Source organism: Brachyistius frenatus, unplaced genomic scaffold (assembly GCF_029030835.1).
Source record: "Brachyistius frenatus isolate BFR_SWC_R1_liver_20210118 unplaced genomic scaffold, ASM2903083v1 Contig_43, whole genome shotgun sequence".
NCBI lineage: Eukaryota > Metazoa > Chordata > Actinopteri > Embiotocidae > Brachyistius > Brachyistius frenatus.
In genome coordinates, this window is record NW_027210642.1 from 1,499,257 (window position 1) to 1,641,937 (window position 142,681).

Below are 142,681 nucleotides of genomic sequence, written 5' to 3' on the forward strand. Positions count from 1 at the left end.
ATAGTGGGGCTATGGGATCACACATGTCCCCACCCATTCCCCTAAATATCTACCCAGGTTCTCTTCCCCTGAAAAGCCCCTTCTAGAAAATACATTCAAATCTGTCAACAAGACTTGCAGCCTGGCAAGCAGTCTTCCACATCACGGACCCCTGGCCTCCCTGGATTGGTTGGTGGATACCATGAGGGCTGTTGTTTTAGGACCACCACTAAAAATCTTCAACCTGTTATCAAACCTACCTTGCATGTACACAAGATTCATACATCCCAGACCATTATTATTTAAATTGTACCAAATTTTTTTCCTGTTCAGGTTGTTTACTTCAACACTCACTTAAAATGGAGCCCTCAACAGGTCACTGTTAGGGTCATTGACAATAACAACTGAATTTTGTCTTACCCATAGAGAAAGTCTGAGCTGTATTACACGGAATCCTTGAAAAGTCCCTATTGGGATTTTCTTTCCGCAGTAACTTTTACCTTACCTCAAAATGATATTTGCATCAACTCGCAATATAATTTTCATTCCGAACAATAACGTTTTCATTTTCTCAGACCTACAGAAAAAGGCTGGGTTATAATTTGATAGAGTATCATGTACTGTGTAGATCACCGTCTATGCCATTGCATTTAAAAAAAAACAACAACAACAGAGGAGCAAATGGCAACCCACTGCGACTTCACCCCTTGTTTTGTGAACTACCACCTTGAAGCTTTGAGTCTACCGTTTTGGCCGTCGACATCTTATTTGTTTGACCATATTTGGAGGAGTTGGGGAAGCGCGATATATGGATCTGACTGAGAACCTAAGGACACTATGAGCGCCCACATATACTAGCAACCCGACTGCACTCCAGGCATATCGGTCCCGCCCCCAAACCAGGCCCGCTCACAAATACCTCTCATTGAGGCCTATTATCTAATTAATGATGACATTATTTTTAGAGGGACCATCAGAACACTGATCAGAAGGAGTGAATTTAATGAATCACACCATACTGACTTTAAAGACTTTGTATTTCATTAGAGAAGTTGATGCTGGTACTCGAGCCAGAGGTTTTTGGTACCTGCCGCTAGTGTCCCTCAGTGGTATTGCATTGGATGGCACTTCTGCATTAGTTTCACTTTTTTTTTTTTTTTTTAGACCTGCCAGGTTGTTTTCATGAGCACACCTGCCTTTTTAAAATGTACCTCATTTGTGGCAAACCAACTCTCTTTGATTCGATAGATTTTTGCTTTCTGTTGAGCCTCATTATTATTGTCTTCATGGTCACCTTTTTACTCCTCTTTTTGACAGTTAACTCCACCTCAATCTAAATGGCAACTCTCAATTATAAGTCAATCACATTTGAGCCCAAGAAAAATGTAGTAGCAAAGTGTCTAATTACTTTTGAACTCTTGAAATTTTATCCCAATATATTAAAATATTTTAGACACAGTTATTTTAGTATTCATGTAATCCTGCTAAAATCAAAGCAGAGTATCAATTATTTTATTTCAAATTCGATGAGCTAAATACAGAGCCTGATTGAAAAGAAAAAAAAAAAGTGTACCTGTCCAAATAGTTACAGGCTGGGCTGTAGAAACGATCATCAAAATTTAAAACATCCCCCTCTCCTATGTCCTGAAGATCAGAGGTTAACGAGCAGCAGCGTAATTACTGCGCTGAGGACCTACTTCTTCTCATCATGGATGACTGGCTTGGGATTAACTCATTTCCCCCTGTCCGGACTATGCAATTAGTCCTTGTAACACAATTACGCCCCACTAGTCACTCGACACAGTGATCAGTGCCAGCGCAACATCGCTGCTACCTCTTATCTCTGTTCTGTGGATGATTGCTGAGCTATGGCTCCTAATTGTAATGACACCTATTGTTTCTGTAAGTCCTATGGTATCGTATGGTATCGATTAGGTTGGGTTTGCGCTTTAACTCCCAAAGCACGTTGACAGATAGGCACAGACGCTGAAGTTGTGCATTGTCTGTGGTTGCTGTCATGAACATTTTGGGTCCTGCATGGTGTTTCAGATGTCTGCCAGGGTGGCCGGGAAACAATGCTGCCCATCTGGAAGCAGCTCCTCTTGGCCCTGGACAATCTGATGGATGGGGAGATCTCTTCAGGACGTCCAGCTGAGCTTGCCAACAGAGACCCAATCAATCACCCCTCTCCTGTCCGCGCTGACGGTCACCCACCCAAGCCAAGACCCACAGGTCAAGGGTTCTGTCAAGGGATCTCCAGCTCTTCCCTTGACCACAGGCAAATTAATTTGATCACTTTAAGTGTGTCTTTATGCTAGGAGTGTTCATTGTGCATTTGCTTGTTGCTGTCACGTTCAAATAATAATTTCTTGCAATGGTTGTGATGTTTGTTCTCCTTCGTTACCCTCACCGATGGATACCTTATAGCCTTGAGTTTCTGAGTTAGTTTACTTTGGTTGCTGATGTAAAGGGAAAAAAAGAAAAATAAGTAAAATCCAGGAAAAGACTGGTCAGATAAAGTGTCCCAAGCTCTACCCTACAAAGTTCTCCATTTCCACAGCTTTAATAGAAGCCATAAAAAGAGATTTCTCCTTATAAAAGTTCTACTGATAACAATATATCCTATACGGTAGCCACAGTCTGGAAAGCCTTTGATTTACGATCAATACGACTCCTAAATCAAGTTTTCAGGATCTATTATCTTGTCAGGATCTCAGAGAAAACTGTTAGTGAGAAGCACTTCTTTCAACCAATCTCCGATGCTGTGATTGATGGGCTCTCAGACTGATTTTCCATTGCTCTGGAGACTCCACTTGTCAAGAGACGTCTCAGGTTTCTGGCAACAGTTGTCAGGTGCAGGTTTCGAGACATATGCAGACCCACTTACAATATGGAAATGTAGCGATTGATTGATGAGAATCATATTTTTATGTGTTTATATTTGAGAGCATTGGGAGTGACGACATGAAATAGTAATAGTGGCATCCTATCTTTTTCTTTTCCTTCTTTTACGCACTGAAGCATTGTCAAAGAGATGAGCGACGGGCCGAAGGGAGACCTTTCTTCTTGTCAGTTGGCCCAGCTCGGCACTTGTCAGTCATAATGACAAATGGCAGCGTTTGATGAAACAGGGGTTACATCATCACTTCCCTAATGAGGCAGCTCACAGCAGGAGGGGAAAAGAGGGAGCAAGACGAGCAGTATGGAGGGAGAGATGGATAAAAAGGAAGAGCGAGAAGAGCACGTTATAGTTGCCAAATAACCAAGGCTGCCCATAGATCGTCCACATTTATCAATGAGCGGATTTTAGGGGATTTCTCTGGAATACTGAAACTCTAATCAGTTATATAACAAAAGTGTATCTCAAATGATTGCTTTTGTTTTAAATTCCAACTCAGTGTCACATTTAAGTGTCCCTTTGTACTTATCATATAAGCTTACCTAGGACAGACATATGAGCCCAGCCATCTGCACTGTTACTTGGATCCCACTTATGGAAAGCCATAGGATGAAAGAGACATTTGAACAGTAGCATTTCCCAACTTTTAGTCTTGAGGCCAGCAGGGACAGAGATAAAAGGGGTTTGTTAGAACATTTCCTTTTCATTCACGATACGTATTATTTGTCATTCGGCGTGAATATAGCGTGGTAACATCAGCAGCAGCCAGGCCAAAAGACATTCCCTGTGTGCCTGCGTCTCTCTGTGTCCTTTATGGCCGGCTCTGGACTTGGCGCTGGAGTCCGAGGGGGAGATTATCTGGCCTGTCTGCCTTCAGGAGCTCTCAGGGTTCATGTCTTTGTGCAGCATTCGAGCTGGCTGGGAGTGCGCCCACCGAGAGAGGGGAAATGTGTTTGACATACGCTCAGCGCACACGGTCGGGGAGGCTGGAACAGCAGGATACGATTAATGACCACAGAATCAGATTGTTACAATATGGCTTCCCTCACCCCCACCTTCTTCACCGTGGGGCTGTCATATTTCACAGACTTGCCTGCCCGTGTGTGTTTGTAGCGTGTTTGTGTGTGTGAGTTGGGAAGGGGCCCTTTTATCCTCTCTTTTTGTTCTCTCTCTCTCTCTCTCTCTCTCTCTCTCTCTCTCTCTCTCTCTCTCTCTGTGTGTCTTTCTCTGTTGATGTGGGTCATTGATATGCAACAGTGCATTCTTGGATCTGACAGGAGAGTCTGTTCTCATGGTTATTTTGGAGTACTTTGGCTGATTAGACACAGGGACCGTGTTATCATCGAGGTGTGACATAAAACCTTTCAATGTAAGAAGTTAATGACCCCTTAAAAGTAATATATATGTACAATGATGTTCTTTATGGGTTTTATATAATTATGTTATGTCCCTTTAAGTCTGTGCAGTGAGTTTGTTTGATATCTATAATTATTGGTGGTTAAAAACAAGTGCAGCTGAACCACGTACAAAAACTATACATTTTCAAACTGAGGTTCATTGGGGAAATCTCAGGAAAAAAATCTGGAGGCCAAATGTTGCCAGATTGTTTTGGTGGTTAGGAGGCTCCTTTGAATGATCTTCAGGGCTTTGGGGTCAGAGCCCAAAGCGCAAAGGGCCACATGGGGCATGGATGTGCAGGGTAGCAAGCGCAAGAGGAAGGAGAGAAAAACCTTAACAAGGTGTTAAACAGGCCCGTTGGATCTTTGCACATGAGCACGCGCATAACTGGACCTGCGCTGTGATGTTTGTTGACACGTCTGGGAGAGAATTTTGAAGTTTTCACAGCCATCATACATCAGGAGAGGGCATGATTTTTCCCAGGGTTAGGAGCCTCATCTCAGTCGCTATTAGCCAATGCCAACTGGCTATCGAGGCCCATGAATGGCAGCAGGCTTTATTGCCACGCCAACCCGTGACAATACCGTTCGTAGAAATGCTCTTCTGCAGATTGATTGCAAAGGTTTTCCCTTGTGGAGTTAAATGAAAACAAACACAACAAGAAGTAAACTTTCTCTGGTAAAATAAAATAATCCTTAAAACATACAGCTTTGAATTTGAGAAGTTGGTTTTACTGCACTTATAAAAAAAAATCAAATGTCTGCCTCCTGATTCTTCTCTTCCTGACGTCTCCTTGGAATTTCACAGCAGGTTACAGAAAGTGACTGGAGAAAAAGACTGAAAAAGAAGGAGAGGGCTGGATGTACTGTCTGGCAGCTTTGGCTCTATCTGGGCACAGCACTCATTCATTTATTGAAATCCCACTGTGTGATCCTGCTCTAAAGCGAGAGCTTCAAATTTCTTCCTCATCTCGCCCACGTCAAAACGACACTTAACTGGCACCCTTTTCTAATTTTTTTCATTCTCCACTGTCTCTTTCTCCAGATGTATTGGCCACTCTCATGTACCCTCATAATCTGACAGCCACAAAAAATATAAATCCAGGGAAGGTGAGCATCTCGTTTTCTCTCTGCACGAATTTGTTGTGTTGTATGCATTTAACATGTGGCAGACCTCATTGCCCTCACCATGTGCTCACCACACACACCTGTTCCCCCCAATTGCTGCTGCAAGGCACTCTGGGACATGCTAATTCCATGTTCTCTGAGCTTCTGCTGGGAAAAAAAGGGCACTGAAGTCACTCTTTGGAGTTTAGATTTTTTTTTTTTTTTTTTTTTTTTTTAGGGGAGAGGGGGGGATACAGCGGCCGCATTAGGAAGAGTTTTAAATTGTAACGTATGTGAGCTGGGGCTGTGCTAAATGTCAGCCTGCCACAAAAGGGACATGGCGAACAAATAGATCCGTCTGAGAGGGAAAGTAATCTATAAGAGCAACATTTCCCTAAAATTAGAGGTGCATAAAAGCTTCCCACAGAGAGTCCCCTTGCACCTTGTTTTAAAGTATTCCCTTCTGCAACACAATGGGACAAAAACTGCTGATGCTTCAGGGGTAGTTGGAAAGCACTAAACTGCCTGTGGAGAAAATAATAGGGGCACACAGCAGAACAAACCAGAGCCCTGTCCAACCCCCATCCGAGAACTGCTACCAATTAATGCACTGAGGACGTTGCACGCTTTGTGAAAGCTGCAGGATGGGAGCACTAGTTGATTGTGCAATTACATTTTTGACACATCCATTACATTAGATTGAAAAATACTATAATTACACATGACAACCAAATCAAAACTTTTTTGTTAAAAAAAAAAATCTAAAATAGGAGCATCTTATTTTAATTTTTACATTAAATTAAAATCTGTTTTTAATCTTTTTTTTGTCAGGAATTGTTTTTAAATGAGTGTGTATGTCACTTATTTATAAATAAGGCTGTTGCTACATTACAACATGCAGAAGCTTGATTGATTGATTTTGGCCTATATTTAGCCTCTGGAACATCCGTCTTCTGTGTCCAGCAATAGTACACATATCGGGCTCCACTTTCCTTGGTACTGCAAAAAAAACCTTGAGGAGATAGAGAAATTTTCAAAACATATTTGGATTCAACATGCAAAAATACAAAAGAAACAGGGAGCAGTTTTTTTATTTGACAAATCTTTGTTAACCAGTGTTACCAGATTATGCCATTTGTGTTACAGCAGATTTAACGTCAGCTATCGTCAGCTGTTTGAGCAGTCAGCAGTAATCCGCCAGTGAACCTTAAGCAGCGAATCACAAGACTTACAAGTACTTCTTACAAGCCCCCAAACTAACTGACTGCTTCTATTTATTACAGTGAAGTGGCATTTGCTTTTATTTTAAGAGAGGTCTGATGCTAATTTTGTTGTTAGAATCAGACCTCAGGGCTCTGCTTTTAGTGCTGTGACAGAGTTTTGCACAGAGAAGATGAAGCAGATGAAAACCTCATTGACTGTAAAGACTTCTGCCCTTATTTCACAAAGCTATCAGAACATATGCAGTTGTAGAGATTTAGTGAAGGGGAGAGGGTGAGAAGCATGGACGAGCACAAGGCCAAATAATAAAAAAGGAGCATACAAAGTGGAGGAGTGCAGAATTTAGGAAAATGTGAAATAGAGACATTTTACTTTGAAGGCAAACCTTTTTGTTCATTCCCTTCTTGTGTGTGTGTGTGTGTGTGTGTGTGTGTGTGTGTGTGTGTGTGTGTGTGTGTGTGTGTGTGTGTGTGTGTGTGTGTGTGTGTGTGTGTGTGTGTGTGTGTGTGTGTGTGTGTGTGTGTGTGTGTGTGTGACTGAGAGAGTGACTGCAAGTTTGCGTGTGTCACTTTATGTCTTCAGGGCAAAGAGCCCCTTTGTGTGTAATTAATTGGTTTACTGCCAGGTTCGGCACTGTCTGTTTCTCAGGAATCTGCATCTGGCCCTGAACTTTACTTTTACATGTTAGTTGAGGTATTAACTTATTTGGACAAGGGATTAAGCCGCACTGGTCGTCCTGTAGATGGAATGGACAAACATAAGGGAGGTATGTTTGAGATACTGGACCCTGAAAGCAAAGAAACGGCTGCTGAGCTACAAATAATACTCCGCAGCTTGGGTCACTACGAGAACAAGCAGCTAACGCCTGTGTTGTCCTGAAAAGACACACACATACATACACTCCCACCCCCGTGTGCTCCTCCTCCCATTCTTGCTCTGATCTTAGAATATGTTAGTTTAGCCGACTCTGTTGGTGACAAGTCTTCAATTTACATTGTTTTTCATGCTGTTATCCAGTACAAGGCAAACATCAAAGATAATTATGGCCTTAGAAACCGAGCAGGAGGAAACCTCAAAGCAGTCCTTCTGTTTGCAGTTCAGTAGCTGAACATGTCTCTATCAGAAGCTGATTGCATCATTATCGCCATATTTTTCTTACATTTTTATTTATTTTTCACATACTTGTGGTTTCAGTTTAAAACTTTGAAACATCCCAGAAATTAGGCTACATAAACGTCAGATAATCTTTCTTTGTGTGTAACAGCCTCAGTCATGTCTCAAGGATCAGGTGCCAGAACTTGGATTATGTTCAACTCTCATACCCTGCGAGAATGGTATCAGCTTTGCTGACACGTCTATTTGTCTCCTCTCAAACAACCTGTGCCTAAAGGGCATGTGCACTGTGAAGGGATATGCTCTGCCAGAGATTTACCAGGTACAGAGAGGGAATTAACAAAGACAAACTGCTCTATCTGTGGTTGGTTCAACAGCCAAAACCTTCTGCTCAGAGTCTTAATAGGACACAAATGTAAACGGATGGAAAATCTCATCATTATTAGAGGGAATCCTTTTCTGAACAATGAGGGATAATGAAGATGAGGATGAGAAACCTTGATTATATAAAGCTTATAGACAACAAAACCCGCTTGATCCATCATCTTGTTTGGACTCCTGGATTCAATTACAGAGAGTTTTCTGCTCATAGGAACATTTACATGCTTTCTTTTCTGTAATATATTGCTGTCATTGACAGCTTACGGCATCCTGGGATAAAGTACATGCTTCAGGAATGTTTCAGTTGAGGTCTACACCGAGACATTCGTTAATAGTACATCTTTGCGTCTGGCATAAGAAATATCGCAAAGGCTAAAATATAAATGCCTCAATTGCATATCTCATATATCTCATAAACCACTGTGTGGTTTAGTAAGAACCACCCACTGCCAGCACACACCTACCTTCCTCCCAGACGGAGTTGGAGCTCATGAGGCCTCAGACACACTTAATGGGATTATGGTAATATAATTTTGCGACGCTGACCTCGGGCCGGTGCCAGGTTTCTTCCACATCCTCAGACAAAGGCATAGGACTCACCAAGGGTTCCAGCAGGCTGGCCCAGCTCAGCCTCTTGGCACAGGCCAGTGTCCTCCCGGGGCCTGTGCAAGATGGATGGCTGTGGGGCAAAGTCTCACTTCCTAAGTCTCCTCCAACAGTGAGCAAAATCAAACGGCGACAAGCGAGGATTGTAAAATTAAATACGTATGATTTCCCCAGAGCGGGATAACTCTAATGACTGTTCTTCATGTAATCGAGTTGTGATTTAAAGTGCAGCATAATTAATACAGTTCAGGATGTAGGAAATGTGCCTTCTATTGGCTCTCTATTTACTCACACAGTAGTTCTTCAGCTGAGGGTGTAGCCTCCATGGAAACAGCCTTGTAGTCAGCTTGTCTTTCCATGTGATTTAGCAGGATTTCCTCTGGATGTGTCTTATTGGTTTAAGAAGGAATTTTATGGACCGGACAATTTAAAAGCAAATCAGTGCGGGGGTCCATTTGAACTGTCCCTGTAGGTAATGAAAACAGAGAAATGGTTACAAGGAAGAACACACAATAAACTAAGAAAAACATCATATGAAATGCAAACGTAAATCTGGAAATGATTCTATGTTCATGTTTTTTTTTTATTTCTGCAGCATTATTGTTTTGCTTTTTGAAATGCTGTTAACAGGTAACACAAGCGTGACCAGAGACCATCCATCAGCTATAGCAGAGCAACCTTGCAATGTGTTTGTGTGCTGTTTGACTGTGTTACATTTTACTTTATTATGTATTTCATTGTTGTCCAGTCTCCAGGGGTGTATCAACAGATTTTTTTTTTTTTCCAGTTTTTCCCTTTTCTTTTCCTCTTCCTTTTGCCTTCAGAAAGACCACCCATCGGGTTTGGAGGGGGCAGACGTCTCTGTGGAATAATAATGGGGTCGTCCTGGGAAAATTGCCCATGGAAAGGCCTGTCTTAAAAAAAAAAGAAAAGAAAAATTTGGTCTTGTTTCCGATCCTTCTCGGAAACATTCATCAGGGCAGTCCTGCTGTTCGGTGGGGAGCAGCCCCATTGCAGCCCCAATCCACTCACTGGCTGGGTCACTCTGCCACTGCCAAGAGTTTGTGAGTTGAGGTCGGCAGGCTGGGGCACTTGGTTTAGAAAGCTGCTTTTTTGCCTTACCCAGAATAGTTTTTTTTTACTACAGATTCTCAGTAATGATAGGCTGAGAATTGTTGGCGCCTCAATATTTGATGTTGTGCAGTTGCTTTTACACGTTGTAGTTAACAGGAGTCCTGATCAATGGGAGTGATTTTATCATTTCGTGTGGTAATTTTCTGTACGGAAAATGTTAGATTTATCATTATTTTTGGGCTGGTACTGGCGTCTGTGTCTCCAGAAAAGCCCAACAAATGAATCACCATGGTTTCACACAGGGAAAGCCTCAACACTGATGTCATTTCCTGACGTGTCACTACTCTTTGACAACACTACATGACACAGTATTCTGATGAAATCCTGTGAAAGCGACCAACATTACTCTCCTTTTTTTTTTTTTTTTATGGAAAGTAAACGTGTAATCGTTCTTATCTTGTGTTTTAAATCAGTGAATACGTTAAATGGAGCAACAAAATTACTGAAAGCATCAAATTTAAGGCTCATAGAAGCACTGCTGGTTGCTAAGTTTGGTTCTTCATCGAATCCTAATGTTTATATCAGACTACTTACTTTCAAAGAAATCACATAGCAGAAGAGATTGGCTAAAAGTGGTCTTTATGTTCTTTATTATTTATAAACTTTAATTTGGAAAGAATTAATAACAAGTCCTTCTTTCCCAGATAACATGATCACCCGAATGAGTTGATCTGAACTCTTGATTGATTTTTGAGGAGCTGAACTTTCAAATGTAAATGCTTGGCATTTTCCCATGCACAAACGCTGCCAACAACCTGAGAGTGAAACAACTAAACTGCTCTGGTCATTCTCCGAAACTGGAGGAACTGTGTTTATCAAAGTTATTTGTTTTCCCCTTGTTTGCTCAACAGAAATTTTGGTTCCAGTTTAACTTCCAGGCAACATCTTTCCCAAAACATTTTGTGTTAGGTAACATTGTTGTTGTTGTTGTTGTTTTTTTTTTTACCTTTTTCTATATAATACATTAAAACCACTCACTAAGAAGTTTGTCAATGTTTGGTTAAAGATGCTCCCTCATTCCCTCCACATTGTTTTTCTGGTTTCATTTTTGAAAAATGTGTTTTATTTTGAATCCTGCAGAGTTGTGTCAGTCATTAACAAATTTCCTTAGATAGAAAAGTGGATTATTAAGGTTTTCCTTTTCTTGCGACCCCCCACACCACCTTTTTTCTGCTCTGCCCTGAGTAATCACTAATTGCCTTCCCTTTGCCCTGTTAGGTCCTGCAGCCTTGCTGCCCAGCTCCGCTTGTACAAACCAGAGACATTAGTGATAGAGCCAGAAATTAGATATTAGAGTTGCATTGTATATATTAAGATTAAAACACATCATTATATGATTATCTGATTGATTCTATGAAGTATTGTGTTAAAGTAATCCAAAATCTTTCAGTTAAACTCATTGAAAAAATAAAACCACACCCCCAAAACTGTTAAACTGTTATTTGTAATTTCACATTCATAGTTGCTAAAATAGGCTTACTAGACAATTATTAATATCCAGTAAATACATTGGTATAATAAAGAGCTTTTCAGAGAGTACGTTACTTTTTTCTCTTCACACGTTGATGCAACATATTAAGTGAAAAAGGGAAACTATCAAAACTTTGAGAGGAAGTCATACAAACTGACTCCAGCCTGTATTAAATGATGTGTTGAAATGGTTGGTTTCTCTATTCAGTTTATCAAAATAAAGTTTAATTTATGTAATGTTTAATTTTTCTGGTTCATCATCTTTATTTTGATTGTTTCACATTATGAAGTGTGGTTTTTGTAGCCAAGTATGATGTATAATAGGAAGATATAAAGTCAAGCTAAAAAAAAAAAAAAGTCCAGTCATGGCAGTGAGATGAGGTGCAGCAGTGGATGGCAGAAAAAGGTTTACTTCAGTTGATGTGAGGAAAGAGACGTCATCTGTGAATGTGCCTCAAATTTCAACACAAAGCTATAGTACCTGATTGTGTTTACATTGTCACTGATTTATTAAGGTCAGCTCTATTACTATATTACTTGGCCAGTAATGAATAAACAATATTCAATGTCGAGTTTGTTTCTTTAAGCCACTGAATATACAGGCGAGGGGGGGGGGGGTGTGTGGACATATGTCTTGTCAATAGGCCGTGGTAATAACGGACCTGTGACCTCACGCTCTGAGAAGCCAGAAGCGAAAGCTTAACTTTAACAAAGTGCTGCACAGGGTGGCTAACAAGCCGACTTAAGAGTACTGCAGCAATTAATTTATATGTCACATTAAAACAATCTTCTTGATTTCCATCGTTTGTTTTGTTCTTTTAAATAAGCGTTTCTTACGAACTTATCCCAAACGTCCTAATTCAGTTGACCCTCTGTCAGTGGGTATTATTTTTGCTGTAACTGGTATGAATAAACCTCGCTGATATTTGGCTGACACAGGCAGCCACAGCTATGAACAACACATATGAACCACAAGACGGTCACGTATTTCTCTTTTTTGTTTTTATTGCAAACAAATATAATACAAAAGATAAGCTTTTAAGACAATGCCATGTTTACCTAGGGAAACTGCATTAAGAAGATGACAAAATGAGAACTAATGATACAGAATATAAAATGAGGAACACAACTTTTTCCAAAGAGCATCCTCTTGATTCCAGCAAATTCTTTACAAACAGCTGCTTTCAAATCCATTAAGTCACTTGTTAGAAAAAAAGAGAGAAAACATCCAGTTTTTCTTTTTTTTTTAAGAGAAAGACTCATCATGTAATTATAAGTATTCTGTACATAACTAGATCATGAATGAAAGAAACATTTACAAATGATAAATAAACAAATTTGTGCCACATATGACAGCAACCTATTTCACCTCAGTTAGCTGCTGCTCAATTAAAAAGATAATTGCAAATAGTTATTTTCAAATAAAATTAATGCTAAAGAATAAATTAAGAATAAAAAGGTTAGGAAAAAGGATGGAATGATAGAAGCACACCAGACTCAGACCTGATGGCCGCTGAGAAGAATCAGGTCAAAGGTCACTTCCTGTATCACGTCAAGCGGGAAGTCAGAACTATGCTGTGGTTTTCACACTGCAATGCCAGTGGACGAAGCCTCACTACTGTGGCTCCAGAGGCACCAACGGTATCAAGGCAGATAAAAGCAAGCATTGCTGTTGCGTCTAGCAACACAGTAAGGCCCCTAGAGGAGTTATATGGCACCTGCTATAGCGTTTCCAACACAATTTGAGCTAAAGCAAACCAGAAGTAGAATGTTTGACTAATTCACTGATGACACGGTCATATCATGGCCAAAAATTCTAATCTATTTAAACCTGCATTGCTCAATACTTGCATCTCATGGGAATTACAATAATATATGTACAGTACAAAAATTCAAAGCAGAATGTAGGCTATTATGAGACGGCAGTGTCAGTAAACAGATGTTTCTTACTTCCTGTATAAAAATACATTAGTGAGAAGTAAGGCCACTATGGGTGTTTTTTTTTTTTTTTTTTTTAACCTGGCATTCCTGCTCTTTTAGATGAGTTCAACCTTCAAATCATGACGACGAGGATGCTGATGACACTGATTATGATGATAATGACAAGAGCAGAACACATACACAGTACATACTAATATATTTATAACCAGAATGTCCTCACAGAGGATTTAACTTTTCTTTTTAAACATTATATCTAAAAAAATATAATCACAATTCCAACCAATACAAAAGGCACTGTTGTGAGCCAATCCAAAGATATATTTTCAGAACTATAAAAAGAAGTCCTTGTCATGTTTTTCTGTTGGCAATGAAAGTTGTGTGGCATGGTGGTGAAAAGGCCACCAGGCAGAAAGAAGTCTGGGGTGGGGGTGGGGGTTCCAGTCAGTGCTAAGACTGCCTCCTCAAGGCCTGGAGAGTTGTGTGTAAATGGGCTGCTGCTCCCATTGCTGCGGGCTGTGGGTCTGCGGCACAGAGGGCACCCCGGTGGTGTCAGCAATCGGGGTGTACATCGGCCTCTGGCTGGGGCTCATGTAGCTGAAGGTGGAGTACAGGCTGGAGCCCTGGCTGTAGTAGGAGTTGGCACCACTTTGGTGGTCTGAATAGTCATACTGTGCTCTCGTGATGGACGGGTAAGAGGAGGTGCTGTAGTGCTGTAGGTTGAAGGACCCATAGGTGACGTGCTGTGGGGAGCCCTGCTGCTCGCTGTAGTGGCTGGGGCTCAGCTGCTCTGTCTTAATCTGGGTGGTTCTCTGTTGACCCTGCTGGCCTTGCTCTCCTCCTCCACCCAGGGTGGTCAGAGAGTGCTGCTGCTGCTGCTGCTGCTGCTGCTGCTGCTGCTGCTGCTGCTGCTGCTGCTGCTTGGACATCCAGGCGTGGGCTCCAACACTGGCTGCCTGGCCGACTGAAGAGCTGTTCATGCCATAGCTGTTGGTGTAGCCGGCCTGGGCCGCGCCGGTCACCCCAGCATGGCTGTGAGGCGGCAGGTATTGATCGAACTCATCAACATCGAAGCTTCCCATGTTGGAGATGACATCGCTGCTCAGCTCACCAATGTCCACAGCTCCAAAGTCGATGTTGAGCTGGCGACTGGTGCCCTCCTGTATGGGGCGCCCCTCACGCTTCAGGTCAGCTTTGCTGGAGGGGAGGTCTGTCTTGGGGGTGGTTGGAGGTGTTGGAGGGCCCTGTGATTGACCTGGTGAGAGGAAGGCAAAGTTAGACTCGGTTAACATCAGATTTTCAAAATGATAACGGCTTTTCTGTGAAAATATGACTTGCATGTGATATACTGGTATAAATGTAAATACTTTCGGGGGAATTTGTTGGCACTATACTGACAGGTGTATTTACATGATGGCTTGTAAAACTCACTAATCATTAACCATTCATCATTAACAGTTGTCTGTTGGAGGCCCTCAAGGCTTCTAAAGATTTGATTTCTACAACTGTGCCAAAATGTCACTTTTGTAAAGAAAGTAAAATAAAATGAAACCAGTTGATTTTTCTTTCTCTCTTTCCTTTTTTCTTCTTCTCAATTATCTCACCTGAATGTTCTCCAGGAGAATGCACCTCGCCCAAGCTCGACGCCGGAGAGTCCGCCTGCTGCAGCGCCTTGAAGATCGCATTTGGAGAGATGTGAGTTTGTTCGCCGTCCTCGGGTTCGCTTTGACCGTTCTTCACAGATTTTCTCCGCCTTGGCTGATATTTGTAGTCGGGATGATCCTTCTTGTGTTGCACCCTCAAACGCTCAGCCTCTTCCACGAACGGGCGCTTCTCTACCTCATTGAGCAATCTGAAAATGTGACAGAGATATGTACATTCATATCAAAAATACGTTTGATCAATTTGTGCACAGATACGTTTACTGAATCGGTGCAGCTGTTAACTGATATCGATAATCCTCGAGAAAGGTTTTTAAAAAAATGTCTTATCCTAAATCTATTAAAAAAAAAAAAAAATTGTATGTGCACAGTACGTCTAAAAAGTCTGCAACAAAGAAACAAAATTGGGCTACCAGAAAAGCACGAGCTACATATAGTGTAAAGCGCTACAGCAACAGCAGGCAAGCAGTGCATTTAATAAAATAGCAGTGCGCCGCGCGGAAAAGCGCATTGCAAAAGTGATTGAAAATGCAACGCAAACCTACCTCCAAAGTTTACCCAGAGTTTTGCTGAGTTCCGCGTTGTGCAGATGCGGGTATTGATCGGCCAGCTTCCTCCGTGCTGCTTGAGCCCACACCATGAATGCGTTCATGGGTCTTTTGACATGAGGTTTGCTTTTACTTGAGCCGTTGACGCGCACCGGCATTGGCACCAGGGTCCAGTCGTAGCCCTTCAACACCTGGGACACTGCATCTCTGATACACACGGGGAACTTCTCTTCCTCGCCCTCCTTCTTGTAGTCTGGACCCATGAGGAGGTGGTTGTCGGACGGCCGGGTGTTTTCAGTGTCTGAACCGGACCCGGACGGGCACGGCGAGCCCGCGGAGTCCTCAGACATGCTGGGGCTGGGAGCGTCAGAGTGACACTTCTCCTGTTCTTCTGTCATCTTCAGGTAAGGGTCGAGGAGATTCATGCGAAAAAATTAAAGAACAGCTTCTCGCAGTAAAAAAAAAAATAGAAAATCCCTCTTTCTAAATCCAAGTGATGTGCCCAGAGACTGACAGCCTTTGAGGGCGCACAGTTTGATTGGCAAACCTGAATCCTTAAAAGTTAAAAAAAAAAAAAAAAAAAAATGGCAAAAAGAAAAAAAGATGGTCCTTCAACTTTACGCAGTTCTGCAGACAAAAAGACAAGTCACTAGTGATCGCTTTCAAATGCTCAACTTCGGGACTGGGACTGTGAGAAATGTGACTGAGAGGTCTGCTGTTGGAGGATTGCTGAAGAGACTAGAGGAACAGGAGGCGCTGCCTGGATTTATCTTTCAGTGCAAGGAAATGATTGGGGGAAACTTTGAGGAGGCGGGGAGACGTAATTTGACTCCGCGCTAAAGAACTCTTGCAGTCAACAACAGTGAAAACGCAACTCAAGTGTGGAGAAATGTGTTATTTCCCCCTTATAGGTTTTGATTAAGGTGCGACTTTATCTTTACAAAGTTAAAACTTACTGAATACACAAAATAATTTGAGAATGTGAACCATTTTCACGTGATATTTAAATCACACAAAGTAAACGTATCATTGCCTTTCTTTATCACAAACGCAAAATCCTCTCCATCATTTCGATATATGCAATTTTCATTTCAGTAGTTAGCATTTAAAATGTTAATTACTGGTTTATGCCTGGTTATATAATTTACATGTAGCATGTATATATATATTAGTTGTACAGGATCTACTTTTTTTTTTTGGTATTTTATATTGTAATATATTGACTTTTTACATGCACTATATAAATACCACATTTGTAATCCCTTGCTTTATGAGGTAAATGTATCCTTGTGTGTACTTTGCCTTTTCTGAGGGCATAGTGTATGAGATATATGCACTGTGGCTTCAGTAAAAGGTCAAGCTTTAGAAGTATTGTTGATCATTCTGATTTTGGTTGAATAATTTGCACTGATGTCTGTTTGTATCTGAATAAGTGCGAGCAATCATTGTCTAAACTGTTTGTTGCACCGAGACAGCTCTGTCCATGAGACTTTGCAAGGCTGGTACGGAGCAGCCTTCAGCCGTCTCCGCTCTGAACAGTGACCACATGCACCAATAGGGGGAGACAGCAGTCCAGAAACTTGAGAGGAGTCTGCGTGATTGTGCTGCAATGATTAAAACAAAGCAAGAGGGTATTACAAAACATAGACGATTTAATTTAATCTCCGGCTCTAAATTTGTATTTTAGATCCCTTAATTTAGATCAAATTCATCAATTTCATTTATATAAAGCTAATTCATAACAATAAGTGATCTGATGGCACTTTGAGGTCACGACCTTACAATATTATAGGAGAGAAAGCCACAAATTCCCCTTAGAGCAGACAGTAGGGAGGGAAAGATCCGTTTTAACAGGAAGAAACAACAAGAGTTTGAGGTGGGCGGCTGTCTGCCTCGACCGGGTGTGTGCTGAGAGGAGCTGATACAGAAATGATGAGCATATAGAGAAACAACAAAGAACAAACACTGGGCAGGTTGACGGAGCCAGTAACCGTAGATCGGAAATGTGTAGCTGTGGTGCAAGAGATGACTGCAGACAATTTATTGAACAATGGACATGACTTCATCTCCAATATCATTTTGCATGTCTTTCCATGAACAGGATATTTTTTTGAGCAGCAAAGGTCATTCGTTCATGTAACAGGTGATTTTTACAGTTGCATGCAGGTTATGTCGCGTTTCAAGACATTGAATAATAATAATAATAATAATAACACTGATGTTATGTCTTCAACAAAATTACAAATGCAGCATATAAATGATTACAAAATTAATCATTACATTTTCTCACTAACAAACCGTTTTAAAACGAATCCCAGAAGAACGTGTTGCAATAGTAAAATCTACTTTGCTGGATTTGTTCCAACGCTTGTTTTCAGTGGACAAAGAACACTTTGTTGAAAGTTCAGTCTCTATAATCCATGTATTCAATTTTAGAAACCAAATCCTACTGTAAGTTATGCGTTCACATACAGCCGTGAAGAAGATTGAAAGTTTACTATTTTCATCTCAGCTCAATGATTTAATTAATTAAGAAATGAATTAGTAAAAGTTTGCAAATTCATTAACTGACATGTGGAAATTTGTATTGAAAATATATATTAACTGGCACAGACATAAGAATGTTGCTTAAACAAATAAATAATGAATAATGAATGAAGTACATAATACAAAATAATTTCCCATAGTATGTCAAAGACAGACAAATAAGTAGGTGCTGATACAGGGAACTAAATCTCTAACGGTGAGCTTCAAAATAAAGGAAAGCTTTTATATATGACATATTGTACATATGCACAGAAATGTAGTTTTCGCATTTTTGAAAAATAATGTCAACATATTTTGTTTACAAATTAGCTGTTTGTTTAGTAATTGTCTTTGCCAGTCAGCAATGTCTTTCATTGCTTAAAAGAAAACATTTACCATGAAGATCATCTTTCCCTGTAAATATGCTGGTTTGAGGTTTTTTTTGTCTTGATCTTAAGATTTTCATCGAGAACAGCCTAACTTGCCTGTCAGGTGTGCTGCTCGTCGTATCGGTTGACTGGAGGCCGTGGCAGACTGCCTGCTCAGCTCCCTTTAATGCTGTTCTTCCAAAGTTCATGTCGGAGAGAAGCAAAGGGGATAAGAAACCTTAAGAGGTGTGAGTTGTTTTGGTTTCATCACCACTTGATAGGTATAATTACGCTGATTTTATAACTTGATAACTTCAAAGTAACTTGATTCTCTGTACTTGGGCTGAAAACCTTGAGCTGTTCCCTCAGTGAAGTAACTTGTGAGACACCTCTTGGAGCTGCAGCTCATATCTAACACAGTTACTGACTGTGGATACTCTTACACTTTGCAGCTTTCATTAAATGTCTCTTTTAGTAAAATATCTTATGAATATTTGATGCAATTTTCAGTTTTTAAATGGACATGGTGTGTTGTGGGAGGGGTGTTAAAGAGCTGCTGCCGTTTGAGAGTTTTCAGCTTGTGAGGCGACCGGTCGCGACATGCAGAGGAGCGAACCCTGTGATGGCTAACACAGAGGCATCAGAGGTGTGGTTGGGCATGTTCGCGCCCTCGCGGTGCTGACTGCACATGGTTTGAGGAACCCTGCAGACTGACTTACAGTCAACTCGGGAGAGGGGAGGGGGAGGGCACCGATCCCCGGGGGCCAAGCTCACAGCTTACATGGAACACCCGCCTGCAAGCTGAGCAGGTCTTGGGAAACTTCTCAGCTTGACTTCGAGCCATGGCGTCAAAATTTTGAGGCAAACACTGGGGGTAAACTGCCAAATCATGTCCTCCACCTCTCTGAGCACTCTCAGATTCCACTGCTGGTGTTTGAGCAGACCGCCCCTCTTTTTTTTTTTTTTTTTTACTTTCAGTGTCATTTGTGTGTGTGTGTGTGTGTGTGTGTGTGTGTGTGTGTGTGTGTGTGTGTGTGTGTGTGTGTGTGTGTGTGTGTGTGTGTGTGTGTGTGTGTGTGTGTGTGTGTGTGTGTGTGTGTGTGTGTGTGAGAGAGAGTCTGTGTGTTGTTGTCCTTGAAGTATGTTTGGAACACCAAAAAGAGAGTATCAACTTATAAATACAGCATGTGTTTCTATAACTGATGTTGTCTTGCCATATTTTTGGTCTGTTTGAAAGTGTTTTTATCAAATTTCTTGTGAAAATAAATTTAAAGATTTTTATTTAGTTAAAACACCAATATCATAAAAGGCAATAAGTCCTTCTTTACAGTTTGTGTAGAGACCCTTTAAAGTGCTGAGATAGATCAGGTATTTGCAATAATTTCACGTCTATTAACACCACCAGTGTGTTTAAATGATCTTCTCAGGGATACATGAAGAATTAGAAGATTTCTGTCAGTGCCAAATAATGTGGCAGAAGTAGAGGAGGTTGAAGTGGCCTCAACCACCCACAACTGACATAACACCTGTTTGAGACTTTCCCCAACTAGTAACAAGTGCCCCAGACAAGGCAGAAGACTGCAAGAGGTAGAACTGAGAAAATCCTGCCGGCGAGCCATCTGATCTTTCCTTCCAGATGTTTCCACTCTTAGTTTCTCCATCACCATTTTTTGTTGATTCTTGACAATTTATGTCTGAAACGTTGGTTATAGTACCCGCTGTCAATGACGGCCTCATATGGGACCGATGGGCTGCCCCTGTTGTTTGCCTTACCAGATCAGAGCGCTTTGGCTTTGGCAATGCATGACTCATGGTATTTTGCAAAGGAAAAAGTTTAAATAGGACTTATCAAGACCATGTCACCCTTAGAAGGATCGGCCTAATATTCCCTGCTCTGACTCTCTCACACCTCCCTGATATCCCACGCAGAACCACAACAGCTTCTAGTGGCTTCACCAGAAAGACTGAGGTGTAAAAGCATGCAGCCATCCGGAAAATGCAGGACAACTTTTGTGTAAATAGATCAAATATATGCTTACAAATCACTGCATGTTTGGAGATTGATTGAATAATTCTAAAAAAAAACCACTAATGTACAATTTGCATATATTTCAAAAGAAAAAATTGTGCACAACTGTCAAGTATTGATATAAAATTATAATAAACTAAATTGTGCAATTATTTATTAAACTGGCAGTTACCATCTCAATCATTAGGCCAAATTAGATAACACATTATAGCTATGGCATAAAGGAAATACATTCAAAGTGAGAAAATATATATTTTGGCCTTCACCCCTGTGTCCAGCAGTGTGGTAATTACTGCTGCACACTTTCTTGCATTTCTCCTCCTTTCTCCGGCCTCCTCAGGAGATAGTGCCGCTGTAATCTCCTCCGTATCTGCTCTTGGCTTCTAGTAAAGTGAAACACCTTGGGCACTCATTGATAGTCGTATCTGCAGGGAAGGAAATGCGCTCAGATCAAGGAATACAATGCTTGATAAACCTGCTGTAAGCCGTGTTGGATAGCTGCCCCCATTGAGTCATAGTTTTATATTATTATTATTAATTTAAAAAAAAAAAGACCATAAAACAGAATGTGATAAATTGAGGAAAAACCCATTACTCAAGCAGTAAAAAAATATGTATTTTATCATTTCTTCTGGTCCTCTTAAAACTTTGAGAAAGTGCTTGCACTCTTTCTGACAGCACACCTGAAAAGCACATCCAATATTGAATTCTGCTGAGTGACTTCAAGGTACCTTGCATGCCTTCAGGTGAAATGGCCTCAGAGTCAGTTTAAATGACAATGAAATGCTATGAAAGCGGAGTGTGATCTCTGTAGGTCACTGCCCTCCATTGCCAATGATAGAGCCTGACCTGTAATTATGTCTGAATGACAATTGCTCATTCTCGGAGTGCTGACAAAATGTTATGACATTACCTGAGTCTTTGCAGAGGCTAATAACGTGCTTGCACCCTCAACAGGGGTTCACTTAACTGAGAGCAGGTGACAGTCACAAAGAATGACTTAATAACATGTACCTTGTGCTGCCACTCATTTCTAATGCTAGAAGATTACTTTTAAAAAAGTGGGTAATAAAGGACAATTTAACACATTATTCCTCTAACAATTGAAATGTTATATTCATAAGCAAAAAACGCCTTCTTGCTCATTTCAGTATTGTCAGGGATTTGCTCACTTTACCTGGGCTGGTATAATGAGTCGTTAATGGTTGTAAATCTTAGCTAGTATTGGCAAACTCTTCCTTCTGCTGTGTAGCCGGAAATCTTTTGCGGACTTTCCGTATTTGTGCTACAGTTAAATATAAAGCGTAATGTTTGTGTCCCAATGCAAAATTTTGCCTGCATCACGTAGTATCACGCTAAAATGTGTAATACACCCGGCAGCCCACATGAGGACAGCGTGTAAAAATAACGTAAGCCATAGCCATCTTGCTGTTTTAGAGCCAGAAGTAATCATATTTGGACGATTTGGGGAGGAGAGAGAAGTGGATTTGAATATATCTGACTGGGAACCCGAGGGCACGACGCCCTGACCACTGATAGGGGAAACTTGACTGCACCACAACATCCACCTCCACATCCACTCTTTGAGGCAGAGTATCTAATTAATTATGAAATTATTTTTAGATGGACTGCCAGAAAAACAAAAAAGAAGCAGTGACTTTAGTGAAGGACACCATTATGACTCGTAGAAAAAAATGTATTGACTTTATATTTCATGAGAGAAGTTGAAGGGGAGTCTATGAAGCTAGAGCCTTTTTGGAGCCAACCCCTAGTGGCTCTCTGTGGTATTGCACTTTATGGCATTTCCACATTGGCTTCACTTGTCAGATCCTGAAGCTACGTCCTCATTTATATACAGTCTATGGTATAATGGTTGGCTTTGTCTTGGCGCAAAAAGTAGATGCGTGACACAGGTCATGTGACCAAGGTCATGTGACAGAGGTACTTCGATGGAGGACAAAAGTGTTACGTCGATGAATAGACTTTCACCCATAAGGCCACCATTTGAGTCCCTAAGAAAGTAATGTAGAAATATTTTCCTAACTCTTAACTTATTGTCTTTTGGAAGAACCTACTCTATATATTTTAAGAGAAATTAGTAGCCTGAGATGCATTTTTCTAAATAACTACAAAATATTCCAGCTACTAATTGTTTAATTTATTGTTACTTAAATGTTCAAATCCCTTTCAGCATGACCTCATGTTTAGGTTGTTTTGAGTAGGATGTGGTGTAAGTTGTGCAACTCCTCTCCGTGGTGGATTCTTGCACGTTTGTGTCTGGAGCGAAGTGCTGACTCAGACTGGCTGACAGCGCTAGCAGCTCCCTGGCACCGCAGCACATGAAAGGTCCCATCCGCAGCTCGGGATGATGTCAGACCGGCACCTCGTCCTCCACACAGAGACACCTTTCATAAAGAACCTGCTAGCACATGGATCTGGTCTACGTAATGGAGCATTCAGCCCTCCTCCCCTCCCACCTGTTCCAATGATCAGGTGAAAATGAGACTCTTGTTGTCGCCTGCAGTGTCATAACCTATAAATAAACTCTGATGTGCTTCCCAACTTCCCCTTCTCATTTCTGTCACCAGCCTCTTTTTACATCCTTATTTGTTTATTTCCCTCTACAACCTTTGTAGCCCTGTTGGCACATTACTGATTATCCACAGTGACGTTATACATAGATTTAAATACTATTTAGAAAACAGCCATATTGCACCATTGTTTTGTCAGATCTCTCCCCTCTTTTCTTCTGTTTCATTATCTTCCCAACTTAACCTGGCTCTTTTCAGCAGGGCTCATTTGTTGGGAGGACTGATGAAAAGGGCCTTTCTTTCTCCACAGTCATGGAGATACTAGAAATACCAAGTTAATGAAAGAGTGATGATATTTAATCACCTTCCAGAGTATAGCACCTGCATCAGAGCCAATACCCAAACCTTTGCTGAATACTCACAAATCTACAGATGTACTTCCTTTTAGCTGCTCACCACTGACCATGGTTATACCTTTGATAGCTCTTGTTGCAGGGGAAATAGGAATATCTTGTGTGGTCAAGCATATCCAGTCCTCTTAGGTGTTCAGGGATTTCAGCATTAGACCGTGGCAATGGGATTAATACGTTCAGAAAGGGCAGGGGTGAAATGAACAATGGCATACTTCAAGGGCTTTAAAACAGTGTCTTATTACAATGGGGAAAGCCAAGTCTATTCTTGTTAAAGCCCATTTCAGGGCAAAGCAAAAAGGGAAGGTCAACAAACTGCTCTTAGTGACTGTAAACTATACACAGATTTAATATGAACGGAATTTTAATTTTATCTGTAGTCTTATTTTAGGACTATAGTTCCAGAACCACAGTGGTCTGCTCATTATCATGTATGAACAGGAACATTAATTAACCTTGACTATTCAATATCTGTATGACACAAAGCCTGACCTGTTTACTGAGCATTTTAAATTCACATACATTTATGCCTATAATCGCAACTCAACTAACCACAACTGACGTAAACCACCTGTTTGAGACTTTCCACAACTATTAACAAGTGCCCCAGACAAGGCAGAAGACTGAAAGAGGTAGAACTGAGAAAATCCTGCCGGCGAGCCATCTGATCTTTCCTTCTGGATGTTTCCACTCTTAGTTTCTCCATCACCATTTTTGTTGATTCTTGACAATTTATGTCTGAAACATTAGTTATAGCAGTTAAAAGTTCAGGGCCTTTCACACCATATTTTATTCATGTCTGTAAACACATTTTTGAAATACATTTTTGTAACTTTGAATTATTAATGTTAGACACCAAATTTGGTAGGAAAAAATAACTTTACATGTAAGTAAATTGAATTTGAGTTTTAAAATAAATAGAAAAGAATAAAGTTAAGGTCAGTTTGTGCTTGTTTTAGGTAGCTTCATTGGCAACATGATATAATAAGGTATAATATATTTGTATGTATGTATGTATAGTAAATTACTTTAAAAAGATACCATCGATGCACAGTATAGACAATTTTAGAAAGAAAAATAATTAATGTAAAGATGGAAAATTGGTTGTGTTGAGTTTGTTAGTGAGTTTGAAAGTGTGTAACTAATCCTGCTTAAAAAAAAAACAATCTTAATGAGTAGTACATCTAACGGGTTTGATGAATATATTGCAGATCAAGAAATGTGGAGTAAAACCTTTTTTTATATGTAGCTATTCCTACTCCACCCAAGATCAGATTAAAATTGTTAGTCAAAATGTCAGTTTGGGAAATCTGGAGTGAGTCTTCTCAATCATTTTCCAGTTAAATTAATTCATACCTAAACCAAATTCAAATCATCCTGCCACAGTAGTGATGTTTTTCTCTTCACTTGTTTCAATCATTCCATGTTTTCATCTCTTTATTTCCTCTTTTTTTTTTTTTTTTTTCTGGCTGTTTAACGATCACTTTGCAGCATGATGAGGAGCCTCAAGTGTGGCTGTATGTAGACTGGGAAAGACGTAAAGTGGAATACGTGCCAAGCATAACACAGCACCCGGAGCTACGTGTGCCTCCACTCTCCCCTTCCTCCAGCTCCCTTTGGGTGCTCCTGTGTTTAGGCTGGGTCGAACACAGTGGGGAAGCTACATCTAATTGGAGTGGCCCAGCGGTGGTGGCCCCGAACCTCCGGGAGCCGGGCTCCTGCATTCTAGTGTTACTCTTGAAGGAAATTGTTCTTCACTATTTCCTGAGATCCAATATTTGAGCAGCTTGGTTACCTTTCTTAGTGGAAGTAGGAAAGCTGTAACTGGTTTATTAGATTTGCAGCAGAGCAGGGTACTGTCCTGTCTGCTGTAGCTTGCTGAGTGCTGGCACTAGTCTGGTGAGTTCACTGCAGGTTAGCAAGGTGTTAGGAGGAATCAATGGAGGGATGTCTGGAGGTGCATCGAGGATGCTCAGGATGACTGGTTTAGTAAAAAATGAAAAAAAAAAAAAAAAAAAAGAGAGAAAACATTAAATATTTTACAGCTTCATTGATAGATTTTCAATTTTTCTGAATGGAATATTAGCATATGTCAGGTGACCAGCTAAACAATTTACGAGCCAATCAGGTCTAAGAACTTAATCAGACTGACTATTGTTCAATGCTACAAGACAACCAAGCTAAATGAATGCCTGAATGAATTAATGAAAGACAAAACCACGACAATAATCCGTTGAAGTACAATGTAAAAAGTGACACAATTGTCTGAGGCGAAAGCAGATGGCGGCTGTTCCTTTGAATTTATAGGAAGTTCAGAGTTTCATTCCATCTGGGGCGACAAACAGCTTCTGACTCACCAAGCAGGGTATCAGGAAGCCATGACCCTCTTATTGCACCGCCATGCACACTCTGTAATTAAAAATCTAGAGTTACTCTGCACCTACACCTCAGCGCACTCCTGTGACCTGAAACTGTGGCTTCAGCGCACCTTAGTTTGGTTGAAGTTGCTCACTGAGGCCTAACTCTTTTTAACAATGGGTATCTATGCACAAGGACATGCAGGTGGCAGACCCCGAGAAGGGGCAAATGAAATCCGATGGACAGACCCCGGGACGGTGAGCGTGTGGGGGAGTGGAAAGTTTCGTCAGTAAAACCCAATTCAAGTCTCTTGGGGCAGCACTTAAAGTCATGCATGGAACAGGAAGAAAAAGGAATGGCTCCGCATGTTTCCCACCAGCCTAAAGCTCACAAGCGCAGGGAGGGAGAGATTGCAGCAGAAGGCACGTGTAGTCCCACAAAGGGCTAGAATTTACAGTTGAGAGTGTAGGCTAATGGCAAGGAAAAACAACAACGTGGAAAAATGAAAGGGAATATGAGCTGCAAGGGGTCGAAGAGCGGAATTACTATGGTATGTTACTTAAGATGAAGCAAGACAATATAAGTGTCATATCAGAATTATGTTTATGAGTGTTACCATCTGGCATTGAGGTGACATTTGATGCTAAATGACTGTTTCAGAGTTGTTGTTTTTTAGGTAAACAGCTGTAGGGTTTGCATCAAGCTAGGATTTATATAAGATATTCTAAATGTTGCATTAATTTTGTACGGCACACCTCTGAGCACTTTCATACCGCCATAGACGAGAGCCAAAACTGAGCATTGAGAGGGAAATCCCTTCTTTAGGTGTGACTAGGGAGACTCTTTGTCCTCGGCGGTGACGGGACATACTGAGCACAGGCACCTCCTCAACAGGCGCCAGCTGATTTTTATCTCTTTTGAAAACTGTCTCCACTTCCCCAAACCTCCCCGCTCTCCAGGGTTCTGCATCAATTTCTTATTGACATGGTTGATAGCAGGTAACTCTATATCGTCTCAGTCCAAATCTGCCATCTACTATCTCGATTATGAAGAAGTTAATACCTCTACTGTAAGACTGCCGCATTGTTTTTCTGCAAGCTTTTAAAAAAATTCTGCATATTCGACTTTATTTTAGGTGACACCTCACGCTGCCAGCTAAACTTCTTTGGATAGAATTGACAGCCTCATGGACTAATAGTTAGATACATATAGGAAAGATAATTCAATTTAGAATTTCCCCTGTATAGCCTCAGATCTAGGCTGATCTATCTATTCTGTTTTAGTTTGTGTAGTTCGTAATTGAGGTTGTTTGTAACATTCATCAATTGACTAATGAGTCCAGTGTTCAAACACTGAGGAATATTAAAGGCAATGCCCCCGGGTTTCTGGAAGACTCATACATTTTTAAATACAGTGATTAAATGCAGAAACTGTCTTCGTTATGGAAACCATTTTATTTTCTTACTATGGAGTTCTTATAAATATTTATCAGCTGAAACTTAATGTGATCCTTTTACTGTATTTGCCTGGCATCTGGGAGTGTGCTCAGTGAAATCTGGATTCCATCAAATCCTGTTTTGTGCATTACATTGCATTATAAACTCCAATCTGCTTCACCACTCCATTTTATTCAGCAATAACAGGCTCATATCCTTTCTCTTTTTTTTTCTTTTTGAAGACTCTGTGGTGTTGATTGGCTAGTGATAGGCTGCTTGATTGGAGGCTGGTAGGTCAGTTATCGCCCTGCAACCTCAGTGTGGCTGTGACAGAAATGTTGGATCTCAGTGCTTTTCTCCAAACACTGGGGTTTGGCTGCACGCTGGTGTGGGCGATGCCTGCTTTCACACGCTGCAAGAAACTGCAGTAGCAGAACAAATAACATAATAATGTTCTCCATGTTCTCCATTTGTAGCCATCCCACATGGCAGACAGTCTACTGCTCAGTAACTATCATCTCGGGATTGATGGTGTGGGTTGGCATAATTATACTGTAAATGGATTAAATGGATACTTTAAAAGAAATTGCAGAAAGACTATGGCAGGATGGAGTTAACACTTCCAATTTTACTCTGAACAGTAGAAGAATTAATTAAAGTGTTTAGTGTCCCTTTTCAGTGACCTTATTGTGAACTTTTCCTCATTAATTTTCATTGTTGAGAGGATAGAAAAGTGCAAGCCCATAGATTGTCTGTGAAATCATGAAACTCTATATTGTTCAGTTCACTTTCATGGAAGGGACTGGATCCACAGAAGCCTGTAATTAAGAGAAATAAAGCTACAGACCAACATGTCAGTCCCTGTCTGTACCAAATTTCTGAGCCAAGAATGGGGAAAACAAAGTAGTGCAATGAGGAGACACACAAAAGAAAGCAGACAGCAGATGAAGTTTATTTAACTGATCTGACCATAAAATCCAGACATTGATTGGTGAGGCAGCCTGAAGCAGTCACATGAGCCAAAAGAAGCATCATCATTTTCTGGACTCTTCATTTCACCTCCCTGTTGCGCTGGACTCAAAACGCTGGCTCCATTCCATCTGGGTTTTTTTTCATTCAGCCGGCATCACAATACAAGTGATGTAGTGTCCCTCCCAAATCAAAGTCATAAAAAACTCCAATTCTCTGCACCACCTCTTTCCTGTTCTCCCTCCACCCCCACCACCCCGAAGCTGTCGGCCTCGGCTGCTGTTTCCTGAAGCGAAAATCCAGCCTACCAAGCCTCAGAGGCAGACAACTGGAGGCCGGACAGCCCTCGCTGTCAAAAGGTTTCTATAGCACTCAGCAACTGATCAACATTTTACAGTTGTCTCACCAATTATTGCTTATCCTAAGCAAAATACGAAGGATTACGTATGAAAGAGTACAAAACTCTGAAACCAGCAACAGATGTGTGAGCACAGGCTGTCTGGCTGAAACGGGTCAGCGAACTTGCCACTGCACTTGTAGAGTGAGGACTGAGGATAACTTTATATAAGCAGGCTTACGGCCAAGAAAACATGCATGTTAAGTTGGAAAAAAATGTATCAATAAGCTGATTAACAATGTGGCTGCAGGAGTTGCATGCCAACGACCAGCTTGGGTGATTAAACTGCATTTTTACTTCTCTTGTGGGACTGAGGAGTCACAGCCGTGTTGCCACACAAATGGAAATTACATTTTTAATATCTGCATATGGCAATTATAGTGCATAAGGCTACAAACATTTGTTTTACCAAATAAGCTAAGGTTAATGCATAGTTAATGCCAAACATGTATTACTTATTTTTTGTAGCTCGTTGGTTTTAACAGTTATTGTAACATTGGATCAGAAACAGGGATGATCATACATTGTTTGCTTATGTTATTTTTGAAGCAAAAACTAAAGGTGACCACACCTTGTTGTTTGTTGCTCACAAGTGGAAACCCACCACCATGTCATCCATTGGTGTGTGAACTGCCATTTTGAGGCCTTGAGTCTTGCATGTAGTGACCATATTTGGATGAGCAGGTGATGTGCGAGGGATGGATCTGACTGACAACCAGAGGACACTATGCTTCTACTTATACTGGAAACCTGACTGTATATTAAACCAGGGACCCTCCACAAACATACCTCTCTTTGAGGCCTAATATCTAATTAATAGTGGAAGTATTTTCTAATAGGCCACCAGAAGGAGTAACTTCAGTGAATTATAACTAATGGAAAAAAATTATTGACTTTGTATCTGATAAGAGACGTTGAATGGAAGTACACGGAGCCAGAGGTTTTTCGCAGCCAGCCCCTAGTGGCTCTTTGTGGTATTGAACTGTAAGGCACTTCCATATTGGCTTCACTTTTAGACCCGGAGACAACGTTCAGTTTTAAGTCTATGATAGTTAATACTGTTGCTAATAATCCACAATTATTGAGGAAATAGTGAGTTGGCATAAATATGACAAACAAGTTACAGCAGAAAATCAGGGTCAATCACGGTGCATATTAGCGCTGATACTTTAGTGAATATGGTGTTTCATATCTCTAAATGTAATACAAATGTTGTCATTTCTGGGGGTAGGCTAGCAGCGAAATATCATAATATCCTGATAAACACAATGTCAAGCGTTAAAACATTCGGTATATTGCCAGTGTTTGTTCACTCTGATCACAAGTTCTTTTGCAGAAGACATGAAAAAGAAATGCTCAAAGACTTGATTGGGCTCAATTACCCTCTTCTCTAGCCAATCAGGTTTACTTAAAGCCAACAGAGAACAGGCCCCAGTAGTTTCTTCTTCGAACCCTCCTCAGTAGGCATTTCGATTCAATTTGTCAGCCGCTCTCATTAAACATGCAGAATAGAGAGGCCCTCCACTCTACAATTCAATGGCACAGCTACCAGGTCAGAGTTCATGTGAGGACGGCGTTCAGTATTCCTCGCTTGTTTGCAGAAGATATGGTGCAGACAAGAAAACATATGGAGTATTCATAGGTTTAACTTCATCAGCCTTGGATTTAGGTTTACACCTAGACTGTGTCCTTAGGTTAAGTTTGACATTTAAGCACAAGTATCCTTGAGATCATTGTAGAGCTTTAGAGTCTTTAGAGCTCCGTTTTATTTATTTCAATGTCTTCCTCCACTTGTAATCTTTCCACAACTGCTAATGAGAGTTAAATTTTATTATTGTCACAAATTCCAAGTGTTGACTTCAACTTGCATGCTTGAATCCTTAAAAACACAAAGAAGAGCAGTATATGGATTTGGTCATAGAAGCCTCTTGTGAAGTAAACGTGTCCTTTAAAAAGCAGTGAAAGGGATCTTTATTACATCTTTATGCATTAGAGGACTTTATTTTATGAGTATTTTTATGCTTCCTTGGGGTGACTATAACCTTTAGCTTTATTTTCAGGTTAGTTTTTATTTGTATTTGCGCAGCTTTTACCACCAACTATCCATTCTCATCCGTCAAACATTACTTACCATTACATTTGTTGGTCCTTTCGCTAGGATTTAATTATTTAGCTGTAATTTGCAGAATCAGTGTTGAGTGGCAGGCAAAGAGATGTTCCTGCTTTTACACCACTTTCTCAGCTAATTTTCAGCCTCGCAGGCGCTCTCAGAGAAGTTTGAGCGGTAATGCATGTGCTTGGCAGCCCTGTCATTTCTCTGTTCGAGTCCAGATGTTGCTTGGCTGATGCACAGCACACTTGTCAAATGAAACCTTGTGATGTATCAGTGGCAATTATTCTCTTTGTGCTCAAGTGTACCTACGCACATGTGGATGTAAGCAGACACACACACACACACACACTCAGGAAGAGATCTGCCAACAAATCTGCATTTGCCAGGAAGTAATTGTTTCCATTCAGCTATAAGATGCATAACTCAACGGCTCTTTATTTGCTAAACTGTTTGCAAATCTATGCAAATACAACATAAATGCATAAGTTCCACTGTATAAGACTTGTGGACAGAGGTATGAATAGTAAGTCAAATATACAGCTACTTACTTGCTATTGAACATTATACATTGTTATAATACCCTATTGAACACCCACAATGACCAGATTTAGCACCCGGTTCTTGGTTAAATGATTTACGTTCAAATAGTATTATGTTCATGTCATCATGGTTGCTTAAGGAGTTTGATCTTGTCAATAGTTTTTCCTTTTCTGTCTTTTCAATATGAAGGAAAGACATTAGCAGCTGCCAAGATTTTCATCTTACTTTTTGTTGGCCAGCCTTTGGAAAAGAGTTGGATGAGCTAGATTGAGTGACGAAGGAAAAGGGTGGAAACACTGGGCAGAAGGGGTGGTGTGATGATTAGGAGGGGCTGCTCGGTCTGACATCCAACTCCTCAGCCCGTTTTCTCAGGCTGGTAATGTTTTCTCACTGACCGCCTGGACTCTGCTTATAAAGTTGTCTAGTCACTGTTTGTTTCATTACAGTGATATTTTTCCTATACCCGGATCAGGTAACTAGGTATTAGCTACATTTGATTCTGATACATCCCTGGACAGTAAACAATCACTGCTTCTCCTGCTTACATTGGAAATCACATATGCATCTACTTGTGGTCTGATCTCTGATCTCCAGCAAATAAATCAACTATTTTGACTCCCCAAGTGAACAAATCATGTTCAGAATATGACCGTGATATGTTTATGTATGAATTGTCCATTCGTCACAACAGTGAGGACGCGTGGAGAGTAAGAACGATTCCAGTGGCAGTTTTATGGCTCCTGGTTTTATAAGACAAGGGTGGGATGGTGGAGGTGATGGGGAGTCAGTGAGCTTTAACAGGCACTTGGGGTTTGATGGCTGCTGAGGAGCTACTTGAGGAGTTGTGTCATTTTACAGCTGCCGTTGTAGAGGGGCTCGGTTCCATCCAGGACCTCAGCTGTGTTGCAGACTGGCCTCGGCTGCCCAGATAGAAATGTGAGTCACACAAATGATGCCTTCCTCCTGTTATATAGGAGAGAGTGGGAGTAGGGTGGTGGATGTAGTCTGTATGTGAAAACTTAAATAAACCCACTGTGGGTTTCAGGAAAGGGAAATACAAACACCTGTCGCCTGGGTGTCAAACACCAGCAACCAATTAGATACTTGTGGAAATACGGAAATGGAAATTTCCTTAGAAATTCCAGGAATTATCTTTTTTTTTCCAGTTATTTTTTTTCTTCAAAGCCTCCAATTTTGTTGTTTATTTAATCATGCTGTTTTTATGATTAAGGTGCTAAATTAATGAACTGAAATGGCAGTGTGACTCTCATTACATCAAAGGTTAAGACTAAACAAACATTTCACACGTCATATCGGAGAAGCTCAAAGACCTGATGACGTCCCCTTGAAAACCCAATGAGACGCAACACTCTCACTTAGCACTTATGCTTCTAAGTAGTAAATCTGTTTGTTTGTTCTGAGCACACATGCCGGGCCTGAAAACAGACAGGCTCCTTCTCTGTCCTCTCTGTGAAGCTAGAAAATGTGCTGCAGCACACTCTGAATCTGTCTTTAAAATATTTAGACACTGGATGCTCCAAAGTTTTGCTCCAAAGCTCTGTGTTTGAGTGTTGGTAATGTGCATGTATTATGGCTGTCCAACAGACAAATTATCTTTCGTCTCAGTCCACAAAGTAATTGTCCCACATGCAATGGACCAGGAGCTTAGTGCCTAGTTAGGGGTCAGAGGTTAACGTAGTGCTAGAGGCAATACAAGGCACTGTCCTAAATATAGCCCCTTTATACAATTGTCATTTGACCCCAGGGACTCCGCAATAGACATTTAAGAGGTGATTTGTCTCCATTTTTTGTTAGAGGACACTGGTGGTTATTTTGTAATGTCAGCAGGAACGGTTATTTTTTCTTCAGATCAAACAATTGAGTACATTTAGCGACAGCTTAATTTATACACGATCTGAAAATGATCTTGGCGAATATTCAATCAGTAAATGAATCTCTGTTATTATACTGATTATTTTGGAATAATGTCTAATTTGAAGATAGAAATAAAGAAAGAACTAGCATCTGTTGGTAATTACTCACGGTGTAGCTCAGTTCAGCAGTGGCTTTAAGAGGAACAACACGTTTTCTCACTGCCTCTCATGAAAAGCTGGCCTCCACCAGAGAAAATTATCAGTGGGCATGTCCCATGAGTTTAGCAGCTCTGCATGCAGACCACCTGAACCGCTGTGAAATGCTGACCTGATCAGGCCTTCCTGTTTCCCTCGCTGTGAGCACGCATGGCTCAGTGCAAAGCAAGCAGAGAGATGCTACGTGTTGGGATTGCTTCAGGTCCCGCAGTCAGCCAACTGTGTTGAGACAGATTGGACTTTTGCTTAGACCTGACATTTCGGGCTGTCTGCGTCTTGCCAAGGCGAGCCTTCAGAGACGAGGAGGGAAAGGAACCGCTCAGTGAGCCTGTCTCATCTCAGCCTGCGCTCTCTCAGCCCCGCTTTCCGGCCAGGGCTGTTAATTGTGTCTCTGGGTGAAGTGGTAGTGGCCCAGCAGTGCGGACGGGGCAACTATGTGTGATGTGAATAAGACCACACACCACAAGAACATGTATTCACACATATGCACAGCCACACAATTTTGTCGGGGGGAGGGGTATTTGTGACCCACAGAACAACGAGTCTGATACATACTGGGGCCTAGCAGCAGGAACACCATAGAATTAGTCCTGGTTTGGCTAACTGAACCAGAGGCAGATATGACTCAGTTCAAAACTAATATCCTAATGTCCCTGTTGAAGCCAGTTTTCAGAGGGTTTTTAATTTCAATTCAATCCATACTTCAGAATGAGGCCATGATTTTGGGCCGATGTTATTTTGTTGGGTGCCATATAGGTCACAATGTCCTCTCCACATCAACAACTTTTGATCTTCTGAATACTCTATTTTGAGAAGACTTTAATTAAACACCAGTGTCTCATATTTAGGATAATGTGTTTACAACCAGAGGCAGAAATATATCCATAGTCTCCTCCTTCTCGCCTTCATCAGAAAACCATCCCATAACAGTGATGTCACCGCGTCTTCCTCACACCTAGCTGAAAGGTTTCAGCACTGGCTCAGGCTGACCGCAGTCTGGCCAGTTTCCTGTCTGACCATCGTGGGCAAACACAGGGAGACGGGCAGTAAACACGGGCACATCCACCTGTTAGCACAGCCAAATCACAGGGGCCCAAGAGAGAGCAGGGTAGAGAGCTCAGCTTCAGATGGAGAGAGATGTGTCGTACAGGGATGCAGTTGAACTGCATTTCACAGCATGGTAGAAAAACCACAAAAAAAAAATCTGCTAGCAGGAAAAAATAAGCCTAAAAATGACATTTTGTCTTTAGTAGTTTTGTCCTTTGTTCCAGTTGCTTTGTGTAATAACTATACAGTTGTAATATTTACTAGCAGTGAACTCTCCAAAACAAACCTTGACTGGTCATTGCTCAGTTTTCTTCAGTACTTGGCTCCAGTTTACCGTTTTTCAGTTGGTCTCCAGTTGTCAGATTCGTTAATTGGGGAGGTTCGACCACCTACGTAAATTTATCTTATGCATGTGCATGCAGCCGACCAACCATCATGTTTATGTAGCAGTAATTTGTGGACAGGTGGGATGGAGGCCTGTTGTTTTGCTTAACCTTCTCTGTGGTAATTCAGAACTCGGCTAACTAGACCTTACTTAACCCCCTGACTTTAGCCCCAATCAACACATGGATATTAGGCACCATGTAACCTCTACCTTTGTGTATCTGAGAACTGGTTTGTGGTAAAAACCTGTCAAAATATCCCACTCTCATTTCTCTTTGGTGACAGCAACAAGACCTCTACAGTAATTTCCAGAAATCTGTCGAAATTGCTTAAGTCTTAAATTATGTATAATTGGTGCCTGCATTAGGTTACTGGAGGTAGCCCCCCAATCATGTGGTTGGAAGCAGAAAGGGCTCTAGTCACTTCCAGCTGGTTAATGATAGCCAAACGGGTGCTTACCAACATCACCCCTGTCGCCAAAGGTTTCCATGGATGAGTATTCACTCGATGTAAGGTTAATTTTCCTAAACGGCGCTGGCACTTCAGTGTGGTAGGCCACTCCCAATGACTATGAATAATTTCACTCCAGGTACAATACTGACCTGTCTGAATTGTCAATTTCTCTTGTGTGACAGCTTTCTGCATCACCTTAGTGAATTGAATCTAGCAACCTTGCTTGCAAATGAATGTGCTTTGGATGTTCTCAGTACTTCCTCCTAACTGAACCCCCACAGCCAGCAGTCAGCCTACGCTATGTCAGTATTATCTTTTTAGTACCTGACTCACCTGTAACCTGAACTCACTAAATAGCAATGATAACAGGCTTCTCTGCATGGGGTCACACTGCATTAGGGTGAAACAGACTCTCTCTTTGTGCTTTACCAATGAAGTTTAGGACCAGGGCTAATCAGGGGGGCGAAAGCGTACACCGCTCCAAATCAGCTCCAGCCAGGCCAGCTGAATTTATCTCAAACTTATTAACTTTGCTCAAGGCACAAATTGAAACCAGCTCAGGCGCTCACGCTCCAGAGGTGCTGAGTGTGAGAAGTGACAGTATGATTTACAGGGGGAACCAAGCCACAGATGCTGCAGAGTGGGGACTGGTTGGGAGGGAGGGAAAGTTGAAGTGAGGCGTTTTCATCAGACAGGAAACCCTGTAACTCTGGAGAGTGATTGCTCTGTTAGTCTCAAAGTGACAGAAGACCTGCAGTAAGAATGAACAAGTCCGCTCATGATAAGAACATCACTATCAACTTCATGTGTCAATATAAGCAACCAAACTCAGCACAAAGTAGAATAGCTTTGTGGATATGGAAAGATAACATGTATTTAATGTCCTACTTATAGCCACAAACATTTGAAAAGCTGCTTTTTTTTCATTTTGGAAAAATGCTCGGGTTTACTTGCAGGCAGTCTACTTCACTGCCCTCGTTGCAACATTGATGTCTCTTGGGGTATTGCAGCCACCTGTAGATCAACAGGATAGCAAGGAACCATTAGCAAGAAGGTGCCTGGGCGTCGTCACATACAAACAATACACTCCAAAAAAAACTCCACATGGTACTTTTAGCCATTTTAGAGTTTTATCAAAATTTAGCCAATGATTAGTTTTAAAACTGGCCTCCCAATTTTCCTCAACCTTTTCTTCTTCACTTACAAAATGGATTTCATGGGCACATTTTCCGTCCTAGATTTAGTGAGTAACTAAATTACCATGGTTGGGTTCCTTTAGCTTTGATAATGAACAAAGTGTGTTTGTTTTATAATGAAGTTACAGACTGCAGAGGGCACATTGCGTTTGAATGGCAGTCAGTACTTTTTTTTTTTTAATCCTTCCTCACACGAAATGTCTTAAAACCTCAGTGATTGTCTCCAATATGTTCTCGGTGTCTTCTTATTTTTAGCAGTGACTCTGCTGATGCCTGGGATAAGTCTGCAGATGGCCTTAATAGAAAATGCTTACAAATCCTCTCTTGTTGAAATGATCTAGTTGTAGTCAGATAATGTGTGTGTGTGTGTGTGTGTGTGTGTGTGTGTGTGTGTGTGTGTGTGTGTGTGTGTGTGTGTGTGTGTGTGTGTGTGTGTGTGTGTGTGTGTGTGTGTGTGTGTGTGTGTGTGTGTGTGTGTGTGGTTCTGTGGAAGCATGCCTACATGCTCATCCCTCCCCTCTCTCTGGGCTTTGTTAGACCAGGTGTGCCTGTTCTCAGTGTAGTGCCCGGGGAGCCGTGAGAACGCAATCGCTGGCCCTTCTCTCCCTCCTCTATCTGATTTATTTCAACCTCAATGGCATTTTAGCAAACAAAAGTACCGCTCAGTATTGATCTGGATCTTTCCCATTTCCCCATTCTGCACCCTTTGTTTTGCACAGGTCTAGGATGGCTGCTTTAAATCAGGCCCTCTTGACATTTGCTTAATGCCTAATTAGCCATGGGTGGGCATGGCCTTTGATTATAGGAAGTGCCTGGGGGTGGGGCTGCAAAGACGGCTGAATTTTGACAAAACACCCCCAAACTGATCAATCATCGCATGACACATTGTTTTGTCCTTAATTTCAGAGTGCTTGGTTTGGGGATATGTCCTCTTGGTCACCTCATTCTGAGTTCAGAGGATGTGATTTCCTCTCATCAGCCCATGTGCCACTTTTCTTGGACCATGATGCGTGTCTCTAGATCCACTTACATTGACTCCAGGGTGTGCTGCGACTGACTCGTCAATCTAGAAAGCACTGAGTTGATGCTGATAAACCTTATTGTTAGAGTTGCATTCATTTTGCATTGATCACTTTTAAAAAAAACACAAAAAAGACAATAATGACTCCCACTGCCAGATATATTAGCAAATATTGACCAGTGGGAATAAATTGTTTGTAACAGATAAATTAGGAGATTTTTGTGGTCTAAAAAGTAACTTCATGGGTTTTGTATTGCTAAGAGGTTCAGATAGTGAGCATTAAAGATAAGGCTTTCTCACCGCTGCTCTGCCAGCCTTCATGGCTTCCCCCTCTATCCCAAACACTGGCCAGATGGCCGGAAAGTTGACTTTATTTAAATCTGGTAATTCCGGCTCTTTTCTAAGCCCCCCACAACGCCCCCCCCCACACACACACACACACACACACCACCACCACCACCACTCCTCCGCCTCTCTATCTTCCCCTCTGAACATCGCGGCAGTGGTGTGCCAGTGGGTAACAGCCTCAGCTTAGAGTGGACATGTGAGAATGACACAGTGATGATATGCTCCTGAGGAAAGGATTAGAGAGTCTGATACTCACAGAGAGAGAAGTGAAAGGAGTAAAATGCTGAAAACAAAATTAATTTAATATGACCACAGTAATGAAGTAAGATGTTAGTTTTTAGGTCATTAGTTTTTAATTTTAGTAGAAGTAAAGCAGCATTTTTGAAAACTGTGACAGTCATCTGAATCATATTGACACGTTCTAATTCATCACAGTGTTACATAGCACCCATTTTGGCTACTTGGCTACTGTCTCTGTTGTACATCATTACTGCACCTGCCTCTTATTGACTATTTAAACTGTCATCCCACCTGCAGGCCTCACTTCTGTGGGCACCTTTCATCTTGCCATCCTCCTTCGACCGAGACGCCACACTGACAGAGTAATGTCCCTTATTACAGCCCCCATTAAAATGAGGGTCATGGGTCAACCAGCAGGCCACAGGACATCAGGCTGTCATTAAGGCTAATTGTTGGCTTGTGATCATCCTCCTTCCTCTGAAAAATTCAGTTTGTTCTTTATTATTCTTTATTGGTGCCCCCACCTCACTTTATAATTTATTTCTGTTTGAGAAGTAATTAAAAATGTATTGTGACAAGAATACTTGAAGAGTTCAGATCTGTCAAGTGGAAAGTCCAAAACAAAAACCAAACCTCTGACATCACTGCTGTGGGCAATGAGACCCCCTCGGCCTCCACATCTATCCCCGGTCTTCCTCTGTCACTCTTTCAATACTTCCTACCTTCGTAAGTCTGTCTTTTAAGCAACCCATTTTCTGAAAAGAGAGTAGTCCATTTCAGTAGTCCTCTACTGTGTGGCCATCTGAGAAGGAAACTGAATATAAATCCCTAACAATGGGCAGGGTGCTGGGGGAATAGGCCGAAACGGCCATTTAACAGGTGCACCTTCGTGGCCTCCACACAGTTCCCACACATATCACAGAGACTGGTGGCCTGCCCTAGAGAGTACCCCTGAATCACCATCCAAGATCAAGTAGCGATCAATTAATGGGAGAACAAGGCATCCGCTGGGGGGATGTCCAGTGTCCCACCCACCCCTGCTTTGACTCATAGAAGTGCCCATTTGCAACTCTATCTGTGTGGCTGCTCCATGTCAATGAGTGTGGGGCTGGGGGGACAGAGATATTATCGGGGTGACTGTGAGAACCAGCACTGGCATTTTCACCGGGCCGACCTTTGTTTGTGCGAGTGAGGGCTGATTGGCGATGCCGTGATGAGGTCACCTGGCAAAGCAGCAGGGGGTCCCATATCTATTGTTCACCTGAAACACAGGGATGAGAACTGGGGTGGGGTGACGAATAGTCTCTGCAGCTTTGGGAACGCGCATTAGACGGGTGGTTCGTGGTCCGAAGAGCCGGACTTACATGGGAAATAATTAATATTTCCCTATTACATAACATCAACCGAACATGCGCAGTCAACTATTTGGACTTCAAGTTGTATTTGACATTCCTTTCCTATCAGTTCAAAAGAAAAACTTGTTTGCTCTTGGGTTACTGCTAGTGACATGCCAGCATTGATCAATGAGTGTGACTCTGCTAATTGCATTCTTGTCCATAAGCAAATAGACTTAATCCCAGGCACTGATAAAGTCATGAAGGCAAATCATAGCAGGAAAACAGAGTGAATGAAGGCAGTGAAATACTGAGATTTAACACGTAATAATCTAATATACTATCCTGGTCCACTTCACCATACCTGGTAGGTTCTACAGTTCACTCCCATGCTGACAAGTCTGTGTTCATATTGTGGCTTTTCATTTTAAGACTGGGAATGTGGTAAAAGGGTATTCATAGCTTTTCCAACCCAGGCAGCTCCCAAGTGGCAGCAGAGCCACCTCTGAAAGCCCAGGCAGTGAATAAACCTGTAAGTTATAAACAGCCTTATATAACTTCACACCCTCAAGTATCACTGGAAAAAAAATATATTTTTCGCTTTAGCCAACCAGTGAGCCTCATTAATGCAGTGATTGATAGCTAAACTTTTCTCTCAAAGATACTTTTTTTGTGTGTTTAAATCGCAGTGATTCTGCTCATATAGAAAAATATAAGGACACATAATGTACTATATGTTCTGTAAGAAGTACTGTATTTTATAGCTATAGTAAAACAGTGGCACTGTCAAGACACTGTTGTGGCTAGTTTTATTGTCATATACAACAAATATTTCTTGGCATTCTTGGCAAGGTGAAAAGCCCCCTCACAACTTGAATCCACCTTTCCTCCCTCTGATTAAATGGATCCTTTCTTTTCAGAGCTCTGTGCTCACCTTTCCATTCGCCAGCAGCAGACCATGGAGTGATTGACAACTAACCTGCAATTACTGTGACCAGACAACCCCAACAAACTAGCCTGTAATCACCAGTATCAGGAAGGTGGAAAAGGGTCCTCAGAGGATCCTGGTCTGCCCACCAACTGCGCAAGACCAAAGAGGAACTGCGAAAGGCATCCTGCATCAGTAAACAAGGGAGGTCTTTTGGGGTTTCCCCTTTAAAGAGTCAAATTATGTTAGGAGCTCAGGTAAACTCTGCCCATGGCTGTTACAGCAAGGCAGAGACTGCCTCACATCACCTGAGCTCAAGCGCAACCTTTTCTCCAGAGGTCACATCCACTGTGCTGAACTGAAACCATGACAGAAGATCAGGTTTTGTTACACAACTAAATCGTAAAAATGAATGTAATGTAATTTGATTTAATCTAATTTAATTTAATTTAATTCCGTAACAATCCTGCTGAAAAACTATTTAAGTGCACTGAACTTCCTTTTATTTCCTCTAAAATCTAATTTGGTGCTCGTCAGAGTTTAGATATTTTAGATAAGCTACATTTTGTGCATTCACTGAACACCCAACTACCCAAAGTATAAATCCATTGATAGATCTATACATTCATATGCCCAATATATTTAGCTTTCTGTTTTTCTTTGGGGAGCAATCTTGATTTCTCAGTTCATTTAAATTTATAAGAGTCAAGCAAATGGAGTATACATATATATGTTTTTTTTTTTTTTTTTGGAAAGGGCAGTTTTATGGCAACAAAAACAGAACCTGTGGTCTTAACAGTCCAGGTTTGATGCAAACGCCTGTGGAACCTTTTATGCAACCTGGCGTCCAGGAGACTTATACAAATATTTTGCTTTCCACCCTTTTCAGCCTTTTAGCCCTTGCTGAAGGAAAAGTGTGAGCTCCAAAAAAACCACACAGAAGAACGAAAAATCCACAGGGTCAAATGTCCTGAGTGGGCCATTTGCCAGGTCTGTTCCACAAGCAGGATGCTCACACACAGACTGGCTCCAGCCTCCCAATCCAGCAGAAACATATGAAAACAGAAACAAATCCCACCACGAGGGCTAGCATCAGTGGTCCATGAGAATATAAGAGGCTGTTTTACTGCAGGGACACCGTAGATCACCCAAGAAGATTAGCCTCAGAGCTACAGGACCTTGTATAAATCTCCTTCTAATTGGCAAGGGAATTTGATTTGACTTATGCACTGTGAGAGACCAGTGCTCATTATTGCTGCCCAGTTAATGCATAAACAGAGGTCTCAGCAGATCCCCACTAAGTGGTACCAATGATCAGATAGCAGCCTCTTGGTCTGAGAGGCTGCCCTTACAAAAGTTAATTGTTCTTACTTCATTGAGCAGCTCTGATAAGTCTGCCGTGTTATTTTGCTGGCCACCGCAAGGAGGTCAATCTGTCATCTTTTAGAAAGTAATTTAATGCTAAATGAGTCACAGCAATGTCAATTTTCTGTCACAGTTTGTTCCCTTAAAAAGCGCTGTATTTTAATGGAAGTTAGCGCCAGCAAAGGTTTATTATTAGTCAGTAGGAATTCACGGTGGATGACTATTAAAGACTACCAAAGCAATTTCACATTTTTTGGGATAGAAGTATATTAAAGGCATTATCTACTGTGCTATGTATTTGGATACACATATTGTTTGTGCTTGGCATATAGATCTAATACGTCTGTCAGACAAATCAAACTGTAAAAGCGTATTCTTTCCTCCTTATTTGCGCATCAACTACTGAAGAAAAAATATTCAATTTGAGGGAATCCCTAGTGGCCACTCATGAATATAAATGATTATAATTTTGTTTTAAGTGGCATGATTTTGTCTGTTCATGTGTATATGATAAAGAATTTTAGACAGTATGATTATCCTGATATGAATGTAAAAAACATCCTGCTTGATTTCCTCCCAGTCTCAAACTGAAAGAATGTTATCAGCAGGATGAGAGGGAGTGCTTTTGTTTCTCTCTGTCCACCTGCAGTGAGCAAAACCGGCCCCTCATCGTGATTGTAAGCACTTTGAAGAACAAGAGTTAAGATTGGTTACTAATTTGACAAAATTGAGGCCAGTAAGTAGCATGACACAGCAGGCTCTGGACCCTGCAGTTAGTAGCTATCTTGCTGAGTCTGCCCACAGGCAGCAATGGGGGTCACAAGGGAAGACGTAACCAGCTTCTGGAGACTGTAGCGGAGACAACCACCCACCAATGGGCCCCGTGGGGTGGAGGGATGAATGCACTATAATCCAGGATCCTTTAAAGTGTGACTGATGCCATTCTTTTTGGATCTTATGACTGGATATCTTGCCCATGGCAGCCTGGGTATGGTGGACATTTAATGTGGGACACGGACAGACAGACCCACAGCAGGCTGCGAGCAATCCAGATTATAGCCCTCAGACACTGACCTCACTGTGGAATCTACTCTGCTGCCAAATTAATTTTTCCATTTCACTAATGGGTGATCTCAGTATATTCTAATAACATATTTAATATGACAGCTTGTAAGAGTAGCAAAAGAAAGTCAAACTTGGAAGCTCAATCTAAATATCGACACACCCTGCTGTGAGCTGAAAGGTATTTGTTATGAGTTTGTTTAGCGTGTGTATGTGTGTGTGCATGTGTGTGTGTGTGTGTGTATTACATTCCTGAAAAAAGTTATCTGGAATTAACTGTTTCTAAGTACAATGTAGAGTAGTGCAACATGCAATTTATTTTAATAGTGTAAACAAACAGTACTTGCTCGAGCTGCTGCTCGTGGTATGAAAAGCTCATGATTAAATCTGTGACGAGCAGTGGGTGGTATGTCCTACCTTTCATCACGGGCCAATATTCTACGTCTGGCTTCAGATTTGGCCTAAAATGAGGGGTGACAGGAATCAGGATAAGGCTTGCTGACCAGTGGATTGAGGATAATGTCCATGTTATTTAAAAAACTGTCAGGACTTTTACTTTCTTCTTTTGTATTTTGTGCATTTTTTTTTTAACTTTCAAATGCAGTACGTGGATTCATTCAACCACATCTCAGTCTGACTAATTGGAACACAACAAGTTTTCGCTCACACTCAGTCCCTCCAGGAAATTGCGATTGCAATAATTAACACAAATTCAAGCAATATCCGCAATATTTGCGGGATCTTTCAATTTTGCAAAATTCCTGTGATTGTTACGTAAAAAATGTCCTCAACAGAACAGCTGCTAAAAGTATTACGGCAAAGAAATACTTTCAAAATGTAACAAAATTAAAAATGTATTTACAATCATCACGGCTCGGCTCCGTCTCCTCTCATCAGCAAAACAAAATCCATGCTGGCTAATCAGAAAAATGGAACAAGCGGAAAAAACTGAAGTGACAGGCAATGTGGGAAATGTAGTGTTAATATTTAAATAAGGAATAAAGTATGTTAAATTATTTTTATACGCATTTGAAGTTGTAAATCTGCACTTTGTTTTTGTGCGTACAGTACATGTTGAATGAATTTTGATTAAACATCTAAAGCTCTCATTTTGAAAGTACATTTAGTAGTAGAGTCTATATTACAGTCACAGATTGTCTGTTCTGTAGCTAAGTCGCTTTTATAATTTTTTTTGTAACTTTGAGCCTCACAGTTCTCTTAAATTCAATAAATAAATAAAAAAGAATTAGAAATCAAATGCTTCTGCGATGAGCAGCATGCTTATTATCAAAGGAAGTGATTGCATATAAAACATCATTGAAAAAAATGAAATTCCTCGATTTGCAATTTTTTTTTTTACGGCTGTAATTTTACCACAAAAAGCTCACTTAAAGTTCACAAATGACATCGCAGGACCACCACCTGCCTTATATAACCACCAGTTGACCACTTATTATTATATTATAATGTCTCTACTTTTACGAGAATTCCTCCCAGCCGGATCACAACTCAGAGATGTGCTTAATCAGCTCTGTGGCCTCATCCTTGTAAGCCCTGATAAAGGGGTTTCACTCCCACAAATCCTGTTTAACCCAAGCTGTGCTAAAATGCCCCCGAAGAACATTTCAAGCCGCGAGGCAGCCGCAGGGTCTGCTCCGTCCCCAGACAGTCAGCAGAAGTGTCTTCTTAATGGTTAATGTCCCCACCTGCAGTGACCCTGCTTGGGCCAATTGCTCAGATCCTGGTCCTGCTGAATGGCTGGCTAGTGGGGAGACCTGCTCCAGGCTATGGCGGCTGCTCGGGGTTGTGATTCCTTTTACCAGAGGTGTGGCACCCTACTGCTCCGAGGTTAATTGGCTTTTTAGTGCATCGTCTAATGCAGGGGTGGCCAACCAGTCAGAGACTAAGAGCCACATTTTTTACTGTGTTACCGCAAAGAGCCACATCATACACATGGGCACACATGAACATCACCCCATCCCTTCCTCTTACACACACACCTCTGCTCAGCCAAATTTATTCAACATGATAATGACAGAAATTGACTCCTATGGTACTAAGACCACAGGCCAGTCATTTTCAACAATGAACATTGTGTGCACTGTCTCACACACACAAACTCTCAGTTCAACAAAGTCCACAAACAAAAACATAATAATTTACAATAGCGTTTTTCACTTACTATGCATGTTGCTTAGTGCGACTTCTGGCATTCCTTGCCTTGAACAATCCTCTTCAAATCTGGCTTGTATTCTGTTGTTGCCACTCGAAGCAATTCTTTCACACGGGTGTCAGTCAGAACAGATCGATGCTTTGATTTCACGTGTTTCAGGGTAGAAAACACAGACTCGCAGACGTATGTTGACCCAAACATTGACAGTATCTTAAGCGCAGCCCGTTTGACATTGGGGTATTTTTCCATTGGCACACTTTTCCAGAACTCAATGGTCCCTTCCCTTAAAGCAGGTTTCAGTTGGTCCTCCTCACAAAGATCGATCATCTCCAACTCAGCCGCGGCCTCATCTGTGACTAGCGGGGCTTTCAAACAGTCCGTCTCCGCATTAAATGGGTCGACGAGGAACGTAATCTGTGGCCTTTTCAGTTGTAGATCACGGAACTGGATGACAAAGCTTTCGCGCAGGTTTTCAACCAGTGTTGCATATCTGGCTCTTTGCTTATTCAGGGCGGCGCTGGTGACTTGCCCGCTGGCTTTTAGCAGAGTGGGAAAATGCGTTAAATCTCCCTTTTGAATATGCGCCTTGAACAGCTTCAGTTTGTTGACAAACGCAAACACACTTTGCACCAGGTCAGGCAGCATTTTTAACTTACCCTGCAGGGTCAGGTTCAGTCTGTCCAAGTGACACAGCATGTCGACCAAAAAGGCCAGATCCATAATCCACTCGACGTCCGAGAGCTCGGGATAGTCCTTGTCCTTCTCTTCCATGAACAGTTTCACGGCATCCAAAAGCTCAAAGAAGCGAGCGAGCACCTTGCCTTTTGACAGCCACCTCACAGTGCAGTGCAGCGGCAGGTCACCTGGAAGTCCTTGGTCCAGCTCAGCGATGAGATTTTTGAATTGCCTGTGGTTAAGCGCATGTGTGCGGATGTAGTTGACGATTTCCATCACAGGCTTCATGACGTTGTCTAAATTCAATGATTTAGACACGAGCTGCTCCCTGTGGATGATGCAGTGGAAATTCCAAAACTCGGGAAATGTTTGGTCAGCTTTGCACAGCCCCACAAGTCCGTTCACAGATCCGATCATGGCCGGCGCTCCATCCGTGGCTATTGCAGTTAGCTTCGGTATGGGTAGATTTGCTTTCGCAAATGCAGCCATCATTGTTTCTTTCACATCTATGCCACGGGTTCTGTCTTTTAATGGCACAACATCAAGGAGTTCTTCTTTGATCACACAATCGTTTGACACAGACTGTGCAAATATTGCCAGCTGAGGCTTGTCTTGTATGTCACAACTCTCATCCAATGCGACATTAAAATACTCACATGCTTGAAGGTCAGAGTGCAACTGTGATTCAATAGCCGTGTTAATGTCCGATATTCTGTGTTCAACAGTGTGGCGGGACAGTTGGATGTCTGATACCATTCGTTTTAGTTTGTCGTTTTCAGGAGACGAGATTTCAACAACGTCACTGAGGCATTTTTTAACGAACTCCCCTCCATTGTATGGCTTTTTAGCCCGTGCAATGTTCCAAGCCAGTTGATACAATGCAAGCGTGACAGTCTCTGAGTGCTTCGTAATTTTTTGGAAAAACTGTACCTGCTTTTCTGCCTGACTTTTCAAAGTGTCCAACTTGTGCTTGCGAAATTCAGTACCTTTTGGAAATTCCTTATCGATGTTAGCATGGAGTGAGCTGAAGTGGCGCTGAAGATTTGAAGCTTTGAAATGCGCTAATGACGTCTGACATATCAGGCAGAATGGCTCGCCATTACGTTCAACAAAAAAATATAAACTTTCCCACTCTGTTAAAAACGTCCTGTGTTCATCTTCATATTTTCGTTTAGCTGTGCATTTTTTCCCTGCCATTTTGAGAGCGAAATTGACACTAATTGTTTACTCGAATGGGTTTGCCCCTCCTGCTTTGCGGAATTTCACCTCATGCGCGTTTGACGAAAATACCATATTGAACTCAAGCGAAGCGAACACGCACAAAACAAAAACCACAAACACAAATGTTGATATGAACGTAAAAGAGCCGCATGAAACCAGGCAAAGAGCCGCATGCGGCTCGGGAGCCGCGGGTTGGCCAGGCCTGGTCTAATGGATTGAATATGGATCACATGGCGGGGAGCCACACTCGTGACTTACAGTATGCCACTTCGCTGTGACACTACATGATACAGTGTACGACTTGCACTGTGTAAGAAAAGCTTCTGTTAAGATAGTTTTGATATTTGCAGGAGTAACTCTCGTAGTCTGATCACATCATTAGAAGTTGACCCCTCTGACCCCAGACCCTGGGAGAATGAGCTGTAACCAAGGGAACTGATGCAATGATGAGAACCTTAGGGGGACCCAGTCTGAGAGCTGAAGCCACTGGTGTAGATAATGCTAATGAACAGTCATGCAGTGAAACAAAATGGCTTAATTGTACTGGATTCATCTCGTGCTGAGCCACAAAGACTAGGGGGAGGTTACGCTTTCAAACGTAGATTATTGTAATCCTCCAGTAATTACTGAGCCACATCTTCTCATGGGAGCAGTGGGGCACATGAGAGAAGTGGACGTTGCATTTTTATTCATTATGGCAGCTACTGATGATGACAAACTGCTACACGCAAAAGTTTCCCCAAACGCTGCACCAAACACATTACATGTCACTCAGACAATACATATTTATGTGGTCCATACAGAGCCTGCTGAGGAGCTAGACAACTGTGAAAGTCCATGTCAACGGAGCTGAAAGCGCTGACTGGTTTATGAGACCTTGTTGTATCTCGGAAAGTTGGAGCTATAATGTGTTTTTATAATGCTTGCCCATGCCACAATGGCCTTTGCTTTAGGGCCTTTTCAGTGCCTTGAAAATGTTACGCTTCTATTCTCCCTCTGAAGCCACAGAAAGCACACTTGGCCAGGCCGTCCCTTTCTGGCTTTTGACAGGAAGCTCATGATTTTAAATGTACGGCTCATGCATAATGAATGAGCCTGCACAGGATGTGAGGGCAGTGCATCCAGAGAGCACCTGGGCCAAACAAAGATGCCCTTTCTGCCATGGGATTTGTGCCCTGGTACCCGCTGTCACCAGCACCCTGCGCACACCCAGCTGCGAAGCATTCAAGCTCACCACGGCACATTCATCTCGTCAAAGTTGACTCCAAAAAGTGACACTGTCCACTTGGACATAAAGAACTCTTTATAGGGTTATTAATGATGGGCTGAAAGCTGTGGACAAATGTTTTGGGAACAAGTTTGTTACTGTGGCTGAGTTTCGCTTTGTTTTAATCCATGCTGGTTTAGTCAAGAAGCATTGCACTGCTATAGTGGAGCGGTTTTATGTGTCAGAGGTTAAAAAGTACATCTAATTGTCTCAATGTTTCAGAAGTCTAGTATCTGTTTTTCTCTATTTCAAAAGTCCTCACCCAAACAACCTTATCTCAACAACTGCAGGGAATAAGTTGCGATTATTCTGGAAGACTCCAGACCTTTACTGACTAAATTAATCTTGGACTTGACCCCTGCACATGACACAATCTTGTCTGGTTTTGTTCTACAGACAATGCCAATGAGCCTGAAAGGAATATTTAGCATCGTCTGGGATCTCATTTAGTCTGAACAGATGATAAATGATTAATATATGCAACCCACAAGACAAAAAAAAAAAACACGCTTTGGTAGCTACAAACAACACACAACAACAATTTATTTGTAAGTGTGTGTGTGTGTGTGTGTGTGTGTGTGTGTGTGTGTGTGTGTGTGTGTGTGTGTGTGTGTGTGTGTGTGCAGAGCCAGCCGACTTGGCATAGAATGACCCAGTGGCATTGTTGCAGTGTGTGTAGCCTCAAGCATGGCAAGATTTATGCCGATGGGGGTGTGTTGGAATCCAGGCTCTCTCATCCAGCCCAGCTGCACAGAGAACAAAACCAAAGGCCCAGCTGCAGATATTAGCATGAGCAGCCTCAGTCCCTTCAACCCCTCTCTCTCTCTCTCTCTCTCTCTCTCTCTCTCTCTCTCTCTCTCTCCCAGTCCATGTGCCCCCATCCCACAAGTCTGTCACATGCCCATGGGGCTTTTGTGCAGGAGTCTGTTGTTATGCTAATGACTCGGCCCACAAGAGACAAGAAAAAGAAGAGATGTTAAAAGTTGATTGCAGACAAAATTGAAAGAGAGAAAACCAATAGGAAACAAAGAGGGGACAAAATATAAAAGAATTCTTAATTAATTATTGAGTTCCACTCAGAAAGTCAAGGCAGTGTTACTAAACAAAAGCGCCAGCACACTGGCATCTACACACACACACAGACCTGGCTCCACATGAAATGCAAATAACCCTTTCTTGTTGTTTGACTTACATGAGGACTGGCTGGGCTTGTTTAAGTGTAAATAGTATTAAATGTGAATACCTTATGTAGTTGGGCATGGGTTGTTGGTTTTCTATTTTTCTGCAAAGCTCTTGTCCACCTATCTGCTTGTGATCAGTGGACTTACAGCAAAGATTACATGTGACACTAACCATATGGCATCCCTTACCAGAGGAAAAAGTAGGGAATCCAAACTAGAATTTATCACATTTTCTTTTCTTTTTTTTCAGAGTTTTGTCAGGTCTGACAAAATCCAGTAGGTACAATTCAAATGCAGAACTTGTAGCATGAGCAGGGAAGTTTAGTATCAGCTTAGCAAAAACTGCCAAAGTAGTGCAAAGTAGATGAAATACACTCCTGCTGCTATTATTATCATTCCCACCTTTTCACTGTATTTTCGTCTAACCTCAAAGATTATGATTGCAGTGGTGCTTCACACATGCACAAGTGCCACAGACTTGATGTGTGTGTGTGTGTGTGTGTGTGTGTGTGTGTGTGTGTGTGTGTGTGTGTGTGTGTGTGTGTGTGTGTGTGTGTGTGTGTGTGTGTGTGTGTGTGTGTGTGTGTGTGTGTGTGTGCGCACATGTTTGAGGATAACAGACAAGTCTCCTTCAGGTCTGGAAGCTCTTATTGTAGTTCCCCAGTTTACCACTTCCATTCTACTTTGCATGGGATCAGGTTAGTGACTTAGATCTGGCTGCAAAAGAATAACCTGTTTCCCAGTTTCTTAGGTAGGCCTTTTTTTTCTGGCAGCGTAAGTAATATATTCCAAACAGTCTAAAGAAACACTGGTTTTTAAACTTCACCACACCCACCCACAAACAGTTACTGCTTTTTCCACTGCCCAATCACCCACTTCTGGTTGGCAGGTTGGACAACTCACTTGTGCCTCTGCAGCCCTTCTGTATTACAATGATCAGACAGATGGCTGCATGAAAAGGGACTCACTCTGTGTGGCCCCCCCCGGAAAAAAAAAAAACCTGGCAACTGAAGACTGTAATGATGCTGAAGGGCCTATTTTTAGTCTCCTGACTTCACTTACAGTAAATGTATGCAAAGGGCCACATGCATGTGATGTACTTTATGTACCTTTGCCCAGGCACGAGAAAAGATTTCCCATTTTTTTCAGCCTGACCTTTTAACCAGAATGAATGAATTGGAATGCATGTTCACAGACCTGCATACATATTCTCAAGGGAACAGGCTACATATATTGTATGTGGCACCAGTATGTAAACACATTCATGCACACATGCTGTACAAGTATCTACTTTCCTGTAATGTTTCCTAAGTGACCTCCATTTTGTCTTTCTTAGACATAAGGGAATTTCTACAGTCTCCTACATTAATTAATAATTTGTAAATAAATATGTTCTGACAGTTTTTAAAGTTAACTACTTCACCTTAATGTACAGTAGTCAGACATTTAAACTTGAGTAACACAATTAGATTAAGCAATTAGATGTGTCACTCACTGACTGTTTATTGACCTTAGATAGGCCACAGGGATAGTGCAAAATTCATGTTTTAAAAGCATACCTTGGCTAAATTCAATCCATTTCCTAATTTGGAGGTATTTATCTGTTGGCGTCAGTTAGGGACACTTAAGTCTTGTGAGGCAACCTTTGTCAAAATAAATCTTTCCATGCCTGGCTAGTGGAGAGTGACAAGTGTGTATTTAATAAACCCTGATTTGTTTACCAGCTGAGCACTTAAGACCATAGGCTCCCTGAGCAGTGACAGCTTGGACAACAGTCAAATGCATGTTGGGATGCAGTGTTGCTCTCTGTGTGTATATGGGAGAAATAAGACAGTCCTGAACATCCATTATATTCTGTGCAGGTTTTGGACGTGGGGAGAATTTGACTGCCGAGGCACCTCATCAGGCGAGTATATATACAAGAAGCTGATGCAAGACCCAGCATGTTTGGCGTGGTGCCACTGTAGAGGTTAAAGTATTGGTTTCATTTTCGCAGTACCTTCCCCTCTCCTTCGGTGCATGGTGATATAGTTCTGACCTTGGACTTTGTTCTTACTTCATTGCTGTTCTTTAGACTCCCAGACCATTGCAGAGATCTCTTTGAGTGGTACAGAGCACTGGTAAGAAAACATGCAATAACAGTGTCGCATCACTGATGTCACTGTAGAATGACACCTGAGTTTACAATGGCAATCTAATGTGTGAACCATTTTTGTGAGATGTATTCTAAAAGATTCATATTTTCCACATGACCAATTAGATTTGTAGTTATTTTTGACTTTATTTGTCTGTATGAATTGGCATGTTTAATCAACTGAAGCATTGTGGAACATGAATTGTATTTATTTCCTCTTCCTTTAGAGCACGATCAAACTTAAGACCAGACTTTGCAAGTTGGCTAGAACAAGTGGGGAATTGTGCAAAATGTCTTCTGATTGACTTAGCATGCATACGGTTGGTATAGAATCCTGTGAATAAGTGAGTTGTTTGGTAGATAGTTATAACAAGTGAGTCGGCCCTTGCAGTGTTATTCCTAATGACCACGGATTTTCACCTTAAACTAATACGTTAAGATCAACTTTCTTCCTAGTCTTTACAGCTAAGGAAGTAATTGTAGACATTTTTGCAATTGATGTTGTTGCTTTGTAACAATTTTGAGGGAAGCTGTATTACATTTAAAGTATTTTAACAGCCTCATTGTGACCTCTTAAAGGGCTTCATTGGGTTGACAGTCTATCAAAAGTGATTGCAGTTAAATTGTAAAGCCTTCTGGTGCAATGCAGCGTAAAATAATATCATATCTTACACATGAAATTAAATGTAGATCCCATAAAGAATGAATAGTATGGTATGGGCCATAACTTATTGCCGTAGTCAATATTGGCATGTCAGACGTCAGCTAAAAAGGACAAATAAATTATTTTCTTTTGAATCATCAACTTGCAAATTTAAATTGTTTTAATAACCCACATTTTGTAAAGGTCAATTACACTAACTAATGCTTGCAGTATTTTGAAATGTATTTCCAGCCTCAGCAAATACAAGCCTTACCACAAAGTGCAGTTAAAAACAGACAATATCCTGCAACATATGGAGGGCTGACCATTAACCTGCCCTTTCACTCAGGAGGACAGATAAACAAGAGGAGATTTACTGCTCTAATCAAAGCTCTGCCGACTGCTGGAAATCAACCGTGAATGACGTCATCAACCTGTCCTCACACTGATGATTTGATTTATAAAGTATGCAGGATGCTTTGCCAAGGAAAAAGAAGTGCTTTCACAGTTCTATACAGAATGAGCAGTGTGCGTATTTTGACTTTTGTTTTGTTTTTGCCCAGTTTTCCGTCAGATTAGTGATTCTCTTGTCTTTTTAAGAGTTACTTTGCCTCTTTCTTGAACAGTTAGAAAGAGGCAAGGTGTGCTCTTATTTGGTTGGAGCCATAGCCAAAGACATTAACAATAAACCTTATCCTGGGACTCTTGTCTATGGAAATAGTGATATTTCTATCTGGTACTAAACTAAAAACACAGTTCACTAGCTAGTACATGTTCTTCTTTCTGAGAAGGTGTTTTTGTATTACAAAATACGGCATTGTTTCCATGTTGGGAAAAACACTTTGGATTGTAGGGCCTCTGTATGCAGTGATCATGGTGTTTCCATGCGGTGTCTGTGCATCATCAAACATGGGCTGTCTGAACACCTTTATTCCCTCAGAGTGTAAAGAAAGTCCAGTATACTCTGTCTCCGAGTCCCTGTAGAAGGTTAATATGGTTACTTGCTATAGGATGATGGATGGAGTGTGGTTAGTTTGCAAAAACAGTCAGGTTTTCAGTTTTAATAAACAACTTAGGCCCTGGAGGATTTTCCTGAGAATTTTCTTGAGAAGCCTTAGATGAGATGAGGCCCCTTTTGCCCAGTGAAAGCACATTTTTCGAATCCAAGATCTTCAAATAGACTTTAATAAATTAAAGACTGCCGAGTCTTACACTTCAACTAACTAACATAAATGTTCTTTAAATAAAAGTGGGCTATGGCAAACATTTGGACTCATATGTCTGAAAATATCCCAAGGTGATAATGAATGGTATGTAAATGGATAATGTTTTTTATGGGACTGTTGTATTAGACTCAGAGCAAACCAGATATTCGCCAAGTTTTCCTGGCAGAAACCTTTTATTGGTATCCATGAGAATTAAAAACCCTGACTTATAGGCTTACTTTGTCTTTTAAAGAGAAGCAAAGACCAAGTGTAATTAAAAGGAAATTAATTAGATGTTAGGCGTGCTAGTGTGGCGCCATGGAAAAAGTAAACAACTTTAAAACATGCCAAATTGTAGATGAATCGAGTTGGGGTGATCGGTCATATTTTGCCTCATTTTGACAGGATATATACAGTTTCAGTGACTTGCCTGAGCAATTGAGACAAATTGGGCAAAGTTCACAAAGTAAACACAAGAGAGTCTCAGGGCATTTTTGTTGTTTTTGTTTTGAAATCTGTGCATTGCCCAGTAGCCTGCCCACTACCTCTGTAAACGGAGAGTTTCATGTCCGTGTTCTGCTTTTTAAAAGAGGAAGTCTTACTAGCCAGGATGGTGGCTTGGTGCTTAGTTTACTGAAGGTCATTTTACACTACTAATTCAGCACAGAAACAAACACACAGTACATTAGACAACACATTTTAAATGCTGGATATGTAGTAATAATATTTTGCTGCTGTTTTGTGTTTTTATTCTAAAAGTTTGAATTGTATTTGTTAGGATCGTACACTTTTGAGTAGTATTAGCCAATCATAAAAGACAGGTGCAACAAATAACTATTATCATTTTCAATTATTTAGTGGTTATCGGTAAAGGATATTGTAGCATTTTCTATATAGAACATGCAATTAAGCATAGGAGCTAACACCTATGGCTTCTTGCAGTGTTATCACAAAATAAGTGTAATTATAATAAATATGACATATGCATCATATTGCTATATTCAAAAATAGTCCCTTAACCCACAACAATGTAAAAACATAGCGGCAAGAGAAGCTCTCTGGAGCAAGAAGTGTCTGATTGGGCCCTCAACAATGATTGTGGTCTGAATGGCTTCACAAAGCCCAGGACCAGTTTGTTTAAACCAAATTAATCCAAGCGTGGAGGCAGGACACTGAAATTGCAGGCCTCCTGAAAGGTGATCTGGCGGCAGAACCTCGGTCCAGGGGCTGAAGTTTACACAGAATAAATACAAATAATGAAGAACAAAATAACAGTGCTGGTTGCCAAGGAACCACACATTTATCTTGTGCAGATGGACCTGGTTTGTGTTATAATGTCTGTGCTGCTGCCACCTTGTGTGAATTACCATTTTAAACTCACACACAAATTATTTAGTCGAAATATGTGATTGGCATTTCTGAGATAAAGCCAAGAAAGAGAAAAATAACAGTTCATTTGAAGATTCAAGGCTTCAAATTTAAGTATAGTAAATAATAAAAGAGAAATTTGACCGCTTACCAAAACTGACAAATTAATTAAAGGCTGAATTAAATAAAAACTTCCAAAAGATTCTTCATTATTGGTGTGACTTCGCTCTCTGTCCATTAGACGATTAGACCTGACAACCTTGTCCTGCACGTCTGCACCAGCCGTGTGGTAATCAGCAATGTCTGTGCAAACCACAGTATAGATTTCAGACCCGCACTGCTGAGAACTTCCATTGCTCACATGTGGCGCAGAACACCTCTGCCAGGCCTGTCAGATCCTGTTCCAGGCCACTGCTGCCTAAATGGATCCTGATTGGCTATTTGGACAGGGAAGTGTGCAAAAGGTTGACATATGAGAGATTGAATCGCTGTCGCTCCCCTCTTTCACACTATAAAGAGAAACATTGGGAAAAAAAACACAATCCATGTAAGCTACATGAAATCCAATATCTCTGAGGTGACCTTTTTCTTCATGTTTAATCAGCACTCATAAATGAGACTGTTAATCTTTATTTCTATCATGAATTATTATGACATTCTGCTATGATCTATGCTACCGAAGGCCTGGAAATTGGACTATTCTGAATGCTTTTACCGTTACGTCTGGTACATGATGGATGAGTTTTGACGTAATGACTTCACCTCAACCTTCCCACAGTTTTGTCTACCAGGCGAACTACCTACTGACATACAACAGTCATCAAACCGCACACATTTAGGGAACAATTTCTCTGGAAGCACTCTGAAAATGACAACAGCTCTGTGAAGGCAATTTTGTCGTGACAAGAAGGGCATATACGACTGGCATAACATATGCGGTTGACTTAGACTTCATGATGGCAGACTGACAACATCATCAATCCCTCCTAGGTTGCTGTGAACCTAGATACAACCTACAGCTCTAAGATGTCAGTGACAAGTGTGAACTACCATCTGTCACATCGTCTGAATGACCTCTGGGTTTAAAAATCCGAAGATACTAGAATTACTGGTAGCACAGCAGATGCCTCATTACATCCAGACTCTGATGACACAAATATATAACTATAGAGACACCCAGAGAGTCCTTGCTTTTTGAAGAGAGCATCATAGAATCAGACAGTTGAAGGGATGCCTAATCTGTCTGATAGACATAAATGACTTAATTGCATCCCCTCCCAGAGATTGTCTTCCGTTAGGAATGCTTGTCATTGTTCAAGTTCGGCCATAGATTCAGGTAGAGTGTCTAGTCATGTTTACACGAGCCAGAAGGGGAGACAATAGTACTGGAACGTCTTCACCTGACAGCTGATATTTCCTGTTGCCAGGGAGGGAATGTAGAAATACATGTTTGTGGTCTATGATTGTGATCCAGGTACTAGGACAGCTTTCAAAAGCTGTGTAATGAACAATTCAAGGTTTTTTTTTGTACATAGCACCAAATCATAATGTACTGTATGTTATCTCATACATATGTCTGAGACCAATTGGGTGGGTGAGAGGAGAGCAGAAAAATAATAGATAAAGAACAGGAGGTTTGTGGGGCCGGTCAGCATGCAGAACTATGACTGTGATGTGACAGTGCGGATGCACAGTGGAACAAGAGTTCAAAGTCGCATAGCATAATTACTCGGTAACGGGAAAAAGGGGCAATATGCACAGTATGTCTTGTATTTCCTCATTTACCATTACTGTGTTCATGAGGTTGGAGAAACATTTCTGTAGTCTACACAAGTAGGGAGGTTGATAACTGCTATACTCAATGTGAGTGTAAAGCTGAGGGTCTGTGAGTGGAGACAAAAAAAAGCTAAAAAAAAAAAGTCTGCCTCCAGTAGGCTTTAATTCGAATACAGTCAACTTCATTAAGTAATTATGGTGAAATGAACTAAATTCACATTCTGGTGATAAATAATTCCATTAATTATCAGATAATAGGCCTCAAAGAGAGGTTTGCTGGTGGGCAGGCGCACTTTTCTTCCCAACTTGTCTAAATAGGGTCGCTTCTGGCTTCAAAAACCCAAGATAGCCACGGCCAAAATGACAGCCTCAAGGTTTCAGGACGGTAATCCACAAACCAGTGGATTACCTCAGGGTGGGTTATCACTTGGCTGAGAAAGACAAAAAACCTTGCCCCCCATATCTACTGTTGCATGTTGGTCATGCTTGCTCAGTCAGAAGTGTGAGGGAGAGGGTTCACATATGGCACATTGTAAAACGACTTCTGGAATGGTAGTGCTTTGGAATGAATACAGCTGGCAGGATTAGGTGTGACGTTAGAGAGTTCTCATCTGTACATGTGTAAGAAGAAACATTAATTGGTGTACAGCTGAAGTGGGTAAAATGACAATGATAATATTTGTTCTCAACTGGATGTCTTTCTCAAGAGCTTCGTCTACTTTAGCCTGTAATCATCAGCTCCAGAGCACAGCGGGCCTGACTCAGCTATCAGGCAGACTGGCATAGGTCTGGTCCTCATTTGGAGCAAATGACCTGTTTTCCCATTGTTGAAGCTGTACACAGTATTGTTTATCAAGGACATTTACGACATGGAACTCTGGAATTCACAGAAACATTCAGGAAACTTGTTTAACCATTTTAAGTGCACGCTTCTCAATCAGTCAAGTATTTTTCGCTGTTTCTATCGTAAAATGTCATAAACAGCTTATCATTTTATTGGAATTCTAAGTGTCTTGTTTGCTCATTAAAAAAGTAGCACCTTTTCTATGAACATATGCAAGATTGAGGTAGTGACGCATAAGCAGAAGGAAAATTAAACAATATCTGCTTATTGTTAAACAGCTGATATACAGGGAAGCCTGTTTACGGCAATATGTTTTTTTTTTTAGCATTTTCTGTTGCACCAAGACAGCTAGTTCAGATATCACTGACTTTAAGAGGTGCACTGACAGGATTTATTTTCATGTTTTCTCGCAATCTTTTTCAGTGCAAAGCCTAAATTTCCCCTTGTGGGATTAATACAGTCTGTGTCTATCTATCTAAATACAGTATGCGTACAGAAAGTCCGTGAGTGGCTCCTCTCTCACCAATCATGGAGCATATTCATTAATTTGTATATTTACTTTGGGGCAACCAAAAGGGAGGTTGGTTAGGAAGGGAGGTTAATTTGCCTCTTAGAACAACATTGCTTTTTTAATGAAGCGTGTATCCACCAGTCTTCTTCGTGCTACTGTTTATTTAATTCATTCAATGTGATGTATACAGCAGCAGAAGTCTGTAAATTTATTTCTAATTTGCAAAGACAGACTTCAGTGTAAAGGGAACCATACATTTCCATTATCATTAAGACTTTTCCCGGTAATTATACTGGAAAATGAATTGTATTATGCCAAGTCCTCTTCAAATAAATGCCATTCTGCCCACCCAGCAGTGACGACAGTGAAATCATTGAAACTACAGTTACTGATTAAGTAAACGTGGCCCTTTGCACAGTGAGGCAGCATTGCAGATTTACATTATTTTCCATTCAAATATCTGTGAGTGGGGATGTTGAATGTATTTGATTGTGGCATAATATAGATGTTAGATGTTGTGATCACTTGTTATATTCTTTGCTAGTTGGCTCGAGGCACCTCTCAGACTTCCTGCCACCAACACTGGTCGGGTTACACCAAGGGGCGTATGAAGATTGTTATCATCCGGTGATCTGTCAGAGTAAATAAGACATCTTCTATACACAGGAAATGCATGCATTCCACATGAACTGAATGGTCAAAAAGTCTAGGCCAGCTGAGGATAAGTGGGTCTTTTTGTGAATGGAGAAATGAAGGAAAGTGAACAAGTATTGTTTGGTCTGCAATCTGTCTTCGTGAGAGACAATGCCTCTTTGATTGAAGCCCCAAGATTCAAGTTCAATGCCAAGGAATCAATAGGCAGTGGTACAGGGGCCCCAAGTTGTCATAGGTCAAATGGGGAGGAGGGTGCATTCTGTGTTTGAGGGGGGAAACGGGAAGTAGATGTGTTTTAAGGTCAGACAGAGACAGTTCTCTCTTTCAAAAAAAAAAAAAAATGGACAGAGAAAGAGCCAGAGGATAAAAAGCAATAGAATGTTGTAAGTTTTATCTGACCTTTGACTCCAATCATGTAATAAGCTTGTGACTATTGTAAATTAGCACAATCACGTGCAGTTCTGTAGCATAGTGAAAAGCGGTAGTAGTATTGGTGTTACCTGATATTTTATAATTTGGTAAATCTTTAGAATACATCTGACAATGTAGAGCACAATTTCTCCTAATTTTTTTTTTTTTTTGTACTAACAGAACACCAACATGGTACATACAACTGGGTAAAAGCCAACAAGATGTGAAGTTGAGGAATAAGGCGAAAAATAATTTATCCTGTAACATTTACCTTTTCTTTTATTGCAATTCCATCTGGGAGGAATTTGAAGAAAATTTATACTGCAACTATTTGTATCTGCTGGGTACCTAGTCTAATGTTGCAAGGTTCACAGCTAGCCTGGTAGTACCAGAACAAAATTCACTGTGTGATTATATGGGTCTGGGTACGATCCATAGGAAATGATTTGCAGCCTTTACATCCTATTGAATGTAGACCAGTATGGTGCAAGAAAACGGTTGGAGCAGTGTGCATCAAAACAAGCCAAAACGTTACCACTACAGCTGCAACATTCAGAAAAATACGACTGACTTCAAAGTTATCTCACTTAACCACCAAGACTGCTCCTTGCCTTGATAGATAGATAGATAGATAGATAGATAGATAGATAGATAGATAGATAGATAGATAGATAGATAGATAGATAGATAGATAGATAGATAGATAGATAGATAGATAGATAGATAGATAGATAGATAGATAGATAGATAGATAGATAGATAGATAGATAGATAGATAGATAGATAGATAGATAGATAGATAGATAGATAGATAGATAGATAGATAGATAGATAGATAGATCGATCGATCGATCATGGCGTCAGTGGTGGAAGAGCCCTTTGAAGTTGGGGGCGGTGTGTCCATGCAGCTCACCAGGGGGGAGGGAAGGGGGAAGGGCGAAAGCAGCGGAGATGTGTGGGAGGTATGGTGTGTGAAGGAAACCGATGAGGGCTGTGAAATAAACCTGTGGAAGAAACAGTTTAGCTCATCCGCCCTCTCCAGGTTGCCCCCCGGTTGTCTCTCTCTCCCCTTGAACCCAGTTATCTCATTCATTCCAGTCCACACCTCCCTCACGTTGGTCTGCTGGAGTTTGGCCTCCAGCTTCCTCCTGTAGGATTCCTTTCACTCCCTGAGCTTCTCCTTCAGTTCACGCTGCACACTCCTGGTCCTTCGGAGTGGCTGAGCCAACATTAATGTGAGCAGGGTTTCCAGACTATAATCACAGTGAAAACTGAAGCTGGCATTGTTTTGCCCCCTTACTGTTTTCTGTCTTCGCCCAGCTTTTTTTTTTTTTTTGTACTAATGTGCACGCACAGCTGCACGGCCGTCTCTGCACTGATTAGATTGTGCAGCATGTTATTTCTGATACTGTGCTGACTTTGTCCGGCCAGGTGTCTTCTGTCAGTCTCACTCAGTGTTACAATATTTGTTGAATCTGCAACACACAATGATAACTTTGTGTCACTTTAAAAAAAAGTATTCACTGTACAACATTTGACAAACTTGCAAAATAAGTTTCCTGATAAGCGGTAAGCACTATAAAAAAAATAAGCCTACATCTTTTGAAATTATGAATGACACTTGAGTTTGTAGGGACTGGTTGTGTGCCTTGGTTATGCGTAAATCTGCTACATACATTAAAGGCTGTGTGAGACATTATGAATCACTCATGGCTGTCTGGAGGTTGTGTCATCTGAGTGTTAGCTGAGAAAGGAGGCTTCTGTCTATGTCTGAGATTGTTGGCCTTCTGCCCACTGAACTACTGTCTAGAGGATGAGTATAAAACCTGAATATTTGATAACCACATGTCTGTGATCATGTGTTTAATCCTCAAAAGCCCGAATATTTTCCGCTGCTCACTGCAAAACATTGTCCTTTTGTTTACCTAATTGTTATATACTGTATATACAATATGTTTGTAGTCATTATTATTATTGAGAATAAAAAGAAACTGTATCTACACATTACTATTCATACATAAAATTTAGCTCAAAGTGCTTTATTGGAGAAAGTTAAAACATAAAGATAATACAGTAACTGAAACAAAACAAAAAATATCTTCGGTATCTAAGGTTATAAATGTAAAACGAAGTATCAAATAAAAACAGTAATGTTAAAAAAATACTAGACCTAAGGTGACACTTTTAGAACATACTCAGATAAAAAGTCAGAAATGTAGGAGGGCACTGAACCATTAAGAGCCTTAAAAACAAGTCAAAGAATGTTCAAATCAACCCTCAGCGACACACGCATCCAGTGCAATCATGCTAACACTGGAGTAACGTGATCTCTTAACGATAAAGCAACGGCAAAAGACGGCCAAAATAGTTTGATTAAAATTTTCTCTCAGATCAATGTTCAGAGCTACAACACGTACTATCAAACAAGGCGGTTGACAAACATTAATTGAAAAACTGATGCAACCTGACTATGGGCGGTACTTTCCTTTACAAACATAGTTGACAGGTCATGGATCTGATTTCACACACTGACTTTGCAGAAGGTATGTGGAAGGGTGTGCACATTCAGAACACAGGTTTAATTATAGTGTCTGCGTTATAGTATCACCATTCAGCCAGTTGGGTCAAATGCAAAGACTGGCCTATGGGAAAATTAGCTTCCTTTTTTTTCTCGACGTGATGTGTGATGTGTGACAGGAAGGATTTGCGGCAGGAAACTGTCAGTGGATTAAATGTGTGCTGAGTAAAAACACAGAGTCAATTTTATTTTTCCCCTAAACATGGCTCCGAATGAGACTGTTGCCGCAAAGGAAGCCACAGTATATCCTCAGCACACCCACCTTGTAACTAAACGCTGGGTCAGGCTTGCCATCTGTGCTAACAGCTTAATCAGAGGCTGTTGATGTTATAGTGCAAATACACAATGCTGCATACATAACTGACTGAATAATGAGAGTCTCTGCATAACCAACCTATCGGTTGAGAGTTGCTAATATTTAGCTTAGCAGTGTCCGTGTTTATTTTCCTGAAATACATATGTTTGTCACCTACACATGTTTGATTTGGCTGGGCTTACAGCTGTTAGAGACTCTGTGGCAAGTCCTCCGCTTTTCTATTGTCTGATCAACAGACACTCAGGTAACAAGTGTAACCTTCAAACCACACTTGGATAAACTTTGTGGGAATTGTGGATGAATGCCTCATTGCACTGTCGCCCGAAAGAGGAAATGTAAAACATATGAAACATGAAAAGGCTGCAATTATTGTCTAAGAGCTGTGGTGAGGCTGAGGAAGGTATACTTTGTGTTGGTGGTGAAGGATATTTAATTTACTGTGGAATCTACAGTACATTGAACTCTGGGAATGTTAGAGGGGTTCACTGGCCCAGTGCTTTGCAGCTATACGCTATATGTATAAATAACATTTCACCTTTTTAGTTGTTTTTTTTTGTCACGTAGACAGATAGCTCATATCTGTGATGTAGTTAATGACAATTTATCCCTCTAGATAAACCAAACTTCTTACTATGGAAAGTAAATTTTTTCTGGACCTTAATTATTTGTCTCTTGTATCAATCATTACATTTACAGGAACGACTTTCCCACATGAATAATACATTTATGTACATCACATGGTAAATTATTTTCTTGAAGTTGCTTACCTAACACAGTAGATTTATGGCTTAGTGCTTGTGCTGACATGTTAATTATACTAAAAGGAAAACGCAACTTATGTTGGCACCAAATGTGGAGAAAGCCTGACTGATGCTCAGCAGGAGAGTCAATTCATAGACTTCCAAGTCAACATCTATTCCTACCAAGAGACATGGGGCATGACAGCAGTAAAATGGATTCATCTGTGAAATGTTTAACTTTCAAAATGGCACAATGTTTCCTTCTTTGTGAAGTTTTATAATGTATTATGAATAACGTCAAGTGCTTCATCTGTCGTACCAGTGTATATTTTGTGTCTGGTAGACATCACAGCAGATTGCAATGCAATTACTGAACAAAGTCGGAGATCTATGAATGACAATAACGTTATTTAACCAGCAGAAGTGTCTCACTCAAATGAAAATCTCCATTACGTTAAGTGTCCTGGCTGGCAAAAAGACAGAACATGAACAATAGAACAGAAGAAACATGAAGAGAATAATCGAAAGTCAAACATGTATAATGAGACAGAAAAACTGATAAAACGACAAGACTGTTTGAAGGAATATAGAATTAGATGTTCGATGTTTATGATAAATCAGTAAATACATATCTATTATAAACAAATAAGTGCATATAATAGGTTATAACATCATAAAATAAATAACAGTGATGATCCCAATCAATATAATTTTGATCAAATACAATAACTACATTGACAAGTCTCAATATCAGAGGTTGATCAAGCTGTGACTGTTTTTTTCTCTCCTCTCCTTATTTTCTTTCCCTGAAGGATGTTCTATATGAGCAGCGAACCTGCTTGTGCTTCCATACTGTTTCTTTCTCTGACTCACCCACACCAGGAATGCAAGAGACATTTCATCAGAGGCAGTGGGGACTAAAAACTGTCTGAAGTCGTGTGAAGAAACTTTTTTTTTTTTTTTTTTTTTTTTTTAAATCAGCATGAACTAGAGCACGTATGATAAAACCAAACGTGTCATCCAGGAAAATTGTTTGTATCTACAAATATGTACTTTGTATGTAGAATGCAAAGTGCAATTATAAAGAACAAAATATAAAGAACATGTATGTGCTAATTTAAAAATATATATACACATGTCCTACTTTACTAGTTGATGACAATCCCCCATGTTATATTTGCAACAATGTTATTTTCCACAATGGTATTAGTCTGCCTTTTGTAGTCCTGTAAAATGAAGTAAAGATAGACCAAACCAAGTGTGGTGTATCATTAACCACATTTTGCTTTTTCTCTAATCTATCCAAGCTTTTATTGGTCTAGCCAGAGTTATAACAGCGACTACATGAGTACAATATCATCAGAGCAACATTCCTCTCTGTTGATCAACAGGGACACCACCTACTGCAACTAACTATGACAGCATAGTATTACAAGAGCAGCCAGTAAAGTAGAACCCGTAGATGGAGAGTATTTAGGAACTGACGGGTTACTTGAGTGCGTAGTTCAGCTCACAGCTAGACTGCAGCACAGATCCTCATTTTCAGGTCACTTGGGTGGCATTCCTTTGTGAAAGGAATGTACCTCATAAAAAAACATTACTGATTGCCTATCTTTTTCACGGGATGCTGCACTTTACTGTAGCACAATTCTTATAAAATAATTTTGGTAAAATAGTGGCGGTCCTTTGATGCTAGCAGTTCATTTGATGGCTTTTCTGCTCATGATTAGACTTGCACGTACCTGTTTAAAGGCCATATTGTTATTCTACTCCACAGATTTAGATGTTGTTTTGTATTATTTAGGTGAATAACTGAAAATCACTATACACTGTTTTATTTTCAGGAGATTTATGGATGATTTCTGATGATAATTTCTTCAAATAAACAATTCATCTTGTAAATGTTCATAGGTAAATTCAGGGGAATTTGTGATCCAGCCCAAAATCATCCTTGTTTAGCAGCAAATATAGGACACATCAGTTCAGTTCATAGTCTTTCAATGACAAAAATAGTATGCACCATAAAGTAATGGCCTTATAACGGCAAAATTATCTCATGTTCTCTGTTTTCAATTCGGAAAACCACAAATACTCAAAGTTTGAATAGTATTATAATTATGGGTTTGTTTAATCCCTGCTCAGGATCTGTGCAGGTGATATGGTCTGATTATCCTGACAGACAGGTTAGGTCTATATACCAATAAGATCTGAGAGGCCCCTAGGATGAGAGAAGAGCAGATCAGCCCTGCCCAAAAGATGAAACCATAATCCAGAGATCAAAGAGGCACATTCCTGGATAGCCAGACCTGTCTACAGACACCCTCTCTGACCTGCATCCACCTGCCTGACAAAGGAGTTCATCCACCTGCTTGTCCTCAATATGTCTAGCAATAAATTCCATTCAAGCCCACATGAAACACAGCGGCAAAAAAAAGTTAAGACTTATTCCATTCACAACAGCTACATGAAAATATGGAGTTGACTTAATTAGGATAAACAGCTGGTGGCTCTTAATTCTGCAGTCAGGTGCCATTAAGCCACTGCAGAAGAAAAGGGTGCAACAAGAGAAGTAAGAGAACCAATCAAACCACAAACAGTGGAAACAAGGTAATAAATATGATTGAAATATTAAATAAATTAAATACATTTTCAAACTGTGAATTTGGTTTCAAGTAAAATCCCACAATATTTGATAAAGGTGTCCCTCATGGATCAATATTAGGCCAACTGCTCTTTGCTCTAAATAATATATCTTCTAAATCAGCACAGTTATGGCATTTTGTTTTACCATGTTGATGCTGATGTACTTTTACCTTGTTAGAAAACATCAACAAGAAACATGATACAATTCACAATACAACCCTTAAACCCACACAATACCATTTGATTCATTTGTGCAGACAGCTATTACACTCACCACTGTGACAAAAAGGCTGGATAGTAATAATTTATCTAGAAGGTATCAGCTATGATATGACCAGTGTACAACGTACACTTTATAGACTTTTGGCTAAGTTAGCCAAACAGCACCTGCTTTGTTTTGCTGTTGACATGTTCAAAGTGTAATTATAAGGGTCTGTCAGTGTTATGGAAAGGATTCCTACAATGTTAGACCTTTTTGTTTAATGAGAAAACAGCTGTAATATCGCTCTGCTCGAAGTCACCAGACCCCATTAATAAATACAGTAATTTTAAGATGTAGAAAACTGGAGTTGAGTATGGTGGCTTTGAACAGAGCGATATGAGACAATGGGTATGTAGCCTAACATCCATAACAGAAACATTGCTATCTATCAGTGATCCTTTAGGTTTGTAGGTTTCCCAAGTGAAAAGAAAAAAGAATGCAAAGCTGATCCTTACATTTTTATGACATTGTGGACAACACTGTACTATGAAATGTTTTTAAATTTTGGACCACATGCTATGCCAAGAATATTTTATGACATTTTGAACAACATTGTATGGTATGATGTATTTATGACATTTTTATGACAATTTGGACAATATACTACAGTATGATATTGTTTTGATATTTTGGCAACATACTATATGAGGTTTTTATGACTTTTTTGATGACATACTATAGTATGACTATTTTATGACTTTTTGGATGACATACTATAGAATGACATTTGTATGAAATTCTCATGATATTTTGGACAACATACTATGCTATGACATTTTTATGACTTTTTGGACGACATACATTTTTTTTTACAGTATGGCAATAATTTTGACATAATTACAGTCATGTAATGTCATTTGGCTGCTTGACATTGCTAAAAGACTGCATCCAGAATTTAAACTGCACAGTTATAAAGACAGGTGCAAGGATAGATGGACTGCCATTAGTGTCTGTTAGTCCATATTCCATATTTAGTTAAACTATAAACAGTAAATTAGCATATTCGTCTCCTGAGCTGAAACTCAAAGTCAACCACTGTAATATATTTGCTCAGCTATAAATTAAACAAGGACGTTATCTATGTTTGCGCTGGTTCTTTTCACACCTGTTTCTTTGTTTCAAAGAAACCACAGAAAGTCTATATTTTAGTATAAAGTATTCAAATTTAAGGATGACCCAGTTCATCATGCATGTAAATGCTAACATAGATAAACACATATTCAGTCAATGTTTTCACCTTTAAAAATAAAATAATTAATCCAGAATGAGAGAGAGAATGGTTAAAAACATGAATAAATGATTACATGTAAAGGTTTAAACATTAACTGTCTTCTTTTAGACTTGTCCATGCAGTAGAGAAAGAAAAAAAAAAGAGGTGGGAGTGGAGAGGGGTGGGGTGGGGGGGGGGGGGGGGTGACATGGCACATCAAGCCATCACATATTTACATAGATAAACATGGGTGACAAACAAATCCTGCACCTATTTCTACATTGTCTCACAGTTTGTCTGAAACATTCAGGAAAAGTAATTAGCTTTGATGCCTGTACTGCTTTCTAGTTTAAGTTAATATTGACATGGAGTTGGCTTCCGCATCAGCTCTCAACACTGATCTTCACTCCTTCAGGTCATTAATCATTCTTGTTCTACATGATAAGTAGGCCCAGGAGAGCAGGAAGCAGACTCCAAGGGGAAAGTCAACACTAAAAACATTTTGGGGAGCAGCAACCTGAAACCCACCTGACACCAAAGTGGAGTGCACCTCCTCATTTATCCTTCTGACCCAGCAGCCGTCACCGGGATGATAAAAGCCTCAAGCCTGTAATGCTTCGCTCTGATCTGTAAGCCAGTCTTGGATACTGTCGTGGAATTATGTTTTTTTTCTGTAATTCTTCCTCCTTTTCAACTCACCAAAAACTCATCACTAACATGGCTGTGCTATTTTTGAACATTTCTCTCTTTCCTAATGTTGTGTAAAGCACAATTCTGCCAGAGCACTTTGTGTTGATGACAGATGAGCTTCTTATTGCCTAAGATTTGACTGGCAGTAAATTTGTTTACAGGGAGTTATCTATTGTCTCTTCCACAGTAGCCTTTAAGCATCCCTGGATGCTCAAATTCCCCCTTCGTCAAATTCCAACATGATACTAGATTACCAGACAGGGGATAACTTGCGTGATGTACCTTAGATATTTTAACCCAAACCTACGCACACAGTTTTGGTGCTTAAACCTGACCTAACTGCAATTGCATCACAACGTTAACCACATTACCATGACAACAAAGGTCTGCTATGCCTGTCGCTAGTACTCTCTCACATACGTCATTGATAACAACCTGTTGAGTCGATTAGCAGGTGGCGGAGGGCCCTATTAACCATATCCATGGTCCCTGGTGAGAACTGATATCTGTCATTCAGTGGGCTGAAAACATACAAAGCTGTTGTCTTAAAAGTCTTTTTTTTTGTGCTAAATTAGTGTTAAATCAATTTTGAAAATAAAAACTTGATTTTATACAGTTTTACTGCAGCAATGTTTTTTTTTTTCTTCATCCCTTTGGCAATTCAATTTCTAAATTGTAGTTGTATGGCCATATTTATGTTGTGTTTGTATGCTGGTTGTGAGGTTCTCTGAATGAATGTTTTTTCTCAGGTCTCTCTTAGGAAAGAAATATTTTTCTCAAAATGTCTTTCTGCTTTACAAAAATGTGTTTAATTCAAACACACAACATTAAGGGGCACACTCTTTAATATCTAGAACACTATCATTTCAGAATCTCACACATTTACTCTTCAACAGGTCTGACTTTAATTACACTCCACAACCAGGCCATACCCAAGCAAATCAGCATACATACAGTTTAAACTATTGCACACACATGCACAGTCCTGAACATGCAGAAACCACGTAGCTTGGAGTTCCATGTAGGTAAGTATATGACAAGTTCTACACATACGTACACTTCCAGAGTGATGCAAGACTTTTGACTAAATATAGACTAAATATTATTATTTAGGTGTTTTAGGAGCCACTACATGGCACTAACATACAGTTATACAGCAACTTCCATCTTAGTCCAAGACAAAGGCTTTAAGGGATCAGGGATTCACTGATGTTACTCATCTGGCATGACTTGAATTTCAACTTTTACACAAAGAACTTTTTGGGGGGGCTCATCTTAAACACGTGTGCTCAGAGCTCTTGTGGCATAGTGATGTTTACAATTGAACTGCTTTGCTCTGATGCTTACGATATTTAAACATGTACCCTTGTCATTTGTTCCCAATGCCAACAGATTATGAAGATAGCAGTTAGGTGGCAGTTTGCATCTGGTTTTAGCAGTTGTGTATTAATGTTCACCTGTGTCACTAGCATGCAAATGCTGCTTTGACAGAAGAGGGGGATTCACCTTGGTTCAGCTGCAGGACCTCAAACTGAACAAACACAAAATCTCTCATAGCCTTAGAAATAGCTGCGTTGAATGGTAAACCATAATCTCCTAAATTAACTTCACTTCCATTGAACAGATAGGCTACAGTAAATTGCTTATTCCAATTACATTTAGACTGTTAAAATCACTAGCTATTATAAATGTCTCACTAACCCTTGGCAACTGCGCAGTCATTTGCACTTCCAAAAAAGTATAATAAATAACACTAAGAGCTCAGTGTTTATCATGTGGCATCAGTCCTTAAATAAATTGATTTCTCTCATCAGCCTGCTTTTCCTGTTCATCAAATCTGGAGTTTAGCTTGTTTATTTAAAGCTGGTGTGAAAACACACACAGCCTGGCAAATCCCTCTGAGCTACGGGAGCGAGATGCAGTATGCCTCACCCCATGAAAGGTCTTTTGAGTCACAACCACGTTGTATTTGATCCTGTCCCTTTTTCATTCCTTCTCCAATATTTAGAAGGACTGGCAAAGCTGTTTACTGTATGCTGCGTGTTTGACTTGCGCTTTAGTGCAAAGGGCACTGCAGCAGCCACAAGAGGAAAACCAGTCTAACGTCTCGAGTCCAATATAAATTAATAAAGTCACCAGGAGGGCATGAGGGTAGCCCAGGGCCCAATGGACGTCAGCTGACTGGGATACTTGCACAAAGCTGTGTTTTAGATGCCTCATCCTCACTCCTTAAATCAAGTGCAAAGAACACAGTGACCCTGTTTCCTAAGGGATACCTGTTGCTTTCCAATAATTACAAATGTGAGAAGATTTTTCATAGAGGACCTACTTTTGAGATAGCAAAACACTCTCACAGCCTCCTTATGTGTAGGTCCCTATCTGCCAGCCTTGTCTGAGGTTGTAAACCTCTCAAAGAGAGAAGGTTTGCTGGAGGGAACAGCAGGCTTGATGTTTTAAGTCTGCAAAGCTTGTAGCAGGAGGAACTTGAAAATTCTCTATGACTGATTGGTGCTTTGGGTTTTCAACTGATTGCTTCAAACAGTCGGAGGAGTGTCTATGATCACCAAGAAAATACAGTGTTGTGAGCTTTTTCCTTTGCAAAGATATTTTATAATTTGACTCACACTTTAAAACACCTTTTTGTCCTCTGTCTGTTTAAACCTAGTTGAAGTATGCGCTTCTTTTGTGCAGAATTTGATAGGTAAATAGCTTTCAGTAGCTAACAGGCAAGAGAAATGAGGCTTCAGCCACTGGGCTTTAAAATTTAATAAGTGTTGTGGCCCCACCTGTCTACTGGCATCTGTCACCAAGTGGTTAGCTACTGTATAACTTGCCCACTATATACACAAAATGTAAATCCGCAGAGACCTGCAAAGTACACATTGTCATGCAGTACAAACAGTTCCTTTCCTACAGCACCTCACCTACTGCATTAATCTATTTTAAATTTACACCAGTTATTTAAGATGTTATGTAATAGTTTCTGGAGATCTGTGTCTTTCTTTGTCTTTGATATTGAGACTGATTACTATATATGCTTTTTGTTAATACTTATTTTGTTTGTCAGGATGAATCAAAATGAAGCTGATCAGTTTTCACTAGATTTTGTTGTCTAATTAATTCATGTTTGTGCTGTACTTACTGCAAGAGTTCTCTTTTAACTACAAAATTAATTTGTATTTAAAATATATTAACTTATAAAAGTAATTTTAAAAACATTATTGTTTCATACAATATTTATATTTCTGTCTGGTTAATTGGATTATTAGTACTTTCTGTTGTATTTTGTTTATAGCAGTTATGTTTTAAAAGTTTTATTTTGAAATATGATGAAATGAGAAACACCCAACATGCTTAATTCATCTACTTCAACTAAATTACACATCAATGTATCTTGTAATCTTTTCAGACAGAAAGTTGACAAATTACTGATTGGGTCCAGCAGTGTGTGTGTGTGTTCCTTTATGCATGCTCCTTCACGAATCAGCTTACTAAAAAAATCTGAAGTGTGTGTGGTCCATTCCAATGGTGTTTACAGTCTCGGGTCGAAGTGGAGGATGTCAGTGGTGAAGAGTGGGCAGCATGGCACTTGGTGGATGCTGGCGTCACAGGCCAGAATCTGTGCCACGAGGCATAAACTTGTGCCAAACCCGTCCAATATTGTACCCTGGGAGGTGAAATCGTATTCAGATCATCCTAACCGGAAGAAAGCAAGCATAGAGAGCTGTTAACATATTTCCGTGCCTGTTGCTAGGGCAATATTTCTGTGATTCCTTGTCATCGTGTGCACGTATTAAAAGGATTCAGGAAGCTAAAGTAAGTCTCCTTCTCTTGACTATGCAGTCACTGCAAAGTGGGACACACCCTGCTTTCGGAGAAGTACATGACATGAGGAGAGAGGAGAAAAAGTGATGTCTGGCCCGTATTCTTATTTGCGTCCAGAGCCAGGGCAGCGCTGTCTTCACGCACTGCAGCATTACTGCAGGACAGACTGTTTCCTGGCAGCAGAGCCAGTGCACCCTTTCAAACAGCAGACCTGTTCAAACTATTAGATCTTCTACTGCTCGTGTTGCTTGCATTAAGAGCGTGGAAATTAGAAAGAGAGTGTATGTGTGTACTGGGGTGTGGTCATGGGGGGGAGCTGTACTCAAATACTCTCTGATAATTGCTGGAGTGTCTATAGGTCCTAAGTGTACTCAGCAGAACACAATTTGGCCTGTTTCATAAAAGAGCAAATGCAGGAAGGGTGGCCACAGGAGTAGTGTTTTTTTTTTTTTTTTTACCAGAACTAACACCTGTGTTTAAACAGTGAGGGGAAAACAACATTAAATCAAAAGGACATTTGTCTTCAGGTGAGCTTGTGTGCAAACCTCTGGAGGAACATTGTTGTCCCTGTTCATTCAAAGACAGATCAGTAAAATAAAAAATAATTTGTAATAATGAAGGGTAAATTATACATGTAAAGGAGGTTGGGTTTACAGCACAGGGAACTGTGCACTCTGTTTAACAGATATTCAAATGATTTATGGTCGTAAACTGATGTGACAGGCATCGTAAACAGAAGCATTTAGTAATGAATGGCTTCACTGCAGTGTAAAACATTTCTCTTTCAGTGATGATTAAATTCACAATGTTAGGGCTGAATTACTCTAAATTAACATCATGAATAAAGTGGCAGAAACACTACACTTCTTTAATTGTTAGCAGATTCTTTTTGCAGCTCTTGAACTGCGGTGCATTTTGTTTTAAACCCAACTGAACTACAATGTGCCAGTTTGACTTTGGTCTAGCGTTTCATAACTCACAGTCTCCAGTGGTTTTAATAAGTCAAGTCACCTAAGGAAAGACGCTTGTTTTGCCACCTCCATAAAATTGGTAGGGGATTTTGCTGTTTTTCCAAGCCTCTCAGGCCAGTTCAATACTTTGGGGAAACCTAAGCCACTATTACTACCACTTTTACACATTTGCCTCACAAGTGATGTGGGTTGAATTAAATTGCAACATTATATCTTCAACTCAAGGCTTAGCTTATATAATGGGAGCCCGTTGCTGGCATTTTCGGACTCCTCAATCGGAGTAATAAATTGGGTCTGATGGTTAATTTTAGCTGAAATCCAATCCTTGACAATAAGTTACAAGCCTTGCGGGACCTTTTAGTCAAACTGTGTCTGGCACTGCCACAGTTGAAAAGAGCCTTTTAAATAAATGTCTTTCCCAAAAGTTGCATGTTTTCAAAGCGCCTCTCACTCCAGATACTGGGGTCACACAAATAAAGTGCAGCTTACCGTGTCCAACACCTATGTTGATTTGTGTATTTTGGGTCATATGCAGTCTGAAAATCCTTCCCTGCACAACTGTTTAATTTTACATTTAATAAATTTTCATGCGTTATCATACCGCAGTTCTTGAAGTTCCCCCTGTCTGTGCGGACCCGTCCTCCTCCCGAGACAAGCGTTTAGGGTGAGTGTGATTTCTCTGTATGGTCCTCAGTCAGTGCATTAGCAGTGACGTGATCATGATTAATGTTAATCACGCTGGATTTACTGTGTGTTTATTTAATTCGCAGTTGGCAGAGTGGAGCTTGGCCCATCTATGAGAGCTCCTGCTGGCAGCGTGAGGAGGTGGACTGGGGGATGTTTGCCTTGATACTCGGCTGTAATGTTGGCTTGTCCAAAGGCCTTGTGGCTGAACAGAGGTTGTGTTGTCAGTCATGAGTGACTGCAAACATTTCCTGCTGGCTGAAAACTCTCTGGTTTCTCTAATGAAGCTGTCTCTTTTGATAAGGGGAAATGATTACATCTCACATAATTTAGCAACGTCCCTACTATATGTACAAATGTGTATTGTCTGTGCCTCTGAGTCACAATTTGCACCAGGCATGTTCAAATGTATAGTACAATGTACATCACAATTTGATAAAACAAAATCAGCCTGTTAAGCCACATGACTGCTTCATAATCCTCAGCATTGTCTCTGACTGCTTGGTACGGAGTGGCACAGAGGGCTCTAGGTGTCCCAAAGACAGTGCAACACTGCCACCATGTTGACCATGTGTACTACAGTGTCACAATATACTATTTACGCCACATTTTTTGAAAGAAGGAAAATACACATTATTGTCTGTTTAAGGACAAAAAAAATACCCCTAAAATTGAATATAATTATAACATCAAGAATTCAGGAGCGAAATATAACCTGTAAAATGGAAATCAGGCCAGTATTTGCAGAGATCTGACACAAAAACAGAGGTCTGTATGGGAGGTTGAAGTCTCTGCATCGCATGGCCTGTATTTCATTTCACTTCGGAATATGTACTCTCCAATATTTGCTCCAGCCCTGCCCTTAAAAAACATAGAATAACAGCAACGGCTCAGATAAAATCCCAGTGTGCATTGTATCTGCCTTGTTTACGCTGACGGATCCCCTTACCACTTGTGTTAAATGTAGCCCTCCGTGTTATTCTACCAAGCAAGAAAGAAAACAATTACAGCAAAATGAGGCTGAGTTGAGAAGAGGCCTGTGTGTAAAAAAACAAAGACGTGCGACTGTTTGAATCTGATAAGCCCTGTCGAGTGTTTCCTCTAATGCCTCTGAAAATAAACAGCTGGGTTGAGGAGGTGAATGGAGGCTTGGTTTGGGTCCTAACCGCTGCCGCAGCCCAGGAGCTTGTTTTAGGGGCTGGACCAGCCGGGATCAGTAAAGGGCCCCCATCAGTGGCTCAGGCGCCGAGTGAGTTAAACGGGTTAGTGTGTGGCCATCTGAACCTGCTGTGACACACACACTCTTTCACAGAAATGGTAGGCAGGCAGAACACACACATACATACATGGACATACAGCTACAACAAAAAATACAAACATGAGCTGCAAGCTGGTAACTGTGTAATTATTTTTTATCAACAAGAGGATTAAGATATCTCGCTGTGTTCTCATGTACACTATGAATGTCATATGTGTGATGGCCCTGCACATCATCAAAGGTAAAAGTTATTTTTCTGATAGATTCGCATCATTCCTAAAAGTTTCTGTATGTTATATCTGATTTAAGTTTAAGATAATGGAAAAACAGATAGGTACCTTATGAAACATAACATAGTGTGATGTGGTTACAGTCTTAACTTATTAGTTACTTATTGTTTTGCCACTCTAATATATTAACAGACTCAGAATGAACTTTTAACTGCATAACTTGCAAGCCAACATGGACAAGAAGTCCTAGAACTGGTGTAGATTAAATACTATCATACTGTAAATCTCTCTGAGCAACTCCATATGCCAATAAAAGCCAGTGTTTGCATCTTATAGCTGTATTTCTTAACTCATACAAAATATTATTTACCTATTACTTCTGCCAAAGAGGTTATATTTTCTATGCACTTTGTTTGTATATGTTTGCCCTTTTGTCAACAGGATTGCGGAAAAACTATTGGCCCAATTTTTATGAAACTTTGTAGAAGGGTCAAGGAGGAACATATTATTTTAAGATGGATCCAAATCACGGAGCAAACGCATTAATTATATTTCACTTTACAACTAAAGATGATTATTACATATCTCCACAGTCAACACGGTGCTGGTTAGGGTCAAAGGTAGCACCGCTTTTAAAAAAAAAGAAGAATCTTAGCAGTATTCCTTTCCTGCTGTTTGACTTGTCTTGCCTGAACATCTGAACTGACCTGTCATGCCAGGTTTCACAAGTCTGTGCCACTAAATAGCCCGGAGTTGAGGGTCGTGTCTAACCCAATGATGATCACCCTTTTAAAAGTGTCTAAAAATAGAATGTTGTAGCTTGTCTGCACACAGGCCCCCACAAACGGCCGGTGTCACACCTAGGCAGATAAAATCACACTCTTTGCAATCCTACTTAAGCTATGTGTGTCAAAAGCTTATCATAATTTACACAATTTAATGGAGCATTTATTGTAGTTGTTTACATTAAATACCGCATTGAATCAAAACAAGCACCAGGTTGTTAAATCACGAGGAAAGAATATTGCATACTTTTTTTTTTTTAATCACAGGATAACTACAAATTTGATAAAAAATACTTTGGTGATCTGATTTTCCATGACATTATCTGCTCATCGGGGGAAATGATGTGAGCAAGACAGAGAGAATGTGGGAATTTTACCGTCAGACAGGTAGAGACCAGACCTGGCTGCCACACACAGGAACATAAACTCATTCAGAAAAACCACAGAAAACAAAACATGCTTTATCATCCAGACATAGTGAGCCTCTCAACCTGCTCTCATTTCTTCACTTCTTTCTGTTCTGCCCATAAACAACCTCTAAAGTCTTAAACTAGTGAAGATTACAATAATATTTATAGAGTTGAGGAATTTTTTTTTTTTTTTTTAAGTATAAATGCATAAAATATCACGTACAGACGGATTTACAACCACAATAGCACAGATGAACAAAGCAATGAGGTCACTGCAGACGTCTGGATCCAGGCCAAGAGACAGAATGTCCCAAATCTGTCAGTTTAGAGGACAATATACCAGAACAAGATATTGCCATAATTATGCATAATCCCTTGGTCAATATTACAATGATAACATAACAGTATTAAGTCCTGGATATATATTAAATGTTAGTATTAAGCATTGTCTTGCTGAGAAAAATATTATGGCAATATTACAAAGCCTTAAATGTCTTTTGTTTAATTGCAGAGTTTGTAAATTCAGTAAATTCAAGAGCTTGAGTATAATGTTCAGTACCACCTGACAGGAGAGAAATTATGATATCCAGTCTTTTAACAAACTTCTGTGCTTCCAGCAACGTGATTTTGAGCAACTTTGGGCCCTTGATTTTGCTCTGATTGCTCGTTTGAGTTCATGGGCTTAAATAAAGACACTTAATCACGAGTGCTCAGTGGAGTTTTTCCCGGACTGTGCAGGACCTTGCCAAGACCTCAGGCAGTCACATCTCTGGATTGGAGGAAAAATATTACCCTCAGATTACTGCATGACTCACAAGAACAACTACCTTGAGAGAAATATGATACAACTATCAGTTAGATTTTAACATAACACTGCATTTATGCTAGATTTTAGTGAAGCATAAGTCACCTCATGACATATGTTGAGGGCAACACAATCAGGAATTGTACCACCATATAAAGAAAAGAGTATATTAATGTACACAATTAAAGAGTTAAATGTGTAAATTGCTGAACTGAAATGCTGGCGAATACGTAAAAAAGCCTTTTAAAACAAAACTGTAGATTAATGACAATATAAGTTCATTTATGATTAAATTGTACTGAGAAGGGGTTCCAATCATGCACATATTTTGGTATATAGCAAACTGTCACTCCCCAAAACTTGAACGAAATGGTCCTTATTGAAAGAGAGTAATACGACTCATATTTACATTTATTGCGACCTCTAGTGTCCATGGTAAGTCGCTTTGGATAAAAGCGTCAGCTAAATGAAATGTAATGCTGTAATGTAATAAAAGTCCGTGTATCTAAGAGAGTACTTTTCATGTCCCGTGAGAAAAAAAAAGTCAATGTTGCTATATTTTAATGTACATTTGCAAGTGAACTGTGACATAGTCAACGTATGCCACGTACATAGCTAACTTAATTAAAACTAAGTTAACTTTTTTCAAACCTTTTTTTCTGAACCTAACCAAGTAGTTTTGGTGCTTAAACCTAACCAAACGATGAACGTTTCACAACATTAACAACATGATTGTTATTTTCACTATGATTACTAAGGTATTATGCCTGTCGCTGGTACTCTGCAATATACTGGTATATTATGTAATTTTGCCAAATTACCTATCCTTGTTGAGGTATGAAGAAGTCTTGGAAATAGACCTATTTTCAGAATGAAGATGTGCTGTACATTTAGATTCCAGATTTTGGCTTTTATGTTTGGCCATTATTATACTTCTATTGTTCTTCCATGACAATAGCCAAGTTTCCATAAAAGATTTGCATTTAAAATAATTTCAAGAAAAATTGAAAATAAAAATGCAAATTCATGCATGTTGCCATACACTACTGTTTATGGCACTATTGAGTAGGTTGCCTCTGAATTTTTTTTTTATTTTGATATGGTGCATCGGTTATCCTCCTCAGCCGTCAAAAACTATTTTACAATATTTCAACTGGTGTTGTTGTAGTTTTGTTTTTGTTTTTTCGAGCATATTCCCCAAAGTTTTCTAACATGCAAAGAAATATAAGAAGAAAATATAAAATGGGGTGGTTAGAAATTAACTCGATAAAGAAGCGGATAAAATCTGATTTGTTATGTTTGGTTATGTTTGGTTTAGGTCTTATCACCTTTACCTACTGTAAATATAAATACTCTTAATCAAATAGCTCCCAAACAAACATTATATTAAAGACTAACCACAAAAACAACATGACGATACTAAAAGTGATAAATTTGATGTTGTGTATGGTATGTTACACATTTATTTTGAAAATATAAAAAACAATTATTTCAAGAACAGCCTACGTTAACTGTGTGATCAGCACTCATGAAGCCGATGTTCTTATGAGCCAATTAAATCTCACAACGAATTTCTGGTGGTCCTTTTTCTTTTATTGTTCTGACACGTTCTACATTGCTGTTTACAAGGTGGGCACGGCTGTCTGCCCACACCATATAAAAATGGCTTAACACACCTGGAAAATAAAATGCTGTTGGAAAGCATTTGTCTTCCAGGGCAACAAAAAAAATAAAAAATATGCCACCTCTACTCATGGCTAATTGGCTGTTAACACTGTTTTAACAAACTTGGGCTCTCGTGTAACACCGGTGTGCAAATGAACAGGCGTAACTGGAAGAGATGTCAGTAGAGTTTGGGTGTGGAGCAGCACTGGATTTATTTTATGTACGTGACATCATTCCGGTTAGCACTCTGGACAGCACTAAAAACGAGATCTGTTTTACTTACTGTTTATCGCTAGTTATCTGTACAAATTCAGATACATTTTTCATATTTAAGTCAGTTACCAAGTGTTTCACAATGGTTGTTGAATGACAAAATACCAGAGGATATAAAGGTAAATAAAAGTAACTACAACTCAAATTAAAAATTGTAAGCATTTTAAAGTAACTTATTTTTGTCCTGAAATTTTAAAAGAAACTCCTTTCACCCAGAATGTTCTGTGTCAACAAATGCATGAATCTCTTAATGTCATCTACTGGATGCACATGACCAGCAGTATATATATAATATCCAATGTACTGTGTAATGGCAGCATGTACTGCTAAGTCGGGAAGAAAACAGGTCTCTCGAGTGCTGCTCGGCTCAGTGCTGACGTGTCTCCTCCAGTCTGAATACTGTAACTCCTCTATCAATGGCCTTCACTTAAACATTTCAATTCTACATGTTTAAAAAAAGAAACAACAAATAAAAGCCCAACTAATGTTTATTTTCCAAGGTTTATTTTTAGGAGATTATGACGCACATCAGGTCAAAAAGGTGTTTTTCCTGCCAAGATGTCTATCTTCTACTACACGGTGACAGAGCCAGTTCTAGGAGGAAAGACTAACCCACATTCGTTGAACTGGAATTCACCTTTTACAGGAAGTTGTCCAACAGGCAAGCGTCTTAGTTTCCACCGAGGCGTCTCGAAAAATTGGTCCAACCGGTTGGTGTCTACAGTTTACATATTGTTTCACCCGCTCTACTAGACAAGACATTTTGCTGCTTTAAATAACTTGCATACTATGCAGCATATCACACAGCACTTTTTATAATGGCCAAGAAGAAATTTAACAAGATGATTAAGTAAATAATACACAATCATGTAATATGTCTGACTGTGTAGGCTTCCGTGTGCAGAGACCATACGTTTGTGTAAATGTAAAAGGAATACTGTTGCACACAATGTTGAGCGGCAAGGTCTCTCTTTTTACCTCCCCATGGGTGAGTGAGAGTGTAAATGTCACTTTGAACTGATGAACTGCTTTTTGAGCCGACTCGTCAAATAAATATTCTCTGTCAGAGAGCAGACTGAATAATGTAATTTGATCTAATGTGTGAATACAAATGTGCTTAATTTTTTGTCAGTTAAATTGTCTTTGAAGCCAGTTTTAGATATTGTGGTTCCTGATTTCACGCTGGGTTATAACATTAAAGATACTCATAGCGTGAAACATTTTTAACAACCGGGAGTAATGTTCTTTTTCCTTTCTTTTCTTACAGTGCAAAACCATTTGAATAAAGCTTGCTGAAACAAAGCTCCGGTTAAGCCATACAAAGTGCAGGTGACCAGCTTATATCCAAGTCATGTGGCCGGCTGTCATGCTCCGACCTGAGGCCTGGCTGATTGTTAACATCCCACAGTGAGACCTGTTGCCCCAGGCTATTAGTCATCCTGACAAGCATGGCATATGCGCCACTCTCTCTGGTCATGACACACTTGTTTCCACCATCTCCCAACCTTCACACACCACTTCGGCTCTGATATATTCCTAACGTATAGTGGCAAGAGTGAAACAAGACCACTGAACCAAAACAAGAACCTATCAATTACTGATGAAAGAAGCCTTTTACCTTTTTTGTTTTGTTTTTTACAACACCTTCAGAGTTGGACGTGGCTGAGACGTCTGTTTGGCCAAAGTCAGAGCTGAAAGAGAACAAGCTTATAGAGAGACAGCAGTGCAAAAGTCAGTACAAAAATCATACGATATAATGTCGACTAAATCAATGGAAAAAAGTCAAACTGTAGCATGTTGTCCAAATTATGAAAAAAAAGTAATTCTATAGAATGTAGTCCGAAATATGAAAAAAAGTCATGTCATCCAAAATATTTAAAAAAAAGTCAAACTATAGTATGACTTTTTGAACGACATAGTATGGTGTGACTTTTTCTTCATATTTTATACAACATCCTGTAGTCTTAAGTATTTTTAATTTTTTTGGCTGAAAAATAAAGTCATACTTGTATGACTTTTTTGTGATTTTTTTGGACAAAAAAAAATGTCATACTATAGCATGACGTTTTGAACGACATACTATGGTATGACTTTCTCTTCATATTTTAGACAACATACTGTAGTCTTAAGTATTTTTTTTGTTTTTTTGTGATTTTTTTTGCCGAAAAAAATTCATACTATAGCATGACGTTTTGGACGACATACTATGGTATCACTTTCTCTTCGTATTTTAGACGGCATACTGTAGTGTTAATTTTTTTAAATTTTTTTTGGTCGAAAAAAATAGGTACGACTTTTTTTGTGATGTTTTGGACAAAAAAAAAAAATGTCATGACTATTTGAATGACATACTATGGTATGACTTTCTCTTCATATTTAAGATGACATACTGTAGTCTTAAGTATTTTAAATATTTGTATTTGTGATTTTTTTTTGGACGAAAAAAATGCCATGACGTTTTGAACTACATACTATGGTATCACTTTCTCTTCATATTTCAGACAACATACTATAGTGTTAAGTATTTTAAATTTTTTGGCCGAAAAAAAAAGTCATACTATAGCATGACGATTTGAACGACCTACTATGGTATGACTTTCTCTTCATATCTTAGACGACATACTGTAGTCTTACATATAAAAAAAAAAAAAATTCTGAAAAAAAAAAATCACTTTCTCTTCATATTTTGACAATCAAATCATTCTATAGCACGTCGTCTCTTTCGCACCATTCAGTGCTCAACTCCTAATGAAAAGCACCATGCTTTAAAAATAAGAAAAATATGATTCCCACCACAAAAGTAATTTAGGAAGTACATGTAGCTAAGAGCAGGCACATTGTTGACATTTAAATGGCACAGTGGCGGCACAAGAGGCCTCAAGATAACGATTAAATGCCAAAAGTTTAAATTCATCTTATAATGCTGCTCTTTTCCAGAGAATATATATCCCTCACACAATTCAAGATTCATGCAACTAAATTATTTCCCATTATGTCCATTAACATGCATCCGTGGGGACTGTACTGTATGTCCTGAATAGTAAAGGACAACATTATTCAGACAACAGAAACTCAGCCAAATTAATAGTAATACAACCACAATCATTGCTACAAGGATTTTATTTTTAATGATCCTGAATTTTTTAAACATATTTAGAGAAAAACCTGAGAATTTTTTTCTGTTGTTTACTGGTGGATAAGTAAGGATAATATATATATATATTTCAAATATAAATATTTTTAAGATATGATAAAGGCAGCTCTGAGATGAATTATCGCAATATTTCAGCTGTTATTTGCTTACAATACCTCATCTTGTCCCAGGAATGTTTAGCGACCTACAAAGGACATTTTGAGCATGTGGATTCTTCTTTAACTTTGTGAAAGGAGGAGATGTCGCTATTAAAATTCAATCAATCTGATTTATGCTGCCATCGATACACTTCATTTGCCAATACTAAGTCTTAAAACAGCCATGGGAGTATTGTTTTTTGTTCTTTGCATGTCACGCTTAAAAGTTGACCTCAGAAGGACGACTGCATGAACATAAAAAAAATGTCGGGATATTGTTATGTCCCTGTTGCTTTTATCGCACAGACTGAGGGCATGAAACACTATTAATGTGTCCATTCAGGCCCACTCTGATACCTAATGCTCCTATTTTTTAAACATAATCTATATTTTTTGTTATACACTGGTTTGCAACTCCTGTCTGAGTGGCAATTTAAGGCGAGCTGTAAGAAATATAAGCAGTGATTTAATAATAGACAAGGCAGGGATTCAGCACGCTGGTAAAGCCATTAGGAGGTTTCTCTTCTCTTTCATCATTTCCAGGATGGGAGGCCTCACATCGCCTGCTGCAAAGACGAGACGGTGATCAGTGGATCAAATTTGTGGCCATAGATAATGTATGTGGTTAATTTACAGCGTGGAGGTTTCTTAACCTTGTCCTGTGCTGGTCCTGAGGTGACCAGCAAAGCTGCATTCAAAAACTCTGAGGTGTAATCAGCAATCACAAAAAGGAAGCTGGATGTCAGGCTTTTATAAATGGTTTCCTCAGAGGAGTTTGATTTACTGTCCCGAGCACAGTTGAACTTACAATGAGTGTGGAAGCGATGAGGGGGAGGTAAAGGGGATGTCTGAAGAACTGGGTGAACACAGAATTACAAATTACATTTTTTTTTTTAAATAATAACCCACATAAACTCAAATATTTTGATGTCTGAAAAATCTATTTATGCTGGATTTACCCAAATCCATTAAAAGAAAGGTCTTGACCTTTGGCCATACGATCCCCAAACGAAGCAACAACAATAGTGATGGAGTGACACGGACTGAAGTTCTTGGTGAAACATATAAAGCCTGTTTTAGTGGATATTTATCTAAAACTAGTCAGAGTAATAGCTCACTGTTCAACTTAGTATGTTAAAATAAAAATATTTATGATTTTACATTTAGCTTTAATTAAATGAGTTAATATTACATTCTCTTTTCATGTTATGATCTTTCGCTGCCTGACTGTCCACACAAAGATGAAAAAAAAAAAGTTAATGCCATCCATACAAGCTTGTCTCTGACCCATGCAGATTTTGATCTATGAATTTAATTGTGTTTGAAGGCAGACATGCAGGTTTATTGTGCGATTTTAAGTGAAAACAGAAAAGATGGCATTTTGACAAAATGTATCGTGAAGCAGAGATATAACATATCTATATTATTATTGTTTACAGAAAATAAAACTTGAAAGTTACTACAAAACGGAAAATAACAGAAGTTTTTCTCGTTCCAGAAATTGGATATATTGACTCATTGGTTTTAAATCTGATTTCAGGTCAAGCTGAAAATTTTGTGTGTAAAAGACACACATTATTGGTAGTATTTACCTCAGCTCATGCATTATTTTTGTTTTCTTATGGTTTCATTTATTTTTTTTCATCCTTTTCTGTATTATGCTTTTTCTCTATATTCCTATATAACATAATCTTACACAAGCTTAATATCAGAGTTCTGAAGATGCCATTGTGGAGAGAGACAGATCGTCATTTGAAAGTCAATTAGTGTGCTAGCTCAGAGTAATGCCAAGTCACCAGATATTAGTTTCCGAGTCTCTATATACACACTTTTGTGTTCCTTTATCTAAAATGCGTTATGCAGGCTTTGCCGTTTTCAAGCATGTGAGTTATTATCTCTTTACCACATCAAGCAGTTGTTTCTTTAAAAAGGAAGCTGTTACCAGCCAGGGGGTCAAATCCCGTCCTCATTAAAATGTTGGTCTAAACAAATCTCTAAATCCAAAAACACATTTGCAGATAACTTATTGGTCTGTGGATGTCATGGCATCTGCATTTATCCCCATGTCCCACCTCAGGGACCTTCACCAAAGTGGAAAAGGTGCACATTATTCATATTTATGGAAATGATCTGGGAGAGCATAGCTCACGGTGTTCAGGCCTCTCAGCGGGTGCCATGCAAACACAGACGATGATCCCTACAGCAGCTGCTTAACCAGCAGAGACCTGGGATTCCCATCAAAGGGCCACTGTAGGGTTTCCATAACAAAACAGAGCAAACACTGTTCGATCATTCCCGCTGGAAGTGGTGTTGATGTGGCTTAATTGAGCGATATGTTGATGAGTTTTTCCTCTGCAGCAGCTAAAGCCATGTATAGAGGCAGTAAGCAGGGCTAGTGCTGAATATTAGACATAACTTGGAGAACCGCGGCCTTATTTCAGTCCATTAAATATCCCCAACTTCTGACAAATGAATCATGATGTTTTTAAAAGGATATTGTGATACCCTTAAAACACTTAAAAGAGCCTGACAAATCATCAAAGATCTGAACAGAAAAAAAAAAGACAACTGATCATGTGAATTTCAAATTTTAGTCCGATGTTGCAATAAAACAGACTTTGTATCTACAAGTGATATAGTAATCTGCACATGCTGGCCTCAGAACTTTTAACATGGTTGATTTCATTTCAAGGTTAAAAAATAAAAAACTGGTGAAAAAGTGCTTTCATTTGCTGCCAGACATTAAAAATGAGCCACGCAGGCTTAACTGTCACTAACTGTCTGCTTTCCAAGACAGAAATTAATTGTTGTCTTAGGGTTGTTGCAAATTCCAAATCACTACACAGTTTTCAGGAAGTGACCCACACTATGAACCTGTTCACAGTTATTAAATGTATTCAAATCTGCCAATATTATATCAAGTTGAATTTACCAAGCATCCTATCACACGTCAAGAAAAAGGGGACTGTATTTGAAATCTTTTAATTTTGTTTAATGGTTAAGTTTGTCTGCTGGGCTTCACTTTAAAGAAAATTTGAATTCTGAACTGACACTTTGTCTTCTGTCAGAATTGTATGTTTCCTCCCCTCAGATACGACGACCAACAGGAGTGTTTCCTGAATTAACACCCTTTCGTAGGCTTAGGCACAAAAAACACTTGGTTAGAGAAGGGGGAAGATAATTGTTTGGGTAAAAATGATGGCTTGAACTATGTTGTGCATTGAAGTTCCTTAAAGCTGTATGATCATCATTGTCATGGCAATAGTCAACACGGTTTTAAAAACAAGATTGCGGTTGTGTCGACTCATCCATCCACCCCTCCTCCTTCTGAAGTGAAATCACATCGACAGCCTCCTTCATTTCTCTGGGACACCAGGTTGTCGTTAAGGATATGACTACTGCGAGAGGTTGCTCAACTTTGAAGTTGTTTTTTGGAGAAGGACAGTTTCAATCTCTCGTGTTTTGGGAATTCCTGATATTCAAATAATAAGAAATGTAAAAAATAAGTGTACACTTGAATCCCCACACATCCATTCAGTATATGAGGATTGTGGTCAGGCTCGCATTCATGCCTAATAGTGCTACAGCCTTTTAGTTTAAGGTTATAGAAGGGACGACAATAACTTTGTGTGATTTTAACATATAACTCATCACTGATCTAAAACACCTTTATTAAGAGAAGAGATAGTTTTTCTTTTGTTTGTTTTGTTTTCCATGGAGTTGAAATAAATCAATGATGGGGAAAAGGTTCTAACAGGCCCCGTATGACCCCGGCAAATCACGCTTACTCTGGAAAAGTCATGAGACAAAACCAAAAGACAAGAGCCAAAAAGAATATTTACAAAAAGGCAGTGAATCACCATTTGGTGTGGTTTGCCTAAGGCAGGCCACTCTTAATGTGCTTAAATCAAAATCATACATAATAAAATATATATCCAATTCATGATGTTTTAACTATCTACCACTGAGCAAGCCAGCTGCAAGACTCACCGATGTTGATGAGCTTGATTTATTCTCTCTTGCTACAGTCTTACAAAGGCAGATAAAGTGTCACGCTAGAGGGACTTTAAGCTTCACGCCAAAATACTTCATAGTCAAGGTCAATGTATTCGCTGTCACCACCGACTCAGAGTTCACATTCCCACTGAAGGACGGACGGATCTATGATGCTCGCCCATGAGAGTGGATACACAGCTCTGCTTTCTAAAAGTGTACCAACCCAGACAGAGGTGGCCTCTCACGTATTTTTGATGGCCTTGTGTGAGAGAGTGTATATATCAGCCTTTTCACCTTTTTCAGCCTTGGCCCGGACAGCAGGCGCCGATGGAAATGCAGGGTGGGTGCCACTGACCGTCATGCCATAGCTCTCTGGCCTCTCTCCTCCACCAGCAGGCAGACAGGAAGGGTAAAACCTGGGCTCGCACTAATATGGACAAACGCCGTTTCAGTCCGTGTAATCTGAGCGCCAGGGGAAAAAGCTCTTTGAATGACAAACATTTCACTGCTGTATGCATGTATTAATCACAGCCTTAGCAAACTCTCACTTCAATCTAGTGTTCTGCTGTTTCTCTATTTGCTTCAATCCAAACATATAAAAAAAAAAATCTGTTGGAAGAAGTGCTGCTTAACCGGGATTTAAAAGGAAGTTGAGCAGTAATTTAAGAAAACTATCAAGCAGAGGAAGGAGATTCAGCTTCCTTTGGCATTTCACAGCGGTCCAGAAATTTCACGATGATTTTGGCAGGTTGTTCAGTTTACTGTTTTCTTTTTTCTTCAGTTACACGGGTCTTACCAATAATCAGAATCTGGCAACCACAAACTCTTCCCACTGGACATCCTCAGGCTATATTCCACTCAATGTCCATCAAAACTCAGCAGAGAGGGAGAAACAGCTCTGTACAGGAACTAAAGTTTACCAAATTAGTGTTTCTTCTATTAATTTAGTCATGGAGGAGAGAGTAGCACTTCTAAAAACATCCTGAAAACAACCATCAGGTAAAAGTAAGTTATGATTACATCACTTTTTAATGATATATATATCATTAAAAAGTGATGTATATAGCCTGTTGGTTGCCAGAGGAACAAGAAGGGGATTCTTCAAGATACCAACATATGAGTATGTAATATATATAATGCAATTTAATTCAAAAGTATACAAACGTGTGGTTAAAAATATACATAAGTATATGCTTTTTGAAAAAAAAAAAAAAAAAATTGCTCTCATAACCTGTTGGATTTTACTCTATATACTCATACATGCTTTGGCATTTATCTTTGTGATTCTGAACCTGTTGAGTAACCTGCGCTATAATAGAAAATCTACATGTGCCAAAGACCTGCAATAATATACAGAAATTACATCATGACTTGCTGTTACAGTGGCAGTGAATGACTGGCACAGTATCAAAGAGTGTCAAGTGTTTCTTCCCTATCTGATCCCTATCAAGTTGCTCCCTCTAGTGGAGCTGGGAGTGTTTGTTTAATCACCCGGGAGATGTTAGTATAATAAATCTAACATCTCCTGTAAAGGAGTACAGATGCAGAGCCACAAACATATAAGCTTATTTTCAGAGCAGAACAGAATTAAACCTACCTCAATATAAAACACAGAAACACTTTAAAACTGAGAGAGGCCTCAGAATGAAAAACCTGATACCGATCAGGGCCTTAAAGTTGCTCTCGTGATTTCCTACCATGTGTATGTTTCTCTGTGTTATCAACTAAACACGAGTAATGAAAACATTTCTGTGGCATAGTACCATCTGATGTCTATTAAGTTAATTTCATTTTAACTGTTGCATCTGGGGAGTCATTAATTAGTCAATCAATCGCCTGCTGCTGTGACAGGGCGCCTGGGCTGCTGGGCGCAATGGAAACCACAGCTGGCCGTATGTAAATGGGAATTAATTAACAAGCTTACATTTCGGCACCCGTATTTGGACTGAAAACAGTCTCAGCAGTCCAAGGCAGGGCAGGAGAGTCTCCACCAGTCTGCTGTGGTCACATCCCATCTCTGTCGGACAGAATAATTTCACTTCATTACCTCTGCCATGTATAAATAGAACTCTTTCCACCCACCAGCTCTTTAACAACGTGTGCTCTTTAAACACCTACAATTAACCCCTTGTGACTGCGGCCTTGTGTCTACCCCCGTGTAGGCTGGTACGTTCCGAGCTCCGGGTCCCCAGTGGATTATACCCCACTCTCGCTGAACCCACACACCCCATTCAGGCTCAGTCCAGACTACTACACCTCCACCTTGGCTCGTGTTCATTAAATGGTCATATATCTTGTGTTGTGTTTTCCCTCTAGCATGATTTATTGGATGACTGATAGAATTTACAATGTGTCTTGAGCAGCATGAAACACGTCATGACAATCCATACATGCATTGTGCTTGCTTTTTGCTACCTATGTATGCCACTAGTATCTCGGCCCAGCCTCACACCCACCACGCACGCACAATAAAAAGGTATTACATGTCAAGTGTAAGATTTTTGTATGAGCCCTCTACTTTAGACAGTTCTTTCCAAAAAGAGAAGTAAAAGGAAACTCCCTTGAGTCCCCTTGGTAGAAATTATTTGTGGCAGGTATCCAAATGATGGACTGTAACATGTCTGACATCACGGCTGTTCAGATAGAAAGATGTAGTTTCCAAACCCACTAGGAGCTCCCCACATCTCAATCCCTCAATCATGGAGATTTGCATGGAGGGTCCCCTCTGGTACGCATGAGGTAAGTACTGCCAAGCACAATGGCTCCATTGGTGCGTGGGTTATGGTTTCTTTCCTTTCATAGATCCCTTACAAGTGAAACAAAGTGAGTAACATCTAAAGTGTCAATCACCTCAAATCTTTCCATTCTTTCTCATATGTAAATCATCAATTTTAGCAAATATAGTCAGTTTGTTCTAGACTTATTCTAATATCATTTGTTTAAACAAACTGACACACTTTGAAAATGTATAACACATATGTGACTGTGCTGTTTATCCTTAACACCCAGGCCTATCCACACTGCAACGTGGCTGAGCTATTGCTCCTGGTGGCAGGCTGGGGACTCACTTGCTTCCTCCCTATAGCAAATAATTCAGTCAAGTGCTACCTCAGAAAAAGGTGAAGCTCACAATGGATTTCTCAGATATTCACCTCGAAACCGCAGCTTTCCTCACCCATGAGCACCACCTATAATCACTGTGTCAGACTCTGGCTCTGCAACGACCTCAGACAAATTGTTCTTGGACAGGTACCACACCAGTGGCGGGACTTAACCGTGCTAAAACTGGCAGCATAAAGGACTTTTCTCCAGACTGATGTCAGAAAAGAAAAGACCATTGCACTATCAATTCTAACTGGTTATAAAGACCGCTTCGGTCACTTATGCCATTGTGCTAAGTCTCCTCTGCTCACATGACATCAGTTAGGAAATGACTAGCAAACAACAAAACTGTGGTTTTCCTTGTATAACACGTGATTAAGATCTAAATGATTGAAGTGAACTATGAGTAAAGCCTGACTGGTGTATGCTGTTATTTTATGCTATTTTATGTGTTGACCTTTTTTTAAATGGAGCTATTTTTCTAGTCTTGAATCCAAGTGAATGTGTGCTGATAATGACATTACCATCCCTGTTGTGGTATGCTTCATGACTTTGTTTGTTTAAACTCACTCTTTAGGTTAGATGAAGAGAGGAGCATTATGGTGAAATATTTCATACTGTCAGACCTGCTATAAATGGATATGTTTGATATAATACGGTTGTTCAGCTAGTGGCGCAGTGCAGAGGCAAAGTGGGATGACATACCTTTCTCTACACTTCATGCCTTCTTCATGGGAGGGGGAAACCACACAGAAAGCTGAACTGCTGGGGTCCTGCTGGGTAGCAGGGCCGACCATAGCTAACGTGTACTTGTCTCATCCTGACTGGTTTAAAATGTTATGGGGCTTTTGGCAAAAATGTACTTTGGGGCTTTGCTTACTTTCCACCGTTGGCCTATTGATTTGTACTGTCGCCACAAAGATACTACAAGTCCTGCAAGCAATAGGCTACTACACTGCAAGAATATGGAATTTGTCTTTATTTGTAATAATTTAATTAAAAACAACTTTATTTGGGAGTAAGCTGGATAATTACAGAATAATGCAGGGCTCACCTTAGTTGGTATTGAGCTTTAGAGGTGCAACTAAGACATTTATAACTAATCAAACTACCAAAACCAGAGAAAAAGGGTGATCCATTGGCTTTTGGGGCCCCTCAAGGTCTAGGGCACCGAAGTAGTTTCCCTCTGAGCTTCGTCACGACAATTAATCCAGCCTTGGTCTCTTCTTCAGTCCACAGTGCCTAAGGTGGGCTGGCAACTGTTTCTCAGTACTTTTTCAGCTTCTATCTGAAGGTCTGTTGTTTGTAGTTTAGTTGCACGACTGTGTCTTCTTTAACTGGTTGTTTTCTGCTGTATCAAACATAGGTTAAGTTATTGCTCATGAACTCTTCCTGTTTTGGTGCTTCACACTAAAGCTTTCCACTAGCAAACCTCGCTTTTATTGTGAATAAATTCATCACAGAGTTTGTGAAACTTTGTGAATGGTTCAGGTTCAGGTGAACTACCTTTCTGTGTGGCGCAGTGAAAAAACACTCACAGCCAGCCAGTGCAGCTTGACTGATTGCAGTCTCACAGTTCGGTGTGACTGACCCCCCAACAGTGGGAAAAACCCTTTAACTTTATTAAATTTTATGGTCACTGACTTTGCTGAGTTCCCAGACGATCATATACTTGGCTTAAAAGCAGACATTTTGACCCATTTTAGTATCATTTTAAAAAGGAGAATTTATAAGACCAATCAAAGTTCATCCTGTAATTGCTAGTTCACTGTTTGATATATAATATTTATAAATGTGATCAGCATGAAGTTATGATATTTTAATGGGTATTCATCCTGGTACTACAAATTGTTATTGAATATTATTATAATCAGTGTTTTCAGGCAATTATTTCAAAGTATTTTTCAAAGTTGTCTAATCTGCTAATTTCGAATACAAAAACAGTCCAGTTTATAATAATGAGCCTGCTCATGGGGTAAAACTGGAAAAGCAACATTTAAGCAAGGAATGGGCTGAATATCCATCTATCCATCCATCCATCCATCCATCGCCAATCCCAGCTGACTTTGGACGAACCAGTGATACACCCTGGACAGGTCACCAGTCCATCACAGGACCAACAAAGAAATGACATTTAAACATGTTAAAATTCACACCAACAGCTAATTTCCAATCATCAATCATCCTAGCACACGTCTTTGGACTGTCCGAGAAAGCCGGAGAACCCAGAGAAAACTCTCGCAGGCACAGAGAGAACAGGCAAACTCCACGCACACAGACCCCAGCCGACCAGCAGGTTCAAACTCTCTGTGAGACGACAGTGTTAATCACTGCACCAACAAGCTGCCCCATGTGCTGAATATTTACATCCCAATTACCATTGAATGCAACAAGGTGAGGCAGACAATGACATCACTTTGGCCTGTGTTAATGAGTCTAAACACTCTTCAGACTTGACCAGCTATCGGCATAATTTGGCCACGACAGTGTCATCAGTGCCCTCCCTCTTCATCGAACATTCAGTCAGATAACACAGGGATCCACACACAGAGCTGCCCGTATTGGAGTGTGTTTTCATTCATATGTACAGTTAAATGTTGAAGCTGTTTTCATATTTTTGGTAAGATTTCTATCAGTGACTGATAAGGCAGGCGTTCCTATTTAAAACTGGTAGGGGTTGGAAAAAATACAGCTATAGCGTGCATGACTTTCTGTTATGTCTTATTAGAGTTAGAATATTATATACTATAAATTAACTGTTGTTAATAGTCCACCTAATGCTACAGCAGTTAGTGTTAGCAACATCAATACGAATGAGAGTTCATTTTGAATATTGTATGAGGTAATCCTTTGGCAACAGTTTCTCAAACACAAGACTAAAGCAATGTTTTCTTTTCTGTTTCCACAGTCTTACATCCTGCCAGACTTACACTAGCTCTTGGTTTTCACGTCAGACATTTGGTGGGATGATATTAGCTTAATGTCTCCACTCAAAAAGATGTGGTTGATTTAAAACATTTAAAGGAAGCATTGCAGCATTTGGCCTTGGCCTTGGGTAAATAAAGGGATATGGTTTCTGCAGTGACAATCTCACGATGTGTACTTTAAATGTGTCATCGTGATAGTTTACCTGAACTGATGGAAATTTATGGTGGCGTGTCACTGTATCCAAGGGCCTTTTAGTTTATATATTTTGACTTCTGATTACAGCCTACACAATCACAAGGTTTTTAAAGTCTCGGCCAGCTATAGCATGCGTTCATGTTGACTTTGTGGTTTTCCTAAATTGGACTCTGGCTCCAGGTGGCTAAGTTTCCATAGCAACCTTTAGCCTTATCTGCTACTGGTGAAGCCGAACAATAAGGTCTTTCACATTCAGAACTTTTTCTTTACTTTTCCAGAAAGAAAACATTTTAAATGAAAAGACTACAGTATTTATGGGAATATGAGGCTTATTTGTACAACAATACAATAATATCAAAATAGTTACAAATGGCTCTCAAAAGAGTATGGCCATTTAATACGAGCAAATAAAACCTAAGCCCAGTGAAGTTATCTGTGGCCATGTTCAGTCAAGATTAAAATTGGTCACTATATTTCAGGCACATCTTAAGGAAACATGTTGAGTTAACCAGTTTTAAAGCTCATGGCAATCAGCATTAGCTGCCCTTAATGTTCATTGGCAAACTTGTAGCTTTAACAATAAGAGAATAAGAATAAATGTTGATATATATAAAAGTCATATTTATTAAGCCTGTCTATTTAATGTAAATACTGCTGGTCTACCCCACTAAGAGTCTGTTTGATAGAGGCATTCATTCTTTCAGTAAAGAGTGCAAAATGTAAATTATTGAACATCACAATAAATATGACTTCTAACAGAGTTATCAGTAAATCAAACACATTATTAAAATTAAAAGAGCTTTGTTTTCTTTGTGAATTATAAACCTTAATTGAAGTTGGCAATTGTATGTATGAAGCACTTTAAAACAAAATTAATAACTTGCCTTCTCAAGAGGGTTGACCTTCTTAACTGAGACAGTTCAGGGGAGGACATTTCCTCCGATGCTGTAATGACTCAAGTGACATAATACAGTTTCTCTGATGGATGAGGCTGTGGCTTTACATCAGTGAGCTAAGGCAACTCCTAAAACACATATGGCAGAAGATGAATGCTGTTTTCCTTGGTATAACTCTGGCGTATTTCCATGCATTTAAACTAAAATGTCATTATTAACAGATTCCCTGACGTAAAGCCGTTTGCACAATTTGTAATAAAGGACTGCATATACTACTTTGACTGAAAGTGAAATGACACTGTAACAATATAGGAACTATTTCTTAGGTATGTGTTGCAACACAGCCCTGACTTGTTGCAGCACCTAAAGGGAACAGGGTAAGCGTTTATACTCTAAAGACATATGCTAAAGTCCAGTAAAACTATTCTGCAGTCCTTGTATGTGTAAAAGGAACAGAATTTAACAGATACTGTCAAATCTGGAGGCTGAGTGGTAAATGTTTTAGCATGAAGAGCCCAAGCATGTGTTTCATGATATAAGTAAAATTTTATACAAAATGTGTAATATTGTCCAATTTTTTTTTTTTAAATGCAGTAATAATGCTGAGCTCTCTCATCACTGGTTCTCACCCTGTAAATACATGTTTATAATCCAATATTTTACCTAACTGCAAACTGCAACTCACAAACTGACTTCCTGACATCAACACGTGAGTGAGTGCAGACAGATGCACAACAATCTTTACCTCTATCTGCCAACACATAAAACAGTGGGACAGCCTCACTGGGTCCTTTAGCATGCGATACAATGACAGTTGCAACCACTGAGATTCCCACCTTATTGCCACTGTAATAATATTCACCCTATGTCAGCACAGCAATGGGAAAACAAATTAGGACTATGATTAATGAACACCTTTAACAACTCCCTGACTGACCATGGTGATGGGACTCCCAGTGAAGACCGCCTCCTGCTCTCGAAGCGGACGTTAAAACTTTTACCATCAACACCGATGCTCCCTTGACTCTCATCAATCCAGCGCTGACAACTGTACAATTCAATCTCTATCAGCACTTTATAGGCCTCCATTTCCAGGGTGCCTGTCTGCTGTGAGGCCATACAAGTTATTGACTTTTCTTTTCAAAAAAGTTCAGGGTTCTGTTTGGAAATGCCTTATGGAAAGTGTTTATTTTTTTTTACACCCTGTTTAAGGATGTTATTAATATTTCCATGTATTGTAAACTGACAGGGAGTCCTCACATCAACATGGGAACATGCAAACATATAAATAATCATTATCCACGCAAAAACATCCTCAAGCAGGATCCACGTGTACCAACAAACAGCATTTATTTGATTTATGCCCCTGGTGGTGATGATCCTTCAACACGTTACTTTAATGCAATCAAACTAAGTGTGTATCCGTATCAGCTAAAAGAAATCTTTGTCTACTCTGGAGCTCCCTGCCTCTCGGCCCTCTCTGCTGATACTGTACAATACGAGCAAGCGGGAGGAGAGAGCTGGCTGGCAAGAATGGTGGTGCTCTGTGCTGACAGCAAAGCTGGAGTTGATAGACATCGCATGTCAGCACTCGGAGTGCCCTCAGAGAGCAATGCCGGTGGCCTTTACAAGGATGTCTTTCTGCAAATCACTCACTGGGCAAATATACAAAAAACGCCTACTGCCTGGCAAGCAGGTTGTCCATCAGTGCTTTAGGTCCCTTTGTGGCAGTTTGGGTAATTACTGAGCCTAGAAGGTCCACAGGATTTCAAAGGGACATCCTTCTACCTCAATCAGCCTCTTGCTTTTCTGTGCATCTCTCATCACACAGTAGCATCCATGTAGGGATGGGAGAGGAAAGGTGAGTGGTAAACTGCTGTCACACACCTGCATACAACAAACTCCTCCAAATGAAAATTAGTCGACTGAAAATGACTTAATTATCATCCATTCTCGAATATACACAATCAGAACATTCACTGCAAAACAAAGGCGAGTAAAGTGCATTAAAAACAGATAATTTGTTTTCACATTAGTCAATGAGTGGGAAATCCAAATGAGCTTGAGTGTGAAGCTTTAGGGGGTGAAATATATTGCTCACAATACAAGGTAATTACTCACATTCATCACTCTAGTTATTAATGGAAATCTTTTGCCTCCTCAAGGCAAGCTGTAAAATAGTATAAACATTTACCCATAACCCGGCTACTTTATTAGTATAAAACACACCATATTTGCCTGACCTGCAGCTCTTTTCCAAGCATGTTTTATGCTGTAATCTCCCCATTTTACAGTAATAGGTTTTAAGTGTAATAAAGAAACACCAATGGCACATTTTGCTGCATGGGAAAACCCATAAATCACGGTGTGTCTACAGAGTGACAAATTACTGATGTCATCAACACGGCATGCCAGAAGCAGAATCTTAGTGTTGGCTGGTGCACACCAACTTATAGGCTCACACTACCGACAGCATACCCGTAAAAGTAAACTCTCATCCAACAGTGTGGTACGAAAAGAGAAAGCCTTAAAAACGTGGCAGCACATTCACTATTTCATTCTGGATTTCTAGAGTGAATAAACAATACTACGATAATGTTGACATTAACAACATAGATATTGTTAACATCATAAGTACTATAGTAACGAGACTGGGTCAAAACCTGGCCTGTGGCTGGACTGTGAAATGCTTGAAGGCTTTTAACTTAAAAGGAGGGCCTTTCATTTTAAACAAATACAGCAATCAGCATTCGGCTGACCGACAGTGACTTCAGATATTTTCTCATTTGAACTGATTTCATAAGAAACAGTAGACAATAGCCTGTATTATCTGATTGAATATTTGATGGTAGAAAAAGTTCAGCAAGCATTCAACATGTTTGGGGGCGCAAACGGCATTGTTATTCAGAATAAATAGCAGAATAGCCAGAAATGGCAAAACTATGTTCAGGTGTTTTTGTCAGCAGCCTCTTCACTGTTAGAAGTGGTGCTAAAAGCAGCTGCATTTAGTGCTGTTTTGGTTGGAATTGGCTTTCGAAGCTCTTTTATGTCATTGTCTGACTCTGCTCCTGTTCTATTTATGCCCTTTTGGAACCAGGCCGACATTTCTGTAAAGTTTATACAACTTTACTTAGACTAGCTGCTGACAGAGAAAAGCAGGCAGGTGATAAGTGGAACAGATCGTCCAGATAACCTGATAGCCATACCAACAGCTTTTGTGCCGATGCACAAGAAAAAGTCGCAGTGTACCTAAGAGCAAAAAGTACAGGAGCCCATACTGTGTACCAGTGAGTACTGGGCCCACTTCAAGCACAGTTTATACCAAACAGCATTATTATTGCATTATTTAATTATCCTAAAAACTCATTCAGCATAGCAATAACATCCAAGTCTACCAATGTTTAGCATTAATTTCATAAAAAAATATGAACATCAATTAGTGCATGGATACCCACTGACATTTTGTTATTAATAGTCAGTAAACCAGTAGAAGCAGAAATCCCCTTGATTTGAGGCAAGGGAATCTTAAAATGAACGATCCCACCCTGGTAGATGGTTACAAATGATGAGGAACCGCAGCAGAGTTTTCCACTCAGCACTCTACCTGCACAAGTGTGACTACTGTACAGACCAGAAATTATACAGAAAGAAAAGTAAACATTTCTTAGCAATGTGTACTTTATAGCACACCTCATTTACCATGAAAAAATTTACTGAATTAAGAAAAGATGAAGAACTGGAGGTAGCAAACCGGAACAAAAAGCTTAAGAGAGAGAGCAGTAATGTTAAAAACAAGAGAAACCAGGTCAAGGAGAAACACTGCCCATCCTAAATGCACATAAATTAATGTTTTAAGATTTATTTGAGAAAGTATGTGGTCTTAGCAGCGGCATACATCGCTCATACAGGTGTGGGATCTCAGATTCATGCTTGCCCGCAGCTTCTCTCTGCCACAACATTCAGACACATTTATTTGGATATATGCCACACATCCAGAGGTTTTGAGGGAGGAGAGGGTGGACCTGGTTATGGTGCAGGAGGCCCTGTCCTGCTCCAATGATAATTTGTGGTTTGGTGCATGTTCGACAGCCTACAAAGAGGGTTCAGACTACCACTGGCTGGCTGCACCTATGGCCACATCCACTACAAATAAGCCAATGACTGTTATTCTGTAGAAGGAAATATTTACATAATATAAAGTTATTTTCCTCAATTTACCATTGGATGTGTTGGGGAACTGTTTTAATTTCAGAAAAGTGTACATATACAAACTGTTAGGAAGAGGAAAAATATATTCAGTTAGAGTACGCAGGTAGTAAATAAAAGAATCGGAAACCAAATTAAGTCTATAAAATCGACAGTGTGTTGAAATAATTTGATGTAAAAAAAATAAAAATAAAAAAAAGTCACAAGTTCAAGTCATAAATCCAATACATTATACATGAAATGTATGATTTACACACCAAGCATCTGTGATGAGCTTTCATTTTGATGGGGATCTTATGATTGCCAGTTAATTAATCATATTTGATCCATTTACTCACATACACCAAACCTCTCTTGTGCCCTTTGCCTCTTAACCTCTGCTCTCCTCCTGGTCAACACACTTTGGAAAAAGTCAATTTCCTACCAACACTCCTTCATCCACTCACAGTGTTTATAAACCTCCCTCTGTCGAAAAAAGGCAGCTAATTTAGAGCTCTGCTTATGTCATCTGGTGAACCTCATGCCCCAGGACCCCGATCGGAACTACTATGGGTCAAAGGTTACTGTCTGGCCCCTAGCTTATCAAAGCTGTGTTTATTTAAAGTCTATGCACGGCAATGGGCGACAACAAACAGAGGGACCACAGGCAATGGAGCAATTGGAGGCAAATCCTGTTTAGGAATACAGATTAGGCATGTGTGTTTGAGAGTGTATAGTTGTTGAAATGTCAGCATTGTCACTCTCAATCCTGGTGACGATCGCTTGCTTTGCTCTGGATTACTGTAAGGTGAATGCTCTTCGGCACCTTGCAACATACAGAGAGAATCTGCAGATGGACTGAACTCCGCTGCATGTTTACAGGCCTTTCTGGGATATAAACATCTGTCTTGACTGGCACTTAAATGAGCACCTCCTTAACATCTGACTTTGATCTGATCTACAGACGGGTATTTAATCATGGATAGTCAACAAATGTGAGCCTCTAGTGACGTATTTATAGCCACAATTAGCTGCAAAGCCAAGAGGAAGAATGATAATATTCCATTGCAAAATTTCGGAGAAATCTAGCAATCGCTAACACTATTTTGCCTTTAATTCTAACACCAGAGGTTATGGAAACAAATGTGCAAACACTAGCTAAACCAAGCAGTGAATACATCAGACAAACAGCCAGGGAGTGCATGCACTCCACAATAATTTATTAACATATGAAAGTGTGGAAAGAAACAAGACACCTTCTCAGTGACCTGCCGAAGATATCTCCCAGAGGAAATCTCTGTTATCATCCGCAACGTAAAGTAATAATCTGTTAATTCACTATCTGTCGCCAAATGACGTAACACTATGGTAATTGAGGCTGTGGCTCACTAAGAAAAGCCTTTGCATTTGCAATATTACAAACTGAACAACCTGCGAGTCAGTGGCAACACCCACATCACAAGTTGTGCACAGTTAGTAATAGAATTGAAGTTTGGCCGACTAGTTGATTGTTTGTTGTTAAAAATGCAAATCACCAAATAATCCCTTCGATTTAGAAGGAAGACCGACATCCAATACAGTACCAACTAGTAGCAAAAATATAAATGTGCAAGATGTTTCTATGTGAATATTAAAATTACAATTCTTTTGGAATTGTTAATATTATATAATTAATATTATTGTGGTCTGTTCATCTAAATTATGACCTCACAATGATTCGATTCTGTGCACACAACCTGAAAAAAGGTGAGGGGGTAATCATGCTTGACCCAGCTTTGTTTTCCTGCCAGTCTGCACTGTCCATATCAACACATGGTGTCAGGGATGGCTCCCGCCTGGTTTATTTACTCTCATTGCTGGATCTCTGTGAGCTGTGTGTGGCCTCGGTGCTCCTGCATTGTAAAGGCCCTGCCAGAGGAAACGTAACATTTTACAGTACTCTCTACTGGTGACAGATCCAGCACACATGGCTAGTGGACCTCAGACACAATGAGAAAGATGGATTTCAGACTTTAGATGTGACCGCATGTCTGTAATGAGAAAGGTAACCAGATGTCTTGGCTATATGTGGACCTGGATGTGCTCGCTTTTAACCAAGACAATGGCAAAACTTGAACAGATACAATTGTATAAAACAAATGTTTGTAACTGATATTTTGTTAACCTCTGCCTGACCAGAAGTTTAACATTCCTTTTAATAATGAACAAATCCATGTGGAGCTCTGCTGCTTCTATTCTGCATATGAGAGGTGAAAGAAAGTCAGTCTTTGTGCTAAACTTTGCTCTCTTTATAGCCAACAATATCATATCACCCATCTTCTGCTGGACTTATTTTAGATTATCTTTCCTTCCTGACACACTGTGCATATTTGGAAATGGAGGCAGGTTTGTATTATGCAGTGGCAGGATCTGACTGTCTCATTATGAAGGGCAGAGAGGGGGGTAGAGGCGTGAAAGGGAGAGTGTGGGGGACTCAGATAAGTTCCCCTTTGTGTACATACAAGGAGCTAAAAAGCAGACTGTATGTGGTAGAAAGGGGATCAATTGAGTGGCTCCACGGGTCCTGACGCGTGGCCCTGAGGCTTTCCTCTGGTTAGCACGCTCAGCACTCCCTATTCACAGCTTCAGATTTTTGCCATATTGCATGACCACACATTTACTGTGGCTTTCATTGACTCACATACAGCTGTCACAGAGAGTAATTAGAAATAGCATCACCATATTGTTAAATGACAACAGTAAAAGTGCCCATGTTTATGAGCACATTGTACTCAAGGTCCGGGAACGCTGTTTGACATGCACAATGATAGACTAATGCAATAACAACGAGCACAGGCTTTTCTATTTCTCTCCTGATATAAAACTATTTTGGGGGATTTGGTTAGCCTTATTTTTTGAATTATTTAGCGTGAATTACTGGAGAATACAAGGCAGACATATGACATGTGACTTGTTTTACAATCAATAATCTTTTACAATTTTAACAACTTATGTAGAAAAACAGCAACATTTCAAGTATTTGCACTTGGTTAAACTGGAAAATGATTAAATTCAAAAGAAGAAAATACAAATTCCTGAGGTGAAGAAACCCAGCATAAGTATTACAAAGGACTACATTTTATGTTCCCTGCTTACGGTCGCACACATTACCCTTTTCCTATTCTTGAGGGAATGCGTGCACATGTGGTCTTGATTATGTTATATGATGTAAAAACACTGTGGCACAGAGAATCAATGAGGTATGAAGCATTGCCATATCTGCTTCTAGGTCCCATCATTCAATCTAGTAAAGTCGGCAGCATGTACCTTTTTCTGTGCCTTCTTCGTCACACATCGCCTCCCGCGTTTGACTGTAAATGTGTTATGAAATGTTACATGCATATCATCATTGCTAATTATTGTCAAGATGAATTGTTACCTTTTAAATAAACGGCAAACAGAGCTGAAATTCCGCATGTGTCAAAGTATTTCACCTCCTCATCCTCAAACAACATACATCACTATTGAGGAACTTATCTGACCCCTCAGCCGAGGTCTGCTTCACCTTTGTCTATGAGGTTTGGTATATGACGCCCAGCATGATAGTGGTGCTCCATACAGACCTGCCACCCTCACCCTGCCTTTCAGCACCTTCTGGCCCACAGAAAGGGGCTCTTTGTTCACCCTTGTGCTTGTGACGTCCACTCAAGTCCATGCTTCCATTAGCAACAGCCAGCCAAATAACCAGGGATTGTGATGGAGCCTAATACCCGCTGCATATGTAGTATTTACTTAAGAAGGTATAAAAAAAAAAAAAGTCCCTCCAATAGCACACAGACACAAGACTGCTCTAAAAGCTCACCTTAGTCTCACTCAGAGGCTTTTACCGGACTGACTCACTGATTGATTTACTTAGCCGTTCTTGACCTTATATTTAGAAAACCCCTTTTACAATAAAACAATCAGTGGCTTCAAAATTCTTGCAATGTTAAAGTGCAGGCAAATTGATTCTCTTTTGATTACTTGCTGATGTGTCATACCTCTTATTCTGGAAAGCAGGCAGGCTGTCTGCAATCACATGCAGACAGCACTACTTTGGATTAGTGTTTAAAAAACAAACAAAAAATTATCTCTGATTAAAAACGGCTTACGATGATATTACGCTGCTTATATTCATGAAGTTGAAGTAAATCATGTCCCACTGCTGACCACCAATAGCAGTTAGATTTTGAATCCTATCGAATTGTACAGTTTTCCATTTAGACAGAATGAGCCAGCACACTTTGTTGCACATATTGAAGTATTTCAGAGGTGTTTTATTGCACATGAAACTCAAACCTATATAAACATATTAAAACTTAAACTTAAATTTCCCAAAGCTTCAACAAGTATTAAATTAGTGACACCCTCTATTTGATTTTACCTGTGGTATTTTTTCCACTGGGCAAGCCTGATATTCCGTGTTCACAAATAAAGTATGCCAATCTTTGGCTTATTTTACTTGGATAGGGTGACACAGATTCTCTTATCACAGCTATCCTTTTAATCACATTGTCCCAGTATATATTCCTGCAGTACATAAATTGGATCCAGGCTCCTGATCCAAACATGTCTCTGAGACAGACTGACCTGCTGAGCCAAGTCTACAAGTATATGGAAATACAGCAATATTCAAACATCACTTTTAAAATAAACATTTTTGCTTGGTCGACATAGCTGGCAAACGCTCCACTACACTGTCTCTATTTAAGGAAATTCAATACATATGTCTCTTCATATTTTTCATGGATTATAATGCTGACCATGTGACATCAAATCATCATGTCATAAGACGTGATGAACTATGAACTTGCTGCTTTCTATTCAGAATCAAGAACAATCTGGCAAACTGGTTGTTTTTTTTAACTCTTATCTTCTACCCTCTCTGTATGTAGGGGCACAGCTATGCTGCAAGCTAAACACACTTCCAATAAAAGGTTGAGGACAACGTTTGGCTGTGAGGTTACTGTAAATTCAGTGATAGTGCAGACAGGAAGTTAAAAGATATTACCGTGCAGTCCCAGAACGTCCTTGTAAATAAGATCAACAGAAAGGTGCCAGAAGCATTTATGTGTACTGTAGCAATAATACCTCTGCTGGTGGCAAAATATTTTAATTGCACAAGAAAATCTAAAGCTTAGATGTTGTCTTTAAAGTCAACATCATAACACAGAGCAAAATTTCAGTTGTGAGCTATTGTGCATTAAATACTGTATCACTCTCCCACAGAAAGAGTGACAGAAGCTTCACAAAGACTTCGGAGAGAGTGAAAGTTACACACAAGACTTGGCTCGTGAATTCTGACTAGCTGCCGACTTCGAACATTCTGGAGAAAATAAAAAGCAGAACTCATCACCATGACTCAGGAGGGCATCCTCCTTGCTGTCACGTGTCTTGTTTATATTGAACCAGTTATATTTTCCACCTTTACAGCCTTTTTTTTGTTTGCTCAACAAAATTGACTTTCATTGAATTTCTAGGGCAAACAAACAAGTGAAAGAGCCTCATAAAGGGGCTTATTCTTAACATTTCTTTAAATAGAAAAATATTCAAGGTCATTTTTTGTGTATTTTTCTCCAAGACAGGAAACCCTGCCCATTTCTGCTCAGGTGTTTTATTGCAAATGTTGACAATATTACGAGCCTGATGATCAGGCACTATATACACAGTGACTTGTCTTTTGACACAGCCAGGCGCTTATTTGAATTTATTCTGTGAATATAGATCTGCTGATGAATGCAAGACAAATTTAGGCTTACTATTGGTGAAATGTAAATATAAACTACCTCTTTCAAACCAGGGTGTTCACCACAGACAGTACTTAGGTTCATTTTCAAGAACTTTCAAATAGTTAAAGAAAATGATTATATTTGTTTATGAGGCTTAGTAACCAAGATATTGAAATTAAGCCGTGTTTTAAATGCTTTTCTGAAGTCCGACCACAACGGTGGTTCCGACATACTTGGTTATAAATCTTGCAGGTAGAGAGATGCCATGCATGTATTAATTTTTCAGGCCCACCACACACCTTTCCACAGGCCTACACCAAAAAAATTTGATAATTTTTTTCCAATCTGACCTAATTAAAGGAGATAAATATGAAACATATGTCTTGTGCTTACAACAGGCTGTGGCAATGTGTTGATCACCAAGATCAACACAAATTTTATCAAGCAACAACCATCTCATTGTTTACAGATGACCATATATTTTAATGGAGAAAGGTTAGTCTAAGCACTAAATAGGAATTTAGATGGAATTAAACAGGAAATGTTGATGAATTATTGGTAGTGTTTCAAATAAAATACACTTCTTTTTGGCAACAAAATACTTTTATATAACAGCATAAACCTAACAGTTTGCCTTCAAATATTCCGAAAAACAAACATTATGGTTTGTTGTTTATTTCATTTTTTGAAACCAAACCACTTCCACAATACTGAAGTTGCACCCTGTTTTGGAACTAACTTGTCCACCATGGAGCCACTTTTCACTGATAGTTGTTGCTGCGCGTAAATCAAGTACATAATCCATCGACAAAAGACTGAACTAAAAGGCCAACATCAACACTGTCTACAAGAAGGGGATGAGTAGACTGTTTCCTTGAGGAAACTTCGATCCTTCAATGTGTGCAGCAAGATGTTGGAGATATTCTACCAGTCTGATGTGGCCAGTGCGTTGTACTTCGCTGTAATCTGCTGGGGGAGCAGCATTGGAGCCGGCGACATCAACAGACTTAACAAACTGGTTAAGAAGGCCGGCTCCATAATTGGCTGCAGACTGGACAGTTTGGAAAAGGTAGTGGAGAGGAGGACACTGAACAAACTGTTATCCATATTGGATAATCCGGACCACCCTCTCCACCACCTACTACAGGGACAGTGGAGCACTTTCTCCAAAAGACTCTTTCAGCTCCAATACAGATCATTCCTGCCCACTGCAATAAGACTTTACAATAACTCACTACTGGGCAAATTTATTCTGTCATTTTTATTGCTTTTGCCGTATCTTCCATGCCGCTGTAATGAAAAAATGTCCCCTTGCGGGATCAATAAAGTCTGTCTGTCTGTCTGTCTGTCTGTCTGTCTGTCTGTCTGTCTGTCTGTCTGTCTGTCTGTCTGTCTATCTATCTATCTATCTATCTATCTATCTATCTATCTATCTATCTATCTATCTATCTATCTATCTATCTATCTATCTATCTATCTATCTATCTATCTATCTATCTATCTATCTATCTATCTATCTATCTATCTATCTATCTATCTATCTATCTATCTATCTATCTATCTAATATAAGTCTTACCATACCACTGAATAATAGTATGACATATGTCAACGAATTGGCAAATTTCAATTACCACACCAACATTCTTGTGAACGATACAAAATGGCGCACTCTGAGTATGTATGTTCTGCATTCATCATAATGATAATATAATACTTTTGGTCATTTTTATGAACAAAAACAAATACGGCATTTTAAATGTGTCAACTACGTTATGAAGCTGAAATGGGATTTTAAGGAAAATTATTTATTTTGAAATTGATCGCTGTGTCTCCCTGTGTCTCTTCAAGAAAACCAGAAACAGAAATTGATCTTTATTTTTTATTACAATATTAATTCTATTATAAATTATATTTACAGACAATTTCCTTAAATAGGTAGTTACACTTGGTTTTGTTTTAATGTATTAAGAAACTATTTAAATTGATTTAGTCGTCTAGTACTATACCAATACCTATCTAAACACTAACAAATTGTAAATTGAATGCATCAACTAACGCTTAAACCCCATCTCTATTATTACACCTCGATTACAGTGTGAGAAAAAATAAAGTGTCAAATGTTTTAAATTGTTTAAAAGACTATTCAAAGCAATAATCTGTAATCAATTAGAGTAATACTGCATGCCTTGGTTAAACTGGCCAAAATTTACCAAAATAAGCGGGTGGTACCGGTACTCCGTGAGCAATTGAGAACAGAGGTGCTTCAGTGAGCGTTTTAGTCCCATCTGCCAGCCACTCCATCAGTACCTGAAAACCAAAATTCTTACTCTCTACAAAGTCTGGAGGAATGAAAAGTGGGATGACCACTGGGAGCTTGCGGCAGGACATAGCTCACCTCAACTCTACTAAACTCTATTAGCCAGCGATACCTTAATACACTGCTGTCGACAAGAGTATCGACCAATCAGCTCACAGTATAAATTCGTCAATGCAGAAATTGCATCAGTCCGAGGATATTGAAGAAGAGCTGAAGAGTAAGTCTGTCTTTCTAAAAATATTCTGTTACCCATTCTTCAAAATATTAAAAAAAAAAAAAAAAAAAAAAAAATTTAAAAATCACTGAATCCTGATTTTGTGAAAACACTCTTTTACAAACACTCTTACGCTCTTTTAAAAGATAAGTCACATTTGTGTTTCTGTCATAACACCCTTGGAAAGAGGGTCGAATCATATTTGAGTCATGCGGTGAGGTGCGCAGTATCCCATACTCATGATGAATGAGGCTCCTAGCAGGATGGTGGCAGGGAGGACAGCTCCAATGTTATCTCACAGCACCTTGACACACTACACTTCTGAAGGCCTGCTCACCTGGGAGGGCCCACCACATTAGGGCCTTCATCAATCACACCTAGGGCCGGCTTCCACAGGCAGGAGTACTTGGACAGGCCTGACACAGCATTAAACAGAAGGCTGCTCCCAAAATATAAGTGGCAACCTCATGTTCTGACCGGGAATCTCCAGCAGTCAATGGGGTAAAAAGTTTTACATACACTGCTGCAAAGATATGCACCACAACATTTTTTTTAATACAAAATTATGTATTTTGCTTAAAAGCAAGACAACTTTTTATCTTCATTCATACAATAAAGAAAAGTTTCTGCTTGTACAAAATAAACAACTCCTTGCTATGATAATATGGATCTTAATAGCAATCGTTTCTCAAACAGGACTTCTCATAACTCAAATTGGAGAAATGTGGATTCTATACAAAGCACATTAAACCTTTACAAACCTACTTGTCTGTGCTGTAATTAGTCCTTGGGGACTTGCAATGCCTTTTCATAGAGTCATATTATCCCTGCCGTTGCCGGACGCTTTTCAAAGCTCGAGCAATCAATGCAGAGTTAATGAACCCAGTCCTGGGGCTCCTGTAGCCCACTGGAGGCACACGTTGAGAGGCCCCAATACCTGAGAGATCCATTTAAGGGTGAGATATTCCAAGTGGAAAAGGCTATTGGTAGCCAGGCCACAGTTTACAGGGGTCAGAACAATTGGGAGAAAAGCACACCTAATCTTTCAGGGGTCCACATGCATAGTAACGCTGTCAACACACAAGGGAGAGCAGGACCCCCGAGGGTCAGTCATGGGGCAGGGCCAATGCCAGAGCCTCTCACCTTCTCTCATAAATCCTTACGATCTGAACTCCCACTGAATGTTGTGAGAAGGTCAGGTGTTTGATGATCTCTCGGGAAAGGTCAGCAGTGTCCTGTGCACCTCTAATACAGGGGAAAAAACACTTCCCCCTTCAACTGCATGCTACTGGTTACACATTTGATAATTAGGATTATTTCTAAGTAGTTTCCAAAACATAATCAAATTATCAAATATGTTCAGGGATAAGAAGATACACTGAGTTAAGAAAAAGAAAAAAAAACTACTGGTAAGGAGTTTAGTAACTCCTGAAACCAACATACCTTTGCGCCGATATCCCTGCTGCTTTAGGCTCTCAATATATGAGGTATTGTTAATATGTACCCCTACTATGTCCATCAGATGTTGTTTGTTAGCTCTGTAGCTAGTTTTGACCTTTCTATTTGTGTTTCTGGAAGAAAATAGTCTCGCATAACCAGAGCCATCTCTGATTGGTCTAATTTCTTTAAACTAATCCCTGTCGCCGTGGGCGCCATTAAACATCGGATGCAGCGACGGTGCACTTGCAAAATAGTGTCAGAGAGAGAGAGGGATTTTGTGGAACATTTGCACTTTGGGAGGTGAGTCTTGGCATTAAAATGGCTAAATCTTCACAAACAACCGAAAGGAACCAAGCAGCCTGACTTCTTGCATGATCAAAATCATTGTAAAAACTTGCCATTCTTGGTGTTAAGGCTGCTAGCTCAGAGGTCATTGTTGTTGTTTCCTGCAGCAATGGGGATTTTGAAAAATGTAACACACAGAAAGCAGAAGAGGAAGAGAATGCAGACTGAAATAGTGGACCAGTGGCAAGTTTATAACAATATTGGACATCTGGTAAGTCAGACTAGGTTGAAAATGAGCAACTGATCGATTATGCCAGTGAAAATTTTATGAACAAGGGGTTGTATGGAAAATGGTCCTAGATGTAGCCGTGTTGCAAAAGCTGCCAAAGCAAAGGGTTTAATTTCCATTCGGACTGCCCATGGTGAAAACTTAACAAATAAAATAAGAGTATGTTATTCTTGTTTTTAGAAAAATCCTTCCATCAAATGGCCAAAGTACTCCAACAAGGCTTCCAGCACACTGCGGCACATTATGGTACAGTGGTATGTACTGTGAGAAAGGTGTGCTGAGGTATCTGGCCTCTGGTTTTTCTAAGAGGTGGAGCGTGCCTGTCTGCTGTCTGCTGGTCTGAGGCTGTGGGAGGATAGAAGAGCTCAGCGGCTCTTTGGCTCTGTCCTGACGAGTCTCGTACTGCGCTACAGCTTGCTGAATATGTGGATGTGGGTACTGGAAGCTGGCATGGCACATAAATATTCATTATGACAAGCACAAACACACACACATCCATGCAGGCTACACCACACACAGGCAGACGCACACTCACACAGCACCTCAGGTGGATCCATTCCCAGAATGTTTTGGAACTACACCAGCTGCATGTACTGTGTAGACTGTATGCAGGTTGGCCATTTGTTTTGGCATTGCCAGTAGACTGGAAACATGTCATGTGACTTCTGGAAAACGTGGTTCCCACCAGCCTTATGTCTCTATGCCAAACATGGGCGATAGCATGTGCTACAGTCTGTCTATTACAAGCTCGTCTGACAAAACAAGGCAAGTCATTTAAAAAAATCTGCTGACAATAGACAGTTAGGTTAATAAAACAACTACATCTGTTCTAAATTGTTTCAAATGTACCAAAAACATCAGTTTAGTGATTTGATCTGGACATCAAAAGAAGCTTCAAAGAGCATTTTTATATTGCACATAGATATTGGGTACATCGGGTACCAGACATCCACCGAGGGCGTCTGTGGCAAATCCGCTGCACCACCCTATGGTTAAGTTTCTGAGTTGTGGGCCAAGACCGGATACTACCAGATGTACCAGCGTCCACATGCACCTTGACGGGAGTGCGTTGCTTAGGTGGAGGTGGTGCGGGGCACAGAGTCATCCGGTAAAGAGTCAGGCCTAAAGCGGGGGTATCTTTCACAATGGGGGGACCGTTGCAGTCAAAAACGGGGCCATTGAAAGACCCGGGTGGTGGCGGACTAGCATGCCTCTATAGGCCTGAATGGAAGCCACAGGGAGAGCGACGGAGGGTGACATCTCTGCCACACCCCGACAAATGCAGACCGAGCAACAGACCCTCATCAATAGCCTCCTTCATGTTAAACAGTCAAATCTGATTTGACTGGCAAAATTCTGAGCCGGGCACATAAATCATAATTTTTTGTCAATAAATATACTTTAGGTATATTTACCTTTACATTTCAGTTTTATTGGCTACTTTGTGGACAATAACTTCACAATCATCATATAAGAACTGCTGCTTGCGTGGGTTGAAACAGATCGTAAGACCACTGAGAAATGCTGTGCTAACGTACCCCGAGTGCTTTAGTGACCCAGCAAGGTGCCAGTTCACCTGAGCTGATAAACAGGTCCACAGAAACACAGGTCTGTTTCCTTTAGAGGGATTTAAACTAGCAGACTTGTCGGGGCCGACGCCGACAGCTTTATAGAATCATGACACTCACAGGGCTGAAACAGCATTAAGACAACATACAGCTAAGGAAATAATGATTCTACCAGTAAGTATGGTACGTTTGTTTGTTGGTGTGTGAGTGTGTGTTAGTGTATGCATTTGTGTGTGATAGCCACAATTTGCACGAATACCCAAATCTCCATGCTTATGTGTTTATGTCCATGCAAATCCAACCACTTGGCTTAAAGAAAGCAAGTTCTCTGTTTAGTCAATGTCAAATAGGTAAATAATTAAAGAGGTTGGACTTCTCAGGAGCCAGAGGGAGTGTCAGGGAGAGAGAGTGTCATGCTTACTTCACAAATACAATACAAACTTGGCTTCATGAAGTGAGCTCAGAGCAGGACAAACCTAAAAGAGATGTCCATGCTTCCACACATCACATAGAGGCAAAACCATGGGCTACAGGAGCCCTAAGAATCCACAACTGAACCAGTCAACACAAGTAAAGAAAATGCAATCATAATGAAAAAAACAAAAACAAGTCTGATATCAGTGTTACCAGCACGCTTGGACTGACACCTCCTGGGTGACACATTGCTGTTTGCAGGCCAGGACTGCAGTAATACAGCCACGGGACCACAGTCACAGAGGACAAAGACAGCCTTCATGTGGTGTTCACTCAGCCCTGGAGACTACTTCTGGTTTTGTGTGTCTGGAAATGAGAATGTGAGGTGGCAGTGAGACGCCATCGACCCAAAGTCTAGCACAGGAGCTCTTTACACGTTTGACATTTACTGGAGTCGTTCTTTCCCACCCCGGTACACTACGCGTGTATACATTTCCTATCTTTTCAGTTTGGGATGGGACAATTGCAAAGGAGCAAAGGTAAAGTGTGATTTCTCCATCAAGCAAGTGCTGATTTCCCTCAATGGGATGTGGTTTCAGTTTTCAGTAAATATTATAATGACAAAGACAAGGCCATCACCAAGGTAACTCTCAATTTCAACAAGTAACAGCTTCAATTTGCGCAATACAAAACCTTTCCCAGTTTTGAACACCACTAAGGAGGAAATATTAGTTCCTTAATAAAACATAATTTTGTCTGCAGGCTGGACTTGGAGGCCCTGAAAAAACAGATGTTGTCTTGTCATGTAAGTGATACCATGCATGAGGCTAGGATCTATTTCATTCTGTTTACACAGTGAGAGTATTTCTCCCTCTCAGTCCGCTGTCTCTCACTTCAGTTTGTGTTGAAATGGAGCCGCATTCCACACACACTGTCTTCTTAATTTGCCAGCCTGATTTGAGCCCTGGTCTTGAGATGACAATATTAATTAAGGGCCAATTAAAGTTATGCAAACAAAAGCTCATATTCGTATTTTCCCCTTGAAATATAACCATATTACACCAGATGAAGGCAAGGGGTAAAAGGTAGACAGGAGTTGTAAGCTGGATGTAATTAAATAACATGACACCCCTCAGCCTGTGAGCTTACAGTAGGAAACCCTTTATAACATGAGACACATTCCACCACATCGGTTTGTGTGTCTTGGAATCCGCCCTCAGCCATTGTTAAAGCATCACCAGGCCACCAGAGTAGGAGAGTAATAATACAAATATCTAAGCTCAAGACATGACTGACAAGAAGGATTCTCCTGCACACATTGAAGGTCTTTATTTTGACAAGATCTCATGGAGGGCAATTCTTTTGATATGCTCTTTTTTCAGACTGTACTGTATTGGTATGTTGACTTCTAGTTATCTAACTTCATTTATAGTAAGTACAAAAAACAAAGTGCCACCTCACTGTTAGACTTACAAGACATCTAGGCTGCAAATAACAGCCTAGACATCTAGGCTGTTTTTTAATGCTTATCTATTGAGCATGGATGGAAACAGACATTCAATGAGTTGCCTGAATTGGCTGTAATTATGTGATGTCATTACTAAAAACACCATAGGCTATTGTTTCTAAAGTGGGCAATGACTCAACATCAAAAAGCTCTGACTACATTCTAGGGATGGGCATTTTAAGTACAAATACTATTTGATATTCATTGGGAACTATTTAACTATTAATCAAAACCCCTCTCCACACAGAATTTGTTTTACAGCTGTAAATCTGCTGTTCTGCTGTACAGTATCATCCCATTTCACAGCGCCACCCACATTTTACCACAGCCTGGTAGTAACACGCTCTTTTTCTCCTCCTTTTGTTGTGAAATGGCCTTTGCCAAACAGCTGATAGGTAAATCACCACCACCTTCTGGCAATAGAAACACATTACTACCAAGTAAACTATTCAATTTGTGACTATTCAAAAACTCTAAAATCATGACTCATCCCTACTACATTCAATAATGTTTGTTCAAGTCTGGAGAAAACACAAAACATAGAGCTGCAGTCAAACACAAAAGAAGGCAAATGGTTTGAAGGTGCTCTGTTAGAGAATCTGTTTTGAGACACTCTGAAACACATAGAAACAGCACTGACTTGACTTAAGGGGTTTCCTTTCGCAGCTATCTTTTTCAGGTTGTTCTTTGAAGTGATCCTACAAGACTCATTCAGGAACTGTTTAAGCTCTTCCGCTTCCCTTTTGTTTTGATCTCAGTCCAACTGAGACATCTTTCTTCCTCTGGAAGTGATAGAGGAAGAGGTGGGCGGAGGCTGCTGGTCTGACTGCAGTACAAACAGAGACAAGCTCCATGGTGTTGAAATGCAGTCTGAGCTAGTACAGGGCTCAAGTCTGGAGAACACCAAGTGTACTAAATGAAGAGACGTTGCAGGTTCCCGGCTGTCCACCCACACACGTTGGTACAGACTGCACCAATGACAATCAACAGTTTAGAGAGATAAGACGCCCAATGTCCCCACTGCCTTCCTCAGTCAGACTGTTAACATATCAGAATAAACAGTTCCAGCAACTACTACAGATTCATTCATTTATAGTGAATTCAGTGAAGTCAGGTGCCATTCAAATGGCCAAAAGTCACCGTCTAAAGTCAAAACATGAATTTCAGAAGAACAGTATATATGCACTCTCTTGTGTACATTGGCATGACCGTGTACAGTGTACAAGTCTTTTACTGACAGGTGAAAAAAAAACAGTGGACACACCAAGTTTCAACCTGTCGAACTGGACCTCTTTTCTGCCCATCGTCCTCAGTATTTCAGATCCAATATCACACAGTTCCTGTTATGCTTAATTAGTAGATGACTATAAAATCATAACATACGCATATATCAGGTTGTGGTTTCCCAAAATGCTTGTTTCTAAAACAAACCGTTGGTGGGAAAGTGAGGTTTTTGAACAGTGGTGAATGCAACGGGTGTGCTGCTGGTGGTTAAGTATGGTGGGCGGTGTTTGGCAGTGGTGCGGCCCTGTGGGTTGGGAGGTCCCCTGTGTTTATGCTTTTGACAGACACTGTGTTGGCCCCCGGGCTAGGCCCCTGGAGGATCCCTCCTGGCTGCTGCTCTCACTCCTGTCTGCTTGCCCCGGCTGCTCCATGATAAATAAGCAGCTGTAGGCCTGGACCTGCGCTCTGCACATTCTCACACAACCTACTGTAAATGAGAAGGGAAGCTTCCCCGAGCCCAGCACTTCACACACAAACAGCCCGCCACACTTATCGTGTTACAGAAGTGAAGCCTACATCACGCTTGTCATATATGTGAAGTTCAATGCATACAGGAGCAAGGGTCATCTCCAGTGGTTCCCAAATCAGTGTTGCTTGTCTGCATTTATGCATTTACTATAAGTTACAGTTGCGAACATTTGACCAGACAAATTTTAGACTTTGAATGAATAAAACTTAAATAATATAATGAGTTCTACCTGTCCTAACTATTATAGAATAATCTGAATTTGAAAACTTAATTCATCATTACAACTCATTCTTATTAACAAAACTCTGATGAGTAATTGGCAACTATACCTAAATAAACATAAAATAAAATCTACACAGACAATCAATAATGATTCACGTATTCATTCACCCAGAGATACTGAATCATTGCACCTCCTTAGTGACAGTAGGAATGTGTGTCAAAAACTACAAACCACACACCATAAGTGGGTTGAATTGAAGTTTTTCTTAGCTTTTAAAACTGTCTCCTGATCAAGCAAAATATATTCTAACATAATATCTCTATCGGAACAATAAAAACTCAAGAAAATCTGGCCTTCTACTTGCATATCACTACAGCATGTATTGCATTATTTGGTGATCATTAAGCTATGTCATGATTTCTAGTATGTGCAGCAACAAGACTTTTCACTGTAGTTGCTATATGACAGGATAGTGTTAATAGTCCATTTTCAAGATAAATAATCGCACTACAATACCAGTGGGGAAAGCAACAGTAGCCTTATCACACTGACCGCAAACCTGCTTTAAAGGTACATACCCTCAGCTGTTATGTTGGAGTGTGTCGATTCATAGCATCAAATTATCTGAATACTGGCTGGAAAAAGAAAAAGAAAAAAAAGTGTCTAACACACTCTTTTATGTTGTACTACACCATTAAACTTATTTAAAAGCTAACTGTATATCTAAATATAGGTAAAAATATGTACATATGTAGATTTATAAATATATATATATATATTTTACATCACCAGAGGAGCCTCAGTCACGGTGCTGACTCTGGCCTTTTTCCTTTTTCTGACAGATATAAGTCAGCTCCTCGCACTCAGGTTCATTTTCAGGCAAGCCCCACAGTTGACTGAAACCACAAAGCAGTCATATAATGCACACAGAGCGTAAAAGCCAGTCAAATGGGCCCTAGAAGGCACTTTGGGTATGATTGCATTTCAGCTGAAGCCTAAAGAACATATGCAGTCTCTGGTAATCAGACTGGCTGTGGGCCTAACCTGGTTTTATAGGAGGTCCTGACGACAGACCTTTAGTTGCTCACACTGAGTTCTGTGTGACCACACACTCTTCAAAACTCAACACTTCAACTAGATTGCCTTATGATGAGGGCCCATAGGATTGTTGTCTTCTGAAATTGTATCTCTGATAAATGAAGGCAAAATTTTAGTATATACATTAGTATGACAATAAACCTATACCTCTGCATCTGTGTCTGCAAACCTGACCTGATAGTGGATACACACTATCTTACCAGATGTCTTGAAGTTAGCTGAGGCTCAGGGAAGAAGCCAGGCATGGATGTGTTCTAAAGCCTTTCTTCCTCACAGGAACATCTTTCAACGTATAGCATCCTAAGGCAGCTGTACAACCAAGTGTCATGTTTTTTTAATGAAAAATATACCATCCATACCAGCTGATAACTTTCAGAATAATTGACTGGCAGAGTGGCTGAAAAAACCCGTTGAGTGAAATTTCTAATAAGACATCCAAGGTCATTTCTCCCTTCAATTAAAACTTCAGAATGGAGATGTTGCAACCCAACATCTGGTGTTTAATCAGCTGGGAAATGTATGATTGTATGTCTGTTTTTTCCTGCATGTGTGTGCATGTGTGTGCATGTGTGTTTGTGTGCTCACGCTTGCAGCCTGTGAGTATTTACATGTGTACACTGGAGGAAGCCAGGCCTCTAGGAATGCGATACACCATCCCACTCAGGAAGAGAGTCCGAGTCACACACCAGATAACACCCCAGTAGAGTTGGGCGGTGGATGTTTGGTTAAGGCTGCATGCATTATGCATGCCCTCGCACTGTAAAAGTACACATGTGTCAAAAGGCTCCCATCATCATCACTCCACTCGACAGATCCGCTTCCATGGTAGAGGGGTCTCTCAAGGAGACCAGAGCTCAATATCGGAGGGGAAATCAGTCATGACACTAATGAGGCCCCAGAAAAATGCTCTGAGATCCAGTCAAATTCTCCTTATTCATAATATTCTGAGGGGTTTTATTTCAGATTGATTTCATCTGTCAAATGCTCTGTTCACAGAATAAGTTGTACTCAAAACATAGAGTATATTGTTAATTCAGAATCTCTTGCTGGAACTTCTCATAAAGCCCAGTGAGACAGATCTCACTATCTTCCTTCCCATCTGGCTTCTCTCTCCTTTACATCTGCTCACTTCCTCCTGGGGTCAACTGATAGCTGTAAAATCTCTGCTTTTGTATTGGCTTGTTTTAATAAACAAAATTTGCTTTGCAACAACTCGCCTTCTTAAGATTGTATCTGCCGGGGTGTTTATAGATGCACAAAGGTTGACACCGCTCTTCCCTCACGTAGGTTTCAGTGTGAATCCACCAAAGCTGTTGTGGGAAACGCCTCGGCAGCAGGCCGTCGCCTTTGACCTGCAAATAGCAGGAAGAAGCCGAGGTTTGACCCTCGGGGGGCCATTCCCAGACAAGGAATCTAGAGTGCTGAAGGAACATGTGTGGTTTTGATATCCGCTGTGTTGCTAAACAGGAAAAAGAGGTGAATGGCATGGGGAGTCATCTGTTGATCATCTGGGATATTGTGCCAGAGAGGGCACCACCTGCACCACATAGAAAACAGTTTTACAATGCGTGAAAAAATAACATTCTGTTATGTTTTTTGCTACATAAAATCACAAATATTATTGCACTAACTTTTCTACTCACATCAACTGGGGTCCATTCCCTCCACACATGAAACAATTTAAAAAAGCAAATAAGCAGCGAAGGGTTTTATTCTAGCAACTGAAGGAAGTGGTCACCATTGAGGTCATGGACATTTAGGGTGCTCTCATGCCTACCGTGTTTGGTCCAAACCAAAATATCAGGTGTGAGAGGTGCCTTGGAACCACCGTATGGGCCAAAATTGAACCATAGTTCAGGTGGTTTGAAGTGTGAAAAGACTTTCTGAGTGGTTTGGACTTTTCAACCGATAACAGGACATTGAAGCTCATTATTATCATCACTGATTAGAGGAAGGAAAAAGTACCAGAAAAGAATTGAGCTGTGATAGCACATGAGGAGAATATTTATCTTTTTTTTTTGGTTTAAGGAAGAAATCAGCTTAAAAAAAATCCTAATGACAACAATATAGTGGAAACAAAATTAATCAGATTATTCATTTTTGTTTTTCTTCAAATGGCAAAGGCTACCAGCTAAATTAAGATCACGTCTACAAACCAATCAACATCAAGGATAGGGATGTAGGCATGTCATCCGAAGGTCTTAAGTGTGCTTGCAAAATTGCAACGTGAAACCAAACTGGTTTAAATACAATGTAATAAAAACATGAACCTCGGTTTGGAACTTGGTCCAAACTTTCAGGTGTGAAAACGGCCACAGAAAAGAGCCCTTAGTGTTTGCCCACCCAGTAGGCTACCTTTAAACACAACTCCAAAAGTCAAATCAGGTTTGTTCCAAAATGGAAAAAAAGATGGATGAGCTGCAAATCCTTTGAATATTCAGATTTTTATATGGTAACTGTGAAGCCATGTCTTGGTGTGAGGTTGCACCTATTTTAGTAACAGGCGGGGAGGCTCAGGGGCTGCAGCAGACACTGTGGCGCTACAAGTCCCAAGCAATGTTAGCCTGGCTGTGCTGGCTGTGGGGTTTTACACCTGAATGTGAGAGGGCCTGGGGACGTGAGTCTTGTAAGCCAGAAGACCCCCTACAGCGCCTGTCCTAGCCTCAGCTGTGCCTGCCTCCACAGCGCCTGTCAAAACAGGGATTTCTTTCGGTGAAGGGGCTTTAAGTGAGTCGTGACTCTGACAGTGATGAATGGCCTTGTCCGTCGAATATGAATTTGCTCCCGCAAAAATTACAAACCAAGATAGCTGTATTTGTACAGCGGAGCTGATAATAAATACAAATTCTAATTCAGCACCTGAAGAATTGGCACACAAGGGATCTGTACTGTGTAAGAAATTCTCCTGGTGATCTTTCAGGGAATAAAAGAGCAACAGTGTGGTTTTCTGGTGTATAATAGTCTTTTTGCTTTCAGTTACTTCGCATGTGATTAGCCTTCTCTATAATAACAAAAGCGGTCCTGTCATTCACATTAGACTTATGCTACAGTTATGTCACTTGATCTGTACCACTTATGGGCTGTGAACAGCAGCTTTATTGATTTTTGGAAGGCAGCTGATATTGTCACATTTAGAACAGCATGCTGTATCTGTTTTCAAGGAGCCCAGTCATGTGCGCCAAAGTAAACAACCTGCGTGAGGAGGCTATGGGAGGGTTTGCAGGGGGTGGGATCATGTGGTATACCGTGACACATGCAGATCTAGTCAGGATCAGGAGTAGCATGTTGGGTTGATGACAAGGCAGAGGTGGTAAGGAAAATGGATCTTTTCCCTTGGGGAGAACCTGTGTACTGTGGCTTCCAGTTTGGGGACAAAGCCACAGTGTACCTTACGATGCTGTATCACATCTACCATCCCATGTCAAGCCACATCACCTCCTACTCTACCCCGTCCATCCCCACCTCCACTCATGCTTTGATTTCTAGCCAAAGCAAACAGCAAACTACTGGCAGCCGCAATCCTCGTTCCCATGGCGACGGCGCACAGCACTTGCCTTGATGATTTGGATCTAGAGGGGAAGACAAAGAAGCCAATTCAAAGTTAACCACAAGGTTTGGATGCAGGCAGAGCTTTCTGCTGGACACTGGGCCTGAATACACACACACAAAAAAAAAAAAAAAAAGTCAGCAGCGTGCGAGACGTATCGCATCCAATCAACCAAGTGATATTAACACATCCTGTCACTTGAAGGAGACTCACTGAACAAAGAGGCCACTTGTCAGAGCTGGACCGGAGTAAGAGGGGTGTAATGTAGAAGGATACTACTTCAGCAAATGTAATTAACTCTGTGTACTGTTGAGAGAGTCATGCTGTGTCTGGTCTTTAAAAACAGTCAGCGTGTCATAGTATAGAGGGTGGCTACTTATGTAATCCGTGAGGTCATTTCAATTTCAATTTTTCTATTAACAGATTTGCCCATAATCACTTCTAAGAGGTCTCCTAATGTCTTTTTTTTTTTTTTAACTTTAAATTTATTTTCACTTAAGCATTTGATTGATTTTCTGCCAAAATGTATCAATACAACTTTATCTTCCCAATTTTGTTTCAGTGTAAATTCTAAAGTTGTCTACTTCAATGTTTAATCAGTAGAAAGTGGGGTAAATATTAGAATCAAAAGACAACAGAGTATGAACAAAATGTTACATATCACAGATTGTTTGCATTTGTTTCTGTTAGGCATAAAATGCCAAAACACAAGGGAAACACCGATGCAAAGGTACTTTTTTTTATTTAAAAAAAAAAAAAAACTAGTACAATAAGACAGGGATGTTTTTTATTCTGTGATAATTTAACTGTCAGGATGTTACATCTATATCTCTGAAACATCTCCAAATCCCCTTTAAACAGTCAAATCAATACGTTTCCCCAGCTTCCGAAATGACTGTGAGACGAAGTTATTCTGAGCCTGTTAAAGTTCTCCAAAGCCATGTATTTGTCATTTTAGAAAAAAAAAGAGCTGCATAAACCTAAAGCCGACTGTAATGGCTGAAATGGTCCTGTGACATCAACCTTCTTTTGCAATTAAGCACAACTCAAAGCACTTTCTATTAATGCCTGGGGGGAAAGGGCAGAGCTATGTGATCTGTAACTCAGACAATTTGTGCCAAATAAAACCTGAATAAATCAAAGCCATATTTCAGCATTCCCTCACCGAGATGTAAATCTGGGGCTCAGAAAGGCTCTGTGGCCTCGCCCTGGGACTGGATGTAGTGTGTTATTGTTGATTAAAATGGATTATGGCTGAGATTACAGTCTGTCTCCTCCCAAAGTCCGCTCTAAACTAGCCCAGCGCCAGGTCACTCTGAAGAGAAATAGATTCAGTGAGAGAGGCTTTCTCAAAAGAGTTCCCCAGTCTGTCCGACTTTGGTTTCAGCGACACAGTGGCTTTTCTCTTTTTTATTGCACCACAGGAGAGAGAGAGAGAGGGGGGGGGGGTGATTGAAAGAGACGGAAGAGGGGGGGGGGGGGCAGGGTGAGTTTGTGGGAGATAGAAAAGTATAGATGAGAGTGACATGCATGTAACACCCAGACAGAGGAAGCCACAGCTATCAGCATGTACCTGAGAAGTCTTCAGTCCTGTCTGTGTTCACTGTGTTCACGTCTCTGCTGGAACAGTTCATGCATAGGCTACATAATGTGGTCAAAATACTTGTGACACTGAGAGGATGTCGAGATCGACGAATGAATATTATGCAGTCATTGGCAAAATGAATGAAGGTTGGAGGTGTAAAGTTGCACTTGAGCATTGGTGCTCGGAGTCAAACATTAACGTCAGCATTCTAACATGCTCACAATGAAAGTGCTAAAAAGTTGTTGGTTAGCAGCTAATGTTGACCGTGTTCACCATCTCATAGTGTTAGAAAACCAATAGATGATAATTGTCACTAAATACAAAGTACAACTGAGCCTAATGTTATAAGTTTTGCAGGTATTTGGTCATAGGACAAGTAGAAATTTTGACTTGAGGCTAGTGTAGTGCTAGTTTATGCTTAGCGGAACATGAACGTGTGTATCATGGCAAGTCATGTTAATTTGTTGTCATAGAATAAATGTATTTCCAAGGTTCTGCCCTGGTCAGACGTGATCTGACATTGGCAATGCCTGTAAAATGATTGGCATGTGCAGGGTGTTTTTGCTTTATCAAGGCATGAGCTGCCTTAATGTGTTGCTTTGTTTTCGCCCCATTCCTGCATTGTGAATGGATTGGTGTCAGAACCAACATTCCCATCCCCTGACAACGTGGCTAAAAAGTCACCAACCATCTTCATTCATGATGGAGCAAGACACCAAAGATCCGCCGAGTGCTATTTCTGATGAGTAAATGTGAGAGAATTGCTATTACTAATCCCACTAAGCTTTGTGCAGCTTTCAGGAATAGTCAGATCATTGTTTTGATGTGCGGGAATGTACAGTATGGTCGAGTGTCAACAGCTCCACCCTGAGAACGAGATTAGAGAAGCTGCGCTGGATTCCTTTTGCCATTTGTAACTCTGACGGTTTGATATCTTTGATGGTTATTTAAACCATTTAGCTTTCTACTCTAAACTACCAACCTTATTTTAAATATTACTTTTATCGTAAATAAAGCCTTATTAGCATATCTGTAATGCATTGTTGCTACTGTTTGTACTCTGGTCAGATGTTAAATTACATTTACTTACATGAATCTTTAGAAATGGCTTTCTAAATTAAACATGACAGTTTCTCCTCATCACTTTAAGAAAGATACATTGTCAGATGAGATTTTACATCAGATGTTACAGAGAACAGTATCAAAAGATCACACCTAACAGCAGTTATCACACTCATCGCTTCTGTATTAGTAAAAAAAAAAAAAATTATTAGCGTACAAAGTAATATCACAATGCATAGCTGTAATATCAGAATTTGTCAAATGGGTATTTATTGGTAACTTTTTCCTTATTAATCTCTTATTTCTCTCCTATGTCCCGTGTATTTTAAAGGTAGAGTCACGAGTTTCAGGGTCAAACTAAGATAACATAAAGTTATATAAAAAAAGACACTGTGCAATTGACTTGATTATCCCTGGTTTAGCTAGAAAAATCTAGACTAGGTGGATGAAGTGTGCGTTACAACCAGAGTAGTTTTGTTGTCATAAGGCAGTATTTATTTCTGTTTTTAATTAGAGAAAATGATTCCCATCTGTTAAAAGGTTATTGTTGTGCTTGTTATAAAAGGCTTCAGCAGAACAGTTGATTAATTGAGCATGTCTTCGGTGCTGGTCTCGGGTTGAAGCTGACCAACCAATTATCATAATCCGGTGCTGTTTATTTTTTCTCCACTGCCAGTCATGACACGTTGGCTGAGCCAGTGGTTGAGCTGCGCAAGCCTGGTGACAGGGGATGCTCAGTAGCCAGCGAGACGGCGGGAGAAGGCTGGACAAGGCCTGTTCAGTCTGTCAGTCATCTAAAATGCTGTAATGGCTGAAAGTTGATCTGTCTGGGTTGGCTGGGCTAGCTTTACACTGCTGACAGGGATGAAAAAAACACTAATATATTCAGATCACATTAGTCCGGAGCTAATTTACTGTATCGGCTATGATTTGTATTTCTTATTTCGAGCTTCATTTTGTGGCCCTTCAGTACACTGAGACCACACAGTGAGAGGACTGTTTGTGGTCCCACTAAGTAGTAACAAGAAATGCTTTCACTTTTTTGGTTTAGTGTCCTCTCCTCTCTCTCCTTCAGAAGCAATACTAAATCATCATAAATGGCTGTATTGTTGTTGCAATGATTTTATGCATTCTCAGATGAGGAGGGAAGTAGAGGTGTATTGACCGTTAGCTCTTGAAAACACTGGAAATTTTCAATCTGCCAAAATAAAAACATCAGGCACATTTACTGATGGAAAAAAAAAAGCAAAAGGTAAAGTTTCATAAAGACTCTCTATTATGTGTCATTTTGTAAGTCACTATATTTAGATGACACATTTGCTGTCTCCCTTCCCAAACAAGTGAGCTTAGTCACGTTTGGTTACCAATGTTGCTGCGGCGTGTCGACAAATGTCTAGTGCATAAATCAAAGTATGCCCACAATTGTTTTATTTTCCGACAAGATGGAAAATTTACTGTTTGTCATCTATTTAAATTTTTTGGCAAGAAAGAGTAAATGTCAGAATTAATAAGAGGTTATCGGGAAGGAAAAAGTAATTAAACTCCCTCCACTCAGAATGAGTCCTTTTACGGTACGTGCTGGCGGATATTTCTCCCTTTTCCTCTGTCTAGACACGCAGGGCAGGACCGCAGCTTACATACTGGACAAAAGAGCCATACAGGTCTCTGGAGAACTCTGAGGACCAATTCAACATTTTAGACTTCACTTTCCTGAACTATAGAAATGTAAGAGACTGGAGTAGCCACTGGTTATTCAGTATATTCAGTATGGGGGAAACAGGAGGGTCTTAAGTGACTGCAACAGAAGCCATGCCATTTTATTGACTTTAAGACTGCTACAATATGCCGTGGTGGAGCTCCATCACCTCAAACTTGCCCTGGTAGTGTGGTAATTTCTAGCTACTGTGCAAGTAGCCAATGCTGTTTGAGTTTAACAGTGGCCAGGAGGGAAATTAAATTTCCTTTCCTGCTTTATCCGTTTGATAATGGCCTTTTCCAGAAACCTGCTGCCTCCTGACCTTTGCTTCCACCTGTTGTAGTCATGGTCTGCCTCATGTCACTCACCTCATAACATTGACAACACCCCTGCACCGGGTGTTAATTGCTACATTTACTACTCAGTGCCCCAGCTAATAATTTTCTAGCAACATGCAAGCGCTGGCTTAAACTAGTAGTGCAACTTGTTGTTGACGTTAACAACAGCAGATGTGTGTATTTTTTCCACAATAGTTACACCTATTTTCTATTGAAAAAAAAAAAAAGATTGCTAATTAAGCTCAACAGAATCAGTTACTAATGCTTGTAAAAAAAAAAAAAATCTCAAGAGAAAACACAATATATTGTTTGTGTCCTCCTGGTCGGAAACAATATGGTGGGAAACATGACCAAAGTCTGAATGCAGCCATTGTACCAACGCTGCAGTAAGTTGTTAACTTTCCAAATGTTACGTACTTCTACTGCAAGTCATAGAAACATATGGAGCTAGAATTAGCTCCTCCACCAACCAGTCAAGTTGCAGTTTATACCCATATATGTCCAGAACCATTTCATACATGTTTTTAGGAATCCTTATCTGTGTTCAAATGCTTAGCTAATAAATCTGATTGACAGAAGACAATATTTAAAATGTAGATATTCCTGCAAAGAAGTTACAAATTCTAAGATGTGGATTTCTCACACACATCTTCAACTCCACAGCACAGAAGATCAATACAGTCACCACAGTTTCAAGGTGGACACCCACGATTAGTGTCACTGATTCAGTATCTGACAAAATGTGAAATGTGGTCACAATCTCTGCTTCCATTAAATAATGAACAGAAAAGTGGTTTTGCAGAACATTTGATGTCAGATTAAAATTGACCTTTGACCTTTTAGGTCAAAAAATATTATCACTTATCATTTTATCCTATTGGACAATACTGTGAAATTTTTGTCATCATTAGCAGATTTATTCTTGAGTTTTTTTCATAAGGTCACGGTGAGCTGTGACCCTTTACCACCATAAATCGAATTAGTTAATCCTTGAATGTTTGTGCCAAATATAAAGTAAAGGTGTTTAAATATCGCATTCACAAGAATGGGATGGATAGATGGTACCGACTTAAGGTCACAGTGACTTTGACCTGTGCCCTTTGACCATCAAAATCTATTCAGCTCATCCTCGAGTCCAAGTGAAAGTTTGTGCCAAATTTGAAGAAATTCTGTCAAGGCAGAGTTTCTGCATTCATAAGAATTGGACAGACAACCCAACAACCCCAAAAACATAATGCCTCGGCTGTTACTGGCTTGGAGGCATAAAAATATATATTACATCAAGCTGGAACTGATCAAACTGTCAGAGTCCTTTATTTTAACAAAGAGCTTAATCTCGGAAGACTGATGGGAGACTGATATCCACTGCACACGAATGTCGCTAAAAGCAAATCATCACAACTCATAATCTAGCCTGAAAAGCTGACACATAAATCACAGGTTTAGTCATCCATGAAGGATACATGAGGCTGTGACACCATATATTTTCCTCTAACAATGGAAAGTGGCTCTTGATAGTATCATTAACTGTTTAGTCACAGAAAGACCCAAAACTTCAGTGTCTTGCTGCAAGGACGTCCCAAAGAAATTACATCAGCAAATATGTAAAAATTGTTGTTAAGGTAAAACATTTTCAGCTCCTATAAATCCTTCATTGAATATGTTCAACTCTTCCCTTCAAAAACATGGTTTCTTTTTGGAGAATTCTAACATTTTGAATAGTTAACACATCAGCAGTTTGGTTTTTACAGTATATGATAAGCACTAGCTCTTTTTTTTTTTAGAGATAATGTTAGAAATTCAAATATCTGTTAAAGTTTCACTTTCAGGAGCTCATAAGTATCATACACGTTACCTTCTCGGCCAAGAGACTCACTATTTTCCTTATCGTGAGTCTGCCTTGCAGGGCAGATGCAGCCATAGCGACTGCTGTCCATGGAGGAAATTAAAGTGAAATACATCTCCCTGCTTGACTCTTGCACCTCGCACACCCATAAAGCACTTCTCAGTGATTGTCATCTTTACAGCCTACATATGTTGCTATAAACATAATTTTTCATGTGACTGAATAAATCAGAGCTCAGATACTTGAGATCTGCCGAGCAACAACAATCAAGTGCAGACAGCATTGCTGACAATACAAATAAATGTTTTTTGGGCAGCTAAAATGATTTATTTAAACCAGGCAGTGCTGAAAATGTTTTACCGTCAGCTTCTGAAAGTGCGTGCTCTTACATAACAAAATGTTAAACCTCAAGTTCATAAGTGTTTGTGTTTGAAGCTCAGGTTGGTAGGGACCAGCCAAGCACTGAAAGGACCTTTTCATCCATGACAGAACGAATCAGATGTATAATTTGGAGAGAGCTGCTGACAGAAAATCAGTTAAGAAAATATTTGGAATGTTGATACACTCTCGCAAACACATCACATGTTAAAAATACAGACAGTTCTGCACGTGCATGTGAGAGACAGGAGTCAGGGTGCCTGACCACCCTCTAGTCTCACTCTATCATCCCCACATGCTCTGTAAATATCTCAGGTGGTGGAGACACTAATCAATGCCAGGAAAGTACCAAAATGATGGACAGACGTCTTACACTGTCACTCCATAATACCCCGACGACCAATACAAGAGACCGTCATTTTCATTCATCAGTGGGTGTGGATACATGAGAGAGTTAAGTTTATGAAGTTTGGACTATATGTTTAAATGGATTCAATGAACCCCTGTCATTTAAAGTATCAAAGGAATAATTGTCTGCAGAGACATATTATTGCAGATTAAAAAAAAAAAAGTTATATTAAAATGTGATCTTATTAAATCACAATACAAACTAGTGGTTCAAATCTTAAGTGGTTCATTTCCTGAAATACATACAGGCACAACACTCTATAGTAACTGTAACCACAATTTTACTTGAATTGGCCAAACTGCAATAATAATTGCTACTCCCTAAACCAAGACCCCAAAGATATTTATATTGTACCAAGAAAGTTTTAAACCACTACAGTGAAAATCTGGGCTAAACATAAAGGGAAAAAAATATATACAGAGATTACACATTGGTTATATTTGAAATTAGGCATAATATGATATAAACATATGATGATAAAGAATTTCTTCTCATGACAACAAAGGAAACTAAATTGCTAGGTTTTTGTTCACTTGTTTGTTTTGTTTTGTCAAGTGACTATATCCTTTATGGCCTTTCGGATGTATTATTTGTTCATGATGCATAGAAAAGTGCATGCATGAATAAGTTCCTTGTGTGTACATGCATTTGAAGTTTAGCCAGTTATGGAAAAAAAAAAAAGTGTATAGAAATGCTTGTAAGTAATTATACTAAAAGGCCATTGATACGTATTCTATTCAATTTAATTTACATAACACCAAATCAACGCATAAGTCATCTCTGGGCACTTAACATAGGAAAGTCCTTACAAAAGAACCTTACAACATTATAGAGAGGAACCCAACAATTTAATAATCCCCACAGTTGGAAGGAAAAACTCCCTTTTTCCTTTTCTTTACGGATAAAAAATACAAGGGAGAAAAAGTATCCAGTAGGGTGTTTTCACTTTGAAAGTCTTAAGGATTAAAAATGACACGTCTGTAATTTACAACAGGATCATCAGAATATATTAAGTTTTTTTGTTTCATGTGCTGAAAGGAGCACAGTAAAAAACTGAAGCCAGAGATACAAACATTTGCATTTGCACAAGTCTGTTTTTTACTAACGCAGTGGGACTGTATACAGTAAGGCTGCCATGGTCCATAAATGTAAATCAACAGGGCTTTTCTGAGAAAGAAATATATGGTCTGGTTGTAGCAGAGGCCTCTGAGGACTAACCTTACTCTACAAGCATCCTCCAAGATGATGCAACATCCCAGGAGTCACATGCAGCTGGCTGTCCACTGCTCCACTGAGACCAAGGCCTGACATGATTAGAGAGAAATCTGGTTTTAAATCATTTCAAGTGGAACTTTAGTGTTGTTTGGTACCTACAGTAAAGTGCATTCTTACAGGGGCTCATTGGTTCCTGGCCCTCATGAGAGACACCCGTGAAGAGCTGTATCACAACCGTCTTTAATGCTTGAAATGCTCGAGGGAAAAACAAAAGCGCTCACAGTGGACCCACGACTGAATGAAATGAAGCAGAAATCTCAGAGTGCTTGTGTGTGCATGTACACGTGTGGTCATGTGCCTGTGCATTGACATGTTCATTTCTACATTTGATGAATATTATGTCTTTGTTGTCTCCTTCTAGAAATGTGAAATTACCACTATGAATGCAGACCCCAGGACAATATATATCATATGTTTACATATGCTGAGGTCATTATATTGTGAATTTGAAGGCCCAATGGCCTGAGTTGAAATCAGTGAAGTATTTGGAATCTAAGATCTGATAGTTATAGTTGGTGACACAGTTGCTGGCACGGCTTGAGCTCATGACTTACAGAAAACAATGTGTAACAACTCTGAATCTCTAAACACGGTGACTTTGTGCAAATGGACTGCAAACGTTCGAGATAGACATCACTCAGATACTGAACACATTTGCTGATCTGTGGATGAAATAGTCAGTTCGCTATTAAGAAAACAGGGTACGTTTATGTGCTATTAAGGCCATTTATGTTCAAAGAGATGGAAACAACAAGCTGATTAGGTTGACATCGCACCGCCCTCGTTTCAATCTACAGTAAGAGCCTGTCTGTGTGTTCGGCCAAAGTGGGAGGAAAATATTCTTGCTTCAGATTGGATAATAACATTGCAAATCTGATAAATTCAATCTTACTCACAGCTTATTAGATCTGGTGAATTTAACAGTGAATAATGGTCATTTAGTTTTGACCAGCCATTTTGGGTGCATTCAAAGGTTGTACATACTAGTTTAAAGGACAAATCCAAACTTATTTTCCATCACACATGCTGTATTTAGATTGTTTTTGTTTTTTTTAACTTTCACTTTGCCTTTTAGTTATTTTAAAGCTGTTAATATTACATTACCATTACAACATGTTAGAAACCCAGTGCAAAACTAATAACACAGTGTTGTGTCTGAACTGTATGTCTGTTACTCTGTGACTATGTGTGTGTGTTTCTGTGTTCTTACAAATTCCTGAGGGATAATCCCATAATTAGAGCAGATAGCACAGGAAGTTTATTCAGGTGGGCTTCTTAAACAGGACTGTCTACCTTCTTTACTGTATGAGAGACAGCCAAACACAAAAGCTTCAAAATGAGACACTGTTTAGGTGCTTTCCACAAGTACAAGACGGTAAGATTATGCACAAGAATCCAATCAGAAAAAACTTTATTGTACTCAATGCCTGGAGGTTTATCATGTTATTTTCTTTGCAAATAACTATTGTTTGAACAGCTTTCATCAGTTTTATGATAGTATTACACACAAAAATGATACTCTAAATACAAAAGGTTTGAGCTCAATCTCCCACAAAATCAAGGCAGCTCTTTGGACCCCTAAAACAAACTCTCTGGGTTAGAGACAGGAAGCAGATGGCCTTCCTTCAACCTCCATGTGGGATCATATACCCTCCATAAGCCCATTAACACCTATGATACAGTAGCCACGCTGCCACGCTGCGCATTAAACCACCGTTGCACATCTCTAATTCAGTGAAAGCTGTTGTCTTTCTTATTCAATACAAACAAATTCACACTGAGGCCGGGTGAAGCCATTAGTTGTAAACTTAAGAACAGTGTGAAAAACCCCATTGCAACCATGTGGTTTTAAACTGCCTCCTCCTCACCATGTTTTTGGAATCACTTCCAGCTGCTCCACAGCCACTAATGGCACCTTGGGCCCACACTGCTGTTTTAACACTGGCCAAGTCTCAGCCCCCTCCTGCCTGCTAGAAGCTAAGGAGGTTTTCAACTACTGTTGAACAAATGATTTTAGCCCATATTACGAGCAATAAAAAAGACATCCTGCTGAGTGTCCTGAACGTTGCGTTTATACACATGAGCACATCTTACAGTATAATTTTTTTTTCTTTTCGAAATTTGCTACCTCTATAAATTTGAGGAAATCCACAAAGATGTGCGGTAATCCAGTGGAAGTCTTTGATAATACTTTCAGAAATGTTGTAAATGTGCGATACAGTTTTATACTTTCCAAAATGACTCCACTCATCCATGTGGTTGAAGTAGATTGCATCCTCAACTTTAGGAGGGAGCTATGTAAATTCATGTTGAGTTTAGTTTTATTCACTAACGACTCCGTAACTGCCTCTGTTCAGGTCCAAAAATATGTACAGCTGTGCACACAGTCTATGCCAAAGTGTGCGAAAGACGTTCACTCAGTTAATAACCGTCAGACGCCCACTGTCTATCTGTGTGTTCCAGTATGCGGGCAGTAAGCAACTGTTACAGAATTACATGTCCTGAACAATAAAGGGTTTTTATGTAGAAGGTCAGACAGTTTGGAGGAGCAAATGAGCTGCTAAAGGTTAACTATCCTGTGAAAGTATACTTTATGACAGTGGTGATCATAACCAGATACCGTTTAAGGGACAACTTCAGAAGCACGCAGTCCAAATACAAATACACGGGAAAGATCTACATAAACAGCCCTGGGGTGGAAGTGAACGGCAGGGACGTTGGTGCTCAGCTTGTGTTTATGTGGAAGGGACCTCACTCAGTCGGTTAGAGGCTATCAATGACATCTGAGAGAGAGAGCTCTCCCTGATAAACTTTTTACCCCACACTGCTGTCAGTTATACAAACAGCCGGGGTTTACAACTGAGTGTGTGTGTGCGCGTGTGTGTGTGTGTGTGTGTGTGTGTGTGTGTGTGTGTGTGTGTGTGTGTGTGTGTGTGTGTGTGTGTGTGTGTGTGTGTGTGTGTGTGTGTGTGTGTGTGTGTGTGAGGTGGGGGGGGGGACTTGCACAGTGTAAAACAATCCAATTTACAGCACTGCAGAAATACTACCTTACTGAAAACTGTGTCCAAGGGATTTGTTTATTTGAGGCTGCGTTATGTTGGTTTGCATATTTCCTCATATAGGCTATGTTAAAGAGACTAAATCTGTTCTATTTATGTATATACTTTTATTTTGTAATAATTGAGGGAAAAAATATCTTACCAATTAGAGCCAGAGATACAGTATGTTTATCTTGGTCTTTGTATCTTGTGCATTAGTAAATGTAGCCAGGACTCCCGAGAAAACAGTACTGATTTAAAGTGGCTTGACAGACACACATCGTTTATCACAAGCGAAATAATTTTGGTTCACTTGGTACCCAGATTTTATTCCTCGTCCCTCACTAATCGTAAATCACAATTTTCTGCATTGTTCTAATTGTCATTTTGGTTACTCAATGAAATCAGTGTGTATTAGTGAAACCTCCAAGCTTGACATATGAATACACACAGGTATGCTCACATGCATATGTGCATGTGTTAATGACTGCTTATAAACTACGTTGGCTGGTCAGATGGCCAATTAGTACTTGGACCTTTTTGCCCCGTCTGTAGAACAGGGGCAGGGCACATCTGGTGTCAATATATTTTAATAACTTATTGTAATAATCCTTTTCCTGGACTGAACATGCTGGGACAGAAGCTCTTTTAAAAACTTGTCAAGCAGCAGAAGTGAATGTGTTTGAATGGAGCCAGATTGCCATCACTAGATCAGCAAAGGTACTGCAGGGCAGAAAGCGCAACTTAATTTTGTTTTTATGTTTTTACTTCAAGTAGAGCACTTTGTATTTGTGCTTTACAAACAAACTTACCTCAACATGTTTAATGGTTGGCATTATTTTTTTCTGTTGGTTTGAAGACAAGTTGAAGGTGAATGTTTGGCTTCATCGGCTTGAAAAAAAGGTGAGTTGTGGTGTCACTGTTTGGCACTGGGCTGCAATTTCCTAGATTATTTCTGCCTGTCTGGTTAACTCATCCCTGTAAGAAGAACAATACAAGTTGATTTCCCATCATCCCATCATAATGGACATGCTCTCTGAATTTTTTTTTTTAGTTTTCTGTGAAGTGTTTCAGTTATACTTTAACAATGCCATAAATGTTTTCTGGGCATACAGTGTTTACTTGCGCAAATAATTATTTCAACCTTAGAAAATCTCAATAACAATGGCTAAATGTGCAGCCAATACTTACACCAAGGTAAATTTTAACAGATGTTTGGGGAAAAAAGTGGAATACTTTCTGTCAGTGAAAGCTTTTGGAATTTCAAGGTCCATAGAAAATTAAGATCAAAACATCAGATAAACAGAAATATGGAGGGTAAGTTAGAAAAAATCTTGTATCTTTAGGGAGCTTAGAGAGGAAATTTATCCACCATGCAATTTACTGATCAGCCTTTTGGCTGGCCAATATGTTATGAAACTAGACAAATGTCTCATTCAGTCAAACATACTTATTTTAAGCAACCAAAACTATATAGTTTATGTGTCTTAACTTGGCTCTCTTGGATGTGACAGAGCATAATGCATGAATTTCAACAATCCTAGCAAAAACCAAACGGGCCATTTATAGTATCAAAGAGAAAACCAAATACTGACGTCAAAGATGCTGAAATTGGCGGATGCCAAAGGTAACGCCTGGGCAGAAATGAAAGTGGTTTAAACACGAGCAGAAAAGACCAAGAAATAGACCACAGTCGGTCTGTGACAGGGCCTCTCACTCGTTCTTGCCAAGCCCTAAAGGACAGAGCACAGGGAGGAGTTCCCCAGAGCACAGATTACCTCATGCTGTCCCATGCCGTGACAGCAGGCATGCCATCATCTCCTGGCACCCTACATCGTCCTCAGGATGTGATGATTAGGGAGGCTGACGTCTCTGGGATAAGACAGACATCCAGAATCACGCTGCAGACCACTGGGTAATAGAGATGCTGTGTCAATATACCACTGGCAGTTTCCATGGCAAACACTGTGAAAATGCTATTACGGTAAGTGTTGCTGTGTCCACACCAGGTCCAATGGCCTGAAATAAGCCTCTGACTCAGTGGTAGATTTAGGTATGGTAGACATAGGCAGGAAACTACCGGCATGACATTTACGCAATTGGTTTTCTATCACTCCTTTGCTTGTCAATAATATCCTGTCATGGTCAGTTAACCTGTCAGGGTGGGCCTGATTCTTGTTATTGAGGTAGACTGGCTACTGCCTGTCAAGGTTTCCGACTTAGTCACTTAGTGAGTCGCTGGTTCACTGAATACCTCCCCTTCCTGTATTGTTTTCAAATGAAAAGCCCCCATTTCAAACTAAAACACCATCTGTGTTCCATGCATGAACCAAGCCATATACCAAGTTTTGACCCGGTCTTGTTCTCTTGTTTTTCTTCTTTTGGGCACTCTACAAACTAAAACTACCACTGCTCTGACTGCAGTACAGAGAGTTGAGCAAAAATAAGCTTTGTAAAAGTACTTTACACTTTTCTGATCATTGTCACTGGGTTATGATTCACAATTTTTTTATTTTTTTATTTTGATCCATTTTACCGGTTTCATTGTCACATTAGTGTCATTTTCTTATGCGTATTAGTCTCATTGTTTTACTGTTTGCATTTTCTTATCACCAAATTTTTAGAGAACTCTAATTTGCATACAAATGTTGTTACATTGATTCAAGAAGCATATTAAATCATTGTAAGATTTATCTAAACATTGTTTTTAAACATTCCTTTTTTGCTTTTGTCACAGGACATTAGTGTGTCATAAATGCCACTGCAGTAATGCCATAAACTAAGCCAATCTATGTCTGCACCGTGGCCTGTGGTTCAGATACTGCCAATGCTTCTATTGGCTCACATATGCAAGTGTGTGCCCTTGCATGTACTGAATAACACCATGCTGTAAGTGTTAGAGTTATTTCTAGCCATTAATTGACAAAATATTCTGAGTGTTCCCAGTGAGCAGCCAACCACATTTGACATTGAATAGACCTGCTACGAGCTAAGCTAAGGGCCACAGATTTCACAGACTGAAGCTCAAGCTGCTGTTTCTGTGAGCTCAGCCAGTGCAGCAGATAATGTGGTAAAGTGGCCACTCCTAAACCACAAGTTTCAGCCATAGTACAAAAATGTGCTGAAAATCCAAAGATCCTTGTGGTTGACGCGGAGGAAGTCAAGTTGGCTTTCCAGCAACACGCCTTAATGGCATTCAGTAGTAACTTTTTCAGAGGACATAACACAAGAGTCCAGGAGCAGAGCCTCCACTTCCCGTGTCTCTCCTGTCGCCCGTGGCCCTTCATTCTCAAAGCTATTCAGCATCAAGAGAGGAATTTATCTGACATTTAAGTTGCAGCGCTGACAGACTCAGAGAAAACAGAGGGAGGGATACAGAGCTTCCTGCCACAGACATGAATCCCACCGCTCCACCATCAGGATACACATAAACACACAAACTCTCCCGGCAGCTGCTGAACACGTGCAGTTCCACGCAGCTCAGCTAAAGACATGGAGACAGTGACACATTCACACCTGTTAGCACCGGCAGCAACAGCCAAGCCTGACTGACAACTTCCCTTGGGCCATCATCACCTCTCAATCGCGGCAGCACTGTCCAAGCAAACAGTCTATCAGCGGCGCCTCGGAAGGCTCTGCCGTACAGCATTAGTATCAACAACCAGGCCACATCTCTGCTGATTACCACACAAAAGCCTCTGATTGTTAGAAGAAAGTTGTCTATTAGAATATGAGCAACTGGCTGGGAATAACTGTTTATGATATCAGACATAAAGTATTGCTGTGTGTGATGTTTGTGTGCAATATGGTGTTAATGTATGTAAAGTATGTACAGTTGATTATAATTGTCTGATAAAAGGGCTTAAGCATTTAAAGGAGGCAAACATTTGGCTCTGTGGGCAAACTATTGTTGTTGTTGTTGTTGTTTTTTACAAACATTAAAAGTATAAATAAAATAGTATTACAAAACAATGTATACTGCACAGATTTAAAGGAGAGGGATTATCAGTGATTATTTTCTTTAAAAAGTACTAATTCAACTGATTGCTAATCTTTATCATTAATAAATTAAAATCCACATCATTTTTATCATAAGAGAACCACAAATACATAGTTTGTTTGTTTTCACTAGTAAAAGAAACCTGCAAAAACACTGAAATGTATTTGATCTGCTGGGAGGACTGGGTCTTGTCATTGATAAGATATGAGGAGATAAACTGTTTGTTATCCTCGATCAAGGAGTGGACAGACAAGACATATGCACAGGTATAAATCTATGATAGGTCCTCTGAATCTCAGAGCCTCAGAGGTAAATGACAGATTTACAAGTTTGTAACGTAGAAACACATCAACAGAACCTCACTGTTCCGCAACACATGCCATGGTTAACGCACAGTAGTATATCCTATGTATCCCTGTCTCTCTTTATAACAGGTGATTAATTGTCAGCTCTTACTCTGCATCAAGGGAGTCAGTATGTTAAACGCCTCTCTGGCATGAACCCCGATCCCTCATTGTCTGCTTATCTGCACTAAAGACCTACAGATGGATGAGTCTAAGGGGGGACGGAGGCTGTGTGGTAAAGTCATCACGCAGTGATGTAAAGCAGGCACATGCCGAGGCTTCTCCACAAGTTCAAAAGGAAATGAAATACTTATGTGAGTTTTGATTCACCTTTTTTTCCCCGAGCCGCCTCCTTCCCTTCCATCCTGCCCATTACCAGATTTATTAATGTTATTCTAGAGTCATCTGTATAATGTGAATCAGAGATTTACATGGCTGACCAGATTTTGGCCAGGTGTCAAGGCACAGAGTAAGGCTGACTCAGAGAGGTGCTGAGGCCCGAGTTTGACCCACAAGATGTGAACTACTGATGTGTCTAAATGTCTTTAAAATGACAAACTGCTCGTCTCCTCTCTGTGAATCCTACTTGTTTTCAAAGCAGAGGTACACAATACTTAAAAACTCAATATATTACCCACTGATAATAACAACAGATAATACGGAACATTATAGGGGTTAAATAATAGCGTATGGATATTGTGTCTTTTGTATATATTTGTCAATTGTCAAGAAAGTGTATTCCTTGCTAAACGTTGTTTGCACTTGTTTCTATGGTACTTGGTTGAAAAGTGTTTTACAGGAGTTGCAGATTTAAATTGGCCATTTTTACAGACCAATTATCCTAAGAATTACATTTTTGCATGTTGCAATGTCAATATCTATTTCTGAGCAAAACAATTTACTATTTACGTGAGCAAAACAATCACATTATTTTTAGTGTTAAAGTTTCCACAGAGAGAAAATGCTTACATAAAAAACACTTTGCTAAAGCGTATATCCCTTTGTTGTTTTGATAGTCCATTTTGATCTAAAATATTAGAGTGTGCATCATTTGTGGGTGAGATGGCGACTCTCCGCAATTTGCCTTCTATTGAAATAAATAGCAATCGATCTCCTTCAGTCAAATAATATGTGAAGATGTGGACACGAGTCTGAGGATGGCATGAGCGGAAGCAGAATTACACAGAGCACATTAAGAGAGTGCATTTTTGTTTGTTCTATGTCATGAATTGTTGATTAAGTTGGGAAATAACTACACAAATTCATCTGTTGGCCTCAGTGCAGATGTTTAGTATTTCGTATTGGTACTACACTAATTTAAAGGCACAAAAACAACCCAGGCTTGACTTAATCACATAACAATCAGCCTCCATTTGAAGTTCCTCATTTTGCTTAAACAAGCACTTAAACAACAATTTGTCTTCCACAAGCTGAGCTGACCTTGGTTATCTCACAGTTAGGATACGGTTATGTGATATCTGCGTGGGCTGGAGGCCATCCCAGGTTATCACTTGCTCCTCCTCTGCGCATCCTCTCGGCCCAGTGAAGTTTAACTGTTTGCATGGAGTCCCAACACTACTGATAAAGTGTTTTTTGGTTCGCTTGGGGGGAAAAAAACAACACTCTAAACACTAGCACTGTATGAGGCTATGTGTTCAACATGAGTATGAAATCAGCTACTTTTATGAGCTCATAGTTGTTATCCTGTGTAGGACCTCTGCAGAAAGACCCTGAGGTCAAGAGGCGAGCATGAACCTTCCTCCCATCTATGAGTGTACTCTGACACCGTAGAGCTGCTCTCCTGCTGGATCACAACAAATGCCTCCTTTCACAGCACAATACATGCAATCATAATGCTAAAGAGAGCAACAGCAGCATTTTCACCAACTCACTCCATCATCATGACTTTAAAAGTGCATGGAGTGCAAACACATATACTCTTATGCAATCCTGTCTGTTGGTTGATGGGCCCAGCTGCCTGTGGCCATTAATTCAGCTATTAGTTCTCTGTTGGCATAAAGCCCACACAACCGGCTGTGTTATCAACCAAGCCAACTTTCTGATGGACATAGCATACTGATGCTCAGCTGTGAGGATGAACCTCCTGCCCCTTAAAAACTTCAAGGCTTTTTGGGCCAGGTCCAATTGTTTTTTGTTACAGCTATAACTATAACTATACATATAAAACTAAAACCATAACTGCAACTATATATCAATATATAGAAATATGCAGTAGTTATAAACAGTTACATATTGCCTGTAAACTGAGTGAAAGGTTTTTTTTTGTGCCAGTTTCATTTGTTTTTGTTATAACTATATATAACTATTTCCATAACTATGAATATATATCAGTTATAGATAGTTGAAATGAGTTGTGGCTTGTTTAATTGGGGACGCGGTTGTCAAACTTACTAGGATTTCATAAGCATCCAGATGTGTAAAAATGTCACTGACTCCTTTAAATACATAACATTGTTAATATTTAATTCCACAAATAATATCAAACTGTTTCAGTTTGAATTTCCAGTTAAACAAATTGCCGTTGTGTGTTCAACACACAAAGAATGGAAGCTCATTTGGTTGGATGGTAATCGAGGCAGACATTGGCCCCACCAGACCGATGAATTCTACAAATCACATTCAGAAAGAAAGGTGGAGCTGATTTACTTTAGATACTAAACGTTCTAACAGCATTCATTTTAGTCAGTACACCCATTAATAACATTTAATTACATGTGACCTTCCTGTTATCACCAGCTAAACATCATGTAATTCAAGATACCTTGTAATTAGTCAGTATTGGTTGTGTAAGCTTTATGTATACAGTTTGGAAATCCATCCTATGGGGCATTGCAGGGTAGAGTAAACAGGCTATTTTTCAAAGCCAAGAGCACTTCTAGAGAATATTTATAAATGGTCCGATCCAAGCATTTCATAAATTTCATTATAAACTCGAGTTTTCTAAGACCCCAAACCTTCTTGAACCACAATCTTGATTTGCCTGGTAATATTGCTGCTGTCGACAAAAGAAAAATATACATGTTTCATTTTGGAAATCAGAGACAGAACATGAGCGGGCTGCCAGTGAGCAGCAGTAATAACGAAATGACTACCCCTGGCAGGAAATGACACGCATGTCGTTCCTGGGCATCACAGGGTGGTGCTGACTTGCCCAAACTAGGCCATGCCAGTAACAACAATATTACACACAGATCTCTCTATGTGTGTGCAAGTTAAAAAAGCAGGCGCTGGCAGCCGTTCCTTCCCCTCATTATTTCCATCTATTTCCCCTGTAGAAAATCCTCAGTCCTCTGATGCCATCTCTAATAGCCAAAGCAACCAACAAATCACAGACTACTGCTCGAAAAGGGCTCCAGTTTATACTGGATACTGGCTGACCAAAAATGAGATGGATAATCTGGAAGACAAACCAGGGGCCACAGTTTGAGGCAATAAGGTCTATAGGTAATGGGACACAAATACTCTCTGACTGGCCAAGTTAAATACTCTGTATGTACAAATATTGGCTTCTCACTAAAAGTATAAGCCATATTATGAGGCTCCTTCACATCAGGGTACATTAGCCTGACATCACGTAATAAAGAACTTGTAGCAGGATTATTTGGTTGCTGAGCATATATGAAGCAGATTTAGCATATGCTATTATGTCGCAAATTCATCACTTGAAGTACGGGAGTTGCACATAAATGCATCCATTACATTCGAACGAGTTTCCACAATGCAGCTTAAACCTACCACCACCAGCGCTTAAAATATGTCCTCTATATTTCACAGTGTACAGAGTTTGTACATCTGGTGTCTGGTGAGACATTCACGCGCTTGTCAGATGATTGCGAACTTATTATGCTCCATCGACAAAGCATGCGTACCAAAGATTACCATCAGCAGAGATGGCTAATTCCCAGTGTAGCTTTATGGTAATTTTCTAGATTCTTGTTGGCTATTCAGTCCCTGATTTTTAGTTTACTGTCTTACTCTCAACTGTTCTTGAAAAAAAAAAAAAAAAAAAAAATTGGGCCCAGCAAAGTTAGACATAGTGGGGTGTTTAGCAACTCAAGAGCCATGCATTTCATGCAGGTGTTTGTAGATATCAAACAGAGAGTGAATATTGGACTCTGTAAATTTGCTATATAGACACAAACACAGCTCCATTTTGCCAGACAAGCAATTGTTTGCGAACAATTTAGTTCTGCCGCTGAAGTACAAAATGTCATTCAGAGGAGTCTTTACCAGCATCCCTGCTACAGCACCTTCATTTCTCATATCTGTACACATGTATTTGACAGATTTATGGCTTCGTGGCCTGTGGCATTCTCTTCACCTGAAGCCGTTAACATGTATCTTCGACATTGCCTAGTCTGAGAGGTTAATGCAGACGAGGCTGCGGCTAACAAGAAGCTGGACTGATTTATTTAAACTATGACCATTCCTCACATGCGACACTGCTGTGTATTCTAGGTGGTTTCACATTTCACTATAGTAATGCATGCACTCATCACAAGGACAAATATACAACCAAGTGATTCTGCATTGCACTGGAGCTCTTAATGGCTACATTGCTTATTTTTGCCCCACTGCTGGAAAGAACATAAATTGTCTGGGGTTCACGAAGGAACCCACCTCAGCAAGGCCTAGTTGTGGGCTCAAGGCTGCTCTGCTTTGTCTGCTGCCACTGTACTCCACTCAAGAATCCATATCTGTGGAATTATAATTGAGGATAAATATTATCAAGTGCAATCGGAGAGGGTGTTGTGTATTTGTGCTGGGGCCAAGAAGTGAGGCGCTGCGAAACTGAACACCGGCATGGGACCTGACCACAGGAGAGCTTAGTCGGAGGCAGAGGAACCATCATCTCCCTCTTTGGGCCGCCATCGGCATCAGGGAATACCGAGGTGAAGGTCAAGGTAGAAAGTGACGTCATTTCCACGACCGAGTCTGTGTATCATGGACTACAGCTAACACAACTCAGAAGACCGAACAAGCCAGTGTTCATAAGAAATACAGGGGCTGGGGATTACTTTCACTCAGGACTGCTTGCTTCTCTGAGTCTTGGCATTGTGACGCTCAGTCTTTTCTTCTAGTCTCTCATCACCAGGTGGAGAAAAACAACCCATAATCCAACTTCTCTAATCTTGTACAGGATAACTGTCAGCACCTCCGTACACTGTGAAATGCTTCCCGGGCTTGTTACAACACTGGCACCAGTAGTAATCACTCTAATCCTGTTGTATCCATGGTAAACAAAACCTCTTGCACAGTCATTATCTATTCACAGCCAAAGGCCGTCAGATAACAAAGCATGTCAGGGAAAAAGAGAATGAACGAAAGGAGATGCAAAAAAGCTGGAGCGAAAGAGAGACGAGTGTGAGGGAAAGCAAACGGGAAGAACGTCAAGGAAACAAAGAGGAGAGAAAGAGAGAGAGAGAAAGAGAGAGAATAGTATTTAATTGTATTATATAACTCTCCGTGGTGTGCCAGGCAGCAACTGTTTTCTCTCTTTCAAAGGAGAGTTTTTCGGTTGAAAAGCTCCAGGCACTTCTCAGCCTTGATGTACATGGATACTCTGCTGTTTGATTTTAATGCAACAAAATCCAAACGCCTCCAAGAATGAAAACACTATGCTGTCAAATTTCTGGAAACCTTACATAATAACAAGTTAGTGACATTTATAGCTAAGCCATAAAAGTTTAATGATGGCAAGCAAGTTTTCAGCCCTTCTAAAGAACAGATATCCATCACCGAGCAGAAAAGAGAAACAGAGCCGGGGCTTTTGGGGACAAACCGACGCACACAATCAGAGTGGCGAACCTGAACCGGGGTGGGAATCCGAAAAGTCTGTTAAGTGCTCTTCTGTCAAGTTTTTTTTTGCCAAAGACCAGAAAGCAACGTGGCTCTAAACACCACAATAAATCCATTCCTCAGTGCAGTCTGCGCTGCTTCTTCTTGAGTTTGCTGAAAAACAAAAAGAAAAAAAATCTGAAATGTGGATGCTTCGCATACATCTTCAGCACAGAAGGTCTATACAATCACCAATGGTGTCACCAATTCAGCACCCGACCAAATGTGAAAAACGGTTACAATATTCCCTCTGTTCCCGAGTTGCAGCATCGCGCTCATAAAAATGGGATGGGCGTGAGGTCACAGCGAACTTGACTTTTGACCGCCAAAATCAAATCACTTCCTTCCTTCAAGTGAAGGTTTGTGCCAAACTTTAAGAAAATTCTTCAAAGCGCTCTTGAGATATTGCATTCACAAGAATGGGATGGTTGGAAGGGATGCAAGGGAGTGAGGTCACAGTGGCCGTGACCTTCGACCACCGGAATCTAATCAGTTCATCCTTTGACAATTTTGACTGTTCTTGAAATGTCGTATTCACAGGTCTGCAACATGCGCACAAACCAAAAACATAATGTCTTCAGCTACGGCTGTCACCAGCACAAAGGCATAAAAACGGTCCAAGATTTTCAAGGAAATGTGTGATCAGAAGTGCTGCAACCACACAAACAGTGATGTCGTGGTGTCTCAATCCATGCCGACGTACATTTTCACATCGTGGCAGCGATATAAAAATTAAAAAAAAAAAACTGGAGATGAGCAAAAACGATAATTATTTCATGTTAAGCTGCCCTCGAAGCGGGCATGTCGGTGTCAGATGCGCAGATTCAACAGGTTGAGGTGAGCAGCTCAGTACAAGTCGCTTTATCTTAGGAGGGCAGTGAGGACGTTTTCACTCCCTTTGGTCGACTCCTCCTTTGGGGTGGACTTTCACGTCCCTGTGTGATATGAAATGAAGCCAAGGTGGGCCATTTTTGAGACATTGCTCTGAGCAAGACTTACCATCAAGAAGCAGCATATCTCATATGGATGACTTCTATAGCTTCCTGTGGAATAACAAAACACAGTTGTTCAGTTCTTGTCTTTCAGCCTCGATAGTGCTCCAATTTGTTACCCTTCAAACTAAAAGCATCCTCTGTCTTGACCTTTATGCAGCATCTTTCCTAAAAATATTTAATACTTTTTTCTTTTTTTTTTAAGTCAGTGAGAGCAGTAGGGGTCAACCATCACTAAACGTAACTCAGTACCTGACACATAACCCCCCCTATTGTTGCTTCTTGGTATTATTTAGGAAATGGCAGACATATTTCTTAGCTTCTCAAACAACCTCTCATCTTACCATAACAATCTAATTCAATATGTGCTGTTATTGTTATGGAACGCAGAGGCCGAGTTGTCTCGCCGCAGCAGACAGTTTGGTATTGAAATTCAAGCTTTAGTAACAAAACAGGTAAAGTTACGATTTCTCTGCCCGAGGTGACTTTTGTTACGGACTCATTACTGGGCAAAATCAGACATTTTCAAGTGATGAAAGTCTGTAATTTTGCAGTTAAAGGATCTCTTTAAAGCCTTTAATTAAGTATTTTACACCAAACATATAGAAGAGGCAACATACATTTTAGCTGCAATCAAATGCTCTGTAATACTGTAGTCTGTTTGCTGCCTTCTGTTTGTGGTGCTGCTGGGAAACTGGTCCAAGTACATTGCAAAAAATTAAAAGTCTGAAATCCTAAAACGCTGTGCCTCTCGTAATCCCATGTGGTATGTTCCCACTTAACCAGTAATTGTATTTTCTCTTCACGTATTTAATAGAACAACATGGCAGCAGCTCTCTTAATTTCTTCCTTGTGCTTGGAGGACAACCCAAGTGTTGAGTGCAAGCAGAAGTGCACACAATTAGCTAATATAATTCACAGATGTGCTCACTGAGGTTTTTCTTTTTTCCTCTTTTCTGTTCTTGATCTCAGCAGCAGGCGGGGCAACCCAAGAGTCCGGACACGGTCTCTGCACTCACCCCATCGTGACCCACCCTGGCACATACATTTCAGATGACGTAGTAATTAAAATTCACTAATTTGATAATAATGCAATAGCAGCAGCACCCTGAAGGGATAATATAAAGAAAACATTTCCCCAGACCGCCAGTAAAGCCTGATGCCCCCACAGAAAATACAGTAGCCCGTTGGTGTGCTTTGGAGGGTTTCGTGGGTATTTCAGAGTACTGAATTCATACCAAAGTCATTAAAATCGTAGCCGCCTTTTGGCTACGAGCGCCTGCCTGGCATCGGAGCTTGTGAATGATATTGGATGTCAGAGGTGTGAACTTGATGAATTGCCTATCTGAGGCTGTTGTGCGAAGGGTTAAGTTAGAAACGTCTACGGATCCGGGCACAGTTCACATAGGACATCTCTGAGGACATCAAGATTAACTCAGGACAAAAATGAAATGAGGATTGATTTAGATTTAACATTTCTATGTTTCAAAAGATTATTTTTTTTGACATTTCTATCTTTTTTGAAATGTGGTTTTGTTTAAAATGTGGTTAAAAATAATATTAACTAACATTTTTTTTTTTTATGGACAATTCTGATGCAATAATTACGTTAATGACGCAGCGAAGCAATTCATTTGGAGACAAAATGTCCTCTACATGCCCATCGCTGTCAGGTTTTAGAAACCAAACCCAGTCTTCCCAAATGTCCATCAACCATCACTAAATGTGAGCCATGGTGAACAACAATTTTGCCCCCAATTCCTCCTCATCAGGAAACAAGGACAAAAAAAAAAAAAAACAGCGAGCAGGGAAAATAATTTGGCCTCTTTGTCTCCTTCCCTTTGTTACCAAAGGCATTGTGGCTTTGAAGCCTACAGAACTGGAAGTGAAACTGATTGAACTTGCTCAGTGAAGCTTGTTCCCCAGGAACGAGTTGCGCAAATCACGCCTGTGACCCATTTGTGGGTGTGTTGACCCCATACAGTACTTGTACCAACTTGTAGAGTTTGCTAATGAGCAGCGAGGACACGGCTAGATAGGCCACGGTGTCAGCATCACTCGTTCCTCTTGAATTCTGCCAGCTGACAGCTCTGGCTCTCCACATGAAATGAAATACTTCACGAGTATTTGGTGATTAAATTCTTACATGCGTCATTATGAGAAAGTGTTGTTTGAGTGGAAGAGGTCGAAATTTAAAGTGTATGCCAGACTTGTCTTGTGGATATCTTTTACTGGCTGCAGCGGGTGGTCGCTGGCATGGTTTACTTTCACCAGGCAAACGCTCCCATTTGTCATTGTTATGCTAAACACGACTTTGGCATAGAGGAAATTGAATCAAGGAGCCGTCCAGCGGCATTCTTGCGGCTGTCTTGTCCTTATCATTTCCATCAGCCTGATCAGAAACACATTGAGCTCCCACCAACAAAGGGTCAAAAAGTCACAAAACCTTTGGCAGTCAGACGTTTCCTGAACACTGCATCATACGTGGCCTGTGCTGGCTTTTGGCAGTGATGTAATGTGTAAATAGGGAGTAATTAACTTGTGACCTACAGTATGAGGCTGCTGAAAATCTACCGCGTAACACCTACGTGCGAGTTGAACTCCATATAGATTCGATAGGAAGTTGCACAGAAATGTGTTAAATATGTATTTGGTAGACAAGTCGATCCCGTCCGGTCATGTCTGTGGATCGTTCAGATATTTGTGAACATTTCTACAGAGGCACTGCAGTTTAATTAATAGAACATGAGCTTATTAGCACCAATACTGAACTTTCATTCAACACAGCTGTATTGGGATATTAACAGAAATGGATATTTTCATAACCTGATTAAGTAAAAACGAAACTATTTCTGT

The 142,681-nt window shown here is 40.1% G+C and overlaps 1 protein-coding gene and 1 long non-coding RNA gene across 2 annotated transcripts; one reads left to right on the forward strand and one right to left on the reverse strand.

Annotated features, from left to right (window-relative positions):
* Positions 1-12,292: 12,292 nt before the first annotated feature.
* On the reverse strand, positions 12,293-16,188 carry LOC138623364 (transcription factor Sox-9-like). Its single transcript, XM_069702846.1, has 3 exons — positions 15,452-16,188; positions 14,850-15,097; positions 12,293-14,500 (listed from the first exon to the last, which is right to left on the reverse strand). Exons 1-3 carry the CDS (start codon positions 15,877-15,879, stop codon positions 13,710-13,712), a joined length of 1,467 nt encoding a protein of 488 aa, XP_069558947.1. The 5' UTR covers positions 15,880-16,188; the 3' UTR covers positions 12,293-13,709.
* LOC138623370 (uncharacterized) lies at positions 14,863-74,069 on the forward strand. Its single transcript, XR_011311077.1, has 4 exons — positions 14,863-14,940; positions 15,707-15,858; positions 72,504-72,561; positions 72,668-74,069. It is a non-coding gene; the product is annotated as an uncharacterized lncRNA (long non-coding RNA).
* The last annotated feature ends 68,612 nt before the right edge of the window (positions 74,070-142,681 follow it).

Excerpts from the sequence above, each read along its gene's own strand:
- LOC138623364 (XM_069702846.1), bottom strand. The coding sequence starts at position 15,879 with ATGAATCTCCTCGACCCTTACCTGAAGATGACAGAAGAACAGGAGAAG. Across the intron at positions 15,098-15,451 it reads ACTCTGGGTAAACTTTGGAG|ATTGCTCAATGAGGTAGAGA; the intron begins GTAGGTTTGCGT and ends TCACATTTTCAG. Across the intron at positions 14,501-14,849 it reads TTCTCCTGGAGAACATTCAG|GTCAATCACAGGGCCCTCCA; the intron begins GTGAGATAATTG and ends TCCTCTCACCAG.